Source organism: Globicephala melas, chromosome 1 (assembly GCF_963455315.2).
Source record: "Globicephala melas chromosome 1, mGloMel1.2, whole genome shotgun sequence".
Taxonomy (NCBI): Eukaryota; Metazoa; Chordata; class Mammalia; order Artiodactyla; family Delphinidae; genus Globicephala; species Globicephala melas.
This window is the reverse complement of record NC_083314.1, coordinates 160,147,500-160,291,380: the sequence shown is the minus strand read 5'-3', so window position 1 is coordinate 160,291,380 and position 143,881 is coordinate 160,147,500. Positions and strand designations below refer to the sequence as shown.

The 143,881-nt window shown below is 48.0% G+C and overlaps 3 protein-coding genes across 8 annotated transcripts; 1 reads left to right on the top strand and 2 right to left on the bottom strand.

Moving 5' to 3' along the window:
* Positions 1–6,494: 6,494 nt before the first annotated feature.
* Positions 6,495–9,167, top strand: GJA4 (gap junction protein alpha 4). Its single transcript, XM_030870010.2, has 2 exons — positions 6,495–6,567; positions 7,670–9,167. Exon 2 carries the CDS (start codon positions 7,687–7,689, stop codon positions 8,686–8,688), a length of 1,002 nt encoding a protein of 333 aa, XP_030725870.1. The 5' UTR covers positions 6,495–6,567; positions 7,670–7,686; the 3' UTR covers positions 8,689–9,167.
* A 44,948-nt stretch (positions 9,168–54,115) lies between these two features.
* Positions 54,116–58,074, bottom strand: SMIM12 (small integral membrane protein 12). 2 transcript variants are annotated; one of them, XM_030870098.2, is made up of 2 exons: positions 57,919–58,074; positions 54,116–55,067 (listed from the first exon to the last, which is right to left on the bottom strand). In XM_030870098.2, exon 2 carries the CDS (start codon positions 55,060–55,062, stop codon positions 54,784–54,786), a length of 279 nt encoding a protein of 92 aa, XP_030725958.1. In that variant the 5' UTR covers positions 55,063–55,067; positions 57,919–58,074; the 3' UTR covers positions 54,116–54,783. The 2 variants fall into 2 exon arrangements, with proteins under 2 accessions (XP_030725958.1, XP_069901661.1); XM_070045560.1 differs by lacking the exon at positions 57,919–58,074 and adding an exon at positions 57,696–57,859.
* A 150-nt stretch (positions 58,075–58,224) lies between these two features.
* Positions 58,225–124,305, bottom strand: DLGAP3 (DLG associated protein 3). Of its 5 annotated transcripts, XM_060308091.1 has the most exons (13): positions 120,157–120,263; positions 119,813–119,921; positions 102,716–102,798; positions 100,107–101,255; positions 95,716–95,921; positions 95,318–95,390; positions 83,575–83,788; positions 82,986–83,299; positions 82,520–82,605; positions 65,634–66,118; positions 64,584–64,675; positions 64,201–64,344; positions 58,225–63,498 (listed from the first exon to the last, which is right to left on the bottom strand). In XM_060308091.1, the coding sequence occupies exons 4-13, from the start codon at positions 101,202–101,204 to the stop codon at positions 63,280–63,282; spliced, it is 2,931 nt and encodes a 976-aa protein (XP_060164074.1). In that variant the 5' UTR covers positions 101,205–101,255; positions 102,716–102,798; positions 119,813–119,921; positions 120,157–120,263; the 3' UTR covers positions 58,225–63,279. The 5 variants fall into 5 exon arrangements, with proteins under 5 accessions (XP_060164074.1, XP_030721270.1, XP_060164081.1 ...); XM_030865410.2 differs by lacking the exons at positions 119,813–119,921; positions 120,157–120,263 and adding an exon at positions 124,076–124,296; XM_060308098.1 differs by lacking the exons at positions 119,813–119,921; positions 120,157–120,263 and adding an exon at positions 123,710–123,847.
* Between the last annotated feature and the right edge of the window lie 19,576 nt (positions 124,306–143,881).

Here is a 143,881-nt window from a genome sequence, read left to right as displayed (position 1 = left end):
CACAGCCCTCTGGTTGCAGACAAACCACGCTCCTTCCTCCTTTGTAACCCAGTCACTGCCATCCACAACGTGCACCCCACCCTGTGTACACAAAATCCCTGTTATTCATACTCTCACTCCTGTATGCTCACAACAGGCTCCTCTAAAGGCATGAAGCCCCAGCCTCACCCAAGCGCTATCCAGCTCCTTCCACTTTCCCTGAACATTTTCTCCACCCCAGGCCCCTGGCAGACATGAGGACTGCACAGGGGAATAGGACCTGAGCCCAAGGAGCTCAGAGCCTGGGGGAGACAGAGACACACTCATCTCCTGCACTAACCAACCCCAGGTGGATCCCAGCCCCACTCCCAGCACTGTGTGATGACCTGAAATTTCAGGAACACCAACATCCAAGCCAGGACAGGATGGAAAGCAAAAGGGGGTGCAAGACTATACTCACGCAGAGGAACATTTAGTAACTATCAAAGCCAAGGCCAGGAGCCAGAAATCCAGGAGGCAGTGAGCCAAGAGCCAGTGCAGGCGGGGAAAGGACAGGTCATTGTGTCAACAGGACAGGCTGGGGTTCACCTTTGCTCTCACGTGTGGTCGTTACTGTGGTGGATAAGCCAGCCAAGTTTAAAGGGCCCGGGCCGGGCTGACACTCACCTCCCAGGTTAAATCATAGCTTAACCACTTCATGACCACAGCTTCACCATGCTGCACCTTGGACAGGCTTTCAGAACCTCAGTCTTGTCATCAATACAATGGGAATTTTATCAGTCAGGGTCTCAACAGGAAACAGATGGCACATTCAAACCAAGGAACTTCAAAGAGTCTCCTTGAGGGACTGTTTTTGAAGGTATAGGCATGCTGAAGGAAACCCATAAAAGGTGCCCTGGGGCTAGTACCAGGGTAGCAATGGACGGGTTGCCACACAAAGGCTGCAAGGAGGCATCCAACCGCAGCAATCAAATAAGTACCACGACTTCACTCTACCACCTCCTACCCACCTGCCAGCGGCTCCCACTGACCCAACACAACCAGAAACCAGAGGGCACAGAAGCCTATTGAGACGGTCAGTACGGGTCAGCCTCCCAGGGCACAGAGCAGATCTGAGGGGCAAAAGGAACATATTCAGCCCAGCACTCAGGACAGTATCCACTCCTAGGATTGTTGCAGAGATAAAAGGAGACAGTGTCATAACATGTTAGTTCAGCGCTAACATATCCAGTAAATATCCATGCACAACCATGCGTAGGAAAGTCTCTGCCTGCCGCCCAGGCCATCTGGTGTGTCAGTCCCAGCTTGGAGTGGATGGTTGCCAAGGTCCCAGGGAGGGCTGATCGCTACCTATTTGCTGTGTTGCATTCCAGCATCTTCCAGGACGGTTCCCACTGCCTGGATAAGGATGGCTTTGAGGTCAGAGCAACCAGAGAACAACATCAGCTATCCCAGCAGGGACTGAGCCTCCAGTCCTGGTCCCGCTTCTCCAAGCTGCGGGCCAGGACCACAGATGAGGGAATATTCCAGCCCTAAGCATCCCACATTTGGCCTGAGAGCTGTCCCCAGCAGTGCCGCTCACGCTTTCCATCCAGCATGTATTGAGCTACTGTTCACCATGGAGAGTCCCCAGCACACATCTCACGTCCCCTGGTCTTCTCTTATGAGGGTACACACCTCTACCTCCTCTTCCCCCAACCACGTGACGAGTCACTGCAAGCTTCCTTCGATAGTGCTTATGATTATGATTTAGATTTCATATACACACTTTCGAGTCCACATCTACTCCATGAGGTGACAGCCACCCTGCAGCCCAAGGCAAATAGATTATTTTGTATTCATCACCCTGATCCAAGCCCCTTGGTAGGGACTAAGTGTTTGTGTCTCCCCCAAAATTCATATGTTGAAACGCTAACTTCCAGTGTGATGTTATTAAAAGGTGGGGCCTTTGGGAAGTGGGCTCATGAGGATGGATTTGTGCTCTTATGAGAAGAGACACGAGGGGGATGGTCTTTCTCTCTCTGCCATGTGAAAACATACTCAGAAGACAGCCCGATATAAACCAGGAAAAGGGCCTTCACTGAGAACCCAACCAGGCTGGCACCCTGATCTTGGACTTCCAGCCTCCAGGACTATGAGAAATAAAGTTCTGTTGTTTAAGCCACCCAGTCTGTAGTATTTTTACAGCAGTCCGAGCTGAGACACCTGCATCATCTATCACCTGGCTCACTGCAATAATCTCCCTGCTTCCTGCTCCAACTCTGGGAAGCAGATGCTGCAAAAGAGAGGGGTGCAAAGGGCATGCTGGGGAGGAACACCTGTGAATGGAAAGGGGAGGAAGCAGGACCGAGCGACAAGACCCGTTCGTGGGAGCTCTGTGTCCGTTAGACAAAGATGGTCACATTGGATGGAAGTGGCTGGGCCCTTGACCACGCTTGGCTCAGCCATTGCCTGGGGCCACCCCAAGCAGAGCCTGGCCACCTGCATAGCTGAAGTAGACCTGGAGGCTGTCAGCTCGCCAGACTCCGCACAGCTGGGCAGCGAGTCCTCCGTTGAAGGGGGAGATCTGCATCCACCACCCACTCCCACAGTCTATTCCCAGCACAGCAGCCAGGGTGATGCCATAAAACCTAAATCAGGCCATGTCACTCCTCTGCCCCAAATCTCCAAAGGCATCTCACACTGGCCTTTAGGGGCCTCCAAGACCTGCCCCACCTGTTGCCTTTCTGAACCCTCATCTCTTCTCCTTGCTGACCTCACTCAGTCACGCTGACCTCCTTGCTCTCCCTCAGGCAGGAAACACCAGGCATATTTCTGCCTCAGGGCCTTGGCACTCTCTCTCTCCCTCAGCCTGGAATGTGCTTTCCTCCTGAGAGCCACAGGGGTCCCTCCCTTCCTTCAGGGCCTGCATCAAAGGTCAGCTGCTTCATGAGAATTTCTCCCTTCTTCTGTTCAAAAATGAAACCACCACCTCCTGCGCCCTCATCCTCCTTTCCTGCTTTACTCTCCACCTAACAGGTATCACCAGCTAACACATTCTATATTTTGTCTGTCTCCCTCCGGCTAGAATGTAAAGCTCACAAGACAGGGAGTTTTGTTATCGCTGGTTCCTGGTTGATCTCCAGTGTCTAGGACAGCAGCACCAGGCAGTGCTCAGCGCTCAGTAAATAATTTGTTGAATTCATAAATTCGTATATGAGCCTGGGGCCCTGCTAGGTGCTGGGCATGTAAACAGGACTCAGCTGCCTGCCCTCAAGGGGCTCACAGACTAATAGGGGACGGGGTAAAGACAAAGACAAGTAAACAATGCACCCTGGATGGGGAGAAGGGAAATGGGGATGGTTTCATGTGTATAGAGTTTCAATTTTGCAAGATGAAAATGCTCTGGAGATCCGTCGCACAACAGTGTGAATGTATGTAACAGGACTAAACAGCGCACCCAGGGGCAGTAGGTGAGCCGCTGAGAACGTAAAGGCTCATCTAATCCAGAGGAGGCCAGCAAGGGGACTTCTGGGGGAAGGGACGTGGAGCAAAGTCCGGAACAACTGTAGGGCTGAGCATGTGAGGGTGCCCCAGCCAGAGGGGACAGCACGGACAAAGGCCAGAGTCAAGTATGGCTGGATCACTGAGTGAAAGGGGAAGAGGGAGGAGGCTGGAGAGGTGCTTGAGGCCAGGAGGCAAAGGAGAGCCACAGAAGGGTTCTAAGCAGGGCAGCGTGTGGTCTGATTTCTGGGGAAGGGTGGGGCTGGGCTGGAAGCCAGGAGACCAGTTGGGAGGCCACTGAGATGGTGGCCTAAACAGGGTCAGGGCAGTGGGAACAGAGGGAGGTGTGGGGGTCTAAGGATGTTTCCCAGGTGGAATGGCCAGGCTGTGGGATTGTCTTGGCCGACCCTGGCTCATCCTTTCCAGGAAGGGGAGGGATCATTCAAACTCTAACCTCCAGAGCCCCTAAGGAAGGGGTGAGGGTGAGGGCAGCTCCTCCCTCCTTCCCAGTAGCTGGGATCACAAAGGCTTTGGGAGGGCCTGGGCCCAGCCACAGGAGAGGAACTCTGGGAGCAGAGGCTGTAGTGGGGGCGTGGTGAGAACCCGCCTCCAGGGACCTCGGTTCTCATGCCCTCAGGGGTCAGAATTTCGTGGGCTCCTCGTCAGCTTTGGAAATCCAGGAGGCTCAGCTCATCATGGCCCTGAGGGACAGTCCTGGAAGGGGAAGCTATCAGCCTCCTGAAGTTGACGTCTGGGCTGAGCCCACCACACTTGCTGCCGCAGAGGTCCTCCTGCGAGGGCTGAAGGCAGGAGCCTGGGGCACCCACCCTGGGGCACCAGGAATCCAAAGATTGAATCCTGTTGTGGAGGAACACAGGACCTTTCTGACACCGGCCCCAGGCCTTGGACCCCACCTGCCACATTCCCTTTCCTTAGCTGCCCTATCCTTCACCAACATTCTGACCCCAGCTCCCTCCCTTTCAGCCCTTTCTGCTCCCACCAAGACCAACCCACTGACCCTTTTTGTCACAAAAATGTTTTGTTACCTTTTTAGCCCCCATCCATTGGAAAACTTCCTGTGTACTAATATTATGCTATGTGCTTTGATTGGATCTCCCATCAGCCCGATACAGTAGGAACTATTACCTCCCCAATCTATAGAGGAAAAAACTGAGGCACAGGGGTTTAAGCAACGTGCCTAAGGGCACAGAGATAAACAGAAAAGTCTCAACTTCTAGGCCCTACTGCCTCTCCCACCAAGGCCGGTGAAGCCTCGGGACGTCGCGGCCCCCAGTCCTTGGGCCTTTGCTCACGCTGTTCTTCTGCCTAGAATGCTCTCCCCCCAGCCCCCATCTGGCTGACGAAAGCAAGTTTCACATATTGCAGTATGGGAAAGCCATTCTGGCTTGTACATGAGTTAATTCGAATTTTATGCTAACTAAAACAGCCTGTCTGTGACCTATCAAACCTACGTTGTTCATCTGCTTTAATTATTAAAGAAAAGGGTGCATTGACCAGAAGTAAAGAACGTTCATGTTAAAAATAAAGATCACAACATGCCTCCCTTCCTGGGACGCCCGTGCCGCTACTCCTCCGGTGATGACTCCCTTCCCAGGTGCCAAGGCCGTACTGACTCACTGTGCGCTGCTGAGCTGTGCTTTTTGGGGGTTTGGGGTTTTCTGGGTTTTGTTTTTCTTGAAACCTTGAAGGAATGTATCCCTGACTTGTCTGATGTTCTTTGTTCTGACAAGATATAAACTGTGCTGAAAACCATGCTTCTCCAGAGCAGTTCCTCAGAGTTATCTGAGAGGCTATCTCCTGGAGAAGAATCCTCAGTTTGGCTCAGATAAAACTCTTTTCTATTCCTGCTATAGATCGTTGATTGTGTCCATCGACGTGGCTAGCGCAGGCTCCTCCAGGAAACGCTCCTAACCAAGTCCCTCTGAGTCTGGTAGTTCTCAGGAGAACTTTGTGCATCTACTCTAACCCCAGGGCTGATACGCTCAGTTCCTGCCTTCTGCCCCAGCCAGTGGGAGCCCCAGGCCAGAGACCGCATCTGGCTGGTTTGTGGTGAAGTCTCCAGCTCCACATACAGTGCCTGCAGCACACGAGTGTTCACACTCAGGATGATGCCTGAATGAGCAATGGCAGGCTCTGCCCACCCCTAATTCCTTGGGATGTCTCCCCCCACCCCGTATTTAGAGGCATGAGAACGGGATCCAAGCTAAAGGTCGGGAGAGTCCCCGCCAGCCATCCCCTCCCCAGTCTCACGTGGTCCACGGGCACTTCTTAGTGCCCTCTGATTGTGTAGCCTGCCCAGGAGTGGGGATGTTTGAGAATTCTGCAAGAACAGGGGCTGGGTAGAGACCCCAGCTCCACCGCAGACGCCAGGGAGGGCAGATTAGAACCCCTCTCTCCCAGTGTGGTTCCCCATGCCCTAACGAGTCTTGATTACCCAGTGTGGCTTTCCTGGTGACCCCAGGGCACCATAGTTTCCCCTCCAGAATGTGGCTTTGTCCCAGGGGGGGCACTGCGGGGGGCACCCCGTGGCCACCCCACAAATGAGGGGTCTTCTCCCTTCTCACCAAGGGGCAAGGAGATGTCCTTCCCTAGAGGCCCCCGCACCCTCATCCCCACCCGCCCATCTCTCACAGCCTCTCAGGCCAGTTGCCTGAGATCAGAAAGTTCTGGCTGCAATCCTTTCAAATGTAGCCACCCTGGGAAACTCACAACCCCGAAACCCCCTCCGCGAGAACCTGTTCCACAGCCAAGGAAGCTGAGGCTGGGAGAGTCTGTCGGCCTGAAGACCTCGGAGGGCAGACATGGAAAGCGGCGGTTTCTCATCCTCTTCCCTTTCGACCCCCAGCGCCACCTCCCGGGCCCCTTCCTTGAGTGTGGTTTCAGGGAGCCTGCACCTCCCGTCCCGCCCCCGCTCGGCTCGGAACAGCGCCCGCCGCCCTCCCGCCGCTTCCTGACCCCACCCCGCCCCGCGTGCTATTTAAGGCGCCCCCGCCGCCAGGCGCCGTCCAGCAGGCAGGGCTCCCACGGGCGCCGCTCCGGCCGACGCGCGTCCCCACTGTCACCTGGGCCGCCGGCAGGCAGGCGGTGAGTTGGGCTGGGGCGCCACCTGCCAGCTGCCGAGCGGGCAGGGACAGGTTGCCACGTGCCAGGGGCTGAGGGTGGCTGCTGGGGGACCCACCGCGGCTGCGCTCACCCAGCCTGCTGGGCCAGCGTCTGCGCTAAGCCAGGCTCCTGCCTCCTTCAGTCGCATCCTTAGAACCCTTGTTAGTAGGAATAGTATCATTTCCATTTTACAGGAGAGGAGTGCTCAGAGGTCGTCACTTATCCAAGGTCCCAGTTTGTAGAAGAGTCAGGATTTGAACCCAGGCCTGGTTCCAGAGCCTGGCTCTAAACAGCTTTGCTGCTGGGGAGAAGCACCGCCCCTGCCCCTTTCCCCTACCTTCCTCCCCCACTCTCCCCGTGGTGTTCTGGGAACTTCGTGGCCTGTGCCTCCACCCTGCCATGACAGTTCCTTTCAAGAGTCTAGAATTTGGCAGCGACAGCTTTGGCAGGGGGAGGGGATGGAGAAAGGGGACAGGATCAAGTGCCGGTACTTGAGCGGCAGGTGGTCAGTATCGCTGACAGGTGGAGCTAATGCAGGATGCTGCCTTGAGTGTCTAGCATGCCTTCACCCACCCCACCATAAACTCAGAGGTTAGAGTGAGGCCAGCTGGGTGAGAGCTGGTGGGGTGGGGAGTGGGGACCTGAGGCTTTCGGCCCCCTGAGAAGCTGAAGATATCACCACCACCACCCACTCCCCCACTGGGGTGGGGGGGACAGCCTGTCCTGGGCAAAGGGGAGGAGGGGCATGGCACAGCCTTGTGACCTTGGATAAGTTCCTCAAATTCTCTATTCCCTCAGGCTCAGGAGCCTCACCTTGATCCAGACCTCCTTCGGCTGTGGTCACCCTGGGACTGCAGCTGGGAACAAGAGGGACACAGATGTGACTAGACAGGGACCCTAGCTGTACCCTTGCCAGAGCTTAGCAGTCATCATCCAAAGATCTGGGTGTGAGTCCCCAGGCCAGTCCCTTCCCCTCCTGGAGCTCAGTTTCCCTGTAGGTAAAATGGGTGTGGCCGGCCTCCCTGCAGGCTTGTTGCTAGGACAGCTGAGAAGGATGCTGACAGTGTCCTCTGTCTCCCTGCAGGCGGAGGCCCAGGAGCCATGGGTGACTGGGGCTTCCTTGAGAAGCTGCTGGACCAGGTCCAGGAGCACTCGACCGTGGTGGGCAAGATCTGGCTGACGGTCCTTTTCATCTTCCGCATCCTCATCCTGGGCCTGGCTGGCGAGTCAGTGTGGGGCGACGAGCAGTCGGATTTCGAGTGTAACACGGCCCAGCCAGGCTGCACCAACGTCTGCTACGACCAGGCCTTCCCCATCTCCCACATCCGCTACTGGGTGCTGCAGTTCCTCTTCGTCAGCACGCCCACCCTGGTCTACCTGGGCCATGTCATTTACCTGTCTCGGCGCGAGGAGCGGCTGCGGCAGAAAGAGGGGGAGCTGCGGGCACTGCCAGCCAAGGACCCACGCGTGGAGCGGGCACTGGCAGCCATAGAGCGACAGATGGCCAAGATCTCGGTGGCGGAAGACGGTCACCTGCGGATCCGTGGGGCGCTGATGGGCACCTATGTGGCCAGCGTGCTCTGCAAGAGTGTGCTGGAGGCAGGCTTCCTGTACGGCCAGTGGCGTCTCTATGGCTGGACCATGGAGCCTGTGTTCGTGTGCCAGCGCTCACCCTGCCCCTACCTCGTAGACTGCTTTGTCTCACGCCCCACGGAGAAGACTATCTTCATCATCTTCATGCTGGTGGTTGGACTCATCTCCCTGGTGCTCAACCTGCTGGAGCTGGCGTACCTGCTGTGCCGCTGCCTCAACCGGGGGATGAGGGCCCGGCAGAGCCAGGACACGCCCCCAGCCCAGGGCACCTCCTCGGAGCCTTATGCTGACCAGGTCTTCTTCTACCTCCCCATGGGTGAGGGGCCCTCATCCCCGCCATGCCCCACGTACAATGGGCTCTCGTCCAGCGAGCAGAACTGGGCCAACCTGACTACGGAGGAGAGGCTGGCTTCTTCCAGACCCCCCCTCTTCCTGGACCCACCCCCCCAGAGTGGCCGGAAATCCCCCAGTCGCCCCAGCAGCTCTGCTTCCAAGAAACAGTATGTATAAGAGCCCGGGAAGTCTTGCTGCCTTTAGTGCAAGACTCTGCAGAGATGACTGGGGCTGGGGAAGCAGGTGCTTGCTGGCCAGAAGGCCTCACTGCATGTTGTTCTTGAACACCTGGGGCCTTCCTGGTGACCAGAGGGCACCATAGTTTCCCCTCCAGAATGTGGCTTTGTCCCAGGCACAGACAGAGGCAGCTTGGGGTGCTCTTGGCCAAGGGTGTTTGGGCCCTGTGGTCTTTTTCACCGTGTTCAAAGGGACTCGGAGACAACTTCCTCCACCCCCACCCCCTGGAAGATTCACCTCTGCCCAGGTTGTCCACACACCCTGTCCTCACAGAAAAAGGCTGGTCGAGGCTGCTGGGTCAGCCTTGATCCCACACACAGACAGAGCCTGTGCTGGATCTGGCCCTGTCAAGGGGACTGGGGTCTTGTTCTCATCACTCCTTCCTAGTTCTGCTGTTTATCCTTCTAAAATAAACAGGACTTGACCACAAGCGAGGTGTGTATTGATACTGTCATGATGTGCCTGGGGTGGGGGGACAGCTGCTTTACCCAGGCTTCCTTTTTGGTCCTGCATAATCTGTCTTTGGCCTTAGCAATCCCAACACCAGGCAGCACCTTAAACCCTCAAACTCCTACATACTGCCTCTCAGCAGCTCTGAGTCCTAAACACTGCCTTTTAAAATGCCCCAGCACCAGCCCCCTCAACCTGCCCCTTAATCAGTGGCCAAAGCAGAGTCTGTCCCCATCCTGCCCCATGGCCATCCAGTGCCCCGGCCACGCTCCCAACTGCAGTGTGCTTCCTTACTGGACACTGCTCCCCACCCTGCCTGCATGCCAGCCAAGCCCTTCAGAGTCCAGCTCAAATGGGCCTGCACCCCTCGGTATTTGGGGAGGCAGGTTTAGATCACTTGCCCCCTCCTACCTTGGCCCTGTCTAGTCTGCCCACCAGAAGGAGCAACTCAAGGACCTGCATCGTAAATCCTCCCCATGCACCTAAAACTCACACAGTGAGAACAGACAATGGCAGTGTAGAGAGGTGGAAGGGACGGCCAGCGTCCAGTGGAGGAATCAAATCCTGCCTCTGAGTCACAAAGGTTGCAGGAAAAAAAAAAATAAGCAATTGAACTAGATCTTGACAGATAAATAGGAGTCTGCTGGGGAGGGAAGAGGACACCTTGTTTGGACAGAAAACTGTGCAAAGGCATGGAGAAGGGGAACCGTTGGGGACTGAGGGGGTGCTTAGGGCCTGATGAGCCATCTAGGATGTGGGAAGTACAGCTGAGGATAAGCCCAGTGTTGGCAGAGTTGACGTGGAAGGTGACCCGGATGGAGGCAACACTCAGTGGCCCTCGGAGACAAGCTGTTGCCTGCTGGTTGTCCTCCCCTACCCAGGGAGATCTGGGGGTGGGGCTGGAGGAGGGGATGGGGTCCACCTCACGTGGCCACATGCTTCTCCTTGAGAACCATTATAGCGGGTGAACAACCTTCCCCTGTCCCATCAAGATAGGTCTTCAAGACACCAGCTCTGTATCCTTCACCCCAGAATTCACTCACTCACTGCTTACCCATCAAGCCTGAATGCTCGGCCTGATAAGTTACAGCCCTCACTCTTCCAGCTTTGGTTCCCATTGTTCCCTCTGAATCCCTGAGATCCAACCAGACCAGCCTCCTCACAGCTCCCCAGACTCACTGGGTATGTTCTCACCCTGCTCCTTTGCCAGCCTGGAGTGCCTCTTCCCCACACTTCCAAACCCCACCAGTCCTTTATACACTTCCGTACCCTGGAAAAGGCAGAGCCTGAAGCAGAAGAAAGAGTAAGATGAGTTTTGATGTTAGAGGGTCCTCAAATTAAATGCTGCCTGTAATACGTATAAAGCCATGTGGTCTTAAGTCAATCATTACACTTCTCCAAGTCTGAGTTTTCTCAGCTATAAAATGCAGATAATATTGCCTGCCTCACAGGTGCAAGAAATAAAAACAAGAGAAAATATATGAGTGCACCTGGCTCCTAATGCCATGCAATAAAATTCAGCTCACCCTCTCCAGCAAGGCTATCATAGGTTCTTCCTCCTCTAGGAAGCCCTCCCCCACTTCTCCAGCCAGTCTCCAGTGATGATCTCTACCTTTCGGCAATCTGGATCACTGCTTGGTACGAGCCTATTTCATCTCCCCAGTGAGTCTCTAAGGACCGCCGGGGAGACGTTCTTCATTTACCATGGGCCTAGCCCTGCATTCAGTTTTTTTTTTTTTTTTTGCGGTACGCAGGCCTCTTACCGTTGTGGCCTCTCCTGTTGTGGAGCACAGGCTCCGGACACGCAGGCTCAGCGGCCATGGCTCACGGGCCCAGCCGCTCCGCGGCATGTGGGATCCTCCCAGACCGGGGCACAAACCCGTGTCCCCTGCATTGGCAGGCGGACTCTCAACCCACTGCACCACCAGGGAAGCCCCCTGCATTCACTTTGACTATAAAGTGAGGGATTAAGTTAGACTGGGCAGAAAGTAGACTGTTCATACGTTGGAAGGGCATAACTCCAGGAGGCTGAGGTCCCCTTCCAAGGGATTCTCCCCAAGCCAGGCTGAGAGGCCAGATCTGTGGGGTCAGAGGTTGGTCTCTTAGAGCCAACCCAACCTGGGGGCCCTGGGAGCCTGTGTTTCTGGTATCCCCTACCTGTCCTGGCTTGGAAAGGTGGGAGAAGACAGGTTTAGGTGAGTGAGGAGGGCATCCATCCCGTCCCTCAAAGCTTACCCACTCTGAGCTTGGTGCTGGGACTTGGGCCTTTGGTAAGGCTGGGGTTGGGTCCTAGACTGGTGGCCACTCAAACACAAGGGCAAATGGGCTGGGGGTTTAAGGATGAGGATAGTGTAGTGGGGACGGGACCACACAGATTAGGGCAGGGGCAGTGCGGTGAAGACTTATGAAATGAAGAGTGGCTCTAAGCCCCAGCCCACCCCTATTCACTTCCTAAAGCTGTCATAACAAAGTACCACAGACTGGGTGGCTCCAGTGACAGAAATGTATTGTCTCACAGTTCTGGAGGCCAGAAGTCCAAGATCAAGGTGTCCACAGGGTTATTTCCTTCTGAGGGCTGTGAGGGAGAATCTGTTACATGCCTCTCTCCTGACTTACGATGGGTTGCTGGCAGTACCTGGCATTCCTCAGCTTACAGAAGCATCGCCCCCATCTCTGCCTTTATCTTCACATGGCATTCTCCCTGTGTGCCTGTCTGTCTCTAGGTCCAAATTTCTTCTTTCTATAAAGATACCATTCCTATTGGATTAGTGTCACCCTAATGGCTTCGTTTTAACTTGCTCGCCTCTGTAAAGATCCTGTTTCCATATGAGGTCACATTCTGAGTGGCTGGGGGTTAGCAATACCTTTTGGGGGCACACAATTCCACCCATACCACCACCCCATGGGCCCCACTTCACCTCCAAGCACTGGTGGAGGGAGTCAAGGAGAAGGCTAATATATATTGTACTCAGGCATCTCCTTTCTGATGTGGCCTGGATGGAACACAGCAGATTCACATCTCACGTCTTCCATCGCATTCTTCTTCCTCCCACCAGCCTATCCCTCGTCACCACCAAAATTCAAGTTGGTAACAGGCAACTCTTGGTCACAGAAAAAGCCGTAGGAGGCTTGACTCCTGCCTCCCACCCCCACCCCCTCACTTGACTGTGGTCCTTTCCCCTCTCTGGGCCTCAGTGTCACCATTGTGAAATGAAAGGATTGGATGAGAAACAGGCATGTGGCAACTAGGCATGAGGAGCATCGCAAGGAATAACCTGCCACTGATCATTGATCTGCAGCTCACAAGCGATGTGCTATTTTTCAGGAATCAGAACAGATTCAAGGTTATTTCTATAAGGTCAATTCCAGTCACTTGAATCCACATTGCCTTCCTGAGTAGAAAAGAAAGGGATGGGGTTATGTGGAGGGCACTGGGAATTTTTCATAACCCAAGGTCATCTTATCTGCAGCCCATGGGAGCAGTGAACGTCATGGGCCACACATAAACAAGACAGAGAGCTCGTGGGCTGGGTGATGTCAAAACTTCTTCCCCATCTAACATGCTGGCTCACTGACCACTGGGTTGCTGACCTCATGAATTTACCACTGACCTCCAGTGCCTTGACTGGAGGTCCTTCATTTCCTTTTCACACTAACGTCAGCATGACTACTGATGTTTGCAGGAAGAGGAATTCATCTCAGGATTGCTGGAACTTCTTTTACTACCTTACAGCTTCTCCCACCAGTCCTGGCTCAGACTTCAAGGGTCACATGAGGCTCAACAGTTCTGCCCTTCTCATCCAAGCCACACACAGATATAGCCACCAGGCTGGTCCTGAGCCTGCTTTTCTCCTATTCCTCCAGCTGACTCTGATTCCAGAAGTCTCTGGCCAACCTGCAGTTTGTCTACTTTCCTCTTAACATGTGCCACACTCCCCTGGGTGCTAGGCATGATACTCCAGGTGGTCAGAATCCAGATTATCACCTCTCTTGTCTCAAAACTTCTACCTCTATTAATGCAACCTAGGGTTACATTAGCTTTTCTCTTTTCTTCTCTTTTTCATATATAGAATTTGCGGGAGATAACAAAGGTAATGCATGATCATTATAGACAATGAGATCCCACCATCTTGGGGTAACAACTGTTAATATTCAGAAGTAATTCATTCCAGACTCTTCCATGCATATATTTAAATAAAATCGGAGTAAAGGTGTACCTATAATTTTGTATTCTGCTTTTTAAATGTTACATTAAATCATAAGGCTTTTCACCATGTTATCAAGTATCCTAGGAAACACCATTTAATGGCTTTATCATATGGCTTTATCATTATCTACTTAACCATGACCCTGATATTGGATTTTTAGAGTGTTTGCAACTAATTATCCTCTATTATAAATTGTCCTGTGGGGCTTCCCTGGTGGCGCAGTGGTTGAGAGTCCGCCTGCCGATGCAGGGGACACAGGTTCATGCCCCGGTCCGGGAAGATCCCACATGCTGCGGAGCGGCTGGGCCCGTGAGCCATGGCCGCTGAGCCTGCGCGTCCGGAGCCTGTGCTCCGCAACGGGAGGGGCCGCAGCAGTGAGAGGCCCGCGTACCGCAAAAAAAAAAAAAAAAAAAAAAAAAAAAAATTGTACTGTGATGTGAATGTACATAAAAGTTTTCCAAATTGCCTATTTCCTTAAAAGAAAGATATTCCAAGAAGTGAAATTACTGGGTCAAAAGGTATGAAATTTAAAATTTAAAATATTTTTTAAATTTAAAAAAAAAAATTTTTTTTTTAAAGACGATGTTGGGGGTAGGAGTTTATTAATTAATTAATTTATTTTTGCAGTGTTGGGTCTTCATTTCTGTGCAAGGGCTTTCTCTAGTTGTGGCAAGCGGGGGCCACTCTTCATCGTGGTTCGTGGGCCTCTCACTATCGCGGCCCCTCTTGTTGCGGAGCACAGGCTCCAGACGCGCAAGCTCAGTAGTTGTGACTCACGGGCCTAGTTGCTCCGCGGCACGTGGGATCCTCCCAGACCAGGGCTCGCACCCGTGTCCCCTGAATTAGCAGGCAGATTCTCAACCACTGTGCCACCAGGGAAGCCCAAAAAATTTTTTAATTTAAATTTTTAATTAAAAAAAAGTTTTTAATGGATTACTGATTATGAAAGTAATCCATTGTGAATGATTCAGAAATGCAGAAAAGCACAAGCAAATCATAAGTGAAGGCATCAGCTACCTCTGAGGGTGGAGAGAAGGTGGAGCTGAAAACAGGAGAGCTGACTGAAGGCGGTGGGCTCATGGGTCCCCTCCTCCATTCTGAGCAGCTAGGTGACCACCCTTCCCCTACCCTGTGGAGCGATGGGAGCTCGTTCTCTGGAGAGGATAGAACAGCGATGGACGGGGAAACACCACGCCGAGTAGAGGGTGGCAGCGCCATGAAGATCATGGAGGAATGAAGTGGAAATTTACATACTGAATGGCGAGACGCTCAGCCATCTCCCCCGAGCTGGCTCCCAGAGCGCTGGATGATAGATAAGACTATAAGACTGCAGGCAGGGAAGGCTCCTCGAGGAGGTGAGCTTCAGCACCTGAAAGGTGAGGAGGAAGGCTCCAGGGAAGAGATGGGGAATGGGGAAGAGCATCCTAGATAGAGGGAACAGCTGAAGAAGAAAGGACCTGACGAACAAAGGGGATCGACATATTCGTTGTTCAGGATTATTTTAGATATGAAACAAGCTTCTTTCCAGTAAAAATGTGTTGTATATTCAATAGCATCATATGAAAGTGCCCGTTTCAAAGCACCCATGCTAGCACTATTAAAAATTTCAATTCCCATGATTATTAATCAGAAAAAAATATATATCACCTTTCAATGCATAAGCCTTGATTACTAGTGAGCCTAAACATTTTAACACGTGTGTCTTTAATACGTTTCTTCTGTGAATGTTTTTGCCCATTTTTCGCTCATGTTCTGGTGCTTTCTGATTAACTTGGGCAACCTCTTTACAGAGAGATTTCAACTCTTTATCTGGCATATTTGTTATCTTTAAAATTTCACAGTGTGTGATTTTGTCCTTTTAAATTTCTATGTAGTCAAATTTGTCAATTTTTTCCTTTACAATATTTTTATACTTATACTGTTTCCCACTTTCTAAGACTATTTTTCCTCTTTGATATTTAATACTGTAACCTGTCTTGAAAATAATGAGACAAATAAATAATTATTGAATGAAATAAAGTATGAACAAATAAATTAATTTTAGCATACAATGTAAGCTGAGGTGCTAATTTTTCCCCCAATAATTAATGATTCCATCAGCACTTATTGAATAATCCTTCCTACACTAATTTGTGATATCAGCTTGACTGTATACTACCTTTTTATACATAAAACAGTCTATTTCTGGACTACCTAAAATTATATTCCATCAACCTATCAAATTATATGATACTACCACCCTTTTCATGAGTGTGCCTGTGTAACACATTTTAATGTCTGCTAGAATACATTCTCCCTTTATTGTTTTTACTTTTCTTGAGCATCTTGGAAGCCAGGTATATATTCTCGAGGCAGGTGTTTGAAAGAGTCTTCTAAGTGGAATCTGACAGACCCAAAAGAAAAGAGCTAAAGATGTGGCACTAGATGTTCCCCAAGAAAACAGACAGCTAGATGGCCAAGCCCCACCCATTCACTCAGAGCAGCTTTTTAGTGACCCACTCTCAAATATGAGTGCGCAGCCAAGGATGTCAGGTATTCAAGGGAAGCGCCTTATGTGAAAGAGTCTGAAACAAACAGAATAAAGTTTTCTAGAGGAAATAGAGATTATGTATGGAGAATAAAACTTTTTTTAACTATCACTGCTTTCTTCAGAAAGATAAAAGAGTGTATTGCATCCATGAAAAAAGAAGATGATGCTCTAAAGAAGAAATAAGGGACTTCCCTGGTGGCGCAGTGGTTAAGAATCCGCCTGCCAATGCGGGGGACACGGGTTCGAGCCCTGGTCCGGGAGGATCCCACATGCCGCAGAGCAACTAAGCCCGTGCGCCACAACTACTGAGCCTGCACTCTAGAGCCCGCGAACCAAAACTACTGGGCCCGTGTGCAAACAACTACTGAAGCCTGCGCACCCTAGAGCCTGTGCTCCACAACAAGAGAAGCCACCGCAATGAGAAGCCGGCGCACCGCAACGAAGAGTAGCCCCCGCTCCCCGCAACTAGAGAAAGTCCGCGTGCAGCAACAAAGACCCAACGCAGCCAAAAAATAAATAAATTTTTTAAAAAATGAGTCTTTAAAAAAAAAAAGAAGAAGAAATATGCAGAGAATAACAACAAAATCAAGTTCTTGGAAAATGAAAAACATGAGAGCAGAATTGAAAACTTCAATAAACATTTTGGAAGATAGCTAGGCAATCACCCCAGAAAATAGAGTAAAAGACAAAGATATAGACATTACAAAAAAATTTTTTTTAAGTTAGAGGATCAGTACAGGAGGTCCAATTAACAGGAGTTCTAGAAAGGGGAACAGGAAGAAAAAAAAAAAAAAAAGGAGTGGAAGTAATCAGAGAAAATCTTAGATTGAGAGGGCTACTAAGTGCCCAGATCAATGGACAATATAGGTCCACACCTCTGAAATTTTTCAAAATACCTGAGACAAAGAGATGAGCCTACAAGTTTCCAGAGAGGGAGAACACAGTCTCAAGAATCAGAATGGCATCACACTTTGCAGCAATCCTCAAGGCTACAAGAAAATGGATCAAAGCCTTCAAAATTCTGAGTAAAGTGATTTGCAACAGAAATTCTATATCCAGGACAATGATCAACTAAAGCAGACTACATGCTCTGCAATTGTTTTAACAACATGATTCCCTGAAGGTTTGAACAAACTTGCCTGTAAAGCCAGTTGGATTCAATGCCTTCTCTATGTCATTCTTTAAAAATTTTTTCACTGTCACTCAGTGACTATTTGTCTACTCAGATTTTCTTCTCCATGAATCTTAGTAATTTATATTTTCCCACAAAAAAATTTTTGCCTATTTGATTGTTTGAGCAGACTTTTGTCATCAGACCATATATTCTCACTCTGCTTACACTTCAACTAAAAGCCTTAGTAAAATTGTTCCTTGGCTTCTTTGTGTGCCATGCGGAGACGTTTCATAATCAGGGTCATGTTAGTTTGGTAAAATATAACTGGAAAGCTTTCCAGATAAAACCCCCAAGCCATTTACATGTGGCCTGCCACTCAGCTATTACTAAGCATGAGCTTATGTAACTGGGAATTTGGGAATTAAAAATAACACATCTGACTTATATCTGTACCAGCGAAATTCCGTCATGTCCACTTCAGCCCATTGCTCCAACTGACAAGAACCATCCTCTTAAATCTGGACTCTTGTCATCCGGAATATTAGCCACTTCTAGCTTCCATAAATTGGATTTATTTTTCATCTGGCAAATCTGAGAGTTTAATGCAATTAAGTGGCCCTTCCTGGTGAAGACTATGTTTATTCCTGCATCTGTATGTTTGGGGTCTTTGTTAAGTGCAAAATGCTATTTCTAAAACGCATATTCCTCGCTCCACCCCACGCCACAGGTGGGGAGGCAGCAGAGCAAAGTATCACAGAGAACCTGAGTGTGTGGGGGGACCTGATTACCCAGGTCATGCCCTGAGCTCAAAGAACGGCAGTCAGTCCAGCTTGGCTGTGACCCAGAGGAGCTCTAAAACCAGAAACAGAAACTCGAGGGTGGATTCTACAAGGGGGAATGAGGGGCAGACACAGGAAGCCAAGTCCAGCACAGGGCCCAAAAGCTTCCCAAGACGAGATGTGCAGGTGTTAGGTTAGGACCACAGGTGCACAAGCCAAGTGTTAGCCACTGGAAGACCCATTCTCAGGCTTACAGTACTTGGTCCCTGCAGAGAACAGAACTCAGTAAGGTAGGGAGCCCAGGATGGCTTCCCAAGATTGGCTGTAGAGAGGCCTCCAGGACTGAGGCGATGACAGCAAGCTGTGTCAGAGCCAGACATGCCTGGAGTAGAGATAACGAGGGACAACCAAGACGGAGAACTCTACCAACCCAGCAGTGACATCAATGGGAGTTTTGACATTACTTCCAAATGAGGTTACACACACACAATTGCGTTTCAGTGTGCATGTTAAAAAGCATTCAATATTGACATATTTGAAACATACCACAATTTTTCTAACTCTCTCTATACAATTCTTAGCTATTTAATATAGTGAGAGCCTCAAAAAATGAAAGTGGCCCAAGCATTTCAACACCTGAAAGGCTTTGAAAAGAGAAACCTGGACTAAATATTTTGATAGTCTGGTTTTCTAGGCCTCCTCCACTGGCCCATGAGTTCCCTAAGGGCCTGGAGTATGCATCCTCGATACCCAGAATCAGGAAACTCTCACACAGAGTAACCACGTTTTGAACCAGGAGAATGGGTTCGTTCAGGTTTATAGAATTTAATTGAACCGAACTCAGAGATTCTGGTAGGGCTCAGCAGAGAACACTTTCAAAAGGGTAAGGTCCATGAGCTTATTTATAGGATATGAAGAAGTAGAGAGCAGAGGAGACCTACCCAATCCACAGACAATTTAGGAGAAGAAAGCTCCAAAATGCTGCCTGGAAGGCAGGTAAGTGTCACAAAAGGAAAGGAAGCTATATCCCTGCAGCCTGGAGCAGGGGTTGAGGAAATGTGGCAAACAGAGACCTAGGCAGATAAGGGAAGTATCTTCTCTGGGGGATCAGCAGCTGGGTCTGAACAAGCATCTGAACCTCTTCCCAATGGGGAAGGAGTCCTAAGATAAATTGAGGGCAGGGTCTACCTCCCAACATGGAAGCTGAAGTGAGGAGATAGGACCTCGCTCCTGGAACCTAGCAAGCAGAGCTTGAGCCCGTGACTTAAGTTCAGCCAATCAGATGTTTCTACCCAAGACTCTTCAGGAAGGGCTGCCAAGACACAGGGCACTTAGAGATGAGCCCACTGGTGTGATGATGTCTTAGTTCAGGCTGCTATATTATAATGAAAGTACTAAAAAACTGGGTAGCTTAAACAACAATTTGTTTCTCACAGTTCTAGAGACTGGAAGTCAGAGGTCAGAGTGCCAGCACAGTCAGTTTCTGGTGGGAACCCCCTTCCTGGTTTCTTCACATGGCAGAGAGAGGGTAGCAGGGAGCAGGGAGTGGGTGTGGAGCAAGCTCCTCCTGTCTCTTCTTATAAATTCACTAATCCCAGCACAAGGGTTCCACACTCATGACCTAATCACCTCTCAAAGGCCCAATCTCCAAATGCTATCATCTTCGGGAGTAAGGTTTCAACATATAAATTTTGCGGGGGGACACAAACTTTCAGTCCATAGCAGATGGTAAGTGCCCAGGGACTACTGAATCCAAGAACAATGGTAGGATGTGTCCAGTGATACATCAGCCCTAGCTGAGGAGTCCTAAGCAAACCATTTCCATGCTTGGATCTTAGCTGGGCTTTGTCTTCCCTAGAGCTTGTTCAAGCACAGTTCTCAGCCTTCTGGGTCAATTCTATGAGCTACTTAATATCTTCCCAATTAAATTCCTTTTCTGTTTAGATTAATCATAAATGATTTAATAATTAATAATTAATCAAATACTGATTTCAACGAAGAGCTTGACAAAGCCTATATAATTCTCTGACATACTCCATAGACATCATCATCCCATCATTGGTTAAAATGTTGACCAGAACAGAGTCTAGGATTCAGCTCTACAGCAGGCCACTAGAGCCCCTCCCTCATTCATATTTCCCAAGCTTTGGGAAACCACACTTGGTGAACACTTTGGAAGTTATTTTGACTAACATAATATCACATACACGACTTTAATATGGTATTTGCAAATATCATGACTGTTCATTCAACAAATATTTATCCTCAATAAATAGCCTGCCATATTCCAAACATTGAACTAAGCTCTGGGGATCAGTAGAAAATGAAATAGATCTAGTCTCTGTCTACAAGGAACTTAATAGTCTGATGGGGGAGACAGAAGTTAAATAAAGCATATAAATATAAGATTACAAATTGTGAATAAATGCTATAAAGGAAAATAATTTTCCTATAAGGGGGAATAACAGGGATATCTTATTTACTGGAGGTTTCAGAGGAAATGAGGCCTGAAGGATAAGAGGGTATCAGCCAAAGGATTGGGGAACAGGAAAGGAGAAATCCAGGGGAAGAGAAAAGCTTGTACAAAATGACAATATATCTGATGCGATACAATATAAAACAGAAATGCTGGATAAAATTTTACAACTTTTCAAGTGGAGAGCTGAGCTGGAAAGAGACATCAAAAGTAAGGAGGAAAACTTAAAATCAAAATGAGTATGTGGGTACCAATGCTTTTGTTGTCCTGCTTTTGGTAACAGGGGATTGACTCTTAACAACGATGTGGGAATAGGAGACAAGGCTTTGGGCCCACCTGTGGCAGAGCTGGAATTGAGACTCCTGCATAAAGCCAGTACTTTCTTTCTCTCAGCCCTAGTGCTAGTAGAAAAAAAAATGCCTCCCTTGAGATTTAGTAACCACAAACCTGTTCTCATGAGTATGGAGTTCTCCTTGCAATATCCAGGTACCCCTAAGCTCAGAAATTAACATACTAAGTAGTCCTTAGCTAATGAAACTTAGGGCACCTGGTAGAAATTGAAAGAAAGTCATGCTTGAGGAATGTTTCCTCAAGCAAAGCCACATGGAAGTCCCATAAAAATAGCACCACCATATATGAACACACAACACAAAATTACAAAACACACAAGAAAGTAATGCACTATGAATAAGGGTGAGCAAAACAACATACAGAAGAATTTGACCTCCAAAAACTTCGAATCATTGAACCATGGGATAGATTCAGTAGATCGAATTGTGATAGATTGAATTACTGACCCAGTACTTATCCTTCCTTACATCCATACCCTTGCTATGGTTTCATTGTAGGCAGTGTGTTTATACATCCCTTAACTTAGAGCTTGCCTAGATGCCTTGTTTTGACCAGAGGCATGGGGAGGAAGTGACCATAGATCAGTCCCCAGACTAAGCCTTAAGAAGCCTCAAGTGTTTCTGTTTGTTCTTTTGTGCCTCTGTGATCATTATAAGAAGATTTTCCCCTGAGTGGCGGTTGCCCCTGAACTAACACTCTAGAAGCAGAGCTGACCACAGACCTGCAGTGAGAAGTAGAGCCATGCCAGCTGCCAGAGGCTCCCAACTGAACCTAGCCTAGTTCTGCAGAGCTGCCCACGCCAATAAACAGATGCATAAGAATAAGTGATTTTTGTTGTAGGCTACTGAGTTTTTTTGGATGATGTGTTATCCAATATTATTATGGAAATAGCTAAGTTATACAAACAAGTATGTTTTAAATGACTAAGAAAAAAAGAAGGAATAAAAAAGTGAGAAAAAGATATTTTTAAGAAATAAAGGTCCATGCATTTTAGTAAAAGAACTAAATCAAACTTACAGAACATTTTTAGAAGTTATTGAAGTTTAAAACTAATGGAGAACTGTGCTTCTACTCACAAAGGATTAACTGCTATGAAAATTTTCCTCCCATCATAAACAACTAGAAAATACAGACAAAATATATGAAATAACTCCTTTGGACATTGGGCAATAGGCAGTGAAGGGCTATGGTCTCTGAAGGGAAATAAACAAGGTGAGCACTGCAATTACCCCAGTTTACTACGTGGGAACAGTTTCCTGGCTGCAAAGCAGGGAAGGGGAACCCAAACAGAGACCAACAGTCTTGCTGAATTGAAGAGAAAGAGATCAGAGTTCAAGAAAGCCAAGACAATTAGACTTTCTGGGGTAGAGTGCCACAGAAGATGGAACTTCACAGAGAGTTCCAGAGATGTTTAAAAAATTCCCCTTGAGTCCATGGTGAAACTCCATGAAGACAGAGCAAGAATCACTGGAAAACTATGAGCTGAACAAATCCTGGAGCTCCAAAGGTCTGGAATAGTTTGTGTTCCCACCTGCCAGAGTGAGAGACCACATAATATATGGGGTGTTGAACAGTCCTGACATGAGTATCATGTAGTAGTGGGGCTAAATTAGCCACAAACTAAAGGATCCTCTGGACTTCCCCTAACAAAACTTAAAAACAAGCCTCAAGAGGTTCTAACTAATCCCAAGTAAGTTAGTTGCATGCTAGGGCATTTTAACATTTTAAAAATAAATACAATAAGATCCAGCATCCAAAATGTACAACTCACAATGTCCAACACTCAATAAACATTACCAGAAATGCAAAGAAGCAGGAGAATGTAACTCAGAACCAGGAGGAAATTTAACCAAAAGAAACAGACCCAAGAATGATAGAGGTGATGAAATTAGCAAAAAGCAAGTTAAAAGAGTTACTATGTATATATATATATATATAAATTATGCTCAAGCATATAAAGAAAAACATGAACATACTGAAGACAACAATGGAAGACATTTGGACTTCCCTGGTGTCACAGTGGTTAAGCATCTACCTGCCAATGCAGAGGACACGGGTTCGACCCCTGGTCTGGGAAGATCCCACGTGCCCTGGAGCAACTAAGCCTATGCGCCACAAATACCGAGCCTGTGCTCTAGAGCCCGTGAGCCAGAACTACTGAGCCTGCGTGCCACAACTACTGAAGCCCGTGCGCCTAGAGCCTGTGCTCCACAACAAGAGAAGCCACTGCAATGAGAAGCCCATGCACTGCAACAAAGAGTAGCCCCCACTCGCCGCAACTAGAGAAAAGCCCGCACCAGCAACAAAGACCCAATGCAGCCAAAAATAAATAAAAAATAAAATAAATAAGTTAAAAAAAAAAACTGAGCAAGCCAAAACAAGATGGAGCAATAGTTTTTTTAAGTATTTTTAAAAAGATCAATCTAGAACTCTAATCCCAGGGAAAATATATTTCAAAAATAAGTGAGGGCTTCCCTGGTGGCGCAGTGGTTGAGAGTCCGCCTGCCGATGCAGGGGACACGGGTTTGTGCCCCGATCCGGGAAGATCCCACATGCCGCGGAGCGGCTGGGCCCGTGAGCCATGGCCGCTGAGCCTGCACATCCGGAGCCTGTGCTCCGCAGTGGGAGAGGCCACAACAGTGAGAGGCCCACATACCACAAAATAAATAAATAAAATAAGTGAGACTTCTGGATTCCACTCATCTGGTTTCTTACTCAGTATGTAAGGAGCTTAGAGCTCCACTCCTTCCTAACAACAAGTAAAAAGCTGAACAAACTGAAAAATCAACAACTCTTCCTGGATCTGTAAGAGAAGTAAACCACTGTCCCCACAAAAGGAGAGACCAACAGGCAAGTATAGAAAACTCACAACATTCCAGACCCATGAGCTGAAACCTCTGAGGGAACCAGTGCTGGGGTAGGAAACCTAAACTGCAATTGATGAATCCTGGAGTCTCCGTGTAGACAGGTCTGAGAGTCAAAAACCAGGGGAACCCATCATGGGGAAGGAGGGTCCTCACACTTCTGTGAGTTTTACATTCAGGATCTCACCTAGGTTCTCACAATGAATATCAGAAGAAAAAGTCCCGCTTCTGGCAGAGGGAGGGGGAAAGTAGCCATTTGGAAATACATCAGCGCATTCTATTCTTCTTATCAAGGACTGACCTCAGGAGAAACGAGTTAACCAGAGGCTCACCTGCTGGAGATTTATCAGAGCCTAACTGACCTGGGGGGAAGGGAAGTACTCAACTCTGGCCCCCTATTGCCAACTTGTCTCACCAAAGGGAGGGAGGGAGGAAATATCTAAGAAGAACTTATGAAGCTCACAGTCCAGAAACACAGGCTCATTAAAAGACTGAGACTAATCATAGGAGTAGAGAACACTTCCCCGTCCCCACACCTTACCACCACATTACTAAGGTCCTATTTATAGCAGTTCCTTTCACCCAGTACATTATGACCAGCTAGCAAAAAAAAATTACAAGGCATACTAAAAGGCAAAAATACAGTTTGAGGAGACAGAGCAAACATCAGAACCAGACACAGATATGAAAGGGATGTCGGATTTATCAGCCAGCGAATTTAAAACAACTATGATTAATATGATAAGGGCTGTAATGGATAAAAGAGACAAGATGCAAGAACAGATGGTCAATGTAAGCAGACTTTCTGTCTAAGGAAAGTCTAAGGAAGAATCAAAAAGAAATACTAGAGATTAAAAGAAAAGTGTAGAATTGAAGAATGCCTTTGAGGGGCTTATAAGTAGAGTGGACACAGCTGAGGAAAGAATCTCTGAGCTTGAAGATATCTCAATAGAAAATTCCAAAAATGAAAAAAAGAACAAAAAACCTAAACTAGAAAAACAAAACAAAGAAAAAACAAAAGAAAATGGAACAGAATATCCAAGAGCTATGGGATAACTACAAAAAGTATAATATACACAAAATGGGAATACAAGAAGAAGAAAAAGAGAAAGGAACAGATGAAATATTTGAAGCAATAATGACTCAGAATTTCCCCAAAATTAATGTCTGATACCAAATCACAGACCTAAGAAGCTCAGGAAACAACAAGCAGGATAAATGCCAGAAATACTACACCCAGGCATATCATATTCAAATTGCAGAAAATCAAAAACAAAGAAAAAAATCCTGAAAGAATTCAGAGGGAAAAAACACCTTACCTATAGAGGAGTAAACATAAGAATTACATCTACCTCTCCTCAGAAACTATGCAAGCAAGAAGAAAGTAAAGTGAAATAAAGTATTGAGAGAAAAAAGTCACCAACCTAGAATTCTGTACCTAGCAAAATTATTCTTCAAAATGAAGGAGAAATAAAGACTTCCCAGACAAACAAAAATTGAGGAAACTTGTTGCCTGTAGATCTGCCTTTCAAGAAATGTTAAAAGAAGTTCTTTAGAGAGAAGGAAAATTATATAGACCAGAAACTCAGACCTAAATAAAGAAAGGAACAGCATCAGAGAAAGAATAAGTGAAGCTAAAATAAAAACTTATTTTTACACTTGTTGCTCTAGCAGATAACAGTTTGTTCCAAAGTAATAGCAAATATGTATTTGAGTGTATGTGCATTTATGCATAAGAGAAATAAATGAAAGTGACGATACAATGAACAGTAGGGAGGAATTAGGATTATTTTGTTATTATAAGGTATTCATACTACCCATGAAGTTGCATAGTATTATCCAAAAGTAGACTTGGATTAGTTGTAAATATATATTGCAAGCTCTAGAGCAACTACTAAAAAATGTTAAAAGAAATATAACTGATATGCTAAGAAAACAAAGAAGATGGAATCATATAAAAATGTTCAGTTAGGGGTTTCCCTGGTGGCGCAGTGGTTGAGAGTCCGCCTGCCAATGCAGGGGACATGGGTTCGTGCCCCGGTCCGGGAAGATCCCACATGCCACAGAGCGGCTGGGTCCATGGGCCATGGCCGCTGAGCCTGCACGTCCGGAGCCTGTGCTCCAGAGCCTGCGCTGGGAGAGGCCACAATAGTGAGAGGCCCGCATACCGCCAAAAAAAAAAAAAAAAAAGTTCAGTTAGGATTTCAAAGACAGTATAAAAAAGGAATGTAAAATATCTTGTTACTTTTTTCATAATCTTTACATATTGGAATGGTAATATTTGGGGTTAAATAAAATGTAATTAAAATTTAAAAAATTGTTCAGTGAAAACCACAAAAGTCAGAAAAAGAGTGGAAGACAAAAAGAACAAGGGCAACAAATAGAAAAGAGTAACAAATATGGAAGATAATAACCTAACTATAACAATAATCTCTTTAAACATCAATGGTGTAAGTACAGCAATTAGAAGACAGTTATTGGGAATTCCCTGGTGATCCAGTGATTAGGACTCAGTTTCTTCACTGCCAGGGCCCGGGTTCAATCCCTAGTCAGGGAACTAATATCCTGCAAGCCATGTGGCACAGCCAAAAAGAAAAAAGACAGACAGTTATTGTCTGAATGGATCACAAAATAAGACCCAACTATATGTTGTCTATAAGAAATCCACTTTAAGTATAGATTAAGAGTAAGTTGATGGAGAAAAAGGTATCATGCTAACACTAATCAAAAGAAAGTAGGACCAGCTGTATTAATTTCAGACAGGGCAGACTTCAGGGCAAGGAAAGTTACTGGTGATAAAGAGGGGCATTACATAACAATTAAAGGAACAATTCTCCAAGAAGATATAACAATCATCAATGTGTAAGCATCTAACAGAACATCAAAATATGTAAGGCAAAAACTGATAAAACTGCAAGGAGAGAAAGATGTATCCACTATTACAGTAGGAAACTTCAATACCCCTCTATCAGAAGTGAACATTATGACTAAGTGGGCATAATTCCAGAAGTGCAAGTTTGGTGTAACTAGAAAATCAAAACCACATGATTATTTCAATAGATACAAGAAAAGCATTTAATAAAATTCAACATGTAGTCATGATTAAAAATTCCCAGTAATCTAAGAATAGATGAGAACTTCTTCAATCTGATAAAGCATGTCTACAAAAATCCTACCGCTAACATTATACTTAAGGTGAATTAGGCAAGGATGTCTTCTCTTCAGCATTTTACTGGACAATGCAATGAGGCAAGAAAAAAAAGGTATACATCTTTGTAAAGAAAGAAGTCAAATGGTCTTTATTCTCAGATTACCTGATCGTTTAGAAAATTCTAAGGAATCTACAAAATAAAGAGATACTAGAACTAATAAGTGAATTTCATGAGATCTCAACTTACAAAGTCAATGTATAAAAATCAACTTTATTTTTATATACCACAAAGGATAATTGGTATTGGAATTTCTAAAGTACCATTTGTAATAGCATCAAAACTATGAAAAACTAGGGATCAATTGAACAACATGTGTAAGATCTGTACCCTGAAAAGTACAACACATTGTGGAGAGAAATTAAAGAAGATCTAAACAAATAAAAGATATACCAGATTCATGGATATTAAGACTCATTGTTTTTAAGATGTTGATTCTTCTGATTTATAGATTAAATACAACATAAGTTAAATATATATAGATTTAAATACAATCACAATTTTAAAATCCCAGCAGGCTTTTTGGGTAGAAATTATCCAGCTGACTGAAACTTAGTTAAAAATGCAATATTCCTCGAAAAAGAAGTAGGTTGGAGGACATACACTACCTGTTTTAAGGACTTACTATAAACTACTATGATCAAAAAGATGTGGTATTGGTATAGGAATAGACAATAGATCAACAGAACAGGATAGAAAATCCAGAAATAAACCCACACATATGGTGTCAGTTGATTTTTGACAAAGATGTAGGGTAAATAAATGGGTAAAGGATGGTTTTTTTTCATTAAATGGTCCTGGAACAATTGGATATGGAGGGGTAAAAGGAACCTGAGCCCTTTCCTCACACCATACATAAAAATTAACCCTAAGTAGGTCAAAAACCTAAACATGAGAGCTAATAATAAAAAAACTTTCTAGAAGTAAAAAGAAGATAAATTCTTGGGTTGGATAAAGATTTGTGAACTTGGATTAGGTAAAGATTTCTTAGATAGAACACAAAAAGCACAAACCATGCAAGAAAAAATTAATAAACGGGACTTCATCAAAAGTAAACTGAAATACATGAAAAGATGCTCAATAATATAAGTAATTAAGGAAACACAAATTAAAACCACAATGAAATACCACAACAAAACCCACTAGAAAGGATAAAAGACTAAGCATACCAACAACATGGATGAATTTCAAAAACATGCTAAGTAAAAAATCCAAACATAAAAGACAATGTGTTATATAATTCCATTTATGAAATTCTAGAAAAGACAAAACTTCAATGCAAGAAAGCAGATTGATGGTTGCCAGTTTCCTGGGCTGTAAGTGGGGAGCCCTCCCTATTTGTACCTACCTCATAGGGTTGTTGCAAGGATTAAGTGAGTTAAGTGAGGTAACCTCTATAGGGAGCTTAGCACAGACCTTGCCCATGGAAAGAATTCAGAGATTGTTAGCTATATTTTTTAAATCATTTATATTTTTGTGGCAGAGCCTGCTAGGATTCACCCATATCATGTTGTCCTCTTCTTCCTGGACATGCTGCACGACCCCATTTCTAGCCTCCCTGCATTTAGGTAGGACCACACAACTAGTTCTCACCCATAAAATGTGGATGAAAGCGATATGAGTTACTTCTGGGCAAGGCAGTTAGGAGTGGGTTGCTTTCTCCATGATCTCTCTGTTTGCTGGAGGATGGAGAGGATCCAGTGGAGGACTCAGACCCTAGAAGACGATGAAACCACAATATGGAAGAAGCCTGGGTCCCTGAATAACTGCATAAAACAGAGCTCCCTCCTTCCCTCACTGGACTGTGAAATAAGCAAAAAATCAACTTTTCCTGTATTGAGCCATGGAGAGTTAGGTGAGTTTTTATTGTTGGTGTTATTGTTACAGCATTAGCCCGCCTGACTAATCATATATATGTGTACCCATCCTTATCCGTTGTACTCTGAACACAACTCCCCAAAGCCTTAGTTAGTGCTAGGCTCCGCTTCCCACTCTTCAGTTTCCGTCCCTGGCTCTATGCTCAACTTCCATCTTTACTTCCTCTTATAGTCCTTAGTCCAAAGTCATTGATAGACCGAGTCCCACCAACAATTCAAGGTTCTAAGTAGCACATCTTTATCTCTAGGCAGTGAGGCACAATAGAACGAACATAACTTGGCATTTCTAAGACCTAGATCCAAATCTCTCCATTAAATTACCAGCATGTGACCTTGGCTGTGTGACTCTCTCTGAGACTCAGTGTCCCCATCTGTAAGATGGGGATAGCAACATCTTCTTCAAATGATTGTTGTGAAGGTTAAACTAGGTAAGAGATGGCAGGGCTTACACAGCCTGATATATGTAAGTCCTGCAGTGGACCCAAAACTACGTGCCTCATCCCCAAGGGCTACCAAGGCTGGCCAGGCTCCCAGAAGCCACTCTACATTTCAGAGGGCTGTGAATGCATGGGGAGGTACTCCTGGCCCCAGGAGGGATAGCATCTGCTCAGCCCCCTTCCTGTACCCATAGAGACAAAACCATAGACCTCTTACTGCAAATATTGTAGCAACCTCCTTTAAATCACACATTGACAATAACACCAGCAGCACCAATCATGTGCTAATGCTAGTTGCAACCTATTGGGTTTATTGTGTTGCACAGTCCCCAGAAGAAAATAAGATGCTAGAAGCACACTTCACTTTCACAAGCCTACGAGGTACTTATTCTACCGATGAAGAAAGTAAGGTTCAAAGAGGATAAGTAACCTACTGAAAGCCACATAGCCACCAGGTAGCAAAGCTAGAAATTGACCTATTCATATGTTCAATCGTCCACTGATTTAGTCAACAAATCATTTCTGCTATCTGCTCTGTGCCAGGCCCTATGCTGGGCCTCGAGACACAAAGAGGCAAGGAGACCAAGTCCTCAAGGTGCACGTGGGAAATAGACCCATGACTCATTAGCTACAGTCCCAGGCAGAATGGAGCCTGTGCAATGCTGGTCCCTCTCTGGTCCCCTCCCCCCATTCTGCTACCTTCCAGAGCTGCAGAACCCCAGCAACAGCCCAGAGACATTTCCTGAGGCCACTGTTTTCCTTGGCCCCATGGTGGGAGACAGCGTGCCCAACAAGGTGGAAAACAAGGCAGGGGAAAGGGAGCAGACCTCCCAGCAACCTGTCCCTGTTGCTGGTGGGAGCATGGAACATAGAGGGCTGCCCTTGTACCCACCCACCAGCCCCTCCAGGCCATTGTTCCCTTGTTGTGACAGGGGGTTCAGCTGGGGCCCGCAGACCGGGGGCTTCCTCCCCAGCCCGCCAGCCCGCCGCGCTTGGACAGCTGGAGGAAACAGGCGCTGGGGAGCCCGCTCTCCACTCCAACAACAACAGGCTGCCTGCCCACTGGCGGCCTTGCTGGGGGGCCGGCCTGGAGCCAGAGAGGCCCCCCATTCCACCTCGCCACTGGCAAAACATGCTTTCTTGTTTTCTAAGGGGAGGAGGAGGCCCGTACCCATCCTGAGTAAACACGGGAGCTGATAAGCACGGACAGGCCTGGCTGCCAGGGTGCCAGCCGGGGCCATGGAGGCAGGGGCAGAGCCAGGCCCACCCAGGAGACCATTCAGGCCAGAATGCCAGGTTCAGAGTCAGAGGCGGAAGAGCAAGGTCCTGGCCACTCTGGGGATAAAGCACTCAACCCCAAATCTGCCTTTACTGAAAAGGGGAGACCCCAGGGGCTGCCAGGCTATGAGCACCACCACTGACCTCAGAAGCACAGTGCACTAACCTTTGAGGGCAGAAGTGCCCCATCCACTGGTGCCTGCTTCTCGGCCAGCCTCTATGCCATTACCATTTTCAGCCCTCAGAGAATGTGAAATGTAAGGCCTGCTGCCCATCACGTTTCTCAGATGAGGAGACGGAGGTTCAGGGAGGCAAAGCGACTCACCCAAGGCCACACGGCGACTGGTGCACAGTTGGGATATGAATCCACACCTGCTGGATCCCAAAGCCCCTGTCCTTCTGATCACGCCCCAGCCAGCCGCACAGCCCTTTGTATTTGCAGGGGTCTTTAGCTTACGAAGCACCTATGAGCTCACCGTATTACCTTCTAAGGGCTGCAGTGGAGCCATTATCAACCTGCCATTTTTATCAGGAAGCCCTTAGTGTCTTAGTTTGCATTCCCCCCAAAGCAGACCCTGAGGTAAGAGTTTGAATGCAAAGCCGTTTATTCCGGAGTTGATCCCAGGAAGCTCCTAGAAGGGAGGGAAGGGAAGAAACAAATACAGGATGCATCAGGAGGCTGGGACTGCTGTGGGCAACTGGGACTCAGTCCTGCTGGAGACCTCTGGGACACAACATGGAACAGAATCGACCCCCAGAGACACAAGGAAGCTGCAATATTTACCCACCACTCCTGCCCGGCTTTGGTTGAGAGCTAAGGTGCTACTCCTGGCCCCTTAGCTCTCCAAGCCTTCAGACTGCCCTGTGAGGGGGGCTGAGCATGATCCCACAACCAGAGAGAGTCCTCAGGCAGAGAAATGCAAGTTGACATAACAGTATGCGCAGGAATAGTCAGGGCCCAGAGGACCTGAGTGGGGCACTGACAGGCCCTGCGACAGTTAGTAAAACAGGGAGCACCACTTCCATTTGGTAGATGTAACCCCTTGTGTTCTTAGGCCACACCATCCCCATACTTATGCATACTAGAACTCTGGTCCCAAAGGCCCTTCTTCATCTCTAAGTGACGTTCAGACTACCTGCCCTTTGTTGCAAAACTCTTATATATCCTGGCTCCCCGCTTTGCCTCCTCGGAGCAGTTCTCTCAGGGTTACTTGAGATGCTGCCTCCTGGGCTTGAAGTCCTAAAACTTTCCACCGAATAAAGCATAACTCTCAACTTTTATATTTTTTTTAAATGGACAAACTTTAATTCAGCATGCTACCTCCTGATTCCAAGTCTTTGGAAGAGAGGGAGTGTACATCCTGTCACTTGACGTTTGTAACAGATGCTAGAAAGCAGTGCTCTGTCTGCTTTGGTCCAATTTGTCCCTATGCAAGGGTACACCAAGGTGGAGGGGGGAGTGGTCTACCCCACATGTGGTCAATAAAGGGGTGCATTGTCTGTAGCAAATTTTAAAAGAATAATAAAACTGACTAAAACTCAGCCGGCTTTTAGGGCTTCCCTGGTGGTGTAGTGGTTAAGAATCCACCTGCCAACGCAGGGGACACGGGTTCGACCCCTGGTTTGGGGAGATCCCACATGCCGCGGAGCAACTAAGCCCGTGCGCCACAACTACTGAGCCTGCACTAACTAAGTCCGTGCGCCACAACTACTGAAGCCCATGCACCTAGAGCCCGTGCTCCGCAAAAAGAGAAGCCACCACAATGAGAAGCCCGTGCACCGCAAGGGAGAGTAGCCCCCACTCACCGCAACCAGAGAAAACCCTCCCGCAGCAAGAAAGACCCAACGCATTCAAAAATAAAATAAATTTATTTTTAAAAATAAAAATAAAGGAAATAAAACTCAGCCAGCTCTTTGTTTTCGCCATACAGTGGCAATTCTAGAGAATGTTAGTGATAAAACAGTCCTCACCACCCCCCGCCAAGGGGGACTGCTCCCACCACTACCCCTAAGGCACCACTGCTTGGTGCCACTCCTCTCCCACTCTGTGTCTGTGACAGACATTATAAAGCAGTCAGGTCTCTCTTTTCCACTGAAGTGAGATGCTGCTTCAAAACCTCTCCTCCACACGTTACTGTAAGCAAACCTGCTCTGAGCTGGCATCAAACTGATCCCTAGCACCTAAGATCCCTGGCCCAGGCCCTGTTCAAGAAGTGTTCCACAGGGCTTCCCTGGTGGCGCGGTGGTTGAGAATCCGCCTGCCGATGCAGGGGACACGGGTTCGTGCCCCGGTCCAGGAAGATCCCACATGCCGCGGAGCGGCTGGGCCCGTGAGCCATGGCCGCTGAGCCTGCACGTCCGGAGCCTGTGCTCCGCAACGGGAGAGGCCACAACAGTGAGAGGCCCACATACCACAAAAAAAAAAAAAAAAATGAGGCTCAGAGACCCCCCAGGAATCCAAGGAGGCTCAGCAGCAGGGGCTTCAGCTGAGGTGACACCGTGGGCAGAAGATCTGGGCAGAATGCTGCTGCATTCTGCAGGACAGGTGCCTGTCCCTGCTGGCGGCAGGCTCGGCCTCTCTGAACAAACCCGCGGCTGCCCTTGATCTCTGGCTCGTTCTCTCTGGACTCAGAGTCCTGAGCCTAGATCATACACCCCCACCCAAGCTGCCAGAAAGGGGGAGGGAGGATGATCTCACAAAGGGAAACGTCTGTAGTGCGAGATGGGGCTCAGCTTCCTTCTAAGACACATGTGAGATTCCCCCAAAGAGGGGAGTTGGGGTGCTGGGCAGCCAAAACTATACGACAAGTATCAACCTCAGACCTTTGCCTCAAGGAGTTTACATGTTGGAAGGAGAGGTGAGGCGGGACCTTGGAGATCATCTATTCCAAAATCTTCCACATGTTGTCAGTGGAACACCATGAGGACAGGAGTATGAGGAAGGCTAAGTGAGAGACACTGGCTAACCCAGTTCCCTCATTTCAGGCCTCTCGGAGCCTTTGATGTGCCAGCATACGCTGTGAATGTCCAAGGGAGGGAGAGATCATCCGCTTTTCCCTTATTTCACCATGCAGCCCTTTTCTTGGAAAGTATTCTATAGAACTAGTATTCTGTTCAGCAGACCACACTTAGGGAACTCTAACTCAATCCTCACTTATAGACAGGGGAACTAAGAGACTTCTCTGGCCTCACTGGGTCCCTGGCCTCCTGACTGTCCACCGAGGACTTAGGGAAAGGACCTGTTCCCAGGAAAAGGAGGCAAAGATGGAGGCAGAGACCTGGGCCAAGGCAACTGCTCAGGCCCTCCCCCTGACTGGAGTCGCTGAAATGAGCTCACTCTCCAGGTGCAGATGAACAATGCCCACCCTCTAGGCCTTTGGGGCCCACTTCCACCCTCAGGAAACCCCTTCCGGGGAAGGAGGGGGGCGACCATGGGCAGCACAAGGCCACCCAGAACCAGGTCCCAGCTGCCTCAGCACCAGAGGGAAGGATGCAGGACACGCAGCAATTAGCAGGTACTCGGGACATGGCTGTGCAGCAGGTGTGCTGGAGCCCAGCCCCCGCTCTGCCACATGGCTGTGTGACCTTGGGAAGGTTAGTTAATTCTCTGAGCCTCGGTTTCTTCAGCTGAAAGAAAATGATCCACTGAACTACAAATGGCTCAGTAAAGTGTGAAGTATTCTCCAGATACGAAGTATTGTTGAAACAAACTTGCTTCCTTTTCTTAATGAGAGACACTGAAAAAGACTTCACAGGTAGGTCATGGCCACTTCTTGCGAGGCTTCCCTAAAAGGAGGTGTCTCCTATTTGGTTATGTTTGGTAGGGCCACAGCCTACCTAGAAACAGAGACAGGACAGCATTAACATTGAAGTATTCATTCCGGAAATATTTCCAGAGTGCCAGGAATTGTGCTCAGGGTTACATATTACACACACACACACACACACACACACACACACACACACACACACACACACACACACACACACACACACACACACACACACACACACACACACACACACACACACACACACACACACACTCATAGTGCCTCACATCTTTTATCTCCATGCCCTTGCCCTAACAGTCCAGGCTGCCTAGTAGGCTTTCCCCTCTTCACCTGGTAAATTTCTATTTATCCTTCCAACCTCAGATGAGGGGTCTCCCCAGGGAAATCCTTCTAGCCTCTCCTCTCTCCAACCTAAGTGGATGTCTCCTCTGTGCTCTCTCTGCGCAGACCCTCATCGCTGATCTTCCTACCCGAGTGACCTTACCTGTCTGTACACCGGTCTCCCCAAATAGACTATGAATGACTTGAGGGCTAGGAGCCTAGCCTGGCACATACAGGTTGAGTGAATTAATGTATAACCCAACCTTCAGCTCTTTCTGTTGTGGGAAGCTTGGGGTTTCTCCTCATGTCAACCCTTGAAGCAAGAGTCCATATGTCTTCCCATCTACCCCAAAGAAAATACATGCCACACAGCATCTGACTGCTGTTGATTTTGTAAAGACAGAGGACATGCACACCCCACAGCAAGATCCTCCAAATACCCATCAGACATGTTTATTTCTAATCTCTTTCCTATGACACCAGTAGTCCTTGATGGTAGCCAGTATGATGCCCCCTCCCAAGATGTCCAGGTCCTAATAATCCCCAAACCTGTGATTATGTCAGGTTACATGGCAAAGGGAAATTAAAGTTGCAGATGGAATTAAGGTTACTAGTCAGTTGACATTCAAATGGGGGATTATCCTGGGATTATCAAGGGTGTCGTAAAAAGTGGAAGAGGATGGCAGAGGTGAGAGTCAGAGTGATGTAATGTGAGAAGACCTTGAGCCAGCTTTGAAGATGGGAAAAGGAGAAAGGGAGTCATGTGCCAAGGAATGGAGGTGGCCTCTGGAAGCTGGAAAAGGCAGGGAAACAGATTTCCCCCGGGGGCCTCCAGAGAAGAATGCAGCCTGACAACACCTTGATTTGGGCCCAGTGAGACCCATTTTAGACTTCTGACCCCCAGGACCATAGGAGTACACTTGTGGGGCTTCCCTGGTGGCACAGTGGTTAAGAATCCGCCTGCAAATGCAGGGGACACAGATTTGAGCCCTGGTCCGGGAAGATCCCACATGCCGCGGAGTAACTAAGCCCGTGCGCCACAGCTACTGAAGCCTGCACGCCTAGAGCCCGTGCTCCGCAACAAGAGAAGCCACCGCAAGGAGAAGCCCGCGTACCACAATGAAGAGTAGCCCCCACTCGCCACCACTAGAGAAAGCCTGCACGCAGCAACGAAGACCCAAAGCAGCCAAAAATAAATTAATTAATTTGTTTAAGAAACAATACACTTGTGTTGTTTTAGGCCACTAAGTTTGTGGTCATTTGTTTCAGCAGCAATAGGACACTAATGCATCCTCTTGCCCTTGCCCCTTACCATGCCCAGACTCTCCTGCCTCCAGCAATTCCGCTCTAGCCCCAAACTTGCACAGAACAAAAGCCCTGCAGTTTGCCCAAATGCACCCTCCTTAAAAGGCAGTTTAGCAACCATCTGTTGTTATATAAAGTATATCCCTCGACAAGTGGGCTCACACCCTCGCAACTAATCAAAATACTGCCTCCAAATAGATACGATATTCTCCCTGAGATATTCTCCCTGAGGGAAGTCTGGCGAATTGATTTTCTCCCTCTTACCACAGGTGAAAATAATAATATAGCTAACATTTGGGAACACTTGCTATAAGCCAGGCACTATTCTTAGTGCTATATGTATTAACTCATTTCATTCTCCCAACAACTCATTGAAGCAGGTGCTGGTCTCAGCCCCATCTTACAGTCCAGGGAATTGAGACACAAAGAGTATAAGTAACTTGCCCAAGGTCACACAGCTGAGATTTTAATTCAGGCGGTCTGACTCCAGTCTGGGCTCTTAATCACTGCACATCCTGTCCCCCCATACGTGAGCAAATGAATAAATGAGGCATGTGTGCAAAAGTGCACGTGGATGTGCATGTGGATGTCTCTGTGTGCAGATGCTGAGAAACCAGGTCATGAATACAGAGGTCCTGTGCTCACGTTTCTCATGGTCCAGCGGGAGACAGGAGGCCAATTCATCAGTCCAATGCTCTGAGAGCATCTGTGCAGAGCTCTGGGAGCAAAGGGGAGAGTCCAGACAGGAGTCAGGGAAAGCTTTCTGGAAGAGGTGGCATTGAGCTGAATTTTTAAGGGTGTGTAGGCAATAGTCAAGTGAAAGGTGTCAAAGGGCATTGGCTCAAAAAGACCCTGAGGCCTGAAAGAGAAATACAGAGACAGGACAGAGCCATTGAGAGACAGAGAAACACTGACTGCAGACTATAGAGGCAGAAAAAAAGAGGCAGAAAACAGCTGACTGTGTCGCATCTGGCTGTTCCCGGCCCAACCTCCCTCCAGTTCTGGGACAGAAAATAGCCTGGCTGACCCGTTGTGTGCAAAGCATTTCCTGTGCAGCCCTGGGGACCCCCGAGCTGTACTTTCTCAGGGGTGGGGCTGGCGGGGGGTGGGGCAGTGAGGGCAGTGGGGGAGGGGATGAAGTCTCCAGGACGAGAGTGGCTGAAGATGGGAAGGAAGCATGTGCCTATGTCAGGGTCCATGTATGCGCAGGGGGGTGCATGTGAGGGAGGGTGCCCCGGGTGTGCGTGATGCGGCTCCGTGTGTGCACATGGCTGACCCTGGGGTTCATGTGTCTCTTCATGGAAAATGAAGGCTGGGTGGACACACAGCAGGTCATGGCGGCCACCTCCCTGTCTTAGGTCTCGCGGCAAAGGGCAGCTCTAGAAGCCTTCTTGAGTACACTAGCCATCTCCTCTGGGAAGCCACCAGCATCAGTGCTCCTGAAGCAGCTTCCAGTGGACTCTTTATCCTGCCTGGTCCCCAGGGACGCCGCCTCTGCATGCTCCCTTCTCGGGTCACTGACCTAGTTCCAACTTTTGCTGGGGACTGAGTGATCCAGCCAGAACCTTCTCCGAGGGCCTTTCCCAGAGAACAGGGGGAGGATCTGGGGACAGTCAGGCCTGGCCTCCAGAGCCCAGAACATCTAATCAGGGAAGATATCCTCCTCTCAGGAAGATCCCAAAGAACTCCAGGTGACTTCTCCGTGCCTCCAGCCTAGCCCCTTCCCTCATCCACCTCACTGAGTCCCTGTCACCACATTCCCCAAGGTTGTTTTTGAGACTGTCGTTAAACAAGCTCTCCCTACCCTATCTTTATGCAGTTTATTATTTTGCCTTCTACCCCCGCTAGGTTTTTATCATTCCAACACACGTGATATCTTTGAATCTAGAGCACACATTTTTCCTATTTGATGGACCTGCAGAGACTGAATGGCCAGCTGCTGGGTGGCCACAGAGGGACCGCTGCAGAGTGGATTCCTGTGCAGGAGGGAGGCTGGGCTTTCATTTTCGGCTGGGTAGAAATGCACACTGCAGGAGGGGGTCCAGGTGAAACAAGGGCTTTCGGGACACTCAAAATGTATGTTCCCTTGCTCTCCTTCTAAGCCTGAGGTCTCAGCCAGCATCACCTCAAACTCTGACACACCTAACAACCAGCCAGGATCTTTGTTTCCACCACACTGGGGCCCATGGAGCTCACCCCAAAAGACCACAGAAGAACTTCAAGGCTGGAGATACACTGGCTTCACCTGGCCGGGCCAGCCAGGCCTTCCTGGCCCTCCAAAGGCCTACAGCCCTGGCTCCCAAGCAGCTGCAAAAATAAGAGGTGCTGTCATCCTCGGCCTCCCAAAAGGAGACCAATGAACTCCTGGACTAAGAAACAGGAAGTAATGTTGTGGAGCACCTATCACGTATCTCCTTTAACTGACACCAATCCTTCTAAAAGGGAATTGCTATTCTGGTGAAGAAGGGGTTTCCAGAGGAGGCTAAATCAGGATTCCAAGTCAGGTTGTGTCTGATACATTTAAAGGACAGCACCCCCTCCCCCCAGCAACCCTTCACAAGGGGAGGGCCCGACATCGGGGTATATACAGGACGCAGGCTCCCAGAGAAAGGGGCCAGAGCAGATGACCTTCCCCCGGCCCAGCTCCTGGGACTGGGACAGAACGTCAGGGAGAGGGATGAGCTGCTGGCAAGGGGAATTTCTCTCCCGGAGGATCACGTGAGAGAAGGCTCACAAGCACACAGCTTTGGGGCCCAGAGACAAAGTATGATCTGAATTTGGTGAGAGGAATCTTCTCCCCACTTTGTGGAACTCCAAGTGGCTCCAGTTCACGGAGGACTGAAGGAAACAGGATGCCACCTGGCACCCAGTCTGCTCGCGGGTTTGAGGGCACGGGGACAGCACCCAGCAGGGAATAAGGGCTTTTTCAGGGGTCCCATAGCCCTTCTGTGGCTTGCAGGCCAGCACCAGTCATGAAGAAACAGACTATGAACACATGTGAGATGTCCTGGGAACCCTCCGAGTAGATAGAAGTCTGGGTCCTATAGATGGGGAGCTATGAGGCAGAAAAAGTGGGGCGTTAAGGCCAATGTGATTTCATTTGCAGGCACAGGTTGGTGAGGCCAGGGAAAGCCACATCTCACACACTTTAGAGATGGGGGTCAGGCTCAAAGAGGCCAAGTCACAGGCTCCACAGCCTTCCACTCCTTCCAGGACAGCAGCTGACCTGGGTCACCACTAATGTCCACCTCAATGCCAAGGCCCCATTTCTAAGGCCAGTGCATTTCTACTAAGAAATCACCATAGCAGAGAGGGCTGAGCCTACGTGGCAAACCCCTGCCCTGCCCAAGAGGCATTATCATACCCATTTCCCCTGTAACGTCTGCCTTCTCTGAGAACTGGGTCCCCTTCCACCATCCTCTGCAGAAGCTGCCGTGTCTCACCTAACACTCACCTTTCCCCCAGGCACTACCTGCTAGTCAAGGGCCAGTGTGTCTCTTCTCTGGGATTCTTTTGGATTCAGAAACCAAGGATCAAAGTTGTTCCTGTAATATATCAGACTTGGGAGCTCTCAGCAGCCCTGTTTTCCTCCACATGGAAGAAAAAGGTGTGCAGTGAGAGGCTGAGAGAGCACTGGTGAGCCCCGTGTCTGCCACTGAAGCAACTCTGCGGAACTTGAAGGTCTTCTTTGCCTGCACAGTACACGTTGGAATTTGGTCACTTGCCTAAAGCCCTGCCCAGCCCCCACACGCCCTTTCCCCTCCATCCCAGGATGGGCTGGACAACGAGCAGCGCCAGGGAAAAGAAAAGCTGGGGGGGGCACCAGTCAGGCTGTCCCTTGGGGCTCCTCCCAACAATGGCATGGGCAGCACACTGTTTGTTCTGGGTCAAGACACCTCCCCGGATACCCCCACCCCTCAGCTGGCAGTGAGTGAGGCAGAGGCAGAGGCAGAAACAGACGGTAGAGGCAGCTGCCAGTATCTTTGGAAACCTTCTGATGCCTGGGGACCACCTCCCTGACCCCAACTTTGCGTAAGCAGGGAGGGAAAGAGGAGAGGTCAGATGGGGGACGAGAGAATAACTTGTTCTATGCTGGGGAAGAAGGCGATGACCCTGGGGTTAGGTGGAGAAGGGGCTGGGAGACCTCTGACCAATGGAAACAAGGTGGCCCGACTGAGACCTGCAACGTGGCTGCAGCAAGCCATTTCTCTTGTCTTTCCTTCAGGGTCCCCAACTGTGAAACATGCGATGGGAGCAGAATATACTCTGAACTAGAGAACCATGATCTCTCCCAAGTCTGGGGATAACTTGGCGTCACGTGTGATCCCAGACCCACTCCTAACCTTAGCACCTGCCAAGCTCCCCTGAACTCTGACTACTATGACTGTCTGTGTAGCTGCCCAAGGTGGGGGCAAGCACAGGGGACCAACACCAGTGGCCTCAGGTGCCAGGCATGCTGGACTTCACTGCTGGTGCAAGCTGATGGGAAAGGACGGGAAGCTGGGACTTGGGCAGGGAGGGTGAGTTCCTCCAAAGGCAGGATTCAGCCCAACATCAATGTCTTTAGGCCAGTTTGGTATTCAGAGCAGACAGCTTTTAGAACTGGAGCTTCAGGAGATGAGTATATTCAGAGCAGGACCCGAGTCCTGCAGCTTGGGGGCACAGAAACCCATCCCAGCCCCTCTGGGGATAGAGGGCGAGAGGAGAGGGACACCAACAAGACTAGACAGGGTATCCGGAAGCAAAGCAGGGCTTATCAATGATATCGACTGGGAAGGTGCAGCTGGGGTTAGATGGCTAAGATCCACGGGTGCCCAAAGCTAATTCCAGAGCCCAGAGCAGCCATGTGAACGGCTCTGGTATCTACACCAAGGACAGGAGACAAAGAGGGAAGAGAGTCCAGAGCAGCAGGCTTTGGGGTAAAGTCTCCGGGCAGTTGAGGCTCCCCCAGGCCTAAGCAGTCATGATTCGTACATGCACGGGGGCCACGGAACACTGTCAGGCCTGGAGGTGACCCAAGCCTAGAGTGCAGGGCTGACTCTGGGCAGCTTTCTCAGCCCCGTCTCAGAGGTCCCTGGCATTTGTGCTGTGGATTAACTCCACTGATGGCAGAAGAGTGCCACACAGAGCGTCCAAGACCACAGACACTCCAAGTAGTAGAGGGCCACTCCTCAGCTCTGGGTTACCCACACTCCCACTCCCCATTCATTTATTTCCCTCCTTATCTGCTTATCAGATTCCGGGGTTAGAGCACATCCCCCAGCACAGCGCTGTCCAGTGGAACACTCTGCGATGATGGATATGTTCTGCCTCCTCTGCCCAGTACAGTAGCTACCAGTCACCTGTGGCTATTGGGCATTTGAGATGTGGCTGGCGAGGAACCGAATTTTTTTATTTTAGTTCATTTCACTTTTTTTTTTTTTTTTTTTGGCTACACTGTGCGGCTTATTGGATCTTAGTTCCCAGACCAGGGACTGAACCCGGGCCCTCGCAGTGAAAACATGGAATGCTAACCACTGGACCACCGGGGAATTCCCCATTTTACTTTTAATAGTTACATGTGGCTAGCACCTACCATACTGGACAGAGCACTCTGTCAATACGGTGGGGCAGTCAACCCTTCTGAGGTCCAAGCACTTAACCATGTCGTTGTGCCAGGAACGATCAAAAGGGTTCTCTGTTAAGGTAGGGCTGGAGTGACAGAGATAAGAGGAGAAAGAAAAGAAAGGAAGACGTATCTACCTTATCTCATCCTCACGGAAACCCTGCAAAAGCCATATGATTATCTCCACCTTACAAATGAAGAGACTGAGACTCGAACAGGTCTAATAACTTGCCTAGGGTCACACAGTTAGTTAGGGTCACAGTCAGCGTTTGAACCCAAGTGTCAGACTCCAATGTCCACGGTTTTCCACTTCATCATGTGTCTGAGGAAGAAAGTGTCCCTTCCTGGCACTGACGGGTCAGGGTTGGGAGGGCAAAGCCGTGGGCTGCTGGACGGTGCTCTAACGCGCCTCTTCCTGAGCTAGGTCTGCCCTGTTAACAACTTCATTATTTATCTTGAAGTGCATTTCAAGAACTCGGACACACCCAGATCCACACATAAGGCCAAAGGCACATGGCCAAAGAAAAATTATCTGTTCTGTGCTTCCATTAGTGCAGATAATTAACAGCTGGCTTGATATTCTTGGCATAAAGGAAGACAGAGCTCTTGTTTTGTTTGGGCTGATATTAAAATAACTATTTATCCCCTCTGCACGCGGATTTGCTCACTCACTGGAGAACCAGACAGCAGGGTCAGAAGTGAGCTGGAAGGGAAGGAGATGAGGGTGGAGAGGGAAATAACATTTCTTAGACATCTAAGACTTGCCAGGTACCAAGCTAAGAACTTCAACAAATTACTCAACTAATAATCATCCGATGAGGTAGCTATGACTATTCGTGTTTTACAGGAGCAGGACTGAAGCTCAGAGCGGTGAAGCAACTTGCCCAAAGTCACACCGTTGATGGTGGCAGAGTATGACTTCAAAATCCAGGTCTGCCTGATTCCAAGGCCATTTTAAATCACACTGGCTCCTGGCAGAGACCTGGAAAACTCCCCACTGCTAACGAAGTGCCTGAACTCCTTTCCAGCTCTGTCTGGCACCACACCTAAAGCCAGGTTCCTGCTACAACCATCCCTTCTCCCAAGTTCAGGCTCCCAGGAGCGGGAGAGGACCCCAGCCCCCAATCCCACTGTGCAGTCGATGACAATGAGAGGCAGGCGTCCCCTTCTCACCGACCACTTTCCTCCCCACCCCATGGGGAGCTGCCAGTTCAGCACAATAGTGCATTCTGTGTCCAAGAGCCTCTGCTGGCGGTCCCCACGCTTTTGCAGCCCCTCCAGACAATGGCAGGGCCCAAAGGCCTGATAACCAGTGACAAATGTATGTGAATGACCAGCTCACAGGAAGTGGCCTTCAATAGTCCGATAGCTTCCTGTATCCTGACATTGTGAAGGCCCACTTCCTGTGCTGTCTCCGAAAATACAGCAAGACAGAGCTGGGGGCAGGGGCAGAGGCAGGGCTTCCCTGTCCACCCCCAGGCCAGGTACTATTCAACCCTCTCCCCCAACGATGCCAACAGTCTCACCTGACTCCTGGCCAAACCCCACCCCAGCCCAGGCACAACAGAGGACCTATTTTTAAAGGGTCTGCAGCCTTTCTCAGTCCCCCACCGCCCACCCCTGCCCAGTTGCAGGATCCCAAGCCTTCTGCTGGGAAAGGCTTTCCCATGGCTACTTGCATACCTCGGGTGTACACTATAAACACACTTCCCTGTGTCCGCAGGTCACTGGACTCTGAATGATAACCTTCAATAGGCTTACAAATGCTTATTAAGTCACCGGCTTCAACCTTATCTTCCCAGAGCGGACAATCACAATTCCTTCAGCTTCCTCCTTGTCAAAAAAGGCAAAGCACAGCAAGAGCCAGGGAGGCCTCTGCCCTCACTGGGCTCAGATGGACTCAGCAAAAGGCTTTCCCAGGTTTCACCTTCCCAAGCACCTTTCCTCCCAGAAGGAGCTGGTCAAAGAGATCAAGACCGCCTCCCAACTAGCAGGAAGGTGGGGTAAGAGCAGGGCTACTGTCCTGAGTGTCTTCCGTGGAGTCAAGCACTATGCTTAGAGCTTTCCCCTCGATTACCTGGTGACGGAGGTAGGAAATCCTCATATTAAAGATAAGCACTGAAATAAGCCAGACAAAGACAAATACTACATGTTATCACTTATATATGGAATCTAAAAAATAAAACTATGAATATAACAAAACAGACTCACAGACATAGAGACTCACAAACTAGTGGTTACCAGTGGGGAGAGGGAAGCGGGGAGGGGCGAGATAGAGGTAGGGGATTAAGAGGTACAAACTACTATGTATAAAATAAATAAGCTACAAAGATACGTTGCACAACACAGGGAAGATAGCCAATATTTTATAATAACTATAAATGGAATGTAAACTTTTAAAAGTATGAATCACTCTGTTGTACACCTGAAACATATAATATTGTACATCAACTATACCTCAAAAAAAAATTTTTTTTAATAAAGACAAGCACACAGAGAAGTTAAGTCACTAGCCCAGGGTCACCCAGCTAATGAGAGGCAGAGCCATACTACCCCCAGCCTTGCTTGGCACTGGGAGATAGGTTTAGGTAGAGGGGAAAGGGGAGGATACCATTCGCCCCCTCCTCTCATACCCTCTCTAGGACACCCACCCACATTCCAGACATGGAAAGTCCTCCCCTGCCTTCCCGGCAGGCAACCCTGGAGAAGGGCAGGGGGTTGCACCCACCCCATCAGTGGCCTGCTGCTGTGAGTATTGTTCTCCACTTTCAATGCCGGGGCACTGAATCAGCCTCAGGCCATTGTGGTCGCTGGGTGGGAGGGGGGCTGGTGTGGGAGGCAGGGAGAGGTCAAGAAGTGACAACCTATTCATTGCCCTTAGCCATTGGAGACCTGAGAGCTGCAGCTCAGCCAGTAGGAGCCCCCAGGTTCCGTGTGTCCAGGAATCGGGGAGAACAAAGAGGTCTCTGGAGATGGAAGGAAGGAGGGCAGGAAGCCCTCACCAACTTTCCCACCCTCCACCCTCCACCGTCACAGGGGAAGAAAGTAAAAGGGAGTGGCAGCCAGCTTCCCTGGGGGTAGAAAAGAACCCAAAGCCAGCAGCCCAGGGCTGAATTCCACAGCCTTCTCCACCAGTGACTTAGAGGGTGACTTAGCCTCTGAGTCTGTGTCCTCACCTGTAACTAACTAGGCTTTGCAGGGATTAAATGAGGTATCATGAAACACTCAGCCCCACGTTCACTGGAGCTCAGTGAGCAAGTAGGTTTTCCTTCTCAAGTTTTCTGGGCTTTCTCTGCCTCGGGTTTCCGTGACTAACAAGGTCCACAGCAGAAAGAGGGTGGCTGCCCTCTTCCAGCCCCTTTCCAAGAAGCAGGAAACCCGCAATCGTGGGACTCGTGGAGTGGTCTGGGCAGGAGGCGGCCGGCAGCCTGGCCTAAAGCACCGTCATCCCTGCCTCCAATGCTGGCTCCTGGACCCTGGGGGACCCGCGGCCACATGAGACCCTGGGCTGCTGACCACAGAGGGAGGCACCGAGGGCTGGGGAGGGGCAAGGCACCATCAGAGGCCCCTGAAGTGACCTCTAGCCCACCTAGTGGGGCTGCATAAAAGTGACAGGGAGGTGGGCTCCTGGATTTGTTATCTGTGGCCAATTCTGAATCCCAGCAAACTTCTGAGCCACTTTCCCACCTGCTCAGCTTTTATCAAAAAACACATAGCTCAAGGGAAAGAGTCTTTTCCAGAATATCAGCCTGAACCAAAACAATCAGACAGGTAAATCTTCTAGAAAACAGACAACAGAAGTGATGCTTGGATGCTCAGTGCCGCTTCTACTCCTCCCTACACAGAAGGGTCCCAAGTTGCAGAGCTCAGCTAAAGCCCAGGCAGCTGGAGTTGTGTCCCCTTCAAAGTCAGTGTGGCCCCTCTGGGAGGGCCTGGGGCCACGGCCAGACTCTAATGGTTGCCTAGAGGCGGAAGGGCGTCCAGTCTCTGATAAGAAGGGGAAGAGAGGACCAGTGCCTGCACCCCGCCACTGACTGTTCCTTCACCCCAGAGACCACAGGGATAACCAGCTCAGAGAACCTTCCAGCCCAGGGTTCCCACCCCGAGGCTTCTGGTGAGAGGCGCCGGCACCAGCCTCACTCCAGGACCAGGCCAGCAACCAGGGACCAGTGAGCTCCTGCCTCAGGAGGCTGGGCACCCGTATCCAAGGCTCTGGCCACTGCCGCCCTCTCCTTGGAGATTCCCCCAGAGGCAGCCCCTTCCATGATGCCACCCTGTCTATCCTCCTATTATGGGCTGAGCTGTGTCCCCCCCCCCCAGATTCATACATTGAAGACCTGACTCCTCACCCCAGCACCTCAGAATGTGACTGTTCCAGAGACCAGGCCTTAAGCAAAGTGATTAAGCGAAAATGAGGCCATTAGTGGGCCCTAATCCGATCTGATCAGTGTCTTTATAAAAGGAGGAGATTTGGACACAGACACCAGGGGCTCAGGTGCCCAGAGGGACAAGCTTGTGAAGAGGCAGCAAGAGCATGGTCTCTGCAAGTCAAGGAGAGAGGCCTCAGAGGAAACCAACCCTGCTGGCACCTTGATCTTGGACTTCTGGCCTCCAGAACTGTGGGAGGACAACAGAACAAATTTCTGTTGTTTACACCGCCTGGTCTGTGGTACTTCGTTGCAGCAGGCCTAGCAAACTAAGACAGCCCCCCGCCTCGTCCGGGGATCATGAGGAGGGGTCTGGGGGGACTGCCCCCCATTTACTCCCAGCTGAGCCTCACAATGGGTTGGCGCTCCAAGAGCCACAACAACCCAGGCAGGGCCCCTCCCACTCAGCCCCACCCCTCCGCTGCCCAGCTTCTACATCCTCTTCCAGAAACCCCCATCTGCCTGCAGACCATGCAGTGAGCCAACCAAGGCAGGGCTATGTGGGCATCAGGGACCCCCCTGGAGCTGGGGATGCTGTAAAATACCAAGGGGGTACAGAGGGACTGGGAGTGGGGGAGGCAAGTGGGAGGAGAGCAGCATCGAATGGCAGAGCCAAGCGGCCTCAGAGTTAAGGACCAGGACCCCTCACCATCCCCCAGCCCTCTGCCACGGCATTGCCCTAGGCCTCGGTTCCCCTCTACAGTCAGGCACCCCTTCTTAGAGACCACAGACCTGAGTCCTGAAGTGCGGGTAAATGCATGGGATGGAAAAATACCACTAATCAAAATAACCAACTTTTCCTAAGGGCTAACTACACGTGAGTCTCTATGCCAAACGCCTTGCGTGTTTTCTTTCCATCTTCACAATAATCCTGAGGTAAGCAATATATTAGTTCCACCTGACACTTGAGATTAAACTCTGAGAAGTTAAGTAGCTTGGCAAAGGCCACAGAGCTGTAAGTGGCAGTGCTGGGCTTTGAACCCAAGCAGTCTAACTCCAGAGCCAAGTTTGTTGGAGGCAGAAGGGGAAGGCTGGGATCTGAGCCCATTGGTGACGCGAGGGCCAGCCAAGGACAGGGCTTTAGGGACAACAGCAGACGGAGCAATCCACCTTGTCATCAACTGACCAAATTATAAACACAAAGGCCTCCATCTGTGGGAAAGACTGTGACCTCCTACCCTCCCGCACGTGGGGAAAACAGCTTGGAGAGCATCAAAGGGGCACAGCTGCCCCAAAGCTTTATCTTTGGTCTGTGTGCTGGGAAAATGAAACTGGGAAGGGGCAGGAGAAGCGGGCTGCAGCCTCGGGCAGAGACAAGTCACGCCAGCCACCAGCAGAGGGGCTGTGGCAGTGCCAGCTCTGTGCCCACTAGCCCTCACACACTCAAGGGTGTTTCCATTGGTAGAGTCAACTGGTTGGCAGGCCAGCTGACCTCAGTTTGGTGTGATGACAAGAAGCAGACTGGGAAGGGGCGGGGCCATGGGATGGCCGCAAGCCAAGCTCTGCCAAGAATTCCCTGTGTTATCTTGGGTGAGCCATTTCCCGCCCTGCGCCTCGATCCTGTTAGCATAAGGGGAACCAGGACTCCTCTCCTTTCTGTTTGAGCTCCTTGGGGAGAAGGGACAAACGAAGAGGGCTTCATATAAACACAAGATGTTCTAGGCCAGCTTCTTGATGAAATGAGGATACCTAGGGAATTCCCTGCTGGTCCAGTGGTCAGGACTCGGTGCTTTCACCCTGGGGCCCAGCTTCAATACGTGGTCAGGGAACTAAGATCCCGCATGCTGCGCAGCATGGCCAAAAAATAAATAAAATAAAATGGTTAATTAGAAGAAAAAAAAATGAGGACACCGAAGCCTGCCCCATCCCTGTTTTCAAGGCTTCTGCCTCACCTTCCAGCCCACCCCCTCCCAGGCCACAGCCAGAGGGAAGGCACGAAGGGGAAAAAGGAGACAGAGAAGACACTCCAGAAGCAGCGGTTCCCTTGGGCTCCCAGGCATTCCCATGCCTTCCCAGATTTCCGTGTTCCGCAGGGTCAACCCAGAGGTCTGCTGAGGCTGAGGGAGAGCCCTACCTGGTAAAGGCATTAAGTGGTTCCTTGGGCTCTGACCCAGAGCCCTGCCGGGCTCCTTGGAGGGTTCCCATCCACCCTGCTGAGCTGCTACACGGCTTTGATCACTACTACACGAAGGGTTTCCTGAATGCTTTCCTGAGGACATTGTTCCCCACTACAGAGTCATCAGGGTCAAATTCATCATGGGCTATGCTGGTCCAGGTCCTACCCAGTGGGGAAAGCCCGCCCTCTGTCCAAGCCCCACTTCCCCTGGGAAAATTAAGCCAGTGGTTGCTCTTGGTTTAGCTCATTACCAGCTTTGGGGAAGGCAAAGCTGTAGCAAGACACGGCTGCCATTAGCTCAAGGCTGCCAGGCAGCTCAAAGCACACACCTGGGAGCCCTGCTCCATCTTCCAAAGAGGCTTGTCTCCAAACCCAGCCCCAGTTTCTGTCCCAGAATCACACTCAGGGGCCTCTTAATTCATTCAACATTTATTGGAAATGAATCTGTGCAAGGCTTGGTCCCTGCCCTCAAGGAACTCACAGTCTAGGGAAACAGACACACGACCATCACAGTGCCTTGTGTAAATGCTGCAGCAGGAGAGCGGACACAGGGTTAGAGAGGCAGAGGGAATGGCAGTCCCTGCTTAGCTACCTAGGCTGTCTTGTGGTGTAATGGAGTTCACCAGGCAGCCAAGGAGGCCCGATGCATAGTGCACCCGGAAGCATCAGGATCGGAACGAGCATAACACGTCAGGAAACGGTATCAATACAAAGCATGTTCTGTCCTGGGGATGACGGGAGGGAGGCTAGGGCAAGATGATGAAAGAATCTGCATGGCACACAAGGGGCTTTGGTGAGAGAAGCCATGGAGGTCTTTAAGGAGTGACCTCATTAAAGATGTGTTTTAGAGAGAAAAAGCTGCCAGAAATGGGAAGAATTTTCAGGAAGAGACCAAAAGTTTAGGCAAGAGATTATAAGGGCAGGGAAGTAAGATGGAGAACAGAGGATGAATTCCAGATGAAGAAGAAGTGGGTCACCACAGGTTGGGGGAAGGGGGAGTCAGAACCAAGTTGAGCAACAGGAGAGAGGAGACGGAATCCATGCCAAACACCAGGCCGGGTGTTTTACAAACACTCTCCATCTTCACAAGAATCGTCCCCATTGTACAGATGATGCTTAGAGAAGTTAAGTGACTTTTCTGGTCACGCAACTAGATTACAGAGTTAAGCTTCAAACCCAGGTCAACACCTTTAACTGTCATACAAATCTAGACAGAGATGCAGTGAGCTGTTTCAGAGAATGATCTAGAGCTTGGGGGGAAATTCACGACTACAGATAAGACATCTGGGAGTCCTCAAGGTAGATCAGCAGGTGGTTGAAGCCACAGGTGAGGCTAAAACAGTGCAGCAAGAAAAAAGCCAAGGATGAAACTGGAAGAACACTCACAGGTAGGAGAACAGGAGGAGCCAGTGGCAGAGGAGACAGCTGGAAAAGGAAACACAGGTGGTGGTGATGTCAAGACAGAATTCAGTGAAGAGTGCCGGACACTGCAAAAGATTAATTAGTATGACTGGGAGTGGATATCACATGTGCAATCACAAAAGCTTTTAGCCAAACTGGTTTCACCACTTTAGTGGTAGAAGTGGAGAGCAAGCAGCAAGGGCTAAGAGGAATGCAGGGATGGGGCTGAGGGCAAGCTGGCCTCACAGCTTGTTTTCTTTTTTGGAACCAAGCTTGTTTAAAAAAGAAATCAGGAACTTCCCTGGTGGTCCAGTGGTTGAGACTCCATGCTCCCAATGAAGGAGGCACAGGTTCGATCCCTGGTCAGGGAACTAGATCCCACATGCCGCGCAGCACAGCCAAAGAAGACAAATAAATAAGAAATCACCTTGAAGGCTGCATCTGAACCCATACATGCAGAGTGTCAGGCCACACGGTTATGCAAAATTCTCTAGCTGCACTGGGCAGTTCAGGCCCAGAAGCAAACAGAAATGGACAGTGGAGCTGGGGTTGGAAGTGAAGGAACAGGGCCAGTGGAGAGGGGCATAAGAGTACAAGGGACTTTGGACTCTTCTAGACAGAAGAGCTGCCCTTTCTGGGACACCAGTAAAGATGTTTAAAAATCTCAAAAATATTTGGAGGACCCATTTGGAATTTTTAAACAAAAAACCAAAGCCAAGGTTCATCTCTGCATTGTGTAAAAGGGATTTGATAAACAGATAACTAATGTTAACAAATTTAATTTAAAAAGAATAAACTTTTTAAGTACATCAAGGCACCACTGGAACAGGATGCAAAATGATACACACTAATTACTAATTACTCCTCTTTACTCTTCAAGCTGATTCCCCAAAGACTTCTACTTAGCAAATACTTTGAAGAAACTGTTCAGAAAAAGCATAAAGGAGCATTTATGTCTATTCCATTATTCAGACTGGCTGCCATCCTGCTTCGATAAAAGGGAGATTTTACTGGGATAGAACAGCACTTGCACATTTTCGAAGCTCTAAGCTGGCTTCTCGCTCTTTTTACACTACAGCAGGAAGGATATCAGTACCCCTATTCTTCCAAGGCCAGAAGAGGTGAAGGGGCATGTCCCAGGCCACCCCAGTCTCTTGCCTCCAAGTCCAAGGCTCTCACCTCCACCCATCCTGACGCATGCTACTCCCCGGCGTTCCCCCAAACCTCGCTCCGCCCGTCTTGTCTCTGACCTTGAGACGGCACCGATGCGGCTACTACTTAGCGACACAGGTTGAAGCCTGCACCCCCGTGGCCAGCCTGGTTCTTGGACAAGGCAGCCTTTCCTGTAAAATACTCCTAAGAAGCCCTCAACCACCAGGCCTGAGAGGGTCCCTGTGAGGGTGGGTCCCTGTGATCACCCTCCCAACCACGGCTGCTGTCCCCTCCGGATCCCTAGCTCAGTAGGATCACAAGGCTACGTGAACTCACTAGGATCACAAGGCTACGTGGAACTGTTTTTCTGCAATAAAACTCCAGCAGCCAACATTTATTGAGCACCTACTTGTTGCCACGGACTCTGCTAAGAACTTTACATATGTTACCTTAACTTTGTAACAACCCAGCAAAAATAGGTACTCTTATCCCTGTTTTACAGATGAGGATAACCGATACCTGAGGCTCAGAAAGGCTACGTGACTTGCTCAAGGTCACTCAGCTAGTGGTTGAGGCAGTACTCATAAGTCTGTCAGACTCGAGAATCCACTTTATTTTCACTGTACCACACCGCCCTGGCTCACCACTCTACAAGTGCCTAGAGACCCACACCAGAGTGGAAAAGGAAAAGTGAGGCAAGGCACGAGCCTTTTCATTTTCACTGCCTGGCTCCCAAGTGACTCTGGGGACGCTAATCCCATGGTGTTTCACTCGGCCGACGGCCTCACCAGCCTGGGGCCCTGGGAAGCTGACAGGAGTCAAAGGGCCCCCTGGCAGGCTTGTCCTGGCAGCTGCCCAGCTGACTTGAGCTAACACAGCAACAGGCACAGGAAAGGCTCGAGAGAGAGTGGAAAAGCACCAGACCCTGGGCCGCTGAGGGCAGAGAAGTGATCCCGGCCATGCTCAGACGGGATAACGCAGCTCTAAAGCCACCACTATCACCAGGCTGGGAAGAGACGGGGCGGGGCCGGGAGGGGTGCGTAAAAGCCCCAAGTACATCTACTTACTAATGTGTTTCAGTGAATCGTGACTGCTGGGCCAACCCAAAAGAGGGTCATGTGCCTCCAAGGTGAATCAGCAAGTGTGGAAGAAAACCAGTCCATGCCCTGGTTGGTCCCAGCAAGCCTGGCCCACCTTTGCCCCATCCACAGAAACCCTGCTGCCTGATGATACCTGAGCAGAGGCAAGAAAGCACGCATGATCTCACAGCCCCGCGGTAGCAGCGGAGCTCAGCCAGCCCGTGGGAAAAGAGCGAGCCAGCTGAGAATACTAACAGACTTGCTGGAGGCAAAAATTCAGCGAGGGCAAGCCCGAGGAAATAAAATTATTTAAAAGGAGCACAAAGTGAGACTAGAAAAAGGGAGCAACTTGGACTTCCAAAGATAGTGCTTCTTCCATCAGGCACTGGGAGGACGAACATCAGTGGTGGCAGGGTTATTCTAAAATATCTGAAAATCCAAAAATGTCTTAGTCTGTGGGAAAACTTTTTTTGTGTTATTTCTGTAGGTTTTCTGTCCTGTTATGTTTTGCTTAGGCCGATATTAAACTACATATGTGCAGGATGCCCAAAAGTGTTTTGAGGGAACCAATCCTGGGATCTAATGTTTGCCACAGTTGTTAGACTGCTTAAAAACAAAGCACACCTCTAAGATTTCATTAGAAGGCAAGGGGCAGCTTGACAGGTGGCATATTGGCAGCCACTGGATCAAATTAACCCTATGGGTATGTTAACATGCTTAGAATTTTTAAAAAAATAAATTTTCAACATTTAAAAATCAGAAGTTTCCATACCACACACCTCCCCCATCCCCCCAAAAAATCTGAACTTCTGGCATCTTTTCGAGAGGAAAACAACAATCTGGTATCTCTGGGCAAGCAGCACAAATTGCACGAAGCTGCACAGCCACTGCCCCCTTTAGGCAGGCCTGTGCTTTTCTAGCACCTGGCCTGGCCGCTCATTTAAGCCACCTGACTGACCCCTGTAGGCAAGAGAGTTTGCTACTGGTGGTTTAGCCCAGTGAAGGGATCCCAGGCTTGGTCGTCCTCAGGACTGCCACAGGGGGGCAGCACTGGTCTGCCCATGAGGCCTGGACAGCCTGAGCCTGTAACCAAGCTGAGCTTACTAGCACATCCTTCCAGAACCAGAAACCTCATCCTCACTTCAGCAGCAGACCCTGCTTCCCCACGCTCCCCATCGGATTTATGCCCTGAGAAGCAACAGCAGCTCATCTCAACATTCCCAGCAGGCCTCGGCGACTGAGGGGAAGCCACCGAATCGACTTGCCCCTCCTCCTCTGGCTTCTGGCTACCACTTTCCACGTCCCCCCGCTCCTCCCACCCCACAGCCGGCATCTCTACCTGTTCAGGAATTCTACCTTCACCCACCTGTTAACACCACTGGGCCTCAGATCCTGAGGTAAGAGGCAGGGCAAACACCCTCCTCCTTTTAAGGCAGGTTCATTCTTCATCAAATGCTCATTACTTGTCTTTGCTCACTCAGGTTAAAGGTCAGTTGACTTCATGAGGCAATAGGTTGGCTCTCTGCTCTCACCCCTTCCAACCTCACCGACAACATCTTTAGTGGCAGCATTTAGTATAAGCTCCTACTGCCCTTCAGGAAAGACATTTAGTATTATGCATTGAGGCCCTTAAAACTGTTTGTCCCATTTCATCCAAAATGCCATTTACTCTTAGAGGAAAACACAGGCAGAACACTCTATGACATAAATCACAGCAAGATCCTTTTTGACCCACCTCCTAGAGAAATGGAAATAAAAACAAAAATAAACAAATGGGACCTAATGAAACTTAAAAGCTTTTGCACAGCAAAGGAAACCATAAACAAGACAAAAAGACAACCCTCAGAATGGGAGAAAATATTTGCAAATGAAGCAACTGACAAAGGATTAATCTCCAAAATGCCATTTACTGTTCCTACCATTTAGTCCAAAAATGCAGGAAAATCCTTATATAAAATACTCTTTGCAGTATTTCTCCTAGTGAACGACCAGAAACAACCCAAATGTCCAGCAATAGGGAAACTGTTAAAAACAAACTATGCTGTATTCCCACTTGATGGGCAATTACACAGCTAATGAAAACAATTAGGATTATGAGGACCATGTGATAAGATAGGAAAGTGATTATGATATGAAAACACTATGTACAGTAGTATCTAAAAAAACTAGTCCAAGAATTAGTGAAAGATACCAAAATGTTAATATTTTATCTGTACCAGAGCCCTCAGAATGTGGGTAACCTTTTTTAAACCCCTACCAAATTTAATGCACATATACTATTATAAGGAAAAGTATGTGTGCATGTGTGTGTGAAGTTGGAAAATTTGATAGCAATTGTTAAGCTCCTTGGTCTACTCTTAATGTAGACTTTGAAAGTATATAAGCCTCATGTCATCATGATAAAAAGGCCCTTGGGAACCTGCGCCTCCAGGACTCACCGCCTCCAGGATCCAATGCAGCCACGCTAGTAAAACAAAGCTTCCGGGGCCCCAAAGTCCTTAGTTAAAGGCCAATTTTATCCTACCCGGAGATGCCTGCTTTGCATAGCTCCTAGGAGACCCCAGCACCACCTGGAAGACAGGATTAGATCAAAATGGTTCTCAGACGCCACTTTAATCAAGTTTTGCACTACACAGTGACGGGGTGGGGGGTGAAAGACAATGACTGTTTTCAAGCAAATTCACCTGCCCCAAGGTGAACAGCCTGGGCTCCCAAGAACAGAAAACTGCTTTCCTTCCCAGGGGAATCCCCTTCCTGAGCTGACAGGACAGGATTTCAGGGAGAATGCGCACAAAGGCCAGAGCAAGCTAGCTAAGGGAGCCAGGGAGATTTCTGAACTCTTCCCAGTGCAAACTAGAACTAGGCATGTAGGTACCCCTCCTAAAGGCATCACCCCAATCCCAGCCACTCCCACCTGAGGCCAAACTGCCTCCCCACAGGGACTGACAGCCAATGTTCACTTCATCACTCTCCTCCCTGTGGTGCACCTAGCAACGCAGAAGCCTGAGCAGCTGTGGTCACCATCCAGCAGAGGCAGCCTTCAGGCCAGAACCCTCACGGGCCTTCCTCTTCACTGGCCCCTCAGCTACTAGTGTGTCTGCCTGGCCATAGCAGAGCAGCCAGTATGTGTGTGGCTGTGTGGGGTGGGAGGGGCCAGAAGAAGCAATAAAGTAAATCAGATGTGGGTTCTGGTTGCTGGGTCGACATGGTGGCAGGACCAGTCCTGGCCCCCAGAAGGACCCATAGGGCCCTGTGTCCTCCATTAATTCTTCTCCGGGCGGTTTCTGTTCAGGACAGCTTTAGGGGCAAATTCCAGCTTGTCCTTAAGGCTCACGACCTGGGTGTGGTCCTTGCCTAGCAGCTCATCCAGCTTGCGGTCCTCCCGGCGCTCCGAGATGCTCTTCTCCTCCTCCACAGGCTGGAGATCCTTCCCCCGGATGAACCATTCCAGGTGGTAGCCCACAGCCCCAACCACGAAGGCCACGGGAAAGGTGACATAGGGAGCATAGGTACGCACCACGGTCCAAAGCACAGGCCACATGACATCTGCAGAAGAGTAGGAGGCCACATTAGGGAGAAGCAGCACCCCTTCCCACCAAACACGGACAACCCACCAGGGCTCTCCACTCACCAGGCAGCCTGGCACAATTTACTGAGCATCCACCCCATGCAGAGCAATGCAAGAGGGCACCCTGCTTTATGCAACAGTTGGGTCTCCGAAACAATCCAGGAAATTTCAGAAGAGTCAATTGTTAGGGAAGGGGGAAAGAATCTCATTTACGTACTACACTCTTTGACAATTATGCAACCACGTATGGCAGCGTTCCCCACGAGAGGACCTCTGAGCCTTACCTAATAAAGCTTCAATCCTACTGTTGACCCCAGGCCCTCCCTGCACAACTTGCCAACATTCTAAGAGCGGGTAAGAGCCTTTCTCTGCTCTACAATATTCCTCCATCAGCAGAGCCAGCCATCCTTTCCCCACCACGCTCACCGCTGTGAGTCTCCTGTCTCCAGGTTAATGAGAAGTAGTTCCTCTGCCCCACATAAAGAATAAGCAACGTATTTAGGCAGCCAAAACCCCAAACCATTACCCAACCACTCTGGATTTTAGATAAAGATAATGGTTTTTTCCTATTCTGAACCTGACTTTTCTAACAAGACAAACCTCTTCCTTACAAATCTGCTTGCCAAACCCCTTTCAAAATACACTCTCTTCAACCAAAACCATATCCTCGTATTTGCATAAACTCCTAAAAATATCACCAGCCCATTATACATACTCTGGACACACTAGAACTTGAAAATTCTATGTTAAAAAACTACTGTACAAGAAGTGGAAAAACAAAGAAGTGGAATGACCCCAGGGCTTCCAGAAATTAAGTAAGGCAACACCAGGATAATGTAAAAACACAAAAATTGGGTCACTCTCAGCCATTTAGTCTCAAATGATTATTATCATTATTAACAATTATCAAAGACTATTCACAACTATCATAATAGTGATAGCTCCATTTATTGAGCACTTATTACATGCCAGACCTTGGGCTAAGCTCTTTATATATACTCTCTCCTTTAATCCACATGTCCACTCTCTTGATGTAGCTGGCATGACCAGAGGGTTAAGTAACGTGCCCAGAAGTCTCCACTGAAAGATCATTCCTTTTGTGCCCCTACAGGTATTTCTCCAATCTAGCTATTTCTGGTCTGAACCTCACCAAAGTTAAGATGACTCTCTCCCCCTCCCTTTGGTTCCAATTCTCTCTGGAAGAACCCCAGCATTTTGTGGACCCAAGACTATAATGGACCATCACCAAGGAAAAAACTGCAGCAGCTCCAAGACTGCCCTCTGAGTCCCTGTCTTAGCACCAGGCACTATGCTGGACAATTAACACACTAGTCATCATCTGATCTTCACAACACCTCTATGAGGTAGGAATTATTAGCGCAGGTTTTTGTTGAAGGCCACAAAGGCTCAGGGACATAAGCTTAACTTGCCCAAGATCACCAGAAGTGAGAGAGACATTGACTGGAACCCAGGTCTCTCCAACTTCAACACCTATGCTCCTTCTACTGGAAAGAACACACTGCAAATAGGTGTATGGTTTCTGTCCAAATCCTGGACTTGAGAAGAACTTACTGCAATTTTTTCCCATCAGCTTGGCATTTCACTACCTAGAAGAGCTTCCCTTTTTGCAAACTCTAAGATTACACTCAGAGATTTGTGACATTACAAGATTTAGGAGTTGTTAAAAGAGGCACCCTTGAAGAATCTCAAACCTAATATTTCATTTTCTTTCCTACCTGTAAGCAAGTTCTCTATAAGTAAACACTTTTCCTAAACAGCAACTCTCCACTCAGATTTCCAATCTGTCTTCAAATATATGAAGCATGAGTCCACAACTAATATTGCTTCTCACATGCAGCCCGAGGTCTCCCTCTGTGGTCGGGTTCACATTCTAATCATTCCCAAATAACGTAATCCTTTCATTTATTCAACATTTATAACCACTTTCTCTGTGTCACACATTGGGCTGGCCTACCCCATTTGTCTGCATTTCTCAAAGTACTTAACCCTCCAAGAGGGAAAGGCCCATGTTTGTGCGTCCCCACTGTGCCCTATTCATCCCCCACCCCTCCCACCACGCCCGGCATTAAGTGCTTAAAAAGTCTGGTGAATGAATGAGAGCCCAAGCAACTCATTTGTGTAAAACCACCGCAGTCATCTAACCACCCGCCCTCGAAAGGCGGCAGGAACACAGCAGGTGCCTTTGCTGATTACAAGAAGCTAGATACTCTAACAAGTCATCTCCAGGGTGTCAAAACGAAACAGGCAAAAGTGGCAAATATTTCCAGCCCCGCAATGAAGGAGCCTGAGCGTCCGGTGAAGGTCAAACGGTAAAGGTTGCCGGGAAACCTGCCCTTGTGCCGGGGACCTCGGAGGCCCTAGGAGACGCGAAGCCGCAGTCCGAGATTTGAGAACTGCTAACAAGGGCAGAGGAGACCTGACTGGGTGGAAGAATTCATTCTGACCGGTACTGAGCCCGGTCCGGGTATGAAAGCGCAAGGAGGTCAGGTCCAAGGGTCTGCCCTTCTCCCTCCTCTAGGTTCCCGGTCCCCTGCCCCTATCCCACCACGCTCACGGCCTCGGCTGGTCTGTCCTCACCCACGTGCCTAAGGCCGAGAAGCCCGGGCTGCAGAATGTCTGCAGGGCGCTCAGACTGCCACGCCGAGCCCGGGGAAGAGAGGGAGCAGTCTAGCCTGGCCAGGGCCGCAGCGGACGCTCGCCATCTCCCTTCCCCTAACTCAGAGGTCAAGGCCACCAGCCGTCGCCACAGCTACGGGCGGCCTAGCAGCCGCTCGGGGGTAGGAACTGCCTGCCGGGACGAGTGCTCACCCGCGCCGCAGCTCACACCCCGCCGTCCGGCCCCAGCCCTCCGCCCGCGATCCGCCCGCGCTGGGGGAGCTCCGAAGCCGCCACTCCCAGCGGCCCGCGAGACCTCGCCCCGGACCCCGCCCACCGGCGCCGGCTCCCTCGGAGCGCAGGGATTGGCTGAGCTCCAGAGCCAAAGGCCTGAGGAAGCTAGGGCTCCGCAACGGGCCGCGCTGCGCAGAGGGACACAGCGCCGCCTCCCGGACAGGAGGTTTCCCAGTGACATCACCACGGGCTTTCGCGTGGAGAAAGTGGAAGGTCACGCATTCATGTATTCAACTGATGTTTATTAGGCTTCTTCTAAGACCTTGGTCTGGGCACAGAAAAATAAAAAACATGATCCTTGACCTCAAGAAGGTCTCAGCAGAGTAAAATCTAGAACTCTTAAGAACTCTTCTGGTCTGGGCTAGCTTTCTAGCAGCGTGACCTTGGGAACATTGTCAATCTGCCTGAGCCTCCTTTCCTTCTTATGCATAGAGGTAATAACACCTATTTCACAGGATGTTGTGAGAGTTGATGAAACAATGTATGCAAAGTGCTGTGCTGGCACATAACAAGCAGGGAAATAAATGGTACTATTGTTAGTGTACAAATAATTAAAATATAGTAAAACCTGTCTTACTTGACCCCTTAGGTGCAAGTATTCACTGCCTCCTCTGTGTCCCCACTGCGCCCTGTACAGATGTCTACTTTAACACATATAGAAAAAAAAACACCAAAGCTTAAGCTCCATAACACCCCCACCTAGCCCTGTCTTTCCACCTTCATTCCACTAGTCTCAGGCAGGCGTACTTATTTACCTTTGGTAACACATACTAAACCCCTCTTATTCCCCTCCCCCACGCAGACCAAACTGTTTCACACCTCTGTGCCTTTATTTATGCTTTTTCATCTACCTGGAGTGCCCTTCCCACCTTTCTTTACCAAAGTAGCTCTGTCTTGTTTTTCAAGCTCAAGGGACACCTTGGTAGGAAGCCTCCTAGATTGCATTATCAGGGTAGATTCCCTTCCTTTATGATCTCAAAGATCTCAATGCTAAGCTCTGACAATGGAGGTGGAGAAAAAGGAACAGATAAAGAATAAAGAAATGTGTACGAAACCATTATTAGCAGAACGTGTTCACTGAGGGAGGACAAGGGAACAGAATTGCCCAGAATAACTAGCATTCAGTCAGCCAATTAACATGTGCTAGGCATTGGGGATGCAAAGATGACTGGGACCGTGTTTTCCCCCAAGAGTTGTCTGACTAACAGGGAAGCAGAGGGGTCTACAAAATGTCGAGAGAGTGTGAGAAATGTGATGACGGGAGCATGCACAAGTAGCACAGAGAAGGAGCCCCAGGAAGAATCAGGGGAGGCTCCCCAGAGGAACCTGCCCTTGAGCTAAGTCTCAAGTAGTGGCTAGCAGTTCTGTCAGGCAGAACTGAGTGGGGCTGCAGGGCACAGATTTAGGAATCAGAGAGTTGTGGGTTCAAATCCTAACCCTGCTGCCTGCTAATCTCAGAAAAGCTGTTTACACTCATTGTTTTAAAAAAGACAGTAATAGTACCCACCCCCCTTTGGTTGTTCTGTACTAAATCACCTAATGTGTATAAAATGCTTAGCATTTACAGTATATGGCACCTTCTAAGTGCTTGGTAATTGATCACCAGCATGTTTAGTATTCCTCAAATTTACTCCTCCTTCTGTAATGTCCTATGTCCATTTATGGCATTACTTACTCACCAAGCCAAAAACCTGAGTGACACCTTCAAGGCCTCTTCATCTCTGCATTATTCCCCAGATCCAGTTTATAGCACCTATGCCTCCTGAATGTCTCTCAAATTCATCATCATCTCTTACCTGGACCACCTTGGCAACTCCCTTCAATGGTCTCTCTGCCTTCCATTGCCTCCTCCAGTCCATTTCTATTCTGTTGGCCAAAGAGTCTTTCAAACACTTAAATAAAACCATGGACTCTCCAACTTAAACCCATGGCTCCCTTCCAGCCACATCTCCTTTATTTCCCCTCTACCCGTTCTAGCCTGTCACCTCTCTCCAGTCTCTGCTCTTCCCATTATCCCACACACACATAGCATTCCATGCCTTTGCCTAAGCTGGTCGGTCCTTTTGCCTGAAATGAATGTCTTCCCTCCTCATCCCTGACTACAAAACTCTAATTCATCCTGCAAGACCCAGTTCAAAAGGCTCCTCTTGCAGAAAGGTTTCCTAGACTCGCCGGCTGCTAGAGGCTCCCTCCTCTGGTCTCTTCAGCCCCTCTGGGAGAGCAGGCCTCCCTTTGTACCATAACTTTGTGTTTATGCGCCTTGCTATGGCCAGATGGGAGCAACTCAGGCACAGGGACTGGATCTAATCCTTCACATGTCCATGGAGCCCAGCACAACTACCTAGGCCACAATACCCTAAGGAGACTCCCCACATGCCCCCTACATTAGCCCCACAAGGGGAGATTTTAGACATCACATCTGTAGCAGGATGCCCACACAGTCTTGGATGCTACCCAGCTCTCCGTGTCCATTCCCATATACCTCATGGTCCCGGCAAGCCTGGCCCAGTTTCTGGGAAAACACAGAGACCCATAAAAATCTATATAATGTAGAGGTTAAACTTGGACTCAGCTACTTCCTGGCTTCGTGGTTTGGGCTAAGTTGTTGAACCTCTCCAAGTCTCGGTTTTCTCATCTGTAAAATGGGGGTGATAACAATACCTGCTTCATAGGATTGCTCTGAGTATTGTCTAGTTCAAACCTCTCCCAGCTCCCCATTTTCGAGAAAACTGAACCTCAGGATGATAGTCACTCAGTCAGTGCCCCACTTGGCAAATCTGGGGGAAATAGACATATGAACATTTCTAGTTGAAACTCTGAGTCATCCAATTTCAGTATTCCCAAACCTGGCTGCCATCAAAATGATGCAGTGGTTAAGAATCTGCCTGCCAATGCAGGGGACACGGGTTCGAGCCCTGGTCCGGGAAGATCCCACATGCCGTGGAGCAACTAAGCCCATGTGCCACAACTACTAAGCCTGCGCTCTAGAGCCCGCGAGCCACAACTACTAAGCCCATGTGCCTAGAGCCCGTGCTCTGCAACAAGAGAAGCCACCGCAATGAGAAGCCTGTGCACCACAGGGAAGAGTAGCCCCCTCTCACCGCAACTAGAGAAAGCCCGCACGCAGCAACGAAAACCCAACGCAGCCAAAATAAATAAATAAGCCCAAAAAACTCATCTGAGAGCAAAGACTCTTCACTAAGTCTTGCACAGGGCCCAGGAATCTGTTTGGGATCAGCTCCAGGCTGATTCACTTTTGGGAATTCGGGTCGCACGGGAGCCCTTTTCACCTCCCAGTGGCCTCAAATGAGTGTGTGTGTGAGAATATGACCTCTTGCTTTTCAGGTGGTCTTCCAGACCAGCCTGTAAAATATGTTCATGCCACTCTCTTGTTCAAAACCCTTCTGTGGCTCCCCATGGCGCTCAGGACCCAGGCCGACCTTCCTCAAATTGACCCAAAAGCCCAGCATGATCAAGCCTCTGCACTCCCAATACCTCTTTCTCCTCCAAGCCTCTGCACAGCTGTTCTCTGATCTTGAACATTCTTCCCAGCCCTCGCCCTCCTTCAGTGGCTAACACCTAGTCATCTTTCCAGCACTCACCCTTATAATGTAACTGCTTACTTACTTGTCTTTCCCATATGGCTGTTAGCACCATAAGAGCAGAAACTAACTTGTTCAGAGCTATATTCAGGTGCTGGACAGGGCCAACAGTGGTTCTTGATAAATATTTGCTGAATACATGAATGAGAAGAACTGGCTAGTCCAGTGTGGCCCAGAAGAGCAGCCAACCCTTTTGGAAGGTTCTTTGTCCTGCCTCAGAGTCCACATCAACGCAAAGACTAGAGAGAGGGCTTTGTAGGTAGGAGCTGCCATTCAACTCCTTCTGGGCTCAAAAGGCTTTAGAGCTAAACGCTCAGGATTTACATTAGACAGACTTGGGTCCACCACTCTTAGGCCTGCCTGTGACTTTGGCCAGGGCCCTTGACCTCTCCTGGGCTTCAGCTTTCTCATCTGTTGTAAGGATGAGCTACGTTCATGTAAAGCACTCTCATCTTGCCTGACTCTCAGCAAGCATCCAATAAACATTAGCCATCACTACTAGGTTTGGGATGCCACTGAGCTTCCCAGGAAAGTTCTGTTCTCTCTTTTGTTCCCCATCAATGTATACCCATGCACAGGAGGCATCAGAAAACATGACAGCACAGAATTGAACAGTTTTCTGGAGCGGAAAGAACAGTGGCCCCTTAGGGAAAAGGAAACCAATATTTGCCCATATCGAAGAACAGCAGCCCTCCTGTTTATGGAGCACACGCTGTGTGTCAGGCATTGGGCTCTGGGCTTCCCTCTCTGGGGAAACCCTGGGGAACTGGAAGGCAGAAAGGGAACCGGACTAAACTAGGAGGAATTGGAAGACAGGCGTCTTCACCCCACCCGGGCCCCTTCAACCCACCCGGGCCCCTCCAGGAGGGCTCAGGTCCTCTGTCGCCACCCGGCGGGGCCGAATCCCCATTCCCCCAGCTGGCCCAGACAACCCCGCTCTCCCCAGACCAAAAGCCTGGGCTCCGGCCTCTCCTCCCTCCACCCCCTGTCCCAGGCTCGGGCAGAGGTGGCTTCTTCTGGAGAGAGCAGCTGGCTCGAGTGCAGTTCTGCCGTTTTATTTTTCCTGGGATACTCAAGGGGATGTGGGAACAGCCACAGGTGTGGTGAGGGGAAGCCCCCATCTCCCCTCCCCAGCAGCTGGGAAAGGGGAGAGGCCCAGGCGCCCTGGTCCTGGGTTGGTCCAGCCACTGTGGTCCCTGGGCCCAGTGGGCTGAGGGCTGAGGGTAGAGCCCCTGGGAGGGTGGGGCGGGCTCCTAGGCGGGGTTCGGGAGTCTTCATAAAAAGCCACGAAGCTTGATTCCCCACGAAGCCCAGCCCCGCGGGGTGGGGGGGACGCAGAGCCCAGATGGGGGAGCCGGCCCGGCCTGGCCCGTGGGGTAATGGCAGAGATGGTGCCCGTGGGGAGGAGGTGGGGACGAAGCGTCGGACCTGGAAGGTGGGGGGTCCCGGTGGGAGCGCAGGGCGGAGAGGCACGGCCCCCAGCCCAGCCCGGGCGCCTTCGCGTGGGGTCGGGAAGGTAAAAAACCCACGAGACCGTGACGGGCAGGAGGGGCCGGGGCGTGCGGTGCCGGCGGGGCGGGCGCACGGGGCAGCCCGCGTTCACAGTGACCTCGACGCTGGGTGTACAGTACGGGTAGAAAACCGCGGGCCCGGGCCCGGGCTGGGCGGGCCGGGCCGGTCACAGCCTGGTCTGGGCCTCGGGGATGTAGATCTCGATGCTGTCGGCGCTCTCGGTGGCCGAGCTGTGGCGGAAGGAGGCGGCGCGCTTGGCCGCCAGGAGCCGCTTGCGAGCTTCCTGCCGCTGCCGGTCCACCGAGTCCAGGGAGCGCTCCTTCACCGGCACGCCCCGGCCCCGCAAGGGCTTCTTTGGTATCGGCGGAGGGACCTTCTTCTCCTCCTGCCGGCAGAGGGGGCGGCACTTAGTTTGGGGGCCGGTCCCACCCGACTTCCCAACCGGCGCCCCCGCGGCCCGGAACGGTTAACAGCGCGCGCCTCTGACTCGTGAGAGCGGTTCTTGAGAGCGTGTGACGGCCCCCGAAGCCCCAGGGGTGCTTGTTCTGCCAAGGTGAAACCCACATTTTTCATTTTTTAAAGAGATGGACTCGAGCGCCTCCTGGTGGAGCCGTTTTCCACAACTCGCATCAGAGCGTTCGCTCCCTCCTGGTCCAGAGGAGTGCAGTTCCCCCCGACGCAGGCAAGGCAATGAGGGCTCACGTTCCAGGCTGCTGGGACCCATCACTGACAAGGTCTAGTGAGATGAGGGCTGAGGGGACCTTGAAGGTCCCCTCTGTGCCGAGGTCCAAGCTGAGGGCAGTCTGCCCTTCTGGAAGCTCTAGTTTGGCTCCCTCAAACGACAGCTGGTCCGAGGTGGCTGCAGCCACCAAAGGGTTCTTGCAGCTCAGGCAGTGATGAGCAGTGGGACCAAGCAGAGGGCAGTGACCAACAGCAGGGTCGAAGAGGGTCACCATCACCTGTCCAGGACTAGCTTTGCTGCCCAGGGTCGCTTCTCCTGCCTTCCTCCCCCCGCCCCCACCCACACTCTCTGGGGAAGGGCATTTTCCAGGGTCTGGACTCTTGGTTTGAAGGGACCTCCCCCCACCTTAGGCTCCAGGAGTTTCCAGCTGTTGGCCTTGAGTTGCTGTAGCTCCAGGAACTTGAGGGTAACATCCTCGATAGAGAGCTGCAAGAGGTCCCAGAAACCCGCCAGGTCCTGGAAGGTGGGCACGGGGAACGCAGTGGGGTCCTGCAGTGGAGGGAGACAGAGGGGAAGCAGTCAGTCGGCAGGGTCTGAGCCCCAGCTTGGACCAGAGAAAGCCCAACCCACCCTCATTGTCAGGAAGCTCAACCTGGGAGAGTGGGGAGGGGACTGGGAGATAGGGAGACAAGACAAGACAAACACCTGGTCTCACTTCCAGGCGTACACACACTCCAGTCCCCTACCAGGTACACACACCTGATAGGCTCCGTGCCACGGGCACTCACCATGCTTTGCTGACACAGCCGGAAGAACTGCTGAACCTTCTGGGACAGGAGAAGTTGTGTGCTGCCCACGGCACTGCGGATCTTCTCCAGGACTGGAGAGCAAAAGGAGATGCGGGGAGAGGAAAGATGCCTCTCCTTACCCAGCCTCCAGGAAGTCTGCCCTGAATGACTGACCCCTGTTATCTGGCACCGTCTGTCTATCCGTCTGTCTCCTCCGGCCCCCTCCCCATCCCATCCTCAAGGTCATAACAAGCAGCTCCTATCCCACTTCACCAAGAAGACTGTCTCCTCAGACACTGAGGTTTCTTCTTTCACACGATCTACACATCTTGACTGCTTATCCTCCTGTGTCCGCTTCCCTCCCATGTCAGAGAACAGATGGAAAGCGGTGCCAGCCTAGCCCAACAGCCTTAGCCAGGCACTAGCTCCGTGGCCACTCACTGGCAGAACTTTGTCACTCCTCAGTATATGACTCCTTGGCTCACTGAGAATTACCAAATAATGTCATGTGCATGACTCTTGTCTGCTAGTCACTATCCCATCAAATTGGGGATTCTGCGGTTAAGACTGTGTCTCCCCTCAGACTGGACTTGCAGGGAAGGGCATGTCCTCCCTCGTGCAGGGCCCTGTCTCCCTGGCTGAATCTCCTTCTCCTAGGCCTCAGACATGAGCTGACACTGTGCACTGCCTCCCCCTCTGCCTGAAGTCCCGGTCTCACACCTGGATCAGACCTGGATTCCCACACCAGCCCCGATGGGAATAGGGTCCCCTCAATCCCCATGGACTTGGGCTGGCAGCCATCTCCTAGAAGGCCCAGCCCTTTCACCCGGTCACTTTCCCAGTCCTAGCTCCAACCTCTGAAGCTGCTCCCTGCTTCCTTCCGAGAGCTCCCAACATGCCCTACTGCTAATGGGAGCCACCAAGGTCTGGGGCCATACGAGCAAACTGTGAGAAAGGCACAGTCAGGCCCAGCCAAAGGCCTCTCCTATCACATCGTGGTAGTGGCCGCCGCCGCCACGATGCCTCCGTGCCCGGGGTCCCCTCACTCACTCTCCTCCGGCAGTTCATAGTCCTCCGCCTCGCGCTCCATCTGCTGGCACCAGTGCTCCAGCTTCTCCACCTCCGCCCTCAGCATCTTGATGAACCACTCGCCATCCCGTGGGCTGGGGGACGTGCGGCCTGAGTCGGGGAGGCTACGTGAGCCGCGCTCCATCCAGGAGTCACGGCGCCCGGACCCGGGGCCGGGGGTAGGGGCAGGGGCGGGGCCGGGCGACCCATCGGTGGCCGGCGGCTCATACGGCAGTGGGTAGCCCTCGCGGTAGGCCCACTGGCCCTGCGTGTGGACCGTGCGGAAGACTGAGTAGGTGGGGGCCCGGGGCCCGGGCTGGGGCTCAGAGGCGTGCCTCTGGAAGGAGCGTCCGAACTGCAGGGCCTTGTCTTCTGTGGCCACGGTGGCCAGGCCGGCCAGGCCCTCCAGCTCCAGGTCGGCCTGCACGCCGGCTGTCACACTGTTGGAGCGCTTGAACCTCGCCCGCCTGGTGAGAGAGCTGGCGGTTATCTCTGCCCCTGCCCAGTCTCATCCCAGCCCTCACCCGCACCCCAGGCCAAAAGGAAACCTACAAAGTGATGGACATTAATTCACGACCTTTAAATGTATCAGTCCTTGCCATGGGTCGGTACATAACATACCTACCTGTTGCACCGGTTCTGGACAGGGGTGATATTCAAAATATTTAACCACCTGTACTTCATGGGCAGAACAGATGCTGGCAGACACCAATCAGACGGACAAAGCCAAAGTGCTAGGGCATCACCCCGCAGAAGCTGGATTGTGGGCCAAAAGGGCCTGGGGAGGGTCCAGGGTGGTGGCTCTTTACCAATGAACACAGCATTATTTCAGCATTTTAACAAACAACGTGTCTTCGCTAGTTCATACCAGCTGTACGGGTATATCCTCAGTCCTATGGAGAGATGAATAAACTATAGCACAGAGAGGCCCACAGTCAGCCAGCTGGAAAACAGCGGAGACAAGATCTGGACCCAGGGCTGCCACGCTCCACAGCCCAAGAACTTCCCACCACACCAGCTGCTAGAACATCAGGAAGAACTGCCTTAGAGCAGCTGGCGAGACGGGGTGGGCTGCAGCTGGGAGGACTTCTCCTCTAGGGACCCCATGGCTCAGCACGGAGCCTGGCCAGACACAGTCAGCGGGTGCCAGTGGAGCTGAATTAAGTTGTTGGCAGGAATGACACAGGGCCTGGAAATTTCTTGTCTTTGAGTTAATAATATGCAAATCTTATGCAAAACAGAACGTCAGTTGACCTTGTTCTCCCCCTCCCCACTGAGTTCAATCAGAGTGAGGGCTCTTTTCTATGAAGAAGTAAGTGCTCCCTGAGGCGCATGAGGTTGGGGTCAGATAATAGATAATACTTAAAGAAGAGAGAGTCAGGAGATGTGAGGGTGCCAGGGAGAGGTGAACAGACGTTTGAGATCTGGAAATTCAAGGACCATGAAAGAAAAGCCCATGTGTCCTAAGCTATCTCCACCCTCATATGGTCAGAAGAGAGAGGGTTTTGGGGGGCCAGATTTAGGGGCTCCTCCTGCTTCCCAGAAGACTCCCCCACCCCCCACAACTTTAGCCTTCCTCATGCTGCCTGGGCCTTCTCTCCCTGCCTGCCTGCTTCCCTCCAGCTGGCGGGCTGCCTGCTGGGAGCCTGTTGCCATAGAAACCAGACCCAGAAGGATGCTGCAGGACCCAGGAAAGAGAGATGCACTCATGTGCAGTCCCCAGCCAGCCCTATGTCCCAACCCCCACCCAGAGAAAGAGAAAGCAGGAACATATCCGCATTGCCTCCCATGTGGTCTTCACCTTGGCACCTGCCCTGGTCGGGGCTTGCATCTCTCTTTCCTTGACTATTGGATCAACCTCCTTTCGGACACTGCTGCCTCCACTCAGAATAGCACAGAAGAAGAGCAGTGGATTGCGAGGCAGACCGGAGTTCTAACGCTGGCCTTGTTGCTATGTGCCTTTGGGAGGTCACTCACCCTCCACCTGGGCCTCCACCTGGGCCTCCACCTGGGCCATCTAGTACGTATATATGTATGTGTGTATATAAAATACACTATATGATATATATGAATATGTATTATATATAAACACACACACACACATATGCTATAAAATGACAGGAATGAATCAGTGCCAATGCCAAGGTACCTCCTCTCTCTAAAATTATACTTTGCAGGTGGGGGATGAGTGAAATAGGTGAGGGGGATTAAGAAGGACAAATTTCCAGCTACAAAATAAATAAGTCACAGGGATGAAATGTACAGCATGAGTAATACAGTCAGGAATATCGTAGCAACTTTACACGGTGACAGATGGCAACTAGACTTACCGTGGTGGTCACTGAATGACGTACAGAAATATTGAATTTGTGCACCTGACACTACACAGTGTTGTAGGTCAATTACACTTCAATAAGAAATAATAATAAAATAATTTTTTGAATAAGATAAAATGAAATTATACCTTTTAAAAATTATACCTTGTAAAATTCTACCTATGCATATTTTAAGATCTGGGGCCCAACATTCTCTCACCAATCCACCCAGCACTGGAGTAGTCTTTCTAAAGCTGACCTCTGCCCAACCCATTCCCCTGCGCAAAACCCTTCCATTGCTCCCCATTGCCAACAAGATAAAGCCCAGGCTTCCTGTGCTAGCATTTACTCTGGATGCAGTCCTCTCTGGCCTCATCTCCCTTGAACCCTCCTTGCTCCCCAAGTAGATTATACTGGCCCTGACTTCAGCCTCTGCACGTGCTATTCCCCTGCCTGAAATGGCCTTCCTCCCCCTCACTGCCTGTTGGTTCCCTGCTCAAGCCCCCTCCTCTTCTGTGAGCCCCCTGACTGCCCCGAGGCCATCCTCGTACCATCCCTCCCTCAGCCGTCTTCTTGCATTTGGAGGCGGTCCCACGGTTTGGTTACCTTGCTCTGTTTCTGGTGAGAGTTTTGTACGTCTAACTGAACTGTCAGGGTGCCCTTTGGCTCCCTTTAAATATTTTTGTGCTTTGAGCTCGTTAGCCTCTGGCTCCTTCGGCGCTCCAGCAATTGCAAACCACACAGGTAAAGGTGGGGCTTGCCCCAATAAATACATTAGTGAAGATCTGCCTTCCCTATTTGCTTTTCTGTTACCCCCATGAAACATGGAGCTGTCCTTTGTCATCACTGGGTCTGTGCCTTTCACTGTCCTCTGAGGGGTCCTGAGAAGATCACACTGTATCTTTTTTTTTTGGCTGCGTTGGGTCTTCGTTGCTGCACGTGGGCTTTCTCTAGTTGCAGCGAGCAGGGGCTACTCTTCGTTGCAGTGCGCGGGCTTCTCATTGCAGTGGCTTCTCTTGTTGCGGAGCACGGGCTCTAGGTGCACAGGCTTCAGTAGTTGTGGCATGTGGGCTCAGTAGTTGTGGCTCATGGGCTCTAGAGCACAGGCTCAGTAGTTGTGGCGCACAGGCTTAGTTGCTCCGTGGCATGTGGGATCTTCCCGGACCAGGGCTCGAACCTGTGTCCCCTGCATTGGCAGGCAGATTCTTAACCACTGCGCCACCAGGGAAGCCCCACACTGTGTCTTGATGGAAGTAGGCCACGCAGTCTGGAACAGAAGCATGAATGCCCCAGGCTTCATGGTTCTCAAGTCAGTACCTCAAGTAGCTCTCTCACTGTGTCTACTTGAAGGAAGACCAAAGAAATTGAGGAGCTTATGGGATTACTGGAAACACAATCTTCACCAACACTTCCAGCCAGGAGCCAGAGATCTGCACAGCACAAGCAGGAATGGTCATCTTTGTGCAAGTGGCATTTAAAACCAGCAGTGTGAGACAAGATCACCCAAGAAAAGAGAAATGGAACAAAGATGCAAAGCCCTGGGGAACACAGACATTTCAGGGGCCAGTGGAGACGGCAGAGCCCCAGGCATGTCTAAGCCAGAGAGGAAGAGGAGGAAAATCAAGAGAAAGTCACCTAAAGGCAGACAGGGGACCACAAAAGGATGAAATCCTCAAAAAAGGGTCTCAAGCAGGAATGAGCAGCCAACTGGAAAATGCAGCCAGTTGAGAATGAAAGGTGTCCATTGACTTGGCAATATGGAAGCCACTGGTGATCAGGGCAAGAGTCAGTTTGGTGGAGTATGGGGGCAGACGCAGATGGGAGGGGGTTGTCACGAGGTGGAGAAAACTAGGCAAGACAACTCTTCCAAAGGGCTTGGTTGAGAAGGAAGGAAGAAAGAAGACAATGTGCCTTTAAGGAAGGCATGATCTGGTTATTTGTCAATTGTATCTGCATAGAGCTTGAGGGGGAGAAAAAGGAGGGACATCTGGATGCTTCTCACATGCCATATCCCCAAGGGGTAGGAAGAATAATGGCCACCCAAAAAAGTCCATGTCCTAATTCCCAGAACCTATGAATATGTTACCTTCCACAGCAAAAAGGACTTTGCAAAAATGATTACGTCAAGGATCTTGAGACGAGATCCTGCAGTCTCCAGTTGTGTCCATTTTAATCAAAAGGGTCCTTATAAGTGAAAGAGGGAGGTAGGAAAGTCAGAATCAGAGAAGCAGATGGGACAATGGGATCAAGGTTGGAGGGATTGCCTGTGAGGACTCAACCCGCCGTTGCTGGCTTTGAAGACAGAAATGGGCTACAAGCCAAGGAATGCGGACAGCCTCTATAAACTGGGAAAGGTGAAAAAATGGATGCTTTCCAGAGACTCCAAAAGGGGTCAGTCCTGCCAACACCTTGATTTTAGCCTAGTGAAACCCAGTTCAGACTTCCAACCTCTAGAAATGTAAGATAATAAATATGGACTATTGGATGCCACTAAATTAGTGGCTATAATACTGTGCTGTAATAATACAGCAGCCGTAGGTAACTAATACAACCTGTAAAGAGAAGTCAATTCAAGCTAGAGAAGAGAGAGGCAGTAATCCAAGGACCAGATAGGAGGGGAACAAATAATAACCACTTTACATGAATCAATATGCTCGGCCCTCACATTAGTATCACCCCTACTCACAGACGAGAAAACTAAGGCTTAGAGAACCTAAGTGACTTCCTAAGACCAGACACTTATTAATTTAGTGCAGTCTGTCTGCAGAGGCCAGCTCTTAAACCATTACACTCCACTGCCTTCCTAGGACGGAGGGACAGGAGCAGCTTTAACCAGAAAGGCAGATGCCTCAACCCCTGAGGCAGGACTGCTGGAGGAGGCAAGGAAAGAGATGCAGTTGGAGGCTGGTCCGGCAGTGGAGAGGGGTCCCACCAATGACCTCAGTCGTTACAAAGAAGTAAGCAGGGAGGTCGTCTGCTGGAGATTTGGGGGTGAGAAGGCTGGGGGAGGGAATGAGAATGAATAGTTTTAAGGAAGGTAGGCTAGCAGAGTGGTTAAGCATGTATGCGCTGGAGCCAGAATGTCCGGGTCCAAAACCCAGCTCTATGGCTCGTGCCTCAGTTTCTTCATCTATAAATGAGAATGATAATAGTACCTACTCACAGGATTGTTATGAGATAATGTATCTAGGAAACTTAGAACAGCACGTGGCCTGCCCACTGCAAGTGTTAGCTGTGACATGGTGAGGCAGGAAGGTTTGTAGCTCACACTGAATAAAAAAGGGAGGTGGACAAGTAAAACAATGGGAGTGTAGCTCTGAGAACCCAGCCAGACCATTGTAGTTATTGATTATTATGATTGCTGTTGATCATTCCCATCTGTTCTCCCACAGCACTCTGAATAAAACCTTTTTTATACTCCATATCACATTGTATTGTAGTTAGTTATTTACATATCTGTCTCCCTTACTAAATTGGGCACTTCCTCAAATAAACGTTGGTTATTTGGTTGGTTGGTTGGAAGGGAGGATAGTAGAGATTACGAATCATCCCCCAACATCCATTCTCCTTTCTTCCTTAGTAAAAGAATCCCACGATTTTAAGCTAGACACAGGGCCCCTTCAAATAAAGATTCTTTTACCCATCTCCCTTGTAGCTAGGTGTAGCTATGTGGCTAAGTTCTAGCTCATAGGTTATAAGCAGAAGTAGTATGTGCAACTTTCAGAAAATGTCCTTAAAAGGAGAGGGCAGGCCCTTCTTTGTTCTCTTCTCCTCCCTGCTGACCATAATGTAGATATGATGGCTGGACCTCAAGCAGCCATTTTGGAACATGAGATGGAAGCCACGTGCTGAGGATGGAGGAGCAATAAGATAGAAGGAGGCTGGGTCTGACACTGCGGAGCACGTACCAGCCCTCAACTGACTCTCTGGACTTCTAAGCAAGAGGGAAATAAACTTCTATCATGTTTGAGTCACTGTCATTTGGGGGTATTCTGTAACTCACAGCCAAACCTAATCCTAACTCTAACTGATCCATTTTCAGGGTAGTGAAGTCCAAGGCTTATGTCCCTATTTAGTTTTGGATTTGGCAGTATCTGCTGCAGTCTTCACCAATCGCTGCAAACACAGGAGAGAAACTGGCTTCAGTTATGAATCATCACTAATTCATAACAATGCCTTTTACAATATTTTCTCCCCAAGCCTTTTAACACGGTTGAGGAGGCCTCCTCCCCTCAAGTCCTTTAGGGTGACAATGCTCACATTCCTGATGATTCTGCAAGTTATCATGGTTACTTCTGGGAGATGTTTCTCCTGTGATTCTCTAAGGGATAACACAAAAGGCTCTGGGAAGAAACTGGCTTATCCCATGAGACATACTGTCCAAGGAATGATCAACAGCCAGGAGTTGTCAAGAAGTTTTGCCAGGAGTATTTGACAGCAGGCTGGCGGGGGGGTGGGAGGGAGAATGGGCGTGGACATTTCAGCAAGGCTCAGCCATTATAGCAGCTCCCTCTCTGAGAAAGCATCTAAGAGTTTAAACATATAATCAATCAGGAATCCCCAAGTGCACCACCGCAGGCTGGGGGCTGTGACAGTGATGCCGAGGTGGGGCTAGGGTGGGAGTTGAGGAAGAGTCGTGACCATCCTGGAGTTGACGCTGAGGAATAGAGGCAGTGTCCACACCCCAGGCTTGTGGTCAGTCAGCGACTCGTTGCTTTTGCAGGACTGCTCTTGGAATATAACTTCATGAGGATGGAAGCTTCCTGTTCTTTCTGCACATTCCCTTCCCAAGGTCCCAAAGCCGGAAATGATCATGAAGCTGAGGGAGGGGTGGACTTCCAACACAGAGTTCTCCAGGGAGCCCTGGTTGGGCACAAGGGGATCTAAGTAGGGTTGTCAGATAAAATACAGGACTCCCAGTTAAATTTTAATTTCAAATAAATAACAGATAATTTTTTTAGTATAAGTATGTCTCAAGTACTGTTTGGGAAGTACTTATACTAAAAATAATTCATTGCTTATCTGACAATCAAATTTAATTGGGTGGTATGGTGTTTTTACTTGTTTACTTTGTTTTGTTTCTGCTAAATCTGGAATTTAAGATAAGATCTTAGTGGCAGGGATCTAGAAGTGGAAGCTACAAGGGGATCCCATGATTAGTGAGAGAGGCAAAAATCACATGGTTTTGATGTTCTCAAAAGGCCCTAGGGACAGACTTCTCATGTCCATCAATGACATTTGATGCATTCTTTTATCATGGCCCACAGTGTGCTGGGTCCGGGAAGACAGGTGCTGTAGGATGCCCTGAGATGGGGGTGGTAACTGTTTCTTAATGATGCTCCCTCCCACCACAGGGCCTTAGCACCTGCTGGGCCTTCTGCCTGGAACACTCAGCTCCCACTTTCACTTTGTTAATTTTTGCTCCTCCCTCAGATCTCCACTCAAATGTCACATTCTCAGGAAATCCATGCCTGACCCCTCTGCCTGGGTCAAAGGCCCCTATTACACACTCTCATAGTGTACACACCTCTCCTTTGTGGCTCCTTCTCAGCTGTACTTCTGCATCACTTAGGAGGTTCTTAGATTAACATGGCAGCAAGCTTCACAGGGCAGGGGCTGTGTCTGGCTCTGCTCACCTTTGTATCTTTGGTGCCCAGTACAGTACTTGACAGATAATATAGGGTTATAATAAATGTCTGTGGACAGATGAATCTTAGGTGGAGGTGCGGTGGACATGGAACTGAAGGGGCACCAACCCCAACCCCTGTCTATTTCTAAGCCAAGTCACCACTGATGATGAGCAACAGAACGGACCCACAGACAACTCCCAGGTATAAAGGGCTATAAATCTGCACTCCTCACCCTATAGGTTAGCAGGGAACACCTGAAAGGCAGAAAAGGAGAAACTGTTCCTCCCCAGCAATTTTTTTAAACCAAAGTACAGAAAGAGAGAGAAATACTGGGACCAGTGAGACAGAAGCAAGGACAAGAGAGTCCAAGAAAATGGGGTGGCAGTGGGTGGGGGGCTAGGCCTGGATGTGTGCCTAGAAGGGCTGCTGGTATTCGTGGCTCACTTTTATGTACCAGCTGGGGCATGGTGTGCGGTAAGTCAGACTTAAAGTGCCAGGGACATAAGGGAGAGAAAGGACGGTGCAGGTGTATAACTAAGGATGCCTTCAGCAGACAAGCAAGGGAGCCTGGCCAGAAAGATGCGCCAGATTTCTTCTCTCCCCACCTGTCACCCCCTCTGGATTCCCAGTGTGATCACCTGTCCCAAGCAATCCAGTTCTTTAGACATTTATCCATAAACCTTCTCCTCTCCCCTGCCCACCCCTCCAAACCTCCCCAAGCACCTACACAAGACCAAGGAAGACCTCATTCTCTGCCTGTCCCCACCCTTCCCTGACTTCACTCCAAACGCTTCCAAAATTGGTCCCACTTCTCTCTGTAACTGCTGCTGACGACTGATCCATGTAGTGGACTGGACTAACTTAGGAAGTGCCCACCCACCCCACCCCCATACCTATAGAAATGCTGGATCAAATAGAGCCCAAAAGATGGTTTTGCTACAATGCCAAGCTTGAAAGCAGGAAAGAGACATCTTCAGGTATCAGAAACAAAAAGGAAATTCAAAACCTTAGTGGTGAGAGGGAACCGAAGCCAAGTGAGCCACAGGACTATGGGCCAGATATATCCTAGAGGCTAGATGGTAACGCCCAGGGAGGATTAAAGGAGAGACCCCAAGCCTCTGCATCCTGCGGACCTGGAAGGAGACCCCGCGCATAAAGCCAGCAGCCAAAAAAAAAAAGGTGGTTTCATTTACAAATGTGGACTAGAAAATTCATGTCATGATTCAGGTATGTGGCCTGGAAGTAGGATGCTGAGAAATCAGAATATTAAGGCTGCTCTGGTTGTGGGTACGGGGTTTGAATGAGTAGTACCAGTGAAATACAGAAACCTCAAGCTGAGATATTAACTCTAAAACTGGTCCCAAGCTCAAGCAATGCTTGAGCATAAAGGAAATTGAACCCAGGAGGAAGCAGTGGGCAGTAACAAGCAATAGTGAACACGTAAATTGTTAAAACATGTTTGTAAATCCAAACTATTAAACCATAAAAGATATAACAACAACAGATTCTTTAAAGGGTTTTAAAGGCAGGGTTTTTTAAAGAGGTATAATCAAAATACTAGATAAATATAACATGGAATGGGAGAAAATATTTGCAAAAGAAGCAACTGACAAAGGATTAATCTCCAAAATATACAAGCAGCTCATGCAGCTCAGTAGCAAAAAAACAAACAACGCAATCCAAAAATGGGCAGAAGACCTAAAAGACATTTCTCCAAAGAAGATATACAGATTGCCAACAAATACATGAAAGGATGCTCAACATCACTAATCATTAGAGAAATGCAAATCAAAACTACAATGAGGGATCACCTCAAACAGGTCAGAATGGCCATCATCAAAAAATCTACAAACGATAAATGCTGAAGAGGGTGTGGAGAAAAGGGAACCCTCTGGCACTGCTGGTGGGAATGTAAATTGATACAGCCACTATGGAGAACAGTGTGGAGGTTCCTTATAAAACTGAACATAGAACTATCATAGGACCCAGCAATCCCACTACTGGGCATATACCCTGAGAAAACCATAATTCAAAATGAGACGTGAACTACTATGTTCACTGCAGCTCTATTTACAATAGCCAGGACATGGAAGCAACCTAAGTGTCCATCATCGGACGAATGGATGAAGAAGATGTGGCACGTGTATACAATGGAATATTACTCAGCCATAAAAAGAAACAAAATTGAGTTATTTGTAGTGAGGTGGATGGACCTAGAGTCTGTCATACAGAGTGAAGTAAGTCAGAAAGAGAAAAACAAATACCGTATGCTAACACATATATATGGAATCTAAAAAAAAAAAATGGTTCTGAAGAACCTAGGGGCAGGATAGGAATAAAGACGCAGACATAGAGAATGGACATAGAGAACGGGGAGTGGGAAGGGTAAGCTGGGATGAAGTGAGAGAGTGGCATGGACATATATACACTACCAAATGTAAAATAGATAGCTAGGGGGAAGCAGCCACATAGCACAGGCAGATCAGCTCGGTGCTTTGTGACCACCTAGAGGGGTGGGATAGGGAGGGTAGGAGTGAGACGCAAGAGGAAGGGGATATGGGGATGTATGTATACATATAGCTGATTCACTTTGTTATACACCAGAAACTAACACAACATTGTAGAGCAATTATACTCCAATAAAGATGTTAAAAAAAAAAAAGTGCTGACTCAGGGCTGGAAGGCATGGGAAGCACTGGCTCTGCCCTGAAGGAGGAGGAAGCTGCCTGTTGCCAGACACACCTGATGGCTTTCACACTTTGATGGCCCTTGAGATTGCTTTGTAGAATCACTCTTTTTTTTTACCAATGAAGGAAGAATTTAAAACATATATATATATATATATATATATATATATATATATAAAAACATGGAAAATGGGAGGAGGGAGTTAAGAAGGAAATTAAAGTATACCAAGGTTCTTGTTTTGTGCCTATTTCAGGATAGAAGTACTAACTAATTTTAGACTTTATCAGAGACATATGAAATTAAGTATATTTGTTTAAAATTTGAGGGAAATCACTACTAAAACGTAAACTTCCAAAGCAGTGGAGGGATGGAGGGAACAAGAGAAATAAAGTCACCTTGATCGGTTCAATAGAGGACAGAAAAGTAGGGGAGGAGGAAAGCAAAGAAAAAGCGTGTCCAGGGCTTCCCTGGTGGCGCAGTGGTTGAGAGTCCGCCTGCTGATGCAGGGGACACGGGTTCGTGCCCCGGTCTGGGAAGATCCCACATGCCGTGGAGTGGCTGGGCCCGTGAGCCATGGCCGCTGAGCCTGCGCATCCGGAGCCTGTGCTCCGCAATGGGAGAGGCCACAACAGTGAGAGGCCCGCGTACCGCAAAAAAGAAAAAAAAAAAAAAAAAAAAAGCGTGTCCAGTAGAAAATTTTTAAAGAGATGATAGAAATAAGGCCAAATAAATCAGTAATCAAAAAATATATAAATGGATTAAATAGGTCTACTTAACTCTATTAAATAGGTCTACTTAATGGATTAAGTGGATTTAATAGGATTAAAATATATAAATGGATTAAATAGGTCTACTTTACTTAATTTTAGGAGTTTAGCATAACCTTAATGCCTGAACTGAAAACAATAAAAAAGCATGTCCAGTAGAAAATTTTTAAAGAGATGATAGAAATAAGGCCAAATAAATCAGTAATCAAAAAATATATAAATGGATTAAATAGGTCTACTTAACTCTAGCTCCATACTGCTTACAAGCAACATATGTAAAACATAAGGCTATGGAAGGCTGAAAGACAAAGGATGGAAGAAGATATAATGGAAAATTAATCAAAAGAAAGCAGACGTAGCAATAAAATCAGGCAAAATCAACTTCAAGGCAAAAACCAATAGTAAGGATGAAAAGCATCCTATTTAATGATAAAAGGGCCAACCCACCAAGAAGACACAACAATCATAAGCCTGAATGCTAAATAGCATTCTCTCAAATTAAATTGATAAATTAAATTGAAAATTAAATTAAAAAATTAAAATTAAATTTTAATTAATTAAAATTTAAATTAAATTAAATTAAATTAAATTAAATTAAAAAATTAAAATTAATTTTTCAAATTAAATTGAAAAAATTGATAAAATTCCCAGGGAAAATGACACATTCACAATCATGGTGAGACATTTTTAAAACACCTCACTCAGAACTCTTAGATCAGACATCCAAAAAATATCAAAGATAAACATTTGAAAAATGCAATTTATAAGTCTGACCGTATATATGCTATGTGTATATGATGAAGGAAGCCTTGACAAATTCTAAGGAATAAATATCATACAGAATGCATTCCATGACCACAATATAGCAAATCTAGAAATCAGAAGTGAAAAGGAGCCCCTCAAACCAAAAAATACATTTCGAAACTAAAAAAAATTAAAAAATAAAAAATTCTTCTAAATAATTTACAAGTTAAAAAGTAAGTTATGATAAACTTCCTAAAGGAAGTTAGTTACAAACTATTTATAACTGAACGATGAAAACACTGCACCCCAAAACGTATGAGATACAGATACAGCAGTGTAGTTAGAAGGGAATTTATAGCCTTAAAAACATGTTAGAAAATAAGAAATAGTGTTCAAGAAGCTGAATAAAATCAAATATGGTAGAAGAAAGAAAATAACAGAGAAGTAGTAGAAGAAAGGAAATATTAAAGCTAAAAGAGAAACAATAGAGATGCTCACCCAAACCAAAAGCTAGTTTTTTTAAGACTAATAAAATATAATTTTAAAAATATATTAAAATGATAAAATATACAAACCTTGAGCAAAATGAATCAAAAAAGAGAGGTAGGGTATAAGCATGTGGTATTAGGAATAAAAAGGGGGGCATAACCTATAAATATAATAAAAATGTGTAAAATTATAATACCATGAGAAAGAATATTTGTACCAAAAATTTTGAAAACTGTCAATTTTTGTTAAATGGTCCATTTTTTAGAAAAATATAAATCATCAAAATGGACTGAAGAAGAAAAATAAAACCATAATAGATCAATAACCATGAAATAAACTGAAGCTGTAGTTCAAAAAGTTTCTCTTATCCCAAAAAGGCCCAGATAGTTTTATAGGCAACCTTTACCAAACCTTAAGGAATAGATAATTCCTACTTTACACAAATCATTTCAAAGAACAGAACAGAGAGAATGTTACCAAACTCATTTTAGGAGTTTAGCATAACCTTAATGCCTGAACTGAATAACAACAATAAAAACAAAATTGTAGGCCGATATCACTTATGAACATAAATATAAAAATCTTAAATAAAATAACAGCTATTCAAAAATCCAGGAATCTATATGAAAATAATACAGCAAGACTGTGACAAAAACTGTTAGAGTTCCATTTCCCATTCTTCTCTTTGTGTTTAGCCATAAGAACCCTGATTTTCAGCTCTGCTCATTGCACATTGCTTCCCAATAAGAGACTATTCCACAGCACCTCCCTTGAAGCTAGATGCCACCACGGGATGAGTTTTTAGCCAGTATGATGTGGGAAAGTGTTGTGTGTAACTTTCAGGAAATCTTTTTTTTTCTTTTTTTTTTTTTTTTTTTTGGCCTCACCGAGCAGCTTGCGGGATCTTAGTTCCCCGACCAGGGATTGAACCTGGGCCATGGCAGTGAAAGTGCCAAGCCCTAGACCATTGGACTGCCAGGGAATTCCCGCCGGAAGTCTTTCTAAAAGGAAGAACTGCATCCTTCTCTCTTTCTCCTTGGTGCTGCTCAGAATGCAGACAGGATGGCTGGGGCTTGAGCACCAGCTCCTTGGTTATGAGTGATATACAAAGGGTAGAAGATCAGCAAGACAGGAGGAGCCTGGGGTCCTGACACTGAACTTCTACATCCAGCCTTTTTCTTTTTTCTTGGTGAGAGAGAAATATACTGAAGTCACTATTGAGACCCTGTTACAGCCAAACTTAATCCAAACTGATAATGGGATCAAGTGGGATTTATCCCAGGAATGAAAGAATGGGTCAACATGGAAAATCTATTAATATAATTCACCACATTACAGATGAAAGTATTAAATCTATGATCATCTAGGTAGATTCTGGAAAAGCACTCAATAAAATTCCACTCTCATTTTTTATTAAAAAATAAAAATTAAAAGCTCTTAGCCAACTAGGACTAGAAGGGAATTTCCTTGACCTGATCAATAGTATCCAACAAAATCTGTTGCAGGGCTTCCCTGGTGGCGCAGTGGTTGAGAGTCCGCCTGCCGATGCAGGGGACACGGGTTTGTGCGCCGGTCCGGGGGGATCCCACATGCCGCGGAGCGGCTGGGCCTGTGAGCCATGGCCGCTGAGCCTGCGCGTCCGGAGCCTGTGCTCCACAATGGGAGAAGCCACAACAGTGAGAGGCCCGCGTACCGCAAAAAAAAAAAAAAAAAAAAAAAATCCGTTGCAAACATCATCACACTTATAACTGGGCCTTAGAAGATATTCACTAATGTCAGGAAGGACATAAGAGTGCTACACTCAACAGTAAACTAGAAGTCCTCTTCAATGCACTATTACAAGGGAAAGAAATTATAAAAATACAGATTTAAAAGAAATATCCTCATCTGCAGAAAATATAACTGACTATATAGAAAACCCAGCGTGATTTTCAGACAAACTTTGGGTCCTAATAAGAGAGAGCAGCAAGGCTGCTGAATACAAAATCAACATATAAAACTTAATAGTGTTCCCAGACACTGGTACTGCCCAACAGGAAAAAAAAAAAAAAGATCCCCAACAGAAGATTGTCCATAATGCCTTTCTTCTGGATCATGAAAAAATCCTGCTTTCTACCTCTCCATACCCACCATTACTTCCCTGAAATTCATTCTCCACTCAGCAGCTAGTGATCTTTGGTAAACATAAATTAGATCATACCACACTCCTTCTTTAACCTTTTAAGGGCTACTCATTAATTAGAATTAAATTCCAGTTCTTTATCATGCCCATGCTGTACATGACCTGGCCCCCACCTATTCTCCAATCTACTCCCTCACCATTGTCCTGTCCTGTTCCACACCAGCCACATGAATTTTCTTTCAGTTCCCAATGCATGTCAAACTCTTTCCTCTCCCAGTGCCTTCACATATGCTATTCCCTCCTCCTGGAATGCTTCCTCCCCCGACCATCACCTGAGTGTTCCTAGTCAACCCTCAAGTCTCAGTTTAAATGTCACCTGCTTAACCTAAATAAAGTTCCTTCTCTCTTAGTGCCTGCTTTTTTCTTTCATATTCCCACCATAATTGTAATAATATCACATTACCTATTATACCACAGTGTGTAATCATATTTTTACTCATGGTTTGTTTATTCATTGCCTTGACTCCCTTCTAGGCCATAACTTCTACGAAGGTAAGAGTCATGTCTTCCACATTTCCCTGAGCATTTAACAGGCGCTGTCATATGCTTATGACATAATAAGTGTTAATAATACTTATTAACAGATGCTTAATAAGTATTTTCTGAATGAATCAATCCACAAATGAATGACAGAGGTTACTGACATAGTCTGAGTCTCAGTAGAATGCCTGCTGCACTCTTCCCAGGATTCAGGCTTGTTAGGAGGAATGGGGGGACCCCCAGGGGTCTATATGGATGAGGGACCAAGAAGCCCCATGAGGGAGCAAATGGGGGCACATGGGCTTGGTTTCTGGTCCATGGGCAGCATCAGAGCTGGGGGCAGTGGTCTGAACACAGAGCTGCACCCAGCCATGACTCCCACCCCACCTCTCAAGAACTCAAGTCATAGACTTGCAGAATTGGCTTTACCGTAAAGCGCTACTTTTCTGTGATCTTTGTGGAATATTAAGAATTTGGAAGACGGTAGCTTTCAGTAATAACGGGGGCAACAAGGGCGCCTTTTTGCCGCACCCGATGGAGGCATTTACAGCTTCAGGAGCATATGGAGCTGCAGGGAGCTAGCGTGAGAGTAGAGAAAAGTGATGAATCCCCACAGGAACCCCAAGAAGTCTTGATCAGGCACACACACACACACACACACACACACACAAGATGCTCCCAGGGGTTCCCAAAAATAGTTGGGGGAATTTAGGGAAGGTCTAAAACCCAACAATGGCAACCGGGAACAGAGCTGTGAGGGACTGCTTCTGGCACTCTACTTTTATTCCTTCAAGGGGTATGGCCTGGGCAACACAGATTACCACGAAACTCTTACAGCCAGCCCCAGGCAGGTTCCCAGACACCACACTTAGGGCCACTGGCCTGGGAGCACTGCAGCCCAGAGGGCAGATGGGCCACTGTGACACTGCCACATGGCCATTAGAGAAAGCATCTTCCCATAGGAAGCCAACAACAGAGGGATTCCTCCCAGTATTCCCTCCAGAGTTCTCAGTGCAAATTTTTCAGTTTGAAATTAAGGAAACACTGTTTCTGAGGCCACCTAATGCCAGAATAGTGGCATACCCCCAACTGGTTAAATGCTTGTATGAGCCGAGTGGGGAGGAGTATTATATCTGCCCGGGGCCCCTGAGAGGCAATCTTCATGTTTATTTGTTTCTTTTGGGGTTCACATACTTGTACACCACAGGAAGTAACGAGGGATTGGAAAAATCCTGTTATCCCCTCTAAAGGACAATTGCTAAAGGCCTGCTTTGCACCTACCTGCTACTTCTCCCTACTACCCCGTTCCCGGGACCACTGTATTCTCCTGTCCACCTCACAGCACCTGGGACAGGTATGGGTACAAGGAGAATTCACTTTAGACTGCCCTGGTGACACCTCCATGGAGAGCCTCTGTGGCTGCTCTGACACCTCCCCATTCAAAGGGCTTGTTCTCAGGACCAGGAAGAGAGGGTGTGCAGGGAGCCCAGGCCAGTGAGGTCGTTATGCATCCCTCTCTCCTCTTCTCCACCCCACCCCCAGCAAAGCCTGAGATATCCCCACTCGGACCCACCTCTTGTCTTCTTCCACCTGTACACCGATGGAGTGGAACTCTCTTCGACTCCTGTTCTCCGTGTCCGAGTCTGAGATAGTCTCCACCTGGTGGCAGGATTGGGAAGTCAGTGGCCAGGGCTAGACCGAGGGATGCAAGTCCTTCCCAGGGAGAAGGGCAAGCGATGCCTGAGCCCCAAGCCAGCTGGCAAATCCTGAAAAGACAATCTGCCTGAACAAGACGAGAGACCCAGGAGGTTAGATGCATCAAGGTGCCAACCTCTGGGCACCGCTCTCCGCTCGCCAGGGGTGATGGTGCCAGGATGAGGGACAAGGATGTGGGCTGGGACTGTCTGGAGCAGCCCCGTCGATGATCAAGCTAAGAGTAAGCGAGGAAAAGGTCTATATCCAGAAGGGCCCACTGACCCCCTCAATCCATCCTCAACCGGGCGGGGCCTGAACTTCCTCGGCGCCTCCTCCTTCCATACCTGCACCCCGATGGACGGCCGCCACTTCCGCTGCCGCGCCAGGCTCCGCAGCTCCTCCCTGCCTGGAATGGTCTTGATGATGAGTGTGGGGGGCTTGGGGCTGGCCCGGGGTGACACCGGCGCCAACTCCAGGGTGCGCGCGCCCATGGCCGGGCCGTCCAGCCCGTCGGCGGAGCTGCAGCGCCGGGCTGGGCCCTCCGCCGCGGTGAAGCTCTCATGGGCGGAGTCGGTGCTGCTCTGGGCGGTGATGGAGATGCGGGGCGGGGCCTGGCTTCCCGGTGGGATGGGGGGCGGGGCCTTTCTGAAGTTGAAGGCTGTGGCCAGGGAAAGCAAAGACACATAGGGTGAGAAACACGTCCTGACAGGTGTCTGCCACTCCCCACACCCACGCGGTACCACGGGACCCAGCAGCCACGTGTACTCCACGTGCTGCTACCTACAGAACCACGGATCCTTCTCCCCATCATCCGACCCAGAGAGGCAAGCGATCTGCCCAAGGTCACACAGCAGAGCCGTGACCAGGGCCAGAACCGGACCCAGATCGCTCTCCAACCTAGGGCCGGGCCAGGGACAGAGGGGGCGTACTCACAGGAGCCGGGCCTCCCTGAGACAGAGGCAGGGGTAGAAAGGAGGGGCAGGCAGTCATCGTCTTGAGAGCAGCCGGCCTGGATGGCCCGGAGGTAGCTGTGGCTCCGCATGCGGAAACAGCCGGGCAGGTCCAGGGCGTCCACGGCCTGGGACTCCAGCTCCCCAAACACGGACCCGCACACGGCCTCCAGCTGCTGGTTCAGCTCCTCGCTGAGCTGGGTACAGGAGCCAGAAGGACAGTTACCGTGGTGCTGAGATGGGATGGGGGCGTCTCTGAGGCACTTTGCCTTAGGAATATATCTAGTTCTGCAGAAGCTGTGTCTCTGTCTGACTCTTAACGCCTTTGGACTAAAAGAAACCCTCACCCCCTGCAAAGAAAGACGGAGGCACCTCTGCCCTGTGCTGCTCGCCAGGCCTGCTTTGGGACCAGCCTTGGGGTCTAATCTTTCCTCTAAATACTCCTCCCTCGACCCCCCCCATGCCTCTCCCAGATGCCTAGCTCGGGTGCCTCCAGACCACCCCATCTTCCTCTCCACCTGTCCCAGCCCTTCACGTTTCTCTCACTTGACCCTGGGGGGAGAGGACCAGAGAGCTGACAGCCACCCTCCTGCCAAGTATGGGGATGGGGTACTGTAGGGAAGGACAACTTTTATTTTATTATTTATGACCAACTGCATTACAAAAATGATGGAAAGCAACCTATAGAGATAAAATGATGTGGCAGGAAGGAAATTAATGGGTACATAACAGAGCAAAAATTATCATCCTTCAAGTGTTCCAAGCCCTCCCCCACCTTCTGCCCACTAACTAGGGTTCTGGTTCAGCCTGCCGGTTCCTTCCCTGCCCTCATCCTCTGAGGAAAGTTCAGCCACTGCTGATTGAGGTTCTTGGTTTTGGTTTTGATATTTTGTGATGCAGAACCCATGGTGTTTAAAAAAAATTGAAGCAACTAAGAAAAAGCAAAACAAAAATTTTGTTCATGGAAGCATGTCACATAACACTCCACTAAGACTAAATATACCAGCGGCTGTAGCTTCATTTGCTTTATATGAGAAAACTGACACAAAGAAAATATAAAGGTAGGGAAGAAGGTGGTTCAGTGGTAAGCTCAATACCCAGAGCACAGGATGGTTGCACATTTGACCCTGAGCTTCAGAGCACCCATAGCTTCAAGGAGTATAGCTTCTGGGTTGCCCACATGGGCTATGTTGTGAGACTCAACTGGACTCAAGTGCTGGCTCTGCTACTTCCTAGCAGTGTGGCCTGGGAACATTAAAGTTTTGGGCCTCTGTTTAATCACCTGTCAAATGGGAATGATAATGGTACCATCTTCATAGGGCGATTTAGGAAACTCAGAGAAAAACAAGGGAGGCACTTGGTGCAGGTAAGCCCTCAGTCAGTGCCACAGGATGGTCTCAGGGCCTACCTGGTAGACACAGGCCACCACTCATGACAATCACACTATTCTTGTCACTGAGTCCAAGAGAAATTCCCCCATGGGTGATTATGTAGAGGCCACTGGAGGAAGTCATGGACAAGGTCCTCAGTAGCATCCACATGGTGAATGTGACAGCAAGTATCCCATGGTTGCATCTTGTGACCTCCCAGGAAAGATTCATGGCATCATATTTATGTACAGTCAACAGAGAAAGGAGTAGCTTGACTCATGTGTAAACTGCAGCTCAGTGATTCCAAACTCGGCCCCCAAAGTGTATATGACATTATATCACTAGAGTCTACCTCAAATTGAGCAGGAATTTCCATCCTATTCTACAGATAGGCAAACTAAGGCTCAGAGAGGGCAGATGAATTATCCAAAGATGCCCAGCATGTAAGTGAGAAAACTAAAGTGTCCAGTTTCCTGTCTCTCCTGCCAGGCTAACTGAGCATCAGAATGTCCTGGAGAGCTTGTTAAACCTGTATTAACTCAGTCCCCACCCTAAGGATCTGAACCCAGGGTTCTCTAACTATAAGCCTCTCTTCACCTTGGCTGCTTTGAAGGTCAGAGCCAAATTTGCTGGAGATTCAGTGATTCCAACATGGGTCCAGTAATTAAAAAGAAAGACTGTCTGCAGCTTTTTCTAAAGGAACTTCATTACAAGTGTACAGAAATCACAGGCCATGGACAAATCAATCCAAGATCCTGTAGACATGAAGTTCTCCCATGTTTGTCCGGCACAAGCCACACTCCTGTGGCACCTGTGACTTTCACGACTGCTTGTGAGTCTACCTCTCATTTTCCTATCTCTTGACCTCTGGGGTACCAAGCACCAGTGGTACCTGAAGCTCAGGAGCTGATCTAACTCTTGCTATTTCTAGGCCGGGCTCAAGATACTCCCCAACTAGAACCAATCCAGCCCAGAGGGTCCCTCTGAAGCGCAAGAAAGCTTATCTAACCCTAGCAGAGAGCATTTCAGTCTCAAGTCTGGACACCAAGGATGGAAGGAGTCTCACTCTGTGGCTTATATCTACATCTCCAGCCCTTTTCTCTGTGTAAAGCACTAGGCATAATATCTGGCATATAGCAGGTGCTCAATAAACATTAACTACTATTATTAGTAGCAAGAGGTTCTTAAATCACAGTGACAATACCTCTCAAAGGCCCATCTTTCCCAAGGGTTCTCAAGCTCTTGAAATCCCCACCATATGCTAGTCCCATGACCAATTCTATCCAAGGCAGACAGAAGGAGGGTGTGAAACTCTCTGGGGCTACACATATTCCATCTCTACTAGCCAAGAGGAGCTTCTGGCGTTCCAATAAGGGACCAGGACCTAAGGGAAACGTAGATTTTTATAGACTCTCAGAGGAATACTGCATCTGAGCTGATCTTTACTGTATTACAAGTATGAAATTGTGACATTGTGCTGTGAATTCTCCTATTTTCCCTACACTGCCTTCCACCCTGCTCCCCTCAACTCTCACTTTCAGGAGAGTCAAAGCCAAAGAATCCTCTTGGGAAATGAGAACCTTAACCTTTCTGCAAACCAGACTCAGAATCAGTAAATATTTCCAAGGATGTGGGATATTTAAAAGAAAATACTTTGTTTGGGTCTAACTGAAAATTATCTGTACTAGAGTTAGTGGGTCCAACTGGGGACAAGGCAACATCCTGTATACTTTACATATGTCATTTGGTTTAGATAACCTTGGAAAACCCTCCCATTTTAAAACATTCTAAAACACTTAATAAAATATAACAAACGTTTTATATACATTAATTGAGCTCACAAGAAAGCGAGGTAAGTCCCCAGGGGACAAAAGCAAAGAGGAGACTGGAAAATCAGAATATTAACTGTGTGAGCCAATGCTGCAAACAGCCCAGTGGAGGGTGGGAGGCGGGGGCAGGGGTTGCTGGTCTCAGTAACCAAAGGGCTTAGATTTTAACACCCACTTGGGCCCACACGAAGCGTGGAATTGGAAATGGGAACCTGCATAAAAGTAGGAAAGGGGAAAGCTTTGATGAAAAGACAAACTAGAAAAATCAATTATCAACACAGACTGATGACAAGGGAGCTAGTCTGTAGTCTAGGCACTGGGGAGAGGGGAAAGATGATAAATCTCCTAAGAATTTATACCCACAAGCTAGTCTTCACACAGACCCAGCCTTCAGTGTCTGCATGGGCCAGACGCCCCCCAAATTAAAAATTAACATAAAAAGGTGCCAGACCGAGAATAGTTGAACAGAAGCAATTTAAAAATATTTTCTGAATGGTTCTGAAGAACCTAGGGGTAGGACAGGAATAAAGACGCAGACGTAGAGAATGGACTTAAAGACACAGGGAGGGGGACGGGTAAGCTGGGACGAAGTGAGAGAATGTCATGGACTTATATAAACTACCAAATGTAAAATAGATAGCTAGTGGGAAGCAGCCGCATAGCACAGGGAGATCAGCTCAGTGCTTTATGATCACCTAAAGGGGTGGGATTAGGAGGGTGAGAGGGAGATGCAAGAGGGAGGAGATAGGGGGATATATGTATATGTATTGCTGATTCACTGTGTTATAAAGCAAACATTAACACATCATTGTAAAGCAGTTATACTCCAATAAAGATGTTAAAATATATTAATTAATTAATTAAAAATATTTTCTGGGGGACCCACTCCTAACCCAGGCTGATGAGGGTTCTCAAAGATAAAGCTACACTGAAGATGAGCTCATATTAAACTGTGTGGTAGACAACCTCTAACACAGCTCCTAATCATCTTCACCTCCTGCATTCACATCCTTGCATAGTGCCCTCCTCTTGAGTGCAGATTAGACCTATTGGTCCACTTCTAATGAACAGAATATGGCAGAGACAATGGCATGTCACTTTTGAGATTAGATTACAAAAACACTGAGGCTTCCATCTTGGACACTTTCTCTCACCATCTCTCTCTCGGAGTCTTTGCTCTGGGGGAAGCAAGTTGTTATGTTTGAATTGTGTTATGTTGTGAGCCATATGGTGAGTCCCACACATCAAGGATCTGAAGCCTGCTGACAGCCATGTGAGTGTGGAAGGGGATCTTCCTCTAGGCAAGCCTTGAGATGACTGCAGCCTTGGCCAACACCTTGATGAAGCCTGTGAGACATCTGATCCATGCGGCACCCAGCTAAGCTGTGCTTGGATTCCTGACCCACAGAAATTGTGAGATAATAAATATTTTTTGTTTAAGACTCTATGTTGTGGGGTAATTTATTATGCAGCAATAGATCACTAATGCAGACAGTGACATAAACAAGAACTAAGCTTCTACTGAGTGAAGCCGTTGAGAATTCAAGGTTTATCGGTTACTGCAGCTAGTGTTACCTTAGCTAAAACAGAATAGCTTTTAAACAATGTTTAAATTTTCTAAAACTTAAAATATAAATAAAACTGAAAACATAAGGATAGAATAAAAGCTTTGAGGGACTTTCCTAGCGGTCCAGTGGTTAAGACTCCACGCTTCCACTGCAGGGGGCACAGATTTGATTCCTGGTCAGGGAGCTAAGATCCCACGTGCCACATGGTGCGGCCAAAAAGAAAGTTTTGAAAAAACCAGAAAGATTTGAAAAGGGACTAAATCAGATTTCTAGGGGGCAAAGGGGGAAATTTAAAACACAACTAATGAGTAAATGAAACACAATTGAAGAGAAAAATAGTGAACCAGTGAATAGTGAATAATATCTGAGGAACTTACCTAGAAGGCAACGTAGAGAGGTAAAGAGATGGAAAATATGATGGAGAGAATAAAAAGGCCCCAAATACAACAAATAAGAGGTCTAGAGGGGGCACTCGATAAAATGTAGAAGAGGCAATATTCAAAGGGTTAATAATAGTCACTGAGAATTTTCCAGACTTCTGACTTCAGACACAACAGAGTGAGGATACCAAATCCTATCCCCCAAGACAACTATAAAGCTGCACAAAACTGTCAAAAACAACCATTTTATCACTCTGAAAATCAATCAAAGGTATACAGCAAAGAAACACATTCATGAAAACTACTGAACTTTGGGTAAGGACAGCATGAGTCTGTGGTGTCCTTGCCTGAGGCTGCTCCCATTACCCAAGCTCCCAGCTCTGTCTGTTGCAATAGTTCAAAAAGGGTGGGCCAGTCTATGAAAACCAGCTGCTTCACTGCAACTAACAAAGGGAGCTCACTTAATTTTGAGCATTGTCTGTTATAGTGTCAAGGATAGGAATAACCAGCAGCACTGCCAGGCTGAGGTTTCAGCACTGTTTGGGGGCAAGCAATGGGACTGTCAGACTAGACAGGGATTTGATGGGGAGTTCCAGGGGCTAAGACAGCCACAGAGAGTTTGATAAGCTCTTCACATAGTCTGGGTTAACTAGAGGCTGGGTGCATGTACAACAGAGATCAGAGAGGCCTTGAGCCCACCCACATATCCTTTGCCAATGGAGCCTGTGCATACGTGCAAAAGAAATGCGAGAGAGCCCAGTGAAAAGTAAAAGCCAGAGATGGCTTGAAAACAGCACAGTGTTTGTACTCCCCAGATCACACATAGAACTATAAAAGGAGAGAGAAGAAGTCTTACGGGCTTGAAGTTTTTGAGCACAACCTCTGATCAATCTCTGGCTGGACATTAAGCTATGCAGAGACAGGGTCAACCCCTAGGAAACCAGGCTTTAAAATAAAAACAAGAAAGAAAAAAAATTAGTGGAGAAATCAGAGGCTGCATCTGGAATCATAGATAGATTTCACAGATTTAGCCCAGGGATTAACAAACAAACAAACAAAGCAATAACAATCTTCAAGAGGTAAAATAAGAATCCAGAGTTGCTACAATACATTAGCTAAAATGTTCAGTATTCAACCAAAAAATTTGTGACACATGTAAATAAACAAGAAAATGTGAATGTCCCCAAACATTTGATTTATCAGACAAAGACTACAAAGCAGCTATTATAAGAATGTTCAAAGAACTAAAGGAAAGCATGTTTAAATATTTAAAGGAAAGTACAACAACAGTGACAGCATTAATAGAAAATCACAACAAAGAGAATTTTTTTTAAAAAGGAACAAGAAAAGAACTTCCCTGGTGGCTCAGTGGTTAAGAATCCGCCTGACAATGCAGGGGACATGGGTTCAAGCCCTGGTCTGGGAAGATCCCACATGCCGCAGAGCAACTAAGCCCATGCACCACAACTACTAAGCCTGCACTCTAGAGCCCGCGTGCCACAACTATTGAAGCCCATGAGCCTAGAGCCCCTGTTCCGCAACAAAGAAAAGCCACCACAGTGAAAAGCCCACACACCTCAATGAAGAGTAGCCCCCGCTCGCCGCAACAAGAGAAAGCCCTCACACAGCAACGCAGACCCAACCAGCCAAAAGTGGCAGCCAAAAATTAATTAATTAATTAGTTTTTAAAAAGAACAAGAAAAGAATCAAATGGAAATTCTAGAGCTGAAAAGTACAATAACTGAAATTAAAAATTCACCAGAAGGGCTCAGCATAAAAAGTGATCAGTAAACTTGAAGATAGATGAGTATAGATTATCCAATATAAAGAACTGAATGGGGAAAATGACTGAATAGAAATGAACAGTGCCTCAGAGACCTATGGAACAACATCAAGTATATCAGTATGCATGTAATGGGAGTCCCAGAAGAAGAGAGAGAGAAAGAGGAAGAAAAAGTATTTGAAAATATAATGGCCCCAAACTTTCCAAATTTGATGAAAAACAATCTACAGATCAAAGAAACTCAATGAATCCAAAGTAGGTTAAACATAAAGAGATCCACACCCAGACACATTACAGTCAAAATGTTGAAAGACAAAAAGAAAATCTTAACAGCAACAAGAGAAAAACAATTCATCGCATACAAAAAAAAATTTGATTAAAAACTGGTTTTTCATCAGAAACAATGAACACCACAGGCAGTGGAATGGTATAGTGAAACTGCTAAAAGAAAAAAACTGTCAACCAGGAATTCTATATCCAGCAAAATTATCCTTCAAAAAATGAAGTAAAAATAAAGACATTTCCAAATAAATACAGACTGAAGAAATTATTGCCAGCAGAACTATCTTACACGAAATACTAATGGAAGTTCTTCAGGTTAAAAGGAAGTGACAACCAGTAGTAACTCAAATCCACAGGAAGAAATGAGGAGCACCAGAAATGGTAAATATGTGAGTAAATATAAATAGGTCTATAAATATATTTTTCACATTTTTTTCTCTCAACTTCTTTAAAAGACGTAAGCAAAGCAATTATTATAATACTATTATTGGTTTATAATAATTTTTAGGTTTATAACACAGGTATAGGTAATACATATGACAATAATAGCACAGAAAAGGGAGACAGAAAGGAGATATATTAGAGCAATGCTTCTGTATTTTACCAGAATCAATTAGATTTTAATAAGTTAAGATACACATTGTAATTTCTAGTGCAACCACTAATAACTTGAATAATATAGTAAAAAGGAATTAACGAAAAGAAATTAAAATGGTACACAAAGTATTTAATACAAAAGAAGGTAGTAAAGGAAGAACAGAGGAACAAAAATGACATGAGACAATCCAACCATAACAATAACCACATTAAATGTGAGTAGACAAAACACCGCCATTCAAAAGGCAGAGATTTTCAGACTGGATAAAAAAGCAAGTAGATAGAAAGTAAAAAGAAGGAAAAAGATGTACCAGCAAACAGTAACCATGAGAGAATTTTCCAGATTTGATGAAAGACATGAATCCTCAGATTCAGGGAACACACCACACACACACACACACACACATACACACACACACACACACACACACACACACACATCATAGTGAAACTGTAGGACACCAAAATCAAGGGCAAAATTTTGACAACAATCCAAGAGAAATGAAAATAACCAAGAAAGACTATTAGATTGATAGTAGACTTCCCCACAGCAACAACAGAACAGATGACAGAGGAATATCATCAAAACACTGAGAGAAAATAAACGTTGACCTAAAATTCTGTGATAAGCTAAATTATATAAAATAGTGAGAGTAAATGACATTTTTGGTTAAAGGCAGAATTTGCCACTAACAGACACTCACTGAAAAAAGTTACTAAAGAATTTACTTTAAAAGGAAGAAATGAAATGTAAGAAGGTATAGTGAGGGGGAAAAAGGTAAAAATGTGAAGTATTAGTAATACTACTAATCAAGTATTGGTAGTATAAAATTTAATAACAATAATAAAGACTAACTGAGAGAGGTAAAAAAAAAAGGTGGGACTAAAATACTGGGCAACTGGTACATGTAAGAAGGGAAGAGGTGATCAAAAGTAGAGCGTCCTAAGGTCTTTACATTGTTCAGAAGAAGGGTAGAAGTAATTGTCAATCTAAGACAATCTGAGACTTTGCTAAGTCAAATATGCACATGAAAGTATAAGAATAACCACAAAAATAATGAAATTAGTACATATAACTGCCAAATCAGTGTGGGATTTGGTGAAGAGAAAAATGAAGAAAATCCAATTGATCCAAAAGAAGGCAGCAAAGGAGTAGAAAAGCATCACCCAAAAGGCAGGATAAATAGATGGGCACAAAATAAGATGACAGAAATGAATCCAAGCATATCAGAAATCACAATAAATATAAATGTACTAAACTCTCAAACAATTGTCAGAATGGATATAAAATAAAATATAGCTATAAACTACTTACAAAAGACACACCTAAAACATAAAGAGACAAAAAGCTTTAAAGTAAAATATAGGAAAAGATGTTCTAGGAAAATACTAGAAGGGCAAAAAGTGATAAAGATAATAGAGTGATGTCGCTAGTTCATTAAACCTGTAAATTTCCTCTTCTGTAAATCAGGGGTTATAAACCATGGCCCCCTGGAAAAATATGTAAAGTATACATGATGTTAGATAGTGTAAAGCGATGAAAAGAAGAAGTGGGGGGGGGGAGGAAGAGGAAAAGGAGAAGAACAGAGAAGGGAAACAGGAAATGTTGAGGGGGTTAAAATTAAAATTTAGAACGTTTGGGTAAAGACCTGAAAGAAGCGAGGGAGCAATCCATGGGAGTATCTGGGAAGGAGAGATCCAGGCAGAGGTAGCAGCAAAGGACCTAAGGCTGAAGCACACGTGTGGTGTCAGAGGTGCAGCAAGGAGACCAGTGTGGCTGGAGTGGGTGTGGGATGGGAACAGTGTTAGAACAGGAACTCAGAGGGAGCAAAGGGCCAGATCATGCAGGGCCTTATACATCATAGTACAGTGTTTGACTATTCCCCTGAGCAAGGTCTTGATTGAATGCAATTTTATTCTTAAATGATCACTCTGGCCGTATTATGAGAGAATGAAGTGGAGCAAGGACAAGTGCAAGAGATCAACTAGAAAACAGTGCAACAGTCTAGACAAAAGAACTTGCACTGACGTGGTGACTTGCACTGACGTGCTGGCAGTGGAGATGGTGAGGAGTGACTGGATCCTGGAAATACTTTGAAGGTGGGACCGACAGAATTTGCTGAAGGGTTGGACATGGGATGTGTGAGAGAGAAAGGAGTGCAGACTGACTTCAGTGTTTTAGATCAGTGCTCCTGGAATAACAAAATTGCCATTATCTGAAATGGAGAAGACATTGGATGGAGTAGGAAATTTGAGGAGGGAGAAAAGGGTACCAGCAGTTTGGTTTTGAACATCTCAAGTTTGAGATGTCTACTCAACATCCATGTGAGATTTCAACACACAGATATATATGCATTTATGGGAGAATGTGGGCTGGTGATAGACATTTGGGAGTCATCAGGCTCTCAATAATATTCAAAGCCATGAGCCTGGATGAGCTCACCCAAAGAGTGAGTGTAGGAAGAAGTCCAGGAACTAAGCCCTGGAAAACTCCAGTGTTCAGATCCTGAAGAGTTTGCGGGCACCAGTGACACAGACTAAGAATAGGCAACCAGAGAGAGAAGGCAGAAGAACCTAAAAGGTGTGGTGTCCTCAAAGCCAACTGAGAAAAGTGTTTCAGGAAGGAGAGAGTCATCAGCTGCGTTAGATGTTGCTGATGGATCAAGTAAAACAAGGTCTGAGCATTAACTAGTGGGTTTAGCGACATAGAATGGTCTTCTGTGAAAAGATGGCTGTGCCAATCAGATTCCCTGATTCAGGAAATGTAACAAAGAAATGCTGAGAGACTGCAGCAGCAAAACCATGGGAGCCAACCAGGACGGTCTTTGCATTGCTTTTTTTGCCCAGCAAACAGTAAAAATAGCTAACCTTTATTGAGTGCTGGCTGTGTGCCAAGAACACTATTATGATGCCTATTTTTAAATAGGGAGAGTGGGCCTCAAAAAAGTCAAGTATCTTGCCCCAGGTCACTCAGCTGGTAAGTAGCTGAGCTGGAATTCAAACCCACCTCACGCATTTAATTACTAAACTGCACTGCCTCCTTTAGTTAAGGGTAAAGTCTACACTTAGGTAGAACTCACACTTGTAAAATACCAGTGTGGGGCCAGGTACCTTGTGTTTGCATATATTTTCTCACTGAACTCACAAAACCCCTGTGAGATAATCATCATTACAATTGTCATTTCAAAGATGAGCCAACAGGGGCTTGGCTTCCCTGGTGGCGCAGTGGTTAAGAATCCGCCTACCAATGCAGGGGACACAGGGTCGAGCCCTGGTCCGGGAAGATCCCACATGCCACGGAGCAACTAAGCCCATGCGCCACAACTACTGAGTCTGCGTGCCGCAACTACTGAAGCCCGCGCATCTAGAGCCCGTGCTCCGCAACAAGAGAAGCCACCACGATGAGAAGCCCGCGCACCACAACGAAGACCCAGCACAGCCAAAAATAAATAAATTACATTAAAAAAAAAAAAAAAAAAAAGACGAGCCAACAGAGGCGTTGAGAGGGAGGTATTTTGCCAGTGTTCCACAGGGTGGAGTGGAGGGGAAAGACCTCAAGCCCTGATCATCTCTGAGACTGCAGTTCTGCCTATCTCCAGTCTATACGCTCAATCTTGCCTTTTACATGGGGTGGGTTGGGAGAAATCAGGCCACGAAAGGGCTGGGGAACCTCAGAGAACTGACGCTGCCGTTACAAGTTCATCACTTTGAGGATGCTTTGTGGTTTTTAAGGATGTGACTCTCTGAGATCCTCAGTCTGAGTCAGCTCCAGGAGTCCCAAGGCAGGCTTCCCAGCTCCCCAGAACCAGACCTGTTCTCTCTCCATGGGCAGATTCCTGATTTTAAGGCCTAGGCTGAGCATGGGACTGAATCCCCCTTCCCACCCTTTCCTTCCAGCATGCTGGGCCTCTCCCTACCTGTCCGGTGGTGAGGGAACGGCTATAGCCAGGGATGGAGCTCCGGGGGTGGATCCTGGGTGGGACACAGCAGCTGGGAAAGGTCAAAATTCCAGATTCAGAATGGGGGTCTGCTAGGAGGTGGGGGAGGGGAATGAGAGCACTGAGGCCCCTGAGCAGGTCTAACCCTCAGAAATCCCAGAGATCCCCAGGAGACTCCTGGGTAAAGGGATTCTGCCAAAGAGACATTCAGATAGGGGTTATCACAGGCACCCCCTCTTTATATGGGGCAGAGCAAGACTGCCCAACTGAACCCTAAGCAGGGAACCTGACTGGTACCCACTCTACGCACGTCTCCTACAGGCACCCAGGATCAGCATCCTACACCCCACCCCCACCCCAGCTCTCCCTGTCCTTACTTGATCCGGGCCTGGTCCACGCTGGAGGAGCGGCGGGTGGTGAAGCGCCGGGCGACCGCTTTGGGAGATGTCTTGGGGCTGCCATCTGAGTCTCCACTCTCCTCATCCCCCATGGCTTTGATGTAGCTGCCGCTCCGCATCCTGCGGCAGGGGATCTCCCCGTCCTTGCCCCCAGTGGGGTAACCCCCCCAGTCATCTTGCGGCACCTGCAGGGACAAGGGGCCTCTGTCTTTCAGACAAGTCCCTGCTGAATCTGGAAGTGGGGACCCACATTCTCCACTGCCAGTGGGAGACACTCAGCCCTGGCTCAAGCAGGCCACGTTCAGGAATGTGCAGAGGCAGAGCAGGTGAGGTCTCCGCTACAGGAGATGCCCCATCATCCTCCATGTGCCTTTTGCTCCTTAATTGAGGACCACCTAGAGAGTCTAGGAGCTGACATGCCAGGTGCCAAGAGGCTGAAGCTCAGAGGCCAAAGTGACCTATGTCAACCTCACCCCTCTAAAGCGTCACCTGACCTCAGTGACCTTTCACCCCTCCTTCTCCTTCATCCTCTTAACTGCTTATAGCCCAAATCCTCTGACTTTCTGCCTCCCTTCTGTGAAGAACCACAGAGGGAGTGACATCAATTTGTGCCTCAGAAAGAGCATTTCAACAGTCCAAACAGAGGATGGATCGTGGAGGGCCAGGAGCAGGGCAGGGGCTCAAGTGGCGAGAGGGAGACCAATTAAGAGGCTGATGCTGTTATCCAGGCAAGAGATGATGAGGCTTAAATTAAGACAATGACAATGAGGGGGAAGAGGAGATGGAAATGAGAGGTGTTAAGGAGCATCAGTGAGCCTGATTAGACGTGGGGGGTGAGGGGGTGGGGAGGAGTCGATGACGACTGAGATCCTGCTGGCTGAGGACCTGGGGGGATGGGGCTGCTGCTCACTGAGCCACAGAATCCCAGAGAAACAGGTTTGGGGAAAAGGTGATAGGTTCAGCGTTGAGCATCTTGAGTTGGCAGAGAACTGTGGAGCAGGTGGTTGGGCGTTTGGTTCTGGAGTTCAGCGGAGAGATCTGGGCTGGAGGCAGACATGGGGGAGTCATGGGTGGCAGCTGAGTCCACAGGAGTGAATGAAACAGCCCAGGGGAAAGAAGAAAGAGAGGTGGGAAGGGATCCACTGACATTTAAAAGGGGACTGTGAAGAAAGGGAGAGGAGCCTATGAAGTCACCTGAGAAAGAGTGGGCAGAAGGGTGGGAGGGAAGTCAGGAGAATGCCATGTCATGGAAACAGGAGACATTTCCAGAATAGAAGGAGTTGATAATGTCAAATGCCACAGTGCGTGCAGAGGTTAGTGATTCAGGCTAGGGAGTTAGAACCATGTTCGAATTCTGGCCCCGTCACTTGCTAGCTGGGTAAACTTAAGCAAAACTGATTAATCTCTAAGCCTCAGTTTCCTCGTCTGTGAACTGGTGATGATAATTATGCCCACTTCACAGCATTGGTGGGAAAGATAAGTGAGCCAATATAGAGTGCCCAGCACAGAGTAAGTGCCCAATGTTGACCATTGTTATAAGCATTGAAAGGTACCTTTCAAGGAGAGTTCTCAAGAGACCATTGGTGACCACTCCCAGGACATTTTAGAGGACAGGGGTGTGGAAGTCAGACTGCAGTAAAGGGGAGAGTGAAAGGAAGTGAAGTAGTGGAGTCTACACTCTGAGAACTTGGAAATGAAGGGAAGACAGGAGGGAGATGGAAAGGGGTATGGGGTTGAAGAAAAATATTTTTTTTTTAGGATGAGAGAGATTTGGGCATGTTTGCAGGATGAGGGAAAGAGTCAGTAAAGAGACAGTCTTTAAATGTGGGGAGGAAGGGGGGACAGCTCATGGACAGAGGGGATCCCAGAGAGATGGGCTCAAGCCCTGTGGAGGCGTCATGCTGGGATGGGTGGTCCTGGCTTCTCCTCTGAGCCAAGAAGGAAGGGTATGAGGGTGGCTGGGGATTTTGATGAGTCCCCAGGTGCACTGACAGGAAGGTGAGGGAGTCTGGGATGGTTGGCCTACACTGTGAAGAATGAGGTGTAATGAAGGTATGCAGGAGGGGCCCAGGGCAGGTAGCGAAGATTTAAAACACCTGTTGAAAAGAACAGGTTAAATGGGGTGGGGGTCAGGCTTCAGGGAGAGCATAGGGCTCGGGAGAGGAATAGAGATTCTGGGGTGGGACTAAATGAGGGGTCAGAGATCAGTGTAAGAACAGGGATGGGATGGGGCCCCATGAAGGAGCCCTCAGGGGGTGAGGCGGACAGGGCTCGGTGTGGGGCTGGGCTCAATCAGAAGATGGGAACGCAGGGAAGAGACGAGGCTCCATAAAGGAACAAGGGCTCTGAGTGAAAAGAGGGATTCTGCAAGAAGTCTGAGAGAGAGCTGGCATCCAGTAGGGGAACAAGGTCTCAACAAAAGGACTGGGGATCCAACAAAGACACCTGGTCTGATGTGGCCAGCTTTCCCTGCTTTTGTGCCAGGGGGGCACCAGTCCGTCTAGAGAGTCCCTGCAGCCCCTTGTTCTCCCCCAAACAGGCTCAGACTTTCCAGTCCTAAGATTCCCTGGAACCCCAGCCCCGGATCGATCCTTGCCCTTCCCCATACTCTACAGAGAGGAGCCACAGAGGCAGAGGGAGGCAGATGGGACAGCCAGGCACGCTCTGCACACTGCAGGGCTCCCACTCCATAGCCACTGCGGAGCTGCTGGCTCCTCTGCAGGACACTGTGAGTTGCATGTTAAAAAGGAAGCCCCCAGGGAGGTGAGGGAAGCCCTGGAGAAGCAGCAGGGAGCAGCGGAGTGGTGGCAAGGTTCCAGGGATGGGAGAAGAAGGGTTGGTGTTCTCTCCTCGACCCTTTCTGCTGGACCCTTCAATCCCCAGCTTAGAGAACCTCTCTCCCAGGGAGGGGGCAATCCAAGGCCAACCCAGAAGTCCTGAATCCTAGAAGTCTCCAACCTCCCCTTCTGTCTCCCACCCCTTCCTGCTTCCACTGTGGCCCCATCTGTTCCCTTGAGCTTTTGTGAGTTCCCTACCCAGGAGAGCCCTAACATGTGAACAACTTACCAAAAAGGCCAGTGACACCCAAAGACACATGCAAGCTCAACTCTCCACACCTTTGAACGTGCTGTAGTCTCTTCCTGGAACACCCTTAATCCTGGAACTTCTGCACTCAACTAACTCCAAATTCTCCACTGAGATTCTGCTCAGGGGACATTCTTCCTAGAAGTTGTTCTGGCCACCATCACCCAGGTGGGTGAGGTGCCTCCTCTGGGCTCCCAAGGCTCTCTCCTCTCACAGCCTCATCACAGTGTATTCTACCTGATGCCTTGTCTATCCCACCTTTAAATGGTGAGCTCCTCCCAAGCAGCATCTGTGTCTTCATCTTTGTACCCACAGCACCCAGGAAATGCTCACTGAATGAATGGACGCAGATGAACTACACGGAACGTGGGTTTGGGGGATAACCCTAAGTCTACTGGACTTCTAGGACTTGTCTAGACTTTTCCTCCTAAAACTACAGCAGGGCTCAAGAAAGCCTGTCAGGGGATATGAGAGGGGAGCGTAAGGCAGAGAAGAGGGAGGTTGATGGCAAGAAGAGCCCCCGACCCCATCTCAATAGGAAGACGGAGAGGGGACAGTGAGAGATGGATGAAGGCTCCATAAGAAGAAGGGTTCAGAGCTCTTAGCCTCAACTGCAGACACTATAGAGTTGGTAGAAGAGGACAGGGACAGTGTGCCCTGGCCTGCTGCTGTGTCTGGAGCTCAGACTTGTGTGAAGCCCAGCCTGGGGAAACCCATGAGACAGGCTCCCAGGCTCTTCCACAGCCTCACGGGTGTCCTGCTGCAGGTTCCCCAGAATGACAAACACCAGCAGAGGCACATTCTGGAAATAACTGACCTTCACATTCAAACAATATCTGGACCACCCAGGTTTGGGCAGAAAAGAGGTCTGGAGAAGGCCTAAGGGGCAAGAGGACTGCTTTCCAACGGCTGACCTCCAATCTTGGGGAAGCTACAGGCAGGGAGCACCGCACTGTCCTGTTCACTGCCTACTCTCAACCTCATTCTGCCTCCAGCCTCACGAGGCAGAGGCCAGCACAGCTTGTCCAAAACCTCAGGTAAAGGAAAAATCTTCCCGGCACTGACATACAGTATCAAAATAGAAGGGCCCCTTCACTGCATAAACAGGGAAACTGAGGTCCCCAAAGGGGCTCAAGGCAATACAGTGAGGCAAGGGAGAGCCTCCCTGACTCCAGACCCTCCATCCTGGGAATAGCTGGCTCCCACCCAACCCTTTCCACAGCTCCCTGGGTGACAACATTGATGAGGGCTGAGGACCCTGTTCCCCACCCCCACCAAAGCCTCACCTGCAGATAGTGATAAGTCCTGGCTTTGGCCTTGGCCTCTGGACCCAGGAGCCCCTTGCCTGGCCCGGCCCCTGGGTATCCATCCCGGCCCTGGCTGACCATCATGGTATGCCAGGCACTCCGCTTGACCGATTGTCCGTCCAGTGACATGGACATGCCAGTGCAGGCGAGACAGCGGCCTTCCGACCCGCCCGAGCGCCCCTTGAAGCTCAAGTCCCGGTAGGACCCATCTGGAGCCTCCAGGCAGAAGGGACCACCAGGCTCCCCAGGGGGCCGCCCACCGGCCAGGAAGCCGCTGTCACTGTCCAAGTTGTCGTCGGAGCTCCACCAGCCCGCGGCCTTGGCCTGCTGCCGTCCATCCCCCTTGCGGTCCTTGCTCTTGCTCCTCTTGCCATGCCGGGACTGGTGGTGGTGGTGGTGGTGGTGATGGTGGTGGTGGGAGGTGTGGAGGCCTCCAGAGCCCGGGCCAGGGTAGCTGTCTCCGCCGGAGCCACCTCTGCCCTCAGCCTTGGGCCCATTATAGTCCCGCTTCCCTGGCGCCTCCAGAGAGTGGGACTTGGCAAACAGCTTCTGCACAGAGTGAACCAGGTGCCGGATGCGGCTGGGGCTCTCGCTGCGGGCCTCCGGGGTAGTGCCAGACCCTGGCCCGGGCCCGGCCCCTGCTGGCCCTCGCTGGTATGGCAGCGTGTGGAAGCCATCTTGTTGAACGGGCAACTGCTTTTCAAACTGGTCCAGAAGTGTGGGAGGCAGGCGGGGGGCACCCTTGCCCTGTGGGTGGCCCACACAGTCTTCACAGGTGTCGAAGGGGCCCTGGCCAGGGTACATCCTGGGGAAGGTGCTGCTACCCCCCCCAACCCCGGCCCCTCCCGGCCCTCCCTCGGGGCCTGACGCTGGTCCCTCACTCAGGCTCAGGGGCCCTTCAGGAGAAAGGTGTCCCAGGCCAGCTCTTGGGGCACAGAAGCGGGGCTCGGTGGAGAAGGCCTCCCCGGAGCCCAGCAGGTATGGAGCCCTGGCAGCGGGGCCCACGTCCATATGCTGCTGGTCGGCAAAGCGGGCTGGGCGGGGATGGCTGCCTCGGTCGCCATGATAACCCCTCATGGCCTCAGCAAGGGCTCTTCATAGTGCTGGGGGCCAGGCCCCAGGAACCTCCTGGAGAAACAGGGAGCAGTGGGATTAGGACTGAACGACAGGCCACGTCACCTGAAACTATCTTTTATTAGGTATTCTTATATCCCTTTAGGTAGTGCATACCAATTTAGTGCGATGGATTCCACTATCTTTCCACAAATGGGCTTAAAAGCCTTAAAACAGTCATACTAGACAAAGATGCTCACAAGGGCACAAAATAACGTCATCATCCATCAAATGCTGCAAATATGATAAATACTTATTCACAAGAGGAAATGCCCTCAACCAAATGGGTTTTTTAAAATCCTTAGGTAACCCAAAATAAAAAGATACCAATACAGACATAAAAACAATAGTCAAACATACTAGCCATTAGGTGAACTAGCTTTTAACAAGCTGACATGAGGCAAATCGATCCAGCACCACACCTGTGTCTCATCCCTACCCAATTCCACGGCTAGGAAGACTCAGGCCTCTGGGTCACAGCTCCCAGAAGCAATAACCAAAGAGAACACTGGACCCAAATCTACGTATCTATCACGATTCTGCAGGAAAACCCCTCTGCTTCCTTCCACACCCAGCTCCCTCTATCTGGCTGTAAGCTTATTCTCCTTCCCCCCCTACCCAGGACTGAGATAGGAAGGGATAACCTGAGATGACTCCACCTTCCTCTTCCGGGTTCCAAATATCCCCTGATGAAATTTCCCCTTTTGCCTTTTACCACCCACCCCCATTCCAATGGAGGGGAGTCATGAAGGGAGGAGAAACATAAAGAGGAGGAATGCTGGCTCTTCGAGCAGCATCTGAATCCTAAACTGGGGTTAGAACCCAGGAGTTCCTCCTCCCAGGAACAGTGGGCTGGCAGGGCAGGGGGGTGATGGAGAGAAAGCATTGGAACCAGTGCTCCTGGCCCCCATCCCAGGCTTGCCAAGACTACAGGACAGAGAGGTCAGCTCTCAGCAAGTACTGCCTCCAATCAGGACTCCAGAGCTGCCAGGACAGGAGCTACGGCAGGAGGGGGTGCCAGCAGGAGGGACAGGGACTGAGGAGCTGGCAGACGGCGCCCTCTCTCATCCCAGACCAGGCTCCTGGGCCATCTGCTGACTATGAGGTGATGACAGCCTCAAAGACTCCAGACAGCAGCACCTCCAAGGCTCTTCCTCCTTTCCTCCCCTCCACTGCCTCCCCATACCCACCATGGGGATGGCTTCTTCCAAATCCTGCTCACAGCTCATCTCTGAGCACTTGCTACGTACCAGGTACTGTGCATACCTAATATTCTCTAATCCCACTGAAATCCTATGTGTAGACATTATCCACACTTACCCATGAGAAAATTGAGCTCAAAATGGTAAGGTCACAAAGCCGGTAAATGGGTGAGTCACTTTGAATCAAGATTCAAACCCAGGTTATTCTGATTTAAGAAGCCCATCTCCAAAAAAAAAAAAGAACCCCATCTCTCAGAGTCTCCTACTACTCACCATCCGGGTTGTCCCATCCTTGGTGTCAGGATTCCCACCGCCAGGCAGAATCCTAACTTCAAAAGGCTCAGGACCACTAGCTCCTGACCAAAAAGAAAAGGGTGGTAAGCAAAGAGGAAAAGAGATTCTCCTGGAGTCCTCCGAGGACCAGTCTCAGGCCTTGACAGTTTCCGTGCCCAACCCCCCAAACCAGGACTGATTGGATCCCCCATGATGCAGAGCCTTTGGGCCCCCAGAGAAATGAAGTTGGCTTCATTATGCAAATGTATGCAAATGAGCTTACAGTTTGGACTACCTCCAACTGCAGGTGTCTGTGTGATCTGTCCATGGTGCTGAGCCACTGCATTTTTTTTTTTCATTGCCCTCAAATATGATTCCATTCCACAAATATTTGTTGAGCAGCTACCATAATAATACTCGGAATGAGAAGTGTATAGAGGTGATTTAAGTGTGGCCCCTGTCATCGAGAGGCTTGTAGTCTAACAGGGGAACAATCTCTCACGTGATAGGGTTATTTTAGGTCCCTGTATTTTTGCACAAGCTGCTCCTTCCTCCTAGAATCTCCTTTCATCCACCTTCCAACCAACTCCCCTGGCTAACTAACACTTATTCATATTAAGCCCACCTTCCCTCGAAGACTTTTTGTGCTCTTATTCTGGGTTATGCCTCTCTATTGGGTTTTTATCACACCCTGGGTTCCTCCCATGAAAGCAGCTATCACACTGCACTGAAATTGTCTGTTTCAGTTTCTGTCTTCCCAACTAGAATCTGGTCTTCTGCAGGGTAGGAACCAACCTCTATTTATCACTGGATCTCCAGCACCTAACTCGGGGCTTTGCCCAGAGCTGGTACTTAATAAATGTTCGCTAAGTAGATGAATAAATGACTGTGCTGGAAAGAGGTACCAAAATGTCAGGCCAGTTAAGATGAGGGCAAGAGCAGATCCAATAGAGGGAAATTGAGGAAGACTTCCCAGAGAAAAGTGTGTTTAAGATGGAGAACAAGATGGCTGTGTGTAAGGGAGAGAGAATTCCCAGTGGAGGGAACAGCAAGCATAAAGGCAGAAGAGTTGGGCAAATAAGGAATTCTGAGGCGTGGGTTGAGAGAGTTCCAGCAGACACGGGTTTGGAAAACACTGGGAAGAGATGGGAGAGAGTCAGAAAGGAAGACGACTCTGAAGTTTGCAGCAGCCGTGACTGGAAGACTAATGATGCCATTATTAGGCACAGGGATGTCAGGAGGAGCTAGCTCTGCGGACATGATTAATAGTAGTGGAAGAGACACAGTCAGACAACAAGAAGAACTTCCTGACCCTGAGGGATGTGAGACAATGAGGAAGATTGTGAAGTCTCCTGGGAATCTTCCACAGAGGGGAAGGTAGGACATGCCCAGCCCCTGGCCCACCCTATGGCCTGGGCTGGAGAAGATGTTCGTTATCTTGCCTGGAGGGGAACTGGGTGGGGGGCACCTCACAGGTATTAACTGCCTGGCTCTAGATGACAATTCTCCTCCTCTGCCCCCCTCTGGGGAAGCAGAGGGGACTTCAGACCAAAATGGCCTCTCAAGCAGCTATTGGAAAAGCACCTAGAAGCATCTCCCCACCTTGGAAAGAAGCTTTGATAGCTTGGTCTTTCATCCATGGCATGGTCCTCCTCTTCCTGCCCCAGGCAGGACCCATGTCTGAGACTCACAGCACAAAAGGCCACTTTGACAGAAACCCAGACCATCCCATTTGCTTTCTTTGTGGCCACATCAAACCTGGGAACGTCCACACCAATGGTGGGCATTCCCAGGTTTCCCCCCTTCCTCCACCACCACACAGGTGCTGCTGCCAGCCCTAAACCTTCATAAAGATCTTATCAGTCTCTTTAGCATCAATCCATGTCCTCCCAGCTCTAGTCTCAAAGGAGATGGGTCCCTGTGTTTGCTTCTCTCCAGACGAGCCACCCCCAACTCCCTTACCCATGTCCTACAGGGCAGTACTCGCTAGTGGAGAAAGCTCAAGCCCTGAGACCAGAAAGTGTGTGACACTAGACAAGTGACCTACCCTCTCTAAGCCTAATGATACCTGCTCACCTATCTCCAAGGATTTTAGTATCAAGCGATACAAAACCACTCTGTAAACTCTAAAAGATTACACAATATAATCCCACATGTGAAGCCTTCATTTTGGACTTCCCAAATCCCCAACGTCCAAATATTAAACAATACAATCAAATCCAAATTACTGGGAGAAGAAGATATCCAATTGATGGATTTCCTAAAGAGAAGATTTAATTGATATAGATTCCATTATATAAACTTCCTCCTATATATCACACTTATGATCACATACCTTCTGCTGCCACCTCCTTACTAAACATAATCCACAGGCAGGAAAAACAAGCGAGGAGGGGACTAATAATTCAATCCATCGCCAAGTCCTATGGATTCCGCTTCCTAAAAATAGATCTGCCCACTTATTTCCATATGCACCAAATCACTGTCGGCTGACTAGCCAAAACTCATTCTCAACCTCCTTTCCCCTTTCCCAGCCTCCCTTGTACCTAGAAGCCACATGATTCACTTGTAGCTAACGATATATACATAAAAATTTGATGAGGGATTCTGGGAAAGATTTTTGCCTTTATAATAAAAGGGATGGGGCTTGCAAGTACCATCCTTCCTCCCTTTCTTTTCAACTTGAATACAATCATGATGCCTGGAGCTAGGGTAGCTGTCTTGCCACCATGAAAGAAAGGCCTAGAGAATCACAGAAATGCTGGCCCTGGAGTCACTGAGCCATGGCTCCGACATAAAGCAGTTGCCTTCCTCCAGGCCTAAATGCAGGAAGGAGTAAACTCCTCCTTATTTAAACCACTGTTGGCCAGATTTTCTGTATTTGCAGCAGAAAACACTGCTAACTAATCCAACTACCTCAGAACATCATCTCCCGCCTGGACGTCTGCAAAAGCCTCCTAAATGGTCTCCCTGCTTCCGTTCTTACCCGGCTCCAATCCAAATGGTCATTTGGAAACACAAATCTGATCATGTCACTTCTGTGGTTAAAACTCTTCACTGGCTTATTGATGTTCTTAGGATAAAATGCCTTAACCCATCCAACAAGGCCTGCAGGCTGTGGCCCTTCCTGGGCTTCCAAACTCTGCTCACAACACTCTCCCCCTTGCTTCCTCTGCTCCAGCCAGGCCAGTCTTTCTGCAGTCCCATGATCTCTCCCATCACGGGGCCTATTCCCCACCCCCTACCCGTCCAGAAAGCTTTTCCCGTCCACCTCTGCCTTGCTAACTCCTACACACCCTTCAGATCTCAGCCCGGTTGTTGCTTCCTCAGGGAAGCTTTCTCTGGCCTCCCTGACTAGGTCAGATCCCCCTGCTGTGTGCTCTCAAGGCACTGTGTACCTCTATAGCTCTTCTATCATTACCATTGTCCATTTGTGTGATTCAGAAATTGTCTGTCTCTCTTACATGGAGCATGTAAGCTCCATGTAAGTGGAGGAATTTCGTCCATCTTATTCACTGCATTACCCCCCCCCTCCTAGAACAATGTTTGGTAGATGGCAGGTGTTTGTTGAGTGAATATAAGCCTATAAAGAACAAGATCCTTTTCACTTATGACATTTTAATTCCCACAACTATGCCAAGGGATAGATATTATCCCCACCTCCCAATTTACAGAAGAAGAAACTGAGGCTTGGAGGGGCTGACCGTCCCAAGGTCATACAGTTGGTGACAAACCCAGAAGTCAAACCCAGTGTAGTCCCACTCCAAGGCCTGAGCTTTCCTCATACCTGGGCTGCTGCTCAGGGAAGCCAAACGGATTAAACACCCTTCTGAAGGAACACAGTAATGAATTTGGTTTTTTTGTTTTGTTTTTTAAAAAGGAAACAAATGACTAAGAACCACACACATACTACACACTCCAGAGGTAACCAAAGTGTGGTTTAGCCTTTTCCCCTGAGTGGTGAGTACTGAATTTGTTCCAAGTCCAAGGTCAGATAAGTACAGAATAAAGGAAGCTCCCTGAAACCCTCTGACAACTCTGGATGCTGGTGCTACTTTCCCCCATTTTATTGCACCAAGTCATCTATCTACTATCCCAGGCCACCAGCACACAGAGAGCTGCCCAGATGGCGAACCTCTGAGCCCAGGGGAGCAGCTGCTTTTGCAGTTGCCTGTAGCTGGCTAGGAAGTGGGGAGTGAAGGAGGCTAGGAGGGTGCTGTGAGTGACACATTCTCTGATGCAGCTCGCATCTATCTGGGATTGGAAGAAGTGGCACACATGCTGTCACCGAGAAATTACCCAATTTAGCACCAACTACACAATCCAGCAATTAGTGTCTTAAACTGGAACTTGCTGGGGGCTGCCAGGCTGGCAGAGTTGTTGTTACAAATCTCACTGGGAAACCAGCTGTGTAATTCGCCAGGAGGTTGTCACTGCCCCAAGCAATTACCTTCCAGAAAAACAATGGGAAATGGAGGAAGGAAAAGGGCTGCAGAGGAAAGAGTCACAGTGGTTTCTTGTCCTCTCCCCCAGGACCCTGTGTGGCCAAACCAGCTGATTTTCCTTTCTTGAGACCTAGGTGACTCCCAAACTCCCTGGATCAAAGCAGTTATTGGTATAGCCTCTGTTGTCAGACTCTATTAAAGTCCCTTTCCATTCACTTACTAGCTGTGTGTACTTGGGCAGGTGATTCACCTCTCTCAGCCTATTTTCTCTTCTGTACAATGGGGATAATATTAGCACCATCAGAAAGGGATGAAGGATGTGATGGTTAACCAGGTAAAGCATATAATACTGCACCTGGCACATGGTGAATACTCAATAAAGGTAGCTATCCGTATTTGCATTTTCATTTTTACGACTTCCTCCATTGGTTTACAGTGTGACCTTGAGTAGGTCACTTAGTATCTCTGGGACAGCTATATAAGACCGAAGGTATTCTACTGGAAAAAAAGCAGTTCTTACTCAAGATTGTCCACACCTGGGCAGCCAAGGAGCAAGGTGCCTTCGACAAAAGCCAGGGTCTCAGAGGCTGACACAAAGTGATGCTCTGGGCAAAGATAAAGATTTCAGAAATCAAGTATTAACTGCTTCATGCCTTCCCCCAAGAAGCTGTCTGGAAGAGCTACAAGCTGGACATGATGGTCCAGATGGCAGCAAAGGGTACAGTTGCTCTCTTGCTGTGGATCAGCCTTCTCTAGTCCCCTCACACTGGAGCCTCTGAGGTCATCCCCTCGCCAATTCCAACATAGCAGCACCTACAGCAAGTGAGGCCTGGAATTCATTTTGCTGCTGTAGGCCCAGGCTCCTCCACACCTGCGGGTGAGCTACGTGTGCCCTTGGGACCTCAAAGTTTCAGGCATTGCCTTCCCACCCCCTTTCCCTGTGTCAACCTAACCAGATTGGCCAGGATTCTGCCTCAGTTTCCCTTTCCAGTCCTCCTCCACCCCCTATCCTGACAGCAGCTCAGAGGCTGGGGCTCCGTCCCCGGTGAAGGGGCCAGCTAGTGGGGGGCCCTAACACAGAGCCTCTGACCTGTAGCCCACACTCCCATGCCCACGGATAGGAATTCCTCCTCAGCCCCAGCCTTTTCCTGCATCCAGGGCTGTCCCAGCCCCCTTGACCATTTCAGCACTGGCTTTTCTCAGCTGCCTTCGGCAGGATCTCCACAGCTGGGCTGGTTTCCTCACCCCTGGCCTCTTGCAACCTCGCTACCCAGCTCTGTCACTGAAGACTCGGCAGGCCTCGTGCCCAGCCCCCACCCTTAGGACCCTGGAAAAGCCTTCTTTCTCTTCCTCTCACTACCCCAGAAAGTGGAAAGAAGGGAGGGGGAACAGAACAGGAGGGAGGTTTGGGATCTTTTTCATTCACCTTTATTACTTCATTTAATCAACTCTTCCTAGGGGTTTAGGGTAGGAATTTTACAGAAAATGGGCTTTCTACTCCAAAACACTTGAGACACAGGAAGATCCAAGTCTAAATCCATCTCCTGACCCGTTGGACAGCGCTCAGCCCATGAATAACCCACACTACCCATAATCTCTTTGAAAATCCCACCTCAGGGGGCTTTGTACTTGATGTTCTCTCTGCTGGAACACTCTGCCCCAGATATTCCCATGGCTTCCTCTGTCTCATCTCTCAGGTCTCAGCTCAGAGAGGCCCTCCCTGACCACTCTCTAACTAAAGTCGGACTCCATCCCCCAGAAACGCTCTACATTACCCGGTTTCATTGCCTTCATAGCACTATTGCTCTTTGAAATTATTTTCTTTATCTATTACATGTTTATAGTATGTTTCCCCATAGCAGAATATAAGCCCCAGGAGGGCAGGGACTAAGTCTGTCTTATGTGCTGCAGTATTCTGAGTGTCTAGAGCAATGCCTAGCACGAACAGGTGCTCAAAAAGTATCTATCGCATGAATGAATGTCGTCACTTTCCACTCCACTCCTGTGTCCAGCAGCCCACAGAAAGGACCTCCGCTCCTTTCCCTATAAGGGCTCTAGAGAGCCCCTGGAGGATTTGGTATTCGAAATCCCGCCACCAAACCCAGCCCTGTTCGTCACTGTTTATCTAGGCCCTCTCAAATGGCAGGTAAAGATGGTTCTTTTCCAGCCACGTCTGGGGCTCTCGAGGTGTGCCCCTTGGCAGAGTTCAAGGAAGGCAGCAAGGGGAAAGAGGAATGAAGGGGGAAATTTACACTCCCCACACTGCAGAGCAGAAGGAGGAGACCGTGAGGAGGGAATCTCCCAGCCCCAAATAGGTCTCTTCCTCCAGACTCTCTGGGTCCCAGCTTCTCTCCCAGCTGGGGCCATATAGCCCAGAGGCACCAGAAGCAAAGTTCAGGCTTCTCCAGGGCTACCAAATGCCCTACGAGATACAGTTCCGCCTGACCAGCCTCACCCCTCATACCCGCTAGCTGCGGCCACAGCCAACTGCTTTGGGCCCATTCTTCCCTTTCTGTCAACTCATCAATCCTCAGGTTGCTCAGCCTGTCCCTGCTCCCCCTCCTGAAGGTCTCCAGGAGTCTGCTTTGGGGAAGTCATCCCAGCCAACCGCTGAGAGGCAGGATCCCAGGACTAGACTCCTATAGGACCCTGGTCAGGGATGGCTAACGAGAGAGACTGTGGGTGATGGGTCCCGAGTGACAACTGTTTGGGTTCATGTCCCAGGTCCACCAGTTACTAGACACGTGGCCTTAAGGAAGTCCCTGCATCTCTCTCTAGTTCAGTTTCCTCACCTTCCAAATGGGGACAAGCCTAGCTCTTTTCTCACCATGATGTCATGAGGATTAAGGTACTGCGGGTCAAGTAGCACAGAGCTGAGGGTTAGCTCCTGACTGCCAGGGAGAAAACACTAAGACATGTGCGATCTGGGAGCAGCGCCTTCGACAGGGTTCCTCAGACAGCCTCAGTCAGAGGCTGTAGCCATACCTGAATCGGGTATGCATCAGAGAGCCCAAACCCTGAATACTCATTTGTTTCATGCTTCACCCAGGACTTTCTGTTTGCCTAGGTTCCTTTTGAAGACCTCCCACCCCTTAAGCATGCTGAAGAGAGCAGAGCAGCTCTGGTGGCCAAAGATGATGGCATCTGAGAGAACTAGACGCCCTTGATTTGTAGACCCCACTGATCCCCGCAGCCAGGGCTGGTGGTCTTTCTTCCAACTCCAAGGATCCGGGAGGGAAAGCCCGGTGAACTTATTGCTCGGTATTGAAAAGACAATCATCTGCTTCCGACCATTTCATCTCAGTCTACCTGCGTGACCATGAGTCTCAATTTGGTCATCTGTAAAATAGGGATAACGATACCTACCTTCTAAGGCTGTGGCAATGAGAAAATAAGCTGATCTGTTCAAGGCAACTGGCACATATGTTTCCACACGTTGGCTTCTCCTGACGTGAGCACCCTAGTGCCTTCTTTTATTTGTATGTGTTTGATGAGATTTGGGCTGACGCTGCCCTGGCCTCCAGGATGCTGCCAGACCTGAACCTTCTAGGGCCATTAGAAAACAACAGGTAGAATCCCAAGTCCATGGCAAGGGTCCCCTGGGCAGCAGCTTCTCAGCCAGGCCAGGCCTGTGGCCTGTGCTACTCTCTGGCCCAGGTGTCTTGCTGCCCCATGAAGCCTGCCTCCTGGGTTGGCACACTGTCCTGGAAGCTCTCTGTGAGAGGTGGGGCCAGGATTGCCCGCACCAGGGTCTGTCTTCTCTGGGCCTCTCCTACAGGGAAGTCAAGCACAGAGCCAGCCCCCAGGGGACCCGATGAGGGCTAGTTGGTTGGCTAACTGCCAGGTTGACGTGGTGCCACCTCCCTCCCCTCTGCTCTGCCTGATCCTCCCCCAGCAGCCAGGGTCTCTTAACCCCTGCTCTCCTCGCTGGACTTCCGGGCTTAGCAGGAGCTAGGACCACAACGGGAGAGAGTATGGGGAGAGGAGTCAGCACAGACTATGAGATTCTTCCGTATGGAAAGCCTGTCCTCCCAACTTTGCCTCTGATGCAGTTCAAGTATCCTCTCTTCCGAGAAACCTCACCTAAGCGTGCCCTCCTCATCAATCCCAGAGCACAGCAGTTGCTACCTTCACTAAGGTCCCATACTTCAACACAGTAGGATAAATAGCTGTCTGCAGGCTGTGAGCTCCTTGAAAACCAGGATCCATCTGATCTATCTCTGTATAAACAAAACCTGGCTTATAGTAGATGCTCAATAAGTTCAAGATCAATAATTGAGCCATCAAGAAGCAGCACCCCTCGGCTGGTGCATAGAAATAGGGAGAGAAATGGGAGAAGGCATGAGGGAAATGACTCCCTGCAGCCGGACCAGAACTCTCCAGCAGGCAGAGCTGGTAAAGTGTGACGTGGGTTTCCTGAAGAGCTGGGAGTGTCCTGTCCAGGGAGGCATATAAGCTGAGATTGGAGGACCACTTTGGAGGATGGTATAGTATGCATTCAAGCACAGAACACATTTCAGATCATACACCCTCTGGTACCTTTCAACTCTGAAGTGTAAGGCTCAGCTCTTTGAATGCCTACAACTGAACAGGCATTGTGTTAAGTGCTTTAGATGTACTTCTTTGTGTAGGCCTCGCAACCATCCTTTGTAGTAGGTTCCATTATTATTCCCATTTTACAGATGAGGAAATTGAGGCTAAGAAATGCAAAGAAAATTGCCCAAAGTCACACAGGTGGTGGAGGATTTGAATCTGGATCTAGTCCTGGCCTGACACTCTCAACCACTAGGAGACCAACCCCTGGCAGGTCTAAAAGAGCATCTCTCTCTGACCAAACTGGTCTGTTGAGGTCACCAGGTGGACCCTCAGTGTGCCCTGATTCATCACTCAGCCTCAGGAAACCTCCACCCTTGCCATCCCTCCCTTGCACATGGGCATCCGGTCCCAAGACTGCTTATTCACAATTTAACACACGTGTTCTCCAGAAGCAGCTTACACAGCCATGCAGACTCATCCAACGCAACTCACATGGCATTTGTCCTCAAATAGCTAGTCATCATCACATAATGTGCACAGATATACACAAACTTGTTCCCACAAGGGTCCACACGCACGTGCATTTTCATCCAATGGACATTGATGCCTGTGCACACAGAAGCTGTGCAGATACAGAACCTCACATACACGTTCACATGTTTATCCCCACACAACCGACATACATGTTCATTTCACATCACTTAAGCACCCACATCTGCTCAATGTCATACACTAAATCCTCCCCCAACAAGAACTTTATCCATTGTTCCCAGATCCAATACTAGGCCCAGGTGAGCAATGATGCTGCCTCCCTCTGGGGTTGGCCAGGCAACCCAAAGATCGGGAGATGGTTCAGCCTGCCTGTGATGGATGGAATTAATCTACTGAGCTGGAGAAACTAAATAATTAAATCCCTAATCACCCCCCCCAAGCCAGCCCAAGCCAATATAGCTGAGGGAGGGAGGGGGCTCTGAGGCCCAGACCAATATCCTAGAGAGGAGGAGGGGCTTGGGAAGAGAGGCATAGACAGAACCCTCTAGGAGGGTTCTCTGGAAGGCAGACAGACAGACATGGTTCTCCAGTGCTACCGGCTCTCCCTTTCCACATGGAAATGGTGCAGCTTGGGAAGACAGCCCACCATCACCCACTAATACAGAGTGAGAGGAGGGGTACAGTCCTTCTCCCACCCTCCCCAGAGTCCTTCCTGCCCCTCCACGGTGTGCGTCCTAGCAGTGTAAGGGGATGGCAGACAGGACACTCAAAGTGCCCAGGACCATGGCCGTCAATGGGGACGGTCAACCCAAAGGGGGGCTGACGTAAAATCACTCAGGCCCTGGCCACCCCTGGAATAGGCCCCTCCCCTGCCTGCCGCAGATGGCAGGGACGGACCCTCCACACAGGTGCACCTGCTTCCCTCAGGAAGTGGGTCCAGCACGTGACTAACAGGCTGAGGATGGAGCAGAGGCCTGGGCAGGGGGGCTCAGGGAATGAGCCTGGGAAAAGGCCCCAGTCCGATTGGCTGAAAAGTGGGTCATTTTCCTTTTGAAAAATAGTGAGAAAATGGAGAAGTAGGTCGTGCTCTCATCCCCTCAACCCCAGGCACCATCCCGGACTTGTGGGGTGGGGCGAGAAGGAGAGGTCTGCACATGCCAAAGCCCCATCTCCCCCAGGACTCCACTGGGGGGGGCGCCCAGCCCAGGAGGCCAAGGTTGTCATCACTCAGGACGCCCAAGGACACGCACTCTCTGAGGCCAGGCCGGGAGCACAAGCCCCACCCTGCCCCGGGGGCCCTGGGCCAAGCTGGAGGGATGGGCGCTCCCGCGTGCAAGACCCTGAGGAGCCCCCTCCCATTCTCCTGTCTGTTGTGGTGCCTCCTCTCCTCTCTTCTCCTCCCTTTCCTCGTCGTCCACGTGGGCAGAGTCGTTGCCATGACACCGCGGGCAGGTGGGCGGCTCTGGCGGCTCTTTCGGCCCAACCCCCACGCTCAGAGCCCAGGTGGGAGGGGAGCGGCGGCAGCGCCCCCGCCCCTGGTCCAGATGAGAGGAGAGATTGGCAGAAGGTCCCCATCATACACCCCGGAACCTGGAAGGGGCTCTAGCTTTTGGAAATGAGGCAACCCAGCTCTTGGAGGGGTTGCGGAGGATCTCTCAACGCGGATTTTAGGCCTCAGGGCCCGCCCCCTACGCAGGTCAGGCAGCGGCACGAGCGGGGCTGACCCACAGGTCCCACCTCTTCCTCCTTTTCTTACCAGCCCGCCTCCAAGCGTTCCCCAGGTACCAAGTTTCAGTCACTTCACCCTAGAAGCTGAATGGTCGTGCCTGAGGTCTAACCTCAGTTCCTCATTCTGCAACACAAGCTCAAGTCTCTATGCTTTTTCCTTAGAGAGGAAATCAGACACAGCTGAGCCTCTCAGAGAGATTCCTTCCCTACCGCCAAAGCCCCAGCCTGTCCGCTAGAAATCGGGTCCCAGTTCCCTGGGTGTCCCCACATCCCGGAACTCCCACACCCTAGTGGGGAACCACTCACTCCTAAGCCCATACTTGGTCAAGGCACCCACCCGGCTAGGAAACGGGACCAGAGTGGAAGAGGGAGAGGAGTGGGGGCAGGGAAAGGTGAGGGCTAGAAAGTGGAGGCTGCCTGAGGATGCTGTCCTGCCTCCCACCACATCTGGCCTCAGGAAGTCTCGGCCAGGCCTGAGCTCCTCACGGGCTCTGAGCACCCCTCTCAGGATCCACGTGTTTCTCCCCGTGTGTCTCTCAGGCTCTGTGACTCTGCCTTCCAAAGACCCTTTCCACCGCTCAGCACCCTGTGCCCTATCCCTATTCCCTCAGGCAGGGGCCCTGCGTCACTGATCAAATGGAACCTGCCTGGCAGCCCTTCGCAGCCTGGCTGACAGGGGTAGACATATGTGGGGTGGTGGTGAGAAGATCCCATCATCCAGGGTTAGCTGGAGGCTGTCCCGCTTGTCACTGGGTGTTCATGACATACGTACCAATTTACATATAAAGACACTTTTACTTTCTTCCTTAGCCTTCCGCGACTAAGATAGTAGATGTCACCGGCTAAAATATGACATGTGCACACGTGTGCCTGTGTGTGCATACATGCGCGTGTTTGGACACTGTATCTCCCTGTCTCCACCTCCACTCCCAACGTTCTCCATCAGGCTGCCCTCATCCTAAGTTCTCACTAAAGCTCTTACAATGGGTTCCTAACTGATCTCCCTGCCTGTATCCTGGCCCAGCCCGATCCACTCTCCTCACTGGCTGCCAGTGCGATCTTCCTAAAATCTGTTTATTCAACAGATACGTATTGAGTGCCTCCGAGCCAGGCACTCTTCTGGACACAGTAGGTACAGTAGTGAACAAAACATTCTCTTGCTCCATTCTCATGAAGTTTCTCTCCTAATGGACAAAGAGATGATGAACAAATATATGAAATAATGGAAGTGGTAAGTGCTGAATTATTTTTTAAAAAGGGGAGGTGAGAGGACAGCATGACAAGGGGCTATTTAAGATAGACTGTGGGGCTTCCCTGGTGGCGCAGTGGTTGAGAGTCCGCCTGCGGATGCAGGGGACACGGGTTCGTGCCCCGGTCCGGGAAGATCCCACATGCCGCGGAGCGGCTGGGCCCGTGAGCCATGGCCGCTGGGGCTGCACGTCCGGAGCCTGTGCTCCGCAACGGGAGAGGCCACAACAGTGAGAGGCCCGCCTACCGCAAAAACAAAAACAAACAAACAAAAAAAAGACTGTGGGGGAGGCCTCTCCAAAAAAGTGACTTCTGAGCAAAGACTTGAATCAAGCGAGGGAGCAAGTCATGTGGGTATCTGGAGGGGAGAGCGTTTCGGGCTGAGGGAAAAGCAGAGGCCCCCAACGTGAGGCTGTGCTCAGCATCTTTGTGGAACCGAAGGGAGGCACTTGTAGGGGTGGCATCTGAGATCAGGGAGGTCCCTGGAGGCTATTTTACACACAGCACTTATGTCACTCCGACCCCACTAAGCACTTAAGATTTCACCCTGAGTGAGATGGAAAGCCACTGGAAAGGCATGATCTCATCTTAAGCTGGCTGCTTTTGTGGGGAGACTCTCCGGAGGAGGGGCTGGCAAGGGTGGAGGTAGGGAGACCAGTTGGGACATTTCCTGTCACTAAACCACCTTTTCCTACCTCTGCCCACCTGGTGAACACCTGTTCAAGCCTTGGCTCAAAGGCCTCCTCTTCTATGGCTCCTTTACCAAACCCCTCCCTTCCCCGCTCCAGAACTGACCAAGCCCTCCATAGGCCTCCACTTGCCCCCGTGAACACTTACGTCCTCCTACTTTCCTGAACACTCTCCTTACTTGGGTCCAGGTCTTTTACCTTCTCTAGACTGTAAGTTACCTGAGGTCAAGGACCATCACCAGTGTCCAGCACGGTCTGTGGCGCATCACCGACATAAGAAAAACGCTGGCTGAATGAATGGATGAATTGGCGGGGGCACATGTGATGGAACAGGGACTATTTGTAGGCTGTTGTTAACCTGGGTGAGTGAGGTGCACGTGTATGTCATCGTGGGTGGCAATCAGGCCAGTATTAACACATGCCCACGTATTTCTTCTACTCTGTCTATATGCATATGTGTGTTAGCGTGTATGTACATGTCGACAAATCCCTCTGTTGGTATGTACATTCCTGTAGATTTTTCACGTGTATGTATACATTTTAGAAAGTGCATTTATGTTCAGACATGCATATTAAGGCGTAGACAAGTAATGCACACATATACATGTACACACGCCCATGTGTGAAGCTGATGCACACACTTGGGCCTCCCTAAAAATCCCTACCCCTTTCATCCACTAAGCCCAGCTTGTTCTGCTTCATTCTTGAAACTTCAGCAGTAACGTTCAAGCTCCCAAACTCTTTCCCCTACATACACCCCTGAGCACCATAGCATCTGATGCGCCTTGAGCTCAGCTCCCTTTCTCAGCTGTCCCCAAGGCCTGTACAGTTTTCTCCTCTGCAAGATCCTTTCATACGGATGGTGGCAGGGAAGAGTTGGGTCCCCATGAGAAGATAACTTGAGACACCTCGAGGAGCCTGGTTTTTGGAAAAGAGCCACAGGCATGAGAGTGGATCAAGTTCAAGCTTGTGTGAAAACAACTTTTGGACAGTTCCAGTGTTTAGTCAGAATCTCTCCGTCTCATTCTTTCTGTCACATTTATTCACATGAATGACTCAACTTATGTACACATATTCACATGCTGCTAATTCATGTGCCCCCACATACATGCTCACATGCATACTTACACTCACATATATGTATGGTTGGGTGAGCACCCTCCCACACATGGGTTTAAGTAATTGCCTTTATGGTCACATATATACATAGACGCATACATAGAGTCATACATACATATCACGTAATACACAAACTCATAAATGTGTACCCATTCATACAGCATACTCACACATACGTATGGACATATACACAGTCACATACACACTCACAGGCAGGAATACACATGCACATGCACTGGAATAGCAGAGATGTGCACAAAGCCAGGAGTCCACATTCTCTCCAAGTGACATCACAAGTTTGCGTTTGCTCTCTCCTCTTGCCAGTCTCCCACTTCATTTTGGAAAGTTATTCCTATTATCAATAGGATATGCCCCACTCCTGGATATACTCCATTCCTACCCACTCAAAGAAAACAAAAGTCATTCCAAAAAAGGGCTCTGTCATCCCCTTGTCTCATGCCTGGAATAACCAATATTTCCACAGACAACCTGGGAGGCAGGGAACAATGGAGTAGGTACACCTCAGAATAGGTGCACCTTTTTCCACCCAACAGGCAGCCCCCACCTCCCATATATATACAACTTTTTAATTCTGAAAGGGGAAATGAAGAGAAAATATCAAGGCCAGAGTTCTTCCTCCCAGTATCTCTGGGTATGGTCCACGGCTCCCAGACTCCAAAACAGCTATTGGGGCAGAGGGAGGAACAGTAAGAAAATTATCCCTGGGCCTTAAAACTTCTTGGGGATGCTTCTCTTCTTCCCTAGAGGGCAGCTTCATGATGTTCAGTGAACCCCTCCCACCCCAGCCAAGGGCCCCAGCAAAGACAGGGTAGGCCTGGAGGCTTAAAAACGTAAAGGGGCAGGGGGTGATCTCGGCTCACAATAATAAAAGAAGCAAGTATTTAGAAAAGAGGAGCTGGGTAGGGAGCAGGGGAGCAAGCTGAAGACACCTCCCAACAGGAAGGCAGCTGCTGGAACACTGGGTCGTGAATAGCAGGACCCTCCAATGGGCCAGGGAGAAGGGGGTGGACATCCAACGTTCCATGTGGGGGTGGAGGGGTGACTGCTTCAGGCAGTAGCAGCAGCTCCAAAGTAAAGTCTTATCAAAGCTGTTATGTAACCAAGGGAGCTGAGTGGAGCACAAACACCTCCCCTCCCCAAACAGGCACCCACACCCACACCCACCACCTCCCAGCATCCACAGCATAGGAGAACTCAGCTCCTCCCAAGCAGCTAGAGAAGGGAGGAATCATCTTGATGAGTTACATCAAAAACATGATGGGTGAGGGGCTCCTTAGTAAGTAGAAGTCACATCTGGAAAGGGATGAACGGGTTCAGTGTGGGGTCCCTAAATACCTCCCCTTTTTTTTGAACTCCCTGCCATACCCAGTTTTTGCCCAGCATCCAGAAACTTTCTCCTTCCTCTCCCCTCAAGAAGGATCCCATTTGAATATTTGATTGTTCCTTGGGGATGGGAGGTGAAGCTGCTATCATCCACTCCTGTCTGTTGTTCCCCCACAGCCTCATCTGCATGTCCTGACATTTGGCTCTCATCCCCCTGGGATGACAAGGGAAGGGACCTGGAAAAATAAGTCCTTGCTCTATTCCCTTCAGATTTACAAAGATGGAGCATAAGAACCCAGAAAATTAAGATGATCCTGACCCTAGATTAGTGCGGGAAAGATTTACAAGGGAGCTAAGAACTGAAATCCAGACCCCCATCCCCCGATTTGAATCCTTTTTCTCCCCCCCAGATTTTTCTCTTTTCCCACTGCCCCATCTCTAGTAGCCTCCTCCTTCTCTGCTGCATGGCACTGAACAATCCCACCCACTCCTTAAGTCCTTTGCTTGGAAATCTTTCTCCCCAACAAAGTCTCTCCCAAATGCTGCTCTGAGCTCTGGTTGGGGTGGGCAAAGCATGAGACAGGCTTGCAGAAAATGTCACTGTCTCCTGTCCTGAGTTTGAAAGTATGGTGGGCAGGGGGATGCTACATGGTCAATCAAATTATCCTAAACTCCTGAGCTCTACGCACCCCAGGCCTAACCAGCAAAACCTGAAGTCTCTTAATCCAGATCTGCCTTGAGCCTGAAGTTCTGGGACCCAGTAGGAGAAAGGCTGGTGCCAATACCCCAAAGCTTATTGCACTAAAAACTACCCAAGAGAAGAGAGCTCACAACCGCAACATCACCCTCCATCCCTACCCCCACACCAACAGTCGGGTGGTTTTGGAAAGGGGAGGGGAACTGAAACAGGAAAAGAGGAGTCCCTTTCCCAAATACCGTTAGGAACCGTGAGGCCTAAGGTCAGAGGAAGGACCCCAAAATCTATCTTTCCGTCCAGGGATCCTGTCCTTGGAAAGTAGGTCATCAGGGAGAATTTTTCTAGTGAGCCCTCAGCACTGCCCAGCAGCCTTTCCATCATTGGGCCCCCAACACAGCCCCATTCAATACCCGGGACAGTTCCAAAGGAGCAAATCCCACCGAGTCCAATTCAGCACTTGGGACAGCTCCCAGCCACTCTGCGGTCCTGTTGCCAGAAACCCAGGATGCCAGAAACGAAAGGCTTACCCCACTACACCCCCGGTTTAGTACAGAAGCCCCTTTCCCCTGCCCCTCCCACACTCGCTCCCATCCACCGGAGGCACCTGGTACTCCTCTCTTCCCTCTATGTCCAAAGAGAGAAAAGAAACCCAGACTCCAGGCTTCCCTGAGTGAGCCTAGAGAGAGGACCCCACCCACCTCCTTTCAGCCCTGAGCCTCTCAACGCCACTCACAGCTGGTTCTAAAACCACTTTCCTTCTCAACCACCCCCCCAAAAATAAAATAAAATAAATACTCACGTGGGGGCCCCCAGCCCTGTAAGCAGATATGGCGGGGGGAGGCAGAGAGAGGTAGCTCCCCACACCCCGTTCTGAGCCCCCTTTCCGAAGGAGCCAGCTCCCATCTGGACTGGGGGGAGGAGAGACATGTGGAAGCACTGAGTGAGGGGAGGGGAGAAGGGAGAGGGGAGGAGGCAGGAGCGGAGGACTGCGGGGGGGGGGGTGTCGGGATGGGGGCGAGGGAATCCTTCAATTTCATTCTCTCCCCATGTCTACATCAGCCCTGCAGGCTCAGCTCTTTAATATTTACACACAGGAAGAGGGAAGGATGAGAAAGAACAGAGAGTGAGGGGGGCAGGAGATACCTGAGCTCAAAGGGCATAAACGCAGGGGCCTTGGGGAGCTAGGAGCTCACACCATCCCCAGCCCATTCCCATTCTGAGCTCTTGACTGGAAGGAAAAAGGAACCCTGGGACCATTCTGTCCCTTTGTTAACAAGACACTTTGAAGCAGCATCAGAAAAAGATCAGATCCCCACCCACATACCTGGACACCCCCACAAACCCAGATTTCTCGGGTGCCTTATGTTCAGAGGGCAGAGGCAGTATTCATGCACAAGCACGTTCTGATGCTTGGAGGAGTGTTTGCATGTGGACCGCTGTGTAACAGCACATGAACATGTCAGCTAGCATGTACAGGTTTATACAAGTATGTTCTGAGTGCATCCACATGTAACAGCCCATGCAGTCATACGCAAACTTATATAATCGTATGTGTCAACCAGTCCCCAAGCGACCTCCTCGCAGCTCTCCAGCTAAAACCCCAAGGACAAGGCCACCCACCTCCCCAGATTCCCTTTTCACAGGCCCTTCCCTCACAGCCTCACTTTTTCTTTCTGTAACATGGGGAGAAGGATTGATGGGAAGGCATGCTGCATTTGAGCCCAGGGACTTGACAAGTTATTAGCAACGATGAGCTGGCAGTGCGTTGCCATAACGATGGTGCCACCACCTCACCCCAGCTCAAACCCAGACTCCCCAGACGGCAGGAGGCCCGCTGAGCCAGCAGCCTTCAGACCTGGGGGAGGGGGTGGGTAAAGAGGGAATCAAGATGTACTGCTTGTAGAGTGGAGGGTATGCAGCTGTTCTTCCAACCCCCACTGAGAGACAAAGCTTTGAATCTACCAAGTGGGATGAAATCAGATGCTGGAACGGTTTCCTGACCATGGGGAGGGAAGACACTGGAAGGGGTCTGTAGAAGCCCCTCTGGACAAAACCTCCTGTTGTCACTTGCTCTTTTGTCCCTCACTCAAAAGAACCTCTTCTACTGATCTCAGTAGATTAATAGAAAAACCAAACAAATAGGAAGCACTTCTATGAATTCTGATTTTCCCACCTGTAAAATGGGAACACTTATCTTTTTTTTTTTTTTTTTTTTTGCGGTACGCGGGCCTCTCACTGTTGTGGCCTCTCCCGTTGCGGAGCACAGGCTCCGGATGCGCAGGCTCAGCAGCAATGGCTCACGGGCCCAGCCACTCCGCGGCATGTGGGATCTTCCTGGACCGGGGCACGAACCCGTGTCCCCTGCATCGGCAGGCGGACTCTCAACCACTGAGCCACCAGGGAAGCCCGGGAACACTTATCTTTATCATTTAGCCCAGGCTCCTGGAAGGCTTAATTAGAAAGAGTTTAAGGGTAACCACAGACCCCTCCAAAATCAGACAAGCCCCAGAAGTTTCTCTACCTAACAGGAACATATGAAGTAAGGAACCATCAGGCCAATGAGGCAAAATGCATCAGAAACTAGATGGGATGAAGGAAAATGGAGCTCAGCCAGCCCAAGTTCCAACATCAACTGGAGAGAGATGAAGGCAGCTGCTGCCACAGAAGAAAGTCTGGGAGTCTGGCCTGCAGCAGCTTCAACCCCTCAGCAGGAATTAAGAGATGCTCAATGGCCTACCTCAGTGGTGGGTATGGCTAGGAATCCCCATTCCCAGGAACATCTGTAACTCCTTCTCTTTGGAAAGGGGTCCCAGGTTGAAGGGTCTACAGCCTTAAGGTTACTGAGTCTTTGTTTCTTCTCCCCAGATCCCCTCTGCTCAGTTTTGATGAGCAGAGCGTGGGGTGAGACTGGGGGTTTCTAGGAATGGAAAGCAACATGGAAGGTTGTAAAGTTCCTAGGCTAAAACTAGCCAGGAACCCACAAGTTTGCTGTGTGACCTTGGGCAAGTCCTCTCCCTTCTCTGGGCTTCAGTCTCCTCACTTTGTAATTAAGAGGTTGGACCAAGTCAATTCTAAGCTTCCTCCCCTGGCCATCACTCTAGAGCTACATACAAGCACACTCCTTGGATGTGAGCCCCCTGGCATAAAATGCAGTGGGCACTGCCTGCCAGATCAGTGGGGCGGGGGGGTGGGGGATGCGGGGGTTGTATCTGAGGCTGTTCATCCTATGTTCATGTTCCTTTTAGAAACACCTGCCACCCTAGCCCTCCCGGCTCCCTTTTTAGACCCTGATTCACTGCCAACTCACGAAGCCTCTCCCTCCCCTCCCTCTTCTCTCCTCCTCTCTCCCTTTTAGGCCTTGGCAGCTGGGTGCAGAAGTAGCCCCAGCACTCAGGGCATGCTGGGTGGAGGTGGAGGGCAGTGCCACCAGGGTCAGAGAGAGCACACCAGGGAGTACCATTCTCTAACCCTGGCCCAGCCCAGCTCTTTGAGTCACCAAAAGACCCGGGTTGGAGTCTTTCCGAACCACTGACTAGCAGTGTGTGATTGTGGGGAATGCAATTCACCTCTCAAGCCTCAACATCCTCATCTGTAAATTGGCATTATATTAAGTTGAACCACATGAAATTGCTGTTTTGTAGGTAAAAAACAAAAACAGTTGAATATTGACAATTTCATATGGCTTAACCTGCCCTGCCTGTTTCCCGGGATTGTTAGGAAGATGAGAAAAGTGTTGAGAAGGGAGCGTTTTTTAAAAGCCCTGAACTGACATAAGGGCATTTTTTTTTTAATTATTATTACTTCAAAGAGCTTTTGCACAGACCCACCAGAGTCAGTGGGCTGAACCAATGACCCAGAACTTGGAAATTTAGGGATTGGAAGTCTGGAAACAGCCACCTGCTCTGATGACTAAGAACAGGACAGAAGCCTCCACCTGGCCTCCTGAGCTCCTGGCTCTAAAGGGCCCTTGGTGAAACAGTACTGGGGTGACACAAGTTCCAGGCCCCAAGAAGGAGAAGCACACACAGACACATACACTCCAGCTCCCCCACCCACAGGCCCAAGGGCCTCAGCATGCAGCTAGGACACAACCAGTAGCATCACAGAGGGTACCCCATGGGGTAGGTGAAGGTGGGAACCAACGTGGAAAGTGCAATGCAGCTCTTGCCTGAGTCAGGGGTGAGGAGTCCCTGGGGAGGGGGTTTGAGCTGACCTGTGAAAAGTCCCCTCTCCCTGTCCCATCCCCAATACCACCAGAAATCCCCTGGGAGAGGAGGGGACAAAGCCCAGGTGCGAGTGATTCAGAGTGAACCCTGCTCGTATACATTCTCTCTCTCTCTCTCTCTCTCTCTCTCTCTCTCACACACACACACACACACACACACACACGCACGCACACATTCACACAGGCCACAGATACCTGGACCCACTCACAGAAACAGTCGCACCGGCACACACACATCCATTCGCATACACACTCAGAGACATCCACAGACACACACACAGTGACAACACACACTCATTCACACACATGTCCACCGACACATACACAGCAACACCCTCCATACTCACACGGCATACACCCACTGACACGCACACACTCACCCACAATGACACACGCACACTCGCTGCATACACTCACTGGCACACACAATCACGCACAGACCCACAGTGACACGCACGCGTACTCACACACCTGCAGAGGAAACTTCTCTCTGGATCTCCCCGACACCGCCACTTGCCCTCCACAACCCAGCTGGCTACTCCCTCCCAGACCCAAGCCTCAGCGGCCCAGGGCTGGGCCGGGGCGGGCGGCCACGCGGCTCTACCCCGAGAGCCGGTCCGCGCTCCGCGTGGTCCGCCACCGGTCAGGCCCGCGGGCAGCCAGGGCGGGGCGGGGGCGGCGGAGGAGGCCCAGTCCTCCCCCATCCCGGGGCCGGGAGCCGAGGCCGCCGGAGCCCGGGGCGTGGGCGGCGCCGGGGCCGCAGCCAGGCCGAGGCTGGGGGGCGCTGCAGAGGGCGCGGCGCGCGAGGCCCCGTCCCCACCCCTCTCCGCGCCTTACCTGGCCCGGCTTGGGCTCCGGCCGGGTTACATGGTGCCGGCGGCCCGGGCCGGGGGCGCTGCGGCGGCTGGCGGGCGGGCAAGGACGGGGCCCGGCACTGCGGAGCCCCAGGCTGAGGGGCCACGCTGGCTGCTGAGCCCCGAGCGAGCGCCGAGCGGCTGCGGGCGCGGGAGCGGGAGGCGGCCAAGCCACGGAGGCTGGATTTCCCGGGGACCAGGAAGGGGAGGCGGGGGGATCCCGCCCGCGCGCTCCGCCTCCGCCCCCGCCCCCGCCCCTGCGCACGGCCGCTTAGCCCGGAGCCGGCGAGAGGGAGGGGACCGAGCTCCCCGCCCCCGCACGGGACCCAGGAGGGCCGAGGTTGCAGCTCGCGAACGGCCGCCGGGGTCTCAGAGGAGCCCCCGCTTAGCTGAGCGACAGCGCTGGGGAGACCCAGGTGGGGGGGCGAATAAGCCCCCGCCTCCCCGGGGACCGCCGGGGACCCAGGAACGGGCACACACAGTGTCACAGTCACGCACAGCCGCCTAGGCACAGAGACCCCAGCCCAGAGGCGGGCGGTTAGGGAAACAGTCACACAGCCTCCCAGACACGGTCTCGCGCCCCACTGAGGCACAGTCACACCCTGAATGTCACACACAGCCCCCCGGGCACATCCCTCTAGGAGACTCTTCGGGTTTCCCGGGTGAGCTACTCGATTTCAGCTCCTGGCCTCGGGTCTAAGAGCCCCCTTCCTCTGTTTCCCAGGGTGGGGCGCTGTGCCGGGCCTCAGAGCCACAGACAGGCATCCCCCATTCACAGTCCACACAGCCCAGGCATCCCCAGTGTGGAGCGAGAACCCCGCTAGACCTGTCGACTTTGCTGGGGCCCCCACCTGTACCCACTGTGCCCGTCCACCGCTAGGCCCTGAGCCAGGGGTCGTGCCTAGGCGGGGGCGGGGGAGGGAAAGGGGACGGTCCGAAGCACAGCCGGAGGCTGCAGAGCCAGGACACAGGCTGCAGGAGACAGGAGAGGCGGAGGAGAGCTGACTGCAGCAGTCCCTGGCTTGAATCCGTCTTGGCGCCCAGAGCGATGCTGTAATGGGGGGGCGGGCGCGCGCACTGGGGAAGCCGCTTGGGGAGGGGCTCATTCTGGATTCCGATTTCCCTGGGTGAGTGTGAAGAGAGCACTGCCCCAGGCTCCGAAAGTTGGGGTGGAGAGTAGCGGGCAACCTTAAAGCCTTCTTGCCCTCTTTCCTCCTCCACACTTTCTGGTCCTGAAAGCTTTGGGGTGGTGAGGTGTGGGCTTGGGAGGCTAGGGACACTGACCATCCTCCTCTCTAGGAATAGACCTTGGAGTAGTTCTGATTGAATACCCACCCAACAACCTCCTTCTCCCTGTACCCCTTTGGGGTCACTGGCTCTCCTCCTCATATAAAGGGGGAGACTGAGGCAGAGAAAGTAGAAGTCACAGGCCCAAGTGAATTAAAACTGGGAGTCAAGCCCTTTTTCCATTTCCCAAGAAGATGTTTAAAGATGCCACATGACATAAAGTTCTGGTGGGAGATAGGCAGACTGGTCACCTGTCCTGCTGCCCACATGACCTGTTCAGTCAAGACGTTCCAACATGAGCTAAGGTTGCAGATAGTTCCCCAGCCTAGGGATCGGCCAAGAGCAGATATCAGGGAAAATAAGATTTAAAGTTGATCCTAGGAACCCCCCTTAGAACTACAAGAAGCATCTCACTTTCCATGAAGCATAATAACAGCTATCATCTAGGATGCTAAAAGGCACCACTATGTTTTCTCAGTTCTAAGATGTATACTTTGTTAACTATTCTGAAATTGGAAGAGCATCTTACAATGGATAGGGACATTTTATATGGTTTTCTACGTTTCTCTTACAGTTGTATAAAAGAGCTGATGTGTTTTAGAATTGAGAAATAGTGTAGTTTTCACTTGTTTATTCCACAAACACTTACTGATTGTACCTGGCACCTTGCTAGCCCATTGAGGCATAAAGATTAGTCAGACAGACTTTAGACAGTGTTCTCCCACATCCATCCAGTGATGTATAAGGGAGATGGAGACGTAAATCAATCATTACTATGAGAGCCAGCTTCATGGGAATGTGAACGGTGCAGTCACACAGAGCCCCATGCTTACAAGGCTTTATGCTGTGCTGTCACTGTCTTGAAATTCTTAATAATTTTTTAACAAGGGACCCTGCACTCCACAAATTATGACTGCTGTATTAGGAATGCCAGGCCTTAGTAGAAATGACGGATTCAAGCCAGGGACGCTAAATACTTTTAGCGTCTAGAGCTCTGTCTGGGTGAAGAAGGGCAGTCAAAGAAGTAAAGAAGCATAACGGAAGCATATGAGTAGAGTTTCAAAGATTGGTAGAGAGAATTAGGGTAGAGAGCCACACATGTACAGAGACAGAAATTCATCAAAATGTCAATCAAGCAGTATGGCAGACCAGGGGCTTGGTTCACCCTCCCACTGAAAGCATGATAAATGATTTTTTTTTTAACTTTTAAATCTTCTTAAATTCATCAATGAGCTGGCAAAAAAAATAAAAATTACTCCAGCCGAAATCTAAGTGAAGGCAGAACCAGAGAAGTGAGCAGAGCACTGAAGCCTGTTAGCCTTGGGAGCTGAAACACATTGGTTGCAAAAGGGGCTCACCTCTTCCTGAATCCTTGTCTTTTGCCATATGACTTTGCAACTTCCTGCATCAAGAGGGCGCTCTATTTTCCCACCCCTTGAATCTGGGTGGACTTGTGACTTGCTTTAACCAATAGAATGTGGAAGAAGTCATGGTGTGCCAGTTCTAAGCCTAAGCTATAAGAGGCTTGCCTACTTCTACTCTTTCTCTTGGTCTCCTGCCTCCTTTCTGAGAACAAGCCTGGTAACCTGCTGTCGGATGAGAGACAAGATACAAGAGAGCTTTGCTATCCAAGACAAGACCATCATAGACTAGCCTATAGCCAGCTGACCCCCAACCATGTGAGAGAGTCCCGCCGAGAGCGACAGAGACATATACCTAACCGTAGCTGACTGCAGATATTTAAGTGAGACCAGCTGAATGAGAAGAACCACCCAGTCAGTTTGATGACTCTTGAGCAATAATAGATGCTTATTAATTTAAGCCACTGATTTTTTTTGTTTTTGTTTTTTTTTGCGGTATGCGGACCTCTCACTGTTGTGGCCTCTCCCGTTGCGGAGCACAGGCTCCGGACGCGCAGGCTCAGCAGCCACGGCTCACGGGCCCAGCCGCTCCACAGCATGTGGGATCCTCCCGGACCGGGGCACGAACCCGTGTCCCCTGCATCGGCAGGCGGACTCTCAACCACTGCGCCACCAGGGAAGCCCTAAGCCACTGATTTTTTGAATAATGTGTTATATCACAATTTTTTGGCAATAAATAACTGATTCAGGGGTATTTGCTAACATATGAAATTGAACTTCACTTTTTGTGAAAGAAGGACATGAGGGAAAGACAGGACAGGACATGAGGGAAAGAAGATGAAGCACAGGGTTTAACTTGGGCAAATACTTCCCTGTTTAAACTTAGAACCCTAAAGGGCTCTACTCTAATGTACACGTGAGCTAGGAAAAAACTCACCCCATCCCCACATGTAGGAAATTGCAAGGAAAATTATCTGTTTTAAACCTTGGCAATAACAATGAGTGTAGGGAGGAAGAGTCACCTCCTGAGATTCCATAACTACAACTTAGACCTCACGTGCAATCAAACTCACTCTACCGAGGTGATCTGAAAAACCTGAAACCAAAAATTTAGTATAAATTGTTCCCAGACAGGTAGCGCCCCAGGTGCCTGGCAGAAGCAAATGTAAATCTTTGTTAGAGGAACTCACTTTCATCTTAGGCCTCAAATAATTTCCACAGATAAAGTTCCAAAGAAAATGAACAAAAACAAATGGCAGAAATGCATCTGCAAAGAACCCAGTTATTAGACTTATGAGACACAGAACATAAAATAATTATGTTTAATGTATTTAGAGAAATAAAATAATCCTGTTGCCTTTGGCTTATTTTCCTTGTCTTATTGTGCTGGCCAGAGTACAATAGAGTACAACGTTAGGCAGAAGTGGTGACGGCGGGTATGTTTGTTTCATTCATAACTTTAACGCTCTGACATTTTTTCTTTAGGATGATACTTATTGTAGGATTTTTGAACACCTCTCTTGATCAGGTAAAGGCAGTTCCGCTTTACTTCTAATTCACTAACAGTTTTAATCAAATATATGTTGAATTATTCAAGGACTTTTTCCGCATCTTTTGACATGATCATATGGCTTTTCTCCTTTAATCTGTTGTCATCATTCCATTTAGAGATTTTCCTAACATTAAATTTCACTTTCCGGAGATAAACCCAACTTACCTGAAGAGCTTAATGGTTTATTTTACATATACTGTTGGATTTGATCTGCTAAAATTTTGTTTTGGATTTTTGCATCCTATATTGATAAGTAAAATGAGCCTGATATTTTCCTGTTTTTTTTTTTTTTCGTCTAGGATTTGGTTTCTAAATTATCCTAGCTGCATAGAGTGAGTTGGGACAATATTATCCCTCTTCTTTTCTCTGAAGAAGTTTGTATAAGATTGGGATGGTCAGATATTTGTAATTTTGGTGAGACGCATCTGTAAAATCATCTGGAACTGGTGTGTTTTTTTTTTTAATGGGAAGTTTTCTGTTTTGCTTTGTTTTGTTTTGTTTCACTATTGCTTCTGTTTCTTTAACAGGACTATTCATTTATTTTATTTTTATTTTTATTTTTTTGGCCGTGCTGTGCGGCTTGCGGGATCTTATTTCCCTGACAGTGAAAGTACCGAGTCCTAAGCACTGGAGCACCAGGGAATTCCCTAATAGGACTCTTTCAGGTTTTCTATTTCTTTTGAATCAATTCTAATAATTTATATCTTGCTAAGAATGTCTATTTTTTCTAAGTTTTCAAATGTATTGTCATAAAGTTGATGATAAAATTCTATCATCTTTGGAATCTGCTTCCTCTGCAATTGTCCCCCCTTTTATAATATTTATTTGTACCTTCTCTCTTTTTCTTGATTCTCATTGCCAGAGACTTGTCCATATTTTAATTATTGTAAAGGAGCAATTTTTTTAGTTTTGTTGCTCTTCTCTATTGTATCTTTTCTAATTTCTTCATTTCTGCTCTTATTTTTATTATCTACTTCCCTCTATCTTCTTTAAGTCTACTCCTTCTTTAACTCACTGGTTAAATTGGAAATGTAGTTTCTGCCAAGTGCCCGGGTTTGATCCCTGGTCAGAGAACTAACAACCTGTAAGCCACAGCGTGGCAAAAAAAAAAAAATTATCCTTGAAGAAGTATTTTCACTGCATTTCGTATGTTTTCATTATCATTCAATTCTGAGTGTTTTTAAGTTTCCATTGAGATTTCTTCTTTGACCTATGAGTTATTTGGAAGTGTGTTAATCATTTCCAAATAGCCGTATTTAGTGTACGTTTTTGTTATTGTCTTCTAACCTAATTGCACTGTGATCGAAGAATCTTGCCTGTATGATAGTTATTGTTTGAAATTTGCTCTGTGACTAGTATATAATCAATGTTTGTAAATGTTACATGTGTGCTTATGGTAGTTAGTCTCCAAGGTGGCCCCCAATTATTCTCATCTCAAGGTGTTTATTCTTTTGGGTAGTCCCCTCCCACATTGAATAATAGGGCTGTTATGTACAACCAATATGACGTTGCAGAAATGACAGTACGGGATTTCTGAGGCTACATCGTGAAACACGTTGCAGTGTCCATCTTTTGGTCTGAGGTTGCTCACACTGAGGGAAGCCAGCTGCAATGTCATGAAGACACTCAAGTAGCCCTGTGAAAAGTCCTACATGGGAAGGAACTGAGGCTTCCTTCCAACCACTAGCACCAGTTTACTTGTTATGTGGGTGAACCTGTTTGAAAGCAGATCCTCCAGCTCCAGTCAAGAAGACTGTAGCCACTGACAACATCTCTCTGAATCTCATGAGACATATTGAACTAAAACCACCCGGCCAAGCTGCTCCTGAATTCCTGACCCAGAGACACTTAGAGATTTAAAAAATACTTATTTTTGTTTTACACTATTGAGTTTGTGCAGCAGTGGATAACTAAGACAGTTTTGAAGAAGATTTTGTACTCTCTATTGTAGAAAGGAGAATTATGTACAGTCATGCTTCTGTTTGTTCAATTTTATTGTTTATATCTTCAATATATTTAGTGAATTTTTATCTGCTTGACTTATCAGCAATTTAAGAAAATGTGTTGAAATCTCCCATCGTAATGTGGATTTGTGGATTTCATATTGTAGCCCTATCAAATTTTCTTTACCTTAAGGTTACTTTCTTAGGTGCATGCGTGGTACGATTAAAGAGGAAAAATAAAACTATCATTATTTTCAGATGACATAATTTTCTACATAGAAAATAATCTAAAGACAAACTATTAGATGTAATTGTATTTAGCAAGGTATCTGAATAGAAGATCAATATACAAAAGTCACTTGCATGTTTTTACATTAACACAATAATAAAACATGTAATTTGTAAAAGTACATCATTTATAATAGCTACAGAGGTGTTAAATATTTAATAATAAATCTAATAAAAGATACATAAAAGTATAAATATTTACTCAAATTCATTAAAAAAGACCTAATCAATGGAGAGATATTTCACATTCATGGATAAAAAATCATGATTTTGTAATGATGTCAGTTCTTTCCATATTGATCCCTACATTCAACGCTATTTCAATTTTTAAAAGTGTAGGGCTTCCCTGGTGGCGCAGTGGTTGAGTCTGCTTGCCGAAGCAGGGGACACGGGTTCGTGCCCCGGTCCGGAAAGATCCCATGTGCCACGCAGTGGCTGGGCCCGTGAGCCATGGCCACTGAGCCTGTGCGTCCGGAGCCTGTGCTCCGCAACAGGAGAAGCCACAACAGTGAGAGGCCCACGTACCGCAAAAAAAAAAAAATGTAATTTGATAAGCTGATTCTAAAATCATTATGGAAAAATAAAGAACCAAGAACAACTAAGGCACATTTTTTAAAACTTTTTATCATGAAAAATTTCAAACACACACACAAATATATAGTAGAAAGACTAGTATAACACCCCCGCCCCCATGTATCTATTACCCAAATTCAATTATTATAAATTCGTGGCCAACTTAGTTTAATCTATATATCTCCCACTCTCCCTCTCTGTATTATTTTAAAGTGAGTCATAAACATAATATTTTGTTAATAAATATTTTACTATGTATCTCCAAAACCCAAGAATTTTTTGTTAAACCTAATTGCAATATAATGATCACATCTAATAAATTTAACAATAATCCCTTAATATCATCAAACAACTAGGGAAATAGCCAATCAAATATTTCTGATTTCTCATACATTGTACAGTGGACCCTTGAACAACACAGGTTTAACTGTGTGGGTCTACTTATTCACAGATTTTTTTTCAGTGAATGTGTACTACAGTACTACATGATCCATGGTTGGTTGAACCCACAGATGTGAAACAGCAAATATGGAGGGCCCACTGTAAAGTTATAAGTGGATTTTTGACTGCTCAGAGGGTCAGCTTCCCTAACCTCCACATTGTTCAATGTTCAAGGGTCAGCTGTAATTGACTGATGTCATTTAAGTCTTTTTAATATCTAGATTCCCTCTCTCCATTTTTCTCAGCAAATTTTTTTTTGCAAAAAGCAAGATTGTTAATCTTGAGAACTTCCTACAGTTTGGATCTTTTTACCTGCAGAGTTATTTATCATATTTCTTTATCCCTCATATTTTTTGTACATTGCTAATTAGATCTAGAAGTTTGATCAGATGCAGGTTCATCTTTGGGGCAATAATTCTTCATAAGTAATGTTATATATTTCTATCATAATCTCTCTTTTTATGATGTCTCCTTTTTCTGCATTAGAGGCTGCAAAATGGTGGTATACCAGTTTTATAATACCCTCCTCAATTATTAGCTGGAGCACTTTTACAAAGAAATACTTCTATCAAAAGAAACTTCTCTCCTCAATTATTTTACTGCCCTAATGTAAAGTTTGTAGAGGAAAAGAAGAAAAAACACGTGATTTTTTTTTCCTTAAGTTTTCAGTCTTTTAAACAATGAGTTGGGTAAAAAAATGAATCTTGACCTCAAAAAGTAGAAGAAAAAATCTTTGACTATAAAAAAAGCAATTCAAAATGGATTATAGACCTAAATGTGAATGGTAAAATATTAAAGCTTACAGAAGAAAATATAGGAGAATATCTTTATAACCTTGAAATGGGCAAATATTTCTTAAGCAGGATGCAAAATGTGCTACCAGTATAAGAAAATATTGAAAAGAGGATTATGGGAATATGGTGGAGTAGAAAGCACCAAGAATCTGTCTTCCCACCTATACATCTGCATTGTGAGAATTTGTCTGATATAACTATTTTGGAACTATGGAGGCTATTGAGGGCTTGAAACTTTCAGGGGAAAACTTGGACTGTAAATTGCTATTGATTTTGGTAAATTTCAGCTTTTAGTATGGTAGCAGTGGCCTGTTCCCCATCCTCAGCCATGTAGCAGGTAGCTGTGCATGTATTCCTGGAGCAGCTTGCATAAGCCAGGGTGCAGAAAGGGCCCTGTTCTCCAACTATCAGAGATCTATGCTCTGCTCAATGAAGCCATATCTAATAATAGAGGTATAGACAAAGAGGAAGTGTCCATTGTTGTTGGAATTCCACCTATGATTGCAAGACCCTACCCCTCTGGCTAAAGTGATTTCCAGAGATTTATGGGGCTGGAGATTTTTTCCCCATTCATTTTCCTCTTTTCCATTTTTGGGACACAGGAATTAAAGACTAAGATATTCAAAAGCAACTACATATTCAAGAGAAATTAGAGTGTCACCATCCATGCCCAGGAAAAGGTACAGGCTCAGAAAACACTTGAGAAGACCTCAACTTTACACCTCATGTTGATCCTTGGTACAGAAACAGCCTACAAGAATTTATTTTAAAAAAACAACAGCAAACCCTCAGGATGAGGGAAAAATCTGATTTCCAGAGTTACCACATTATTAGATTAAAATGTCCAGATTTCAACAACAACAATAAAATCACAAAGCCACAAAAAAAAAAACACAAATCACAAAGAAACAGAAAAGTATGGCTCATTCAAGGGAAAAATAATAAGCCAACTGAAACTGTCCTTGAAAAAGACCTAATGGTGGCTCTACCAGCCAAAAGCTTAGAACAACTGTCTTAATAAAAAGAAACTGAAAAGATATTCTGGAGATGAAAAATATAATAACTGAGGGGAATTCCCTGGTGGTCCAGTGGTTAAGAATCCTCCTTTCAATGCAGGGGACACAAATTCAATCCTGGTTGGGGAACTAAGATCCCACATGCTGCAGGGCAACTAAGCCCATGTGCCACAACTACTGAGCCTGGACTCTGGAGCCCGCAGCCACAATGAGAGAAGCCCGTGTACTGCAAAGAAGAGCCCGCGCACCACAACTAAAGATCCTGCATGCCACAGTTAAGAGGTCCACATGCCACAACGAAGATCCTACATCCTGCAATGAAGACCTGACACAGCCTAATTAATTAATTGAAAAAAAATACAATAACTGAAATAAAAATTTACTAGAGTGTCTCAAAGGCAGATGTGAGCAGGCAGAAGAAAATATAAGTGAACTTGAAGATAGGACAATGGAAATTACTGAGGCTGAGGAACAGGAAGAAAAATGAACAGAGCCTAAGGGACCTGTGGGGCACCATAAAGGAGACCAATGTACTTATTGCAGGCATCCTAGAAGGAGACAAAAAAGAGAAAGGACAAGAAAGAGAAAGGACTCTTCAAATATTTGGCTAAAAATCTCCCAAATTTGATGAAAGACATGAATACAAACATTCAAGAAGCACAATGAACTCCAAGTAGGATGAACCTAAAGAGACCCACACTGAGACTAATTATAATCAAACTTCAAAAGACAAAGAGAGAATTTTGAAAGCACAAAAGAAAAGCAATTTTTCACAAACAAGGGATCATCAATAAAATAGTAAGCAGATTTCTCATCAGAAACTTTGGAGGCCAGAAGAAAATTGCCAATATATTCAAAGTGTTAAAAGAAAAAACTATCAACCAAAAATCCTATATTCAGCAGAACTGTTCTTCAAATAAAGGAGAAATTAAGACATTCACAGATAAACAAAGCTGAGGGAGCTTGTTACCAGTAAACCTGCTCTGCAAGAAATGCTCAAGGGAGTCCTGCAGATTGAAATGAAAGGACACTAGACTCAAAGCTGTATGGAAAAATAAAGATCTCACTACAGGTAAATTCGTGGACAATTATAACAGCTAGTATTATTGTAATGATGATTTGTAACTGTATTTTTTGTTTGTTTCTACATGATTTAAGAGACTAATACATTTAAAGAAAAAATTAGTGTAAAAGTTAGTATTACTATAAATTTGGTTCGTAACTTCAAATTTGTTTTCTACATAATTTAGGAACTAATGCATTTTAAAGAATTATTAATTTATGTTATGGGACACACTATATGTAAAGACAAAATTTTGTGACATCAACAACTGAAAGGGGTGCAGACAGAGTTTTTTTGTATGTTATTGAAGTTAAGCTGGTATAAATTCAAATTATTGTTATAATTTTAGGATTTTAAATGAAATCCCCATGGTAACTACAATGAAAAATAGCTCTAGAATATACACAAAGGAAATGAGAAAGGAATTTAAATGTTTCATTACAAAAAAAAATACCTAAACACAAAAGAAGACAATAATGAATAAGAGTGGCTATACTAATGTCAGACAAAATAAAATTTAAGTCAAGAAGCATTACAAGAGGGCTTCCCTGGTGGCGCAGTGGTTGAGAGTCCACCTGCCAATGCAGGGGACACAGGTTCGTGCCCCGGTCCGGGAAGATCCCACATGCTGCAGAGCGGCTGGGCCCGTGAGCCATGGCCACTGAGCCTGCACGTCCAGAGCCTGTGCTCCGCAACGGGAGAGGCCACAACAGTGAGAGGTCCGCGTATAGCAAAAAAAAAAAAAGCATTACAAGAGACAAAGAAGGACATTATGCTGAATGAAATAAGCCAGTCATAAAAAGATAAATACTACATGATTCCACTTATATGAGGTACTTAGAGTAGTCAAAATCACAGAGACAGAAAACAGAATGGTGATTGCCACTCATCGGAGGGAGAAGGGAATGGAGAGTAATTGTTTCAATAGGTATACAGTTTCAGTTTTGCAAGTGGAAATGTGTTCTGGATATGGATGGTAGCGATGGTTGTACAAGGATATGAATGTACTTAATACCACTAAATTGTACACTTTAAAATGGTCGTGAGGGTAAATTTTATGTTATGTGTATTTTACAACAATTTTTTTAATTGAAGAAAAATATTAACAAATTGGATTTTGTTAGAATTAAGCAGATGTTCACTAAAAGGCACCATTAAGAGAATGGAAAGGCAAACGACAGACTGGGAAAAAATATTTGCAATACATGTATCCAATAAAGAACTCATATCCAGAATATAAGAAGAATCCCTCCAAATCAACATGAAACAAAATAACAAACAAAAAATTTTAATGAGAAAAATACTTAACTACTTCTCAAAAGAAGGTCTCTCACTGGCCAGAAAACCTCAATTGGATACCACCACACACCCAACAGAATGGCTATATTTTTAAAAGAACAATACCAAGTGCTGGTGAAATGTGGAGCAACTAGAACTCTGATATATTACTGGTAAGTGTGTAATGGTACAATCATTTTTGGAAAACTGTTTGACAATATCTCTTAAAGCTAAACATATACCTACACTATGACCCAGCAATTCTACTCCTAGATATATATCCCCCCAAAGTGAGCGCATATGTCCACCCAAAGACATGTACAAGAATGTTCATGGCAACTTAATTCATAAGGGCCCCCAACTGAAAACAACAAAATGTCCATCAATGGTAAAATAAGTAAATAAATGTTAGAATATTAAAACAGTGGAAAATCATGCAGTAATAAAGAGAACAAACTACCGCTACATGTTACAACAGTGAAGAATTTATAACCTTGCTTCTTAAAATGTGGTCCACAAACCAGCAGTATCAGCATCACCTGAGAGCTTGTTAAAAATGCAGGATCCACAGTCTTACTGAATCAGAATATACTTTTTTTTTTGTGTGTGTGGTACGCGGGCCTCTCACTACTTGGGCCGGCTCCCATTGAGGAACACAGGCTCTGGACGCGCAGGCTCAACAGCCATGGCTCACGGGCCCAGCCGCTCCGCAGCATGTGGGATCCTCCCGGACCGGGGCACGAACCCGTGTCCCCTGCATCGGCAGGCGGAATCCCAACCACTGCGCCACCAGGGAAGCCCCAGAATATACATTTTAACAAATTCACTAGTTGACGCAAATGCACACTGAGATTTGAGAAACACTATTCTATATCTTGTTCTGAGTGATAGTTGCATAGATGTATATAACTGTAAATTTTCATCAATCTCTACATTTAAGATAATACTTTCAATTGTACATATTTAGATCTATACATTTAAATGTACTCTACTGTGTCTTTTTAAACTCGATACAAAATTAAGATAATCAAATAAAAGTAATGATTTGGTTCACTAGCATTCTTAAGGGCACCAATGAGGATTTTAAAAATATCATTACAGGGACTTCCCTAGTAGTCCAGTGGCTAAGACTCTGCGCTCCCAATGCAGGGGGCCCTGGCTCGATCCCTGGTCACAGAACTAGATCCCGCATGCCGCAACTATGGATCCAGCATACCACAACGAAGATCCCGCATGCCGTGACTAAGACCTGGCACAGCCAAATAAATAAATAAATATTTTAAAAATATCTCATGGGCTTCTCTGGTGGCACAGTGGTTAAGAATCCACTTACCAGTGCAGGGGACACAGTTTCAAGCTCTAGTCTGGGAAGATTCCACATGCCATGGAGCAACTAAGCCCATGCACCACAACTACTGAGCCTGTGCTCTAGAGCCCACAAGTCACAACTACTGAAGCCTGCACGCCACAACTACTGAAGCACAGGCGCCTAGAGCCCATGCTCTGCAACAAGAGAAGCCACTGGAATAAGAAGCCTGCATACCACAACAAACAGTAGCCCCCACTTGCCTCAACTAGAGAAAGCCTGCATGCAGCAATGAAGACCCAACCCAGCCAAAAATAAATAAATTAATTAATTAAAACAAAATTTTTAAAAATCTCATTACAAACTCATGGATTTAAATACATTTAAAGTATTTTAATCCATTGAATTAATTATTCTATTTTGCTCTCTTTTTCCCATCTTTGACCAAAGAGAGCCTCTTTAAGCTGACTGCTGGGCACTTTGCAACTCCAGAAATATTGGTGATTTCCTTGCTTTCTAATATAAGAAAATGTTCCAGAACTTCCCTTGTGGCTCGGTGGTTAAGAACCCGCCTGTCAGTGCAGGGGACACAGGTTCAAGCCCTGGTCTGGGAAGATCCCACATGCCGCGGAGGAACTAAGCCTGTGTGCCACAACTACTGAGCCTGCACCCTAGAGCCCGCGAGCCACAACTCCTGAAGTCCACATGCCTAGAGCCCATGCTCCGCAACTAGAGAAATCCTGCGCACAGCAATGAACACACAACGCAGCCAAAAAAAAGAAAAAGGAAATGTGGTACATATATACATATTATACAATGGAATACTACTCAGCCATAAAAAAGAACAAAATCATGCCATTTGCAGCAACATGGTTGCAACTATAGATTATCATACTAAGTGAAGTAAGTCAGAAAAAGACAAATACCGTATTATATCACTTATATGTGGAATCTAAAATATGACACAAATGAACCTGCCCATCAAACAGAAACAGACTCACAGACATAGAGAACAGACTTGTGATTGCCAAGAGGTGGGTGGTTGGGGGAGAGATGGACTGGGATTTTGGGTTTAGTAGAAGCAAACTATTACATTTGGAATGGATGGACCACAAGGTCCTACTGTATAGCACAGGGAACTATATTCACTGTCCTGGGGTAAACCATAATGGAAAAGAATATAAAAAGGAATATATGGGCTTCCCTGGTGGCGCAGTGGTTTAGAGTCCGCCTGCCGATGCAAGGGACACGGGTTCGTGCCCCGGTCCGGGAAGATCCCACATGCCGCGGAGCGGCTGGGCCCGTGAGCCATGGTCGTTGAGCCTGCACGTCCAGAGCCTGTGCTCCGCAGCAGGAGAGGCCTCAACAGTGAGAGGCCCGCGTACCGCAAAAAAAAAAAAAAAAATGGAGTATATATATATATATATATAAAAAACTGACTCACTTTGCTGTACAGCTGAAATTAACACAACATTGTAAATCAACTAAACTTCAATTTAAAAAGAATTGGCATCAAGAATTTTTTAATTTCTTTATATGAATTCCTTCAAATGAATGAGAAAAAGATAATCAAATAGAAAAATACATGATACAAGAGTAAAATACATGAGCAAGATATATGAGCAGGGAATTCTCAGAGGAAAGACCTATGGTTAATATACACTCAGAAAGATGCTCAAACTTATTAGTAAACAGGAAATGCAAATCAAGATCACATTGAGATACCAACTTACACCCTTTTTTTTTTTTTGCAGTACACGGGCCTCTCACTGTTGTGGCCTCTCCCGTTGCGGAGCACAGGCTCTGGACGCGCAGGCCCGGCGGCCATGGCTCACGGGCCCAGCCGCTCCGCGGCATGTGGAATCTTCCCGGACCGGGGCACAAACCTGTGTCCCCTGCATCGACAGGCGGACTCTCAACCACTGCACTACCAGGAAAGCCCAACTTACACCCATTTGATTGGCAAAAATTAAGTTATCTGACAATTCCAAATGTTGGAGAGAATGTGGATCAACAGAATCTCCTATATTTCTTGTGGAGGTATAAATCTGAACAACGATTTTTAAATAATTTGGCATTAATTTACAAAGTTTGCCATTACACAGACCCTCAAGGATAATATTCAGAGTATTAACAACCAATACCACATGGATACGGACAAATTAGAACAGATGCCTGGTCAACCAGACTGGATGCTAGCCAATAGTGCTACTGGTGTGCACTGGTTTGTTACTAATGCTACTTCCAGTATAACTCAGCATTCCACCCCTATTTACATATCAATGGAAACTTGTTCATGTTTATCAAGAGATAGGTACAAGAATATTCATAGCAAGACTGTTAGATATTAATGCCCAGTCAAAATGCCTATTACCAGAAGAACAGATAAGATAATCATGGAGTAGTCACACAATGGAATATTATAAAGAGCATGTAGAAATATGGATAAATCTTAGTTAATATAACGTCAAATTTTCTCTAAGTCCCAGAAGATTATATACATGCTAATACGCTTTTCATAAAGTTCAAAAACAACTAAAACTGAACAATATACTTAAGTCACATAGACATGTTATAAAACTATAAAAACAAAAAAGAAAGGGAATGATCATCACAAATTTAGGAAAGGGGAAGCACAGTTATAGGATGAAGAGGAGTAGATAGGTAGCTCTTCCAGCTGTGGGGTTGGATGGTGGGATTATAGGTATTCACTACATTCTTTTATATATACATACAAACATTCATTCATACACAAATAAGAGGTCTATGTCCAATGACGCCAGTGACCATGAACTAAGGGTTATGATTTATCCAATTCTGTGTCTCAGATTCATTAAAAAATTAAAGGCAATTTTGAAACATGAGCAAAGAACAAGGAATTTTAAAGAATGACCAAGCAGATAAGAAAAGGAACTAAATATAACTTCTAGAAATGAAAAATATACTAGTTATAATTAGAAACTCAATAAATGGGTTTAACAGCCAAGTGGAAGCAGGTACTAACAGAACCAGTGAAACAGAAAGGTAGGACTGAAAAAATATATGCAGGAAACATCATAGAGAAATAAAGCTCTGAGGGAGAAGGGTTAAGAGACATGAAGGGAACATGAAATGACCTAACATACTTCTAATCAGAAGCCCTACCCCCCAAAAAAGAGGGAGAGAATAGGGCAGAAGCAATATATGGAGAGAGAATGATGATTTTTCAGAACTGATAAATATATCAAACTATAGATTCCCAACAAATTTCAAGTAGAATAAATAGAAAGAAATCCACACCTACAACATTATATTAAAACTGTAAAACCAAGGATAAAAAGAAGAATTTAAAAGCAGCCAGACAGGTTGTCTTCAAAGAAGCAATAGATAAGCTAACAATTGACTTCACATAGCAACAACAGACACCCAGAAAACAGTGGCTCAGTATGTTCAATACGCTAAGGAGACAAAACAGTCAACTTAGAAATCTGTGCCCAGTTAAAAAAGACTTTTCACATTTTTTTTTGCTATACACAAAACCATCAATTTTATTCCAGAATACATCATCTTAATGATAATAAAAAGCTTCTGTATGCACATACTGCCAATACATTTTAAAAGGCCCAAATTTTAACAAATAGAATAGAGAGTGGCATGGACATATATACACTACCAAATGTAAAATACATGGCTAGTGGGAAGCAGCCGCATAGCAGAGGGAGATCAGCTCGGAGCTTTGTGACCACCTAGAGGGGTGGGAGGGAGACACAAGAGGGAGGAGATATGGGGATATATGTATATGTATAGCTGATTCACTTTGTTATAAAGCAGAAACTAACACACCACTGTAAAACAATTATACTCCAATAAAGATGTTAAAGTAAAAAGACTTTTCAAGATCATGGTGAAATAAAGATATTTCAGAGAAGAAAAAATTGAAAGATTGCCATTAGCAGACCTCAATAAAGAAAATTATAAAGGAAGTTCTTTAGACAAAATATCTTCTCATGTAAAAAGTGATCTCAGATGAAGGTTTAGGATGCAAGAAGTAATGAAGAACAAAGAAAATGGTAAATATGCAGATACATATAAATAGGCCTTGACTGTATAAAACAGTAATAATACAGGATGGTGGGTTTTTCAAAGATAGAATTAAAACATATGACAACAATAGCATATATCTCTGGAAAAGAAAGAAAAAAATGGAATTAAAGTATCTAAGACCCTTGTATTTGATGAGAGGAGGATAAAGAGATCGATTAACTTCAGACTTTCATAAGTATATATGTTAAATTTTCTAGAGTAATCAAAAAAAGAATAGAAATAGAATATATTACTTCCCAAACAGTTGTAGAAAAATTGAAATAAAAGTTCGTCAATGAAAGTGGGAATCCAAGTACCATTTCAAGATGATGAGACTGTGGGAATAATGGTAGGAGATGAGATTAGTCATAAAAGCAAGAGTCAGATTATAAAGGGTCTGGTGAGCCCAGCTGAGGAGTTGGATGCCTAAGCAATGTGGAGTCAGCGAAGTTTTAATTTAGGCAAGACTGACATGATCAGATCTGCTTTAAGAAACAGCATTTTTTGTTTTTTGTTTTTTGTTTTTTGTTTTTTGCGGTACGCGGGCCTCTCACCGCTGCGGCCCCTCCCGCTGCGGAGCACAGGCTCTGGACGCGCAGGCTCAGCGGCCATGGCTCACGGGCCCAGCCGCTCCGCGGCATGTGGGATCTTCCCGGACCGGGGCACGAACCCGCGTCCCCTGCATCGGCAGGCGGACCCTCAAACACTGAGCCACCAGGCAAGCCCAAGAAACAGCATTTTAACAACAGTGTGGATATAGACTAGATTTCATGTACACACACACACATTTATATAAAATCTCACAAAGATAATCAGAAGTGTCAAACTTTGCCAGGAGGTGAATACAAATGTCACCCATTAACATTCACAACTAAATCTTGGTAGCTTAAAACCCAGGCCTTTTGAAAGCAAGCAAAAAGTGAGAGCTTTAACCCGTGGCTAGCCAAGCCAGAAACCTGCTCAGTCAGAGCCCAAGCACATTTGTGGAAGCTCCCTCCACACTGGCATTGGCACCCCCATCATTGTTATGTGCCATTGTTAATGGAATTAAAATGCTGCTGCTTTGGCTTGAGATTAAAGTTATCTCTTGTGAAATGGAGAGAAAGCTTTTCCTATGTAATGCTCAGTTGGAGAGGTCCTGCAGTGAAATTGCTTGAGCTGTTAGTTATGTCATTCTTTTCCTCATTGCCATGGATATACAGGCGGGGACTCCATACCTCAGGCCCTAACGTTTCCATGAGAGTCATACTCCTGCTGAAGCTCCATGCTTATCGATGTTATCACCACCACCACCACTAGGAACCAATGAAGCAGGAACTCAGCCATGCCACATGCTGGTAGAGTTGGAATTCAGCTGTAGCCTGAAGGTCATGAAACTTAGAGCCTGTACTGTACTCATGGCCAAGAATCCATGGCTTCACTCCTTGGAAGTAAGAAAGAGACTGTCCTGATGAATGTTCAGTGGAAGAGAGGAGGGCAGCCATAGCAAGGTTGACTGAGCCCCAAGGTGTTATAGATATCAATGATTTGACACTTCCAATTCAAAAAATAAAAAGTATTTTTATTTCCGTTGTTGTTTATCCACCCTACATATAATACTTTGCATCTGCTAATCCCGAACTCCCAATCCGTCCTTTCCCCACCCACCCTCCTCCTTGGCAACCACAAGTCTGTTCTCTATGTCTGTGAGTCTGTTTCTGTTTCATAGATAAGTTCATTTGTGTCATATTTTAGATTTCACATGTAAGTGATATCATATGTTATTTGTCTTTCTCCTTCTGACTTACTTCACTTAGTATGATAATCTCTAGGTCCATCCATCCAATAATGCAAATGGCATTCTTTCTTTCTTTTTTATGCCTGAGTAGTATTCCATTGTATATATGTACCACATATGCTTTATCCATTCATCTATTGATGGACATTTAGGTTGTCTCCATGTCTTGGCTATATGTTCTAGGGCCCTATGTGGGCTGCATGAGCTCTTCGGCTGTGATGGAGCCAACTACTGTGGACACGATGGTAAGAGGGACTGGCCCCTGGTCCAGTTGCCTCCAAGGCTCATGCAATAGCTGTGGACCCACTGGAGGGTGGGGTAGACTTCCTGTGTAGTAGGCTGTGTAGCCGAGGGCAGGGGGAGAGGTGGTTGAGGCTGGTGCCAGACTACTGGTGGGTGGGACCAGGTCCCCAGCACTAATAGTTTAGATAGAGGATTCCAGAATGATGCTTGCCAGCACTGGTGTTATTGCAGTAGAATGAGCTCCCCAAAATGGCTGCTGCCGGCATCTCCATCCCCAGAAAGAGTCCCAGTTGCCTCATTCCCCTCAAGAAGGCTTTCCAGGATCAGCAAGAGGGTCGGATGCAGGCTCCTTTCAAACTGCTGCTTCTGTACTGGGACTCAGAGCATGTGAGATTTTGCATGCCCTGTTTAAGAGCAGAGTCTCTGTTTCCTATAGCCCTCCTGAATGTAAGCTCCACTAGATTTCAGAGGCAGATGTTCTGGAGTCTGGTCTTCCTGGCGCAGGATCCCCAGGCTGGGGAACCCAATGTGAGGCTCAGACTCCTCACTCCTGCAGGAAGACCTCTACAATTGTGATTTTCTGCCCTTTTGTGGATTGTCAACCCAGGTGTGCGGGTCCTGACTATCCCACACCCCTCCTACCTGTCTTGTTGTGGTTCCTTCTTTATGTCTTTAGTTGTGGAAAATTTTTAATGCTAATCATCAGGTCATTCTCATAGAGAGTTGCTCTGTAAGTAGTTGTAATTCTGGTGTGTCTGTGGGAGGAGGTGAGTTCAGGGTCTTCCTACTCTGCCATCTTGACCAC

Excerpts from the sequence above, each read along its gene's own strand:
- GJA4 (XM_030870010.2), top strand. The coding sequence starts at position 7,687 with ATGGGTGACTGGGGCTTCCTTGAGAAGCTGCTGGACCAGGTCCAGGAG.
- SMIM12 (XM_030870098.2), bottom strand. The coding sequence starts at position 55,062 with ATGTGGCCTGTGCTTTGGACCGTGGTGCGTACCTATGCTCCCTATGTC.
- DLGAP3 (XM_030865410.2), bottom strand. The coding sequence starts at position 101,204 with ATGAGGGGTTATCATGGCGACCGAGGCAGCCATCCCCGCCCAGCCCGC. Across the intron at positions 83,789-95,317 it reads GTTCCCTCACCACCGGACAG|CTCAGCGAGGAGCTGAACCA; the intron begins GTAGGGAGAGGC and ends TCCTGTACCCAG. Across the intron at positions 64,676-65,633 it reads CTATGAACTGCCGGAGGAGA|TCCTGGAGAAGATCCGCAGT; the intron begins GTGAGTGAGGGG and ends TTTGCTCTCCAG.